The sequence below is a fragment of the Pituophis catenifer genome, unplaced genomic scaffold, assembly GCF_029215685.1.
Source record: "Pituophis catenifer annectens isolate HBS135680 unplaced genomic scaffold, rPitCat1.0.hap2 SCAF_9, whole genome shotgun sequence".
NCBI lineage: Eukaryota > Metazoa > Chordata > Lepidosauria > Squamata > Colubridae > Pituophis > Pituophis catenifer.
In genome coordinates, this window is record NW_027256889.1 from 1033075 (window position 1) to 1172500 (window position 139426).

General features: G+C 50.1%; 6 protein-coding genes across 8 annotated transcripts in view; 4 read left to right on the plus strand and 2 right to left on the minus strand.

The window, feature by feature from the left end:
* The first annotated feature begins 26625 nt into the window (after nt 1-26625).
* Nucleotides 26626-32058, plus strand: ZFP36 (ZFP36 ring finger protein). Its single transcript, XM_070949869.1, has 2 exons — nt 26626-26688; nt 28858-32058. The coding sequence occupies exons 1-2, from the start codon at nt 26653-26655 to the stop codon at nt 29860-29862; spliced, it is 1041 nt and encodes a 346-aa protein (XP_070805970.1). The 5' UTR covers nt 26626-26652; the 3' UTR covers nt 29863-32058.
* A 10539-nt stretch (nt 32059-42597) lies between these two features.
* LOC139321384 (transmembrane protein 229B-like) lies at nt 42598-43083 on the minus strand. The gene has a single exon (XM_070950066.1). The coding sequence runs from the start codon at nt 43081-43083 to the stop codon at nt 42598-42600; it is 486 nt and encodes a 161-aa protein (XP_070806167.1).
* A 6705-nt stretch (nt 43084-49788) lies between these two features.
* On the minus strand, nt 49789-50280 carry LOC139321257 (transmembrane protein 229B-like). Its single transcript, XM_070949919.1, has one exon. It carries the CDS (start codon nt 50278-50280, stop codon nt 49789-49791), a length of 492 nt encoding a protein of 163 aa, XP_070806020.1.
* Nucleotides 50281-71031: 20751 nt separating this feature from the next.
* Nucleotides 71032-102928, plus strand: PLEKHG2 (pleckstrin homology and RhoGEF domain containing G2). Its single transcript, XM_070949439.1, has 19 exons — nt 71032-71152; nt 81320-81397; nt 81898-82334; nt 82818-82918; nt 87297-87363; nt 87479-87525; nt 87891-88041; nt 89075-89206; nt 89604-89786; nt 90011-90103; nt 91309-91395; nt 92291-92324; nt 92467-92568; nt 93713-93814; nt 95293-95331; nt 96487-96503; nt 97222-97506; nt 98437-99823; nt 100621-102928. The coding sequence occupies exons 2-19, from the start codon at nt 81349-81351 to the stop codon at nt 102525-102527; spliced, it is 5220 nt and encodes a 1739-aa protein (XP_070805540.1). The 5' UTR covers nt 71032-71152; nt 81320-81348; the 3' UTR covers nt 102528-102928.
* A 6639-nt stretch (nt 102929-109567) lies between these two features.
* On the plus strand, nt 109568-119934 carry LOC139321241 (neuroglobin-like). Its single transcript, XM_070949899.1, has 5 exons — nt 109568-109788; nt 116733-116840; nt 118028-118148; nt 119183-119263; nt 119685-119934. The coding sequence occupies exons 1-5, from the start codon at nt 109568-109570 to the stop codon at nt 119808-119810; spliced, it is 657 nt and encodes a 218-aa protein (XP_070806000.1). The 3' UTR covers nt 119811-119934.
* A 16835-nt stretch (nt 119935-136769) lies between these two features.
* SUPT5H (SPT5 homolog, DSIF elongation factor subunit) overlaps nt 136770-139426 on the plus strand; it is a 21235-nt gene continuing 18578 nt past the window's right edge. For 2 of the 3 annotated variants that reach the window (XM_070949233.1, XM_070949235.1), the window contains exons 1-4: nt 136770-136874; nt 138220-138359; nt 138515-138668; nt 139164-139229. In XM_070949233.1, the coding sequence (XP_070805334.1) occupies nt 138279-138359; nt 138515-138668; nt 139164-139229 (301 nt within the window). In that variant the 5' untranslated portion in view covers nt 136770-136874; nt 138220-138278. The remainder of the gene's footprint in view (nt 136875-138219; nt 138360-138514; nt 138669-139163; nt 139230-139426) is intronic. The other variant, XM_070949234.1, reaches the window with a different exon arrangement.

The window sequence follows — 139426 nt, forward strand, 5'->3', positions numbered from 1 at the left end:
GCAAGGGCAGGGAGAGGGACAGGAAGCTCCAGCAGCCAGCAAAAGAACACCCTGTTCTAAACTGGCTTGGCTGGGCTTCGTTTTCCCCTCTTCGGAAGCCAAGGGAGGTGATGAGCTATTGGAAAAATGCAGCCACGTTTTTGCCAAGCCACAAGCTGGGAGCTGTGTCAGCAGGCAAAAAGTTCCCTCTTTGGGATTTCTAAGGCAGCTTGTCCCCCCTCCTGCCCCCCCCCCAGGTGGAGAGGAGGGCTGTTCCCCAGAATAGCGCAGCCCTTTCTTAATCCAAAGGGGCTGGAAGGGACCTTGGAGGCCCAACCCTCTGCTCAAGCAGGAGACCCTCTCCCATTTCAGACCAGTGACTGTCCAGACTCTTGAAAGCCTCCAGTGATGGAGCCCCACAACGTCTGGAGGGAAGCTGTTCCACTGGTGAATTGTCCTCACTGTAAGGAAATTCCTCCTCATTTCTGGATTGCTTCTCTCCTTGATTAGTTTCCATCCATTGTTTTTTTGTCCTGCCTTCAGGTGAACCCCCTCTTTTTTATGGCAGCCCCTCAAATATGGGAAGATGCTCTCCTTCGCCCCCAGCCCTTCTCTTCCTTAGACCGGACACCCCCAGTTCCCTCCCCCATGCCTCATGCAATTGAACCCCCAAGCCTCTTGCCAACTTCCTATCTCTTCTCAGCACCCGTTTTGTATCTGTAGTGACCAACACGGGGGCTCCACGGCCCCACGAGGCCTTTGAAGGGGTCGGTGGTGAAGAAAAAGCCAAGAACCGCTGGTGTAGGGCTTCCTCCAAGCTGCTTCCACCGGCCCAGTCAGTGGGGAAAACTGGATTCCCTTAACGACTGTGATTCATGTAACAACCGCAGCGTTTTTACTTAACAACCGTGGCCAAAAAAAAAAAAAGGTCATAAAATCACGTGTGGCTCACTTAACAACCTTTTTCCTTAGCAAGGGAAATTCTGGTCCCAATTGTTGTACGTCGAGGCCCACCTGTGCTCCGTCTGCACACCCCCACTGTCTCCCAGGGATCCGCAGGTCCCCAGCCCTCTACAGTTTGTCGTTGCTGCAAATTGCAAAGGGGACATTGAGGCACGCGCACCTGCCCTGGCTGCTAGTGGTCCTGGCGAGCCCTGCCTGACCTGGGGGCTGAGGGAAAAAGCACGATTCCCACGTTCTGAAGCCGTGGAGCCCTCACCTTGGGGCTTCCTTTGACTTTAAGCAAAATAACCTTCCCATGTTTTGCTGAGCAAAGGTGAAACCACACCACGCAATTCACAATCCCGCTTCCCTCGTGCGGCCGGCTGTGGGGTTTTCCCCCCCTGACTGCAGGTGGCAGTGCAAAAACGGTGACACGTGGTCTTCCTCTCCTTTTTTTAAAAAAGATTGTCTTGTTTTGTTTTGAGCCAAACTAACAAGCATTAGTTTTGGGTCACCTAGTTTGAGAACGGGAGCCTTCGCCCTGCTCTGCATTTCCTGCTTTGCAAACATGCCCCGTAAAAGGAGAAGAAGTGACCTGAAGGACTAATGGGGTTTGTTTGGGATGGGGGTGGAGGGGGTTGGACCTCTGTATCAGCTTCGGATTATTTTTATAGCACTTTGATCAAACATCTTTTAATTATACAGCTTCAAGCACTGGCTTCCTGCAGTACGCCTTCTGACCTGTAGGTGGGGCCCAGGAGCAAATCTTGGGAGGACCATTGGGTGCCAATTTTCATATGAACGCAAAATAACAGTTGGAAGGGACCCTGGAGGTCTTCTAGTCCAACCCCCTGCTCAGGTAGAAAACCCTATAGACCATTTCAGACAAATGGTTGTCCCATCTCTTCTTAATAATCTCCAGCGATGGAGATTATTCTGGAGGGAAGTTGGGTCACTGATTGATTAATAAAGTTTCTAATGTTAGAATGAAAAGCAGTGGTGACAATGGGCACCCTTGTCATACCCCTTTAGTTATCTGAAATATATTAGTAATATCCCCATTTACTATCACCCTTGCCTTTTGTAACTTATAAATTGCCTCTACCATATTCTCAAGTTTGATTAAAAAAAATGAGATATCTGATCCTACGTATACTAACAGCAGCAAGAATTGCGTTTGCGCAATATTGGAAAGAACATAATTTACCACCAGAGGGATTGATTATCCAAAAAAATATTTGAATGTGCCAAAATGAATAAACTAACTTTAGAATTAAAAGAAAAAGAGGGTTCAGAATACTATGCGGTTTGGGAAAATTGGTATAGTTGGATAGACAACATAAACAAAAATAGGTAATATTTATAAGGAAGCTAAGGATATATATATGTATATAATGTAGATTTTATGTGAGTTGTTAATCCAAAGTATATAAAAATGGCACTGTCTTTTTGAATATGTATTAGAGTTTTGGAAGAGAAAACTACAATAAAAATTATTTTTTAAAAGAAAAGGAAAGGAAAAACTTTTTTCAGTGTCGTAACTTTGAACGGTCACTAAACGAACTGTTGCAAGTCGAGGACTTTGTTCTGGTCCCGAGTGTGCAAATGAATAAATCTCTTAAGGCTAAGGGTGCACGTCTGAGTGTGTAGGATCTACACACTGAGGTGTGGGGGTGCACCTGTCTTGCAACCTGGGCCAAGGTGTGTGCCCTCTGGGGTGGTTGCCAGATGGGTGGGGGCTTGGAAGAGAGCAGTCAGCAGCCCTCTTCCCACACCCTGTCTCCCCCTCCCCCTCCACAGCCCAAACCTGCCTCCCACCCACCCCCCATCCTCCGCCTCCTGTTTTGTCGAGGCTGAGGGCTTCCCAAGGGGCTCCCCTTCTCCCCCAAGCTCCTTCGGGTAGGGGAACTGAGTGGCAGGAGTTCTTCTGCAGAACTCTGCGCATGGCTAGGAGCTAGCTTGGCTAAGGGAAAGAAAGGAGGCAGCACCCCCGAGGGGGCATCGGGTTCTCCTCCCCCCTCCCTGATTTCCTGCTAGCCGAAGGAAGGAAGGGGCCGCACAGCGTTGCAGGAGTCACCCACATAAACCCAGTGCCCGCGTGAATAAAGGCGGTTGATGAGGGCTTAGTAAGCGGCCTTCGTGACTCCAAACACAATGGGGCTGCGCAGGGAGGCGGCCAGCATGCGAGAGGGCTCCTCTCTCTCCCCTGGCTTCAGCCGGGCACTCCAAGGACGCCGGAGCGGAGCCCCCCGACTTCTGGACGCCCCGGCCTCTGCTGCGCCCACCAGGTGGCCGAATGTGGGCAGCTCTCCTCCCGGGCTTTGTTTGGGGGAATTGCTAGGGCGAAGCCGTCAGAAGCAACCCGATCGCCTCGGGAGAGTTTGGGAAAGCCTTCGGTGCAAAGGGCGGGGGAGGAAGAGGGAGGGGTCTCAAGCAGCCCCTCCATGTACCCCTCTCTGTGTCTGTCTGTCTGTCTTCTGTCTGCATCCACCTGTCGGGCTGTGTGTCCACCCCTCCCCCAACCCCCCACTCACCCTCCCATCCGTCCATCCATCTATCTAGCCAGCCGTCCATCTCTCCACCCATCCTGTAGGCCAGGCTTCTCCAGACTTGGCTATTTTAAGGATTTTGGTCTTCAACTCCTACAATTCCCTAACTAACCAGCTGTGCTGACTGGGGAATTCTGGGAGTTGAAGTCCACAAGTCTTAAAAGTAGCCAAGGTGGGAGAGCCCTGCTCTAGGCCACTTTAAGGCCCGTGGATTTCAACTCCCAGAATTCCCCAGTCCCTGCGCCTGTTTGTCTGGCTTTGCCCTTCACGGTTCAAGGTTACGTTGGCCGGGTGGCAAAGCGGAACCGATTCTTTTGTTTTTTTAATGGTTTATTGTAAACCATCATCTCAGCGGCTGCCTCCTGCCCCCCCCGCCCATTCCCCCCCCCCATCCAAGCAATGCACTTCCCCAGCCGCTCAGCCCCCGTGAAATTGCAGGCTGGGATGAGTCACGGGTGTCTCAAGGAGGCCAGAGGCTGCCATTTGCCCAGGGTTTTCCCAGCACTTGGGCCACGAGTGTGAGAAGCGCTTGTGGCAAATGGAGGAGGATGAAGCTGGGGAGACAAGCAAGGGCCCAGGGCCCCCCTCCTTTGCTGCACCATAAAGGCTATTCACAGTCACTTGAATGCCGGCCAATTTCTTAACCAATGAGGGTCAGTCTTAGAGCGAAAAAGGTGATGGTGGTTCATCAGACAGTCAACCAGATGTTTAGACTGAATTTGGCATTTTGCTCCACCCATCAAGTCCTTCCCAAGGACCTGAAATAGGCAGATGTTGTTTTTGTCGGTCTTAACTTGGGTCTGGTCACAGGAAGCTGTTCCAAGTCGAGCCATCTTTGGCAATTGGCCAATGTTGGGTTTGTCAATGACGAAGGTGTTCAAGTATTCAGAAAATAAATCATGATTATGGTTTGTCGCACAGTCAACCAGATGTTTAGACGGGATCTGGCATTTTTATACAACTCTCAAGTCTTTCCCAAGGACCTGGCAGAGGCAGATGTGGCTGTTTGGTGGTATTAAAGGTCTCGTTGCAGGATGGAAGCTGTTCCAAGACAAGCTGCCTTTTGCAATTGACTTGATTTTCTCAATGCCAACAGTGCTCAGTTATTATGGGGAATGTTATGGGTTTTTTTAGCCAGATCATTATTGAATAAATTTAGGGGAGGGATGTGCAACTCCAGGCAGCTTACAACATGACAAAATAGGCGCACAGGCAGTCCTTAACTTAAAACAATTCATTTAGTGACCGTTTGAAGTTACAATGGCACTGAGAAAGGTGACTTATGATCATTTTTCACACATGACTGCTACAGCGTCCCCAGGGTCACGTGATCAAAATAGGGACATTTGGCAACTGGTTCATATTTATGATGGTCGCAGTGTCCCGGGGTCACGTGATCCCCTTTTGTGACCAGCAAAGTCCATGGGAAGCCAGATTCGCTTAACAACTTAGGCAAGAACGGTCGTACAATGGGGCACTTAACAAAGTCTCACTTAGCAACATAAATTCTGGGCTCAATTGCGGTCGTAAGTCAAGGACTACCTGGAATGCCAAACGGTATAGCAACCCCAGTAGTGTGATGGAAACTCCACCCGGCTTTCGTGCGCATCCCTCCTTAGACCCCTGGGTGGGCAGGCGGGAGCCCTCCCTCAGCACATGCTCAGAGGCAAGGCGTGCGTGCGCTTGAGCCCATCAACTCTGGCCCCGCACACCAGTTGTACAAGGCAGCCTGTGGGTGCTCCTGCCCTACAAAAGGATCTGGTGGGGGGGGATGCTGGGCCCTTTGGGGGCAGGAACTCTTCTCTTTGGGGCCCCAGTCTAGGAGGGGGGGGCAAAGCCGCTTCTGTTTGTCTCCAGCTTGTGTTTTGAAGGGTGCGGAATTGCGCAATTGAAAGCCGTGTGGGTCCGTCATGCTCCCGTGTGCTGCCTTTGCCAGCGCAATTTCCTGTGTGCATCAGCAACTTCCCCACCAGGCAGGAGAGGAAGTCAACAATCGATTGTGCGATATTCCCTTCTGCGCTGTCATTTGTGGGGCCTTACGCAACACGCGCAAAGGAGAAGTGACCGGGATGAAGAGAGGAAGCGAAAGGCGCCTTTCCCATCAGTTGGAGGGAAGCGATTTTTCTTCCCAGAATCCCTCAGGTGCTCAGCTAGGCAGCCCCTCTTTTCCCAGAAGCCTTTGGGGGGGGGGGTCCCTTCTGGGAAAGTCAGCAGGAGCCACACGGAGTTTGAAACTCTTCTGCCTTTTGTGATAAGACCTGTGGGGGGGGGGGGGCGGGAGTGCATTTCATCAGTCAAGCAATAAAGCTGTTTACAGATAGTCCTCAACATACAACCGTTCGTTTAGTGACTGTTTAAAGTTGCAATAGCACCGAGAAAAGGGACTTGGGACCGTTTTACACACTAGCAACTGTTGCTCATCCCCAAGGGTCCCCCGATCAAAATTTGGAAACTGGCTCACCTTTATGATGACTGCAGCATCCCAGGGTCCCATCATCCCCAAAGTCAATGGGGGAAGCCAGATTCACTTAACGACCGTTTTACAACTGCGGTGATTGACTTAAGAATGGCAAGGAATTTGGTAAAACGGCAAAATTCAAAATCAGCCTTAATTTTGTGAATCCAACTTAAAAACTGCCTCGCTCAGCAACAGAAACTTTGGGGCTCCATTGTGGCCATAAGTCAAGGACCACCTGTATCCCCCTCCCTCCCTCACCTACCAGCCCATGTTCCCCACCTCATTATCAGCCTCCCTGCCCGCCCCCCCTAAAAAGGGAAGGAGAGAGAGGCCGTGTGCCTAGAATCAGAATCAGAACAGAGCTGGAAGGGACTTTGGAGGTCTTCTAGTCCAGCCCCCTGCTGTGGGTGGTGTAACTCTGGTCATTGTCCAGTGGGCTGCCTTGCGCTCCGTGGGCTTGGAGCCCTTAACAAACACGCTGCCTCTTTTAAGTGGCACAACACCTCTGGCCGTTTTTCTCAGGCGGTGACACACAGGCCAGCCTGGCTCAGGATGCCAGGGTCGGGGCTCAGGCCAGTCAGCTCCATCCGGGGGCTCCGAACTAGAAAAAACCCAAAAGGGAAAGCACGGCCAAAGTTTTCCCATCCCTTTTTCGGCAGCTGTAAACATCCGTTGCGCTTCCAAGGAAGCCAAGAGTTCCGTCAAAGCCGTCCGGAAAGCGACTGTCGAGAAAGGGCCAGATCAGCTGCTTCCTGGAGGAAGTTCCTGTAATTTTCAACCAGGTTTATATTATTCTTGCCTACTTTTCTTGCCAACGTTTTCCTGTTGTGTTCTGTTTTTATATTTTGACGTTTGACGGTACACTGACCAGAAATGCCACTTTGGGGGAGAAAAGCAAATAATAAATGGGCAAACAAACAAAGAAAAACTTATACAGGTAGTCCTCGGCTTACGAACACAGTTGAGCCCAAAGTCTCTGTGCTTCAGTGAGACATTTGTTAATTTGCCCCATCTTATGTCCTTCCTTGCCACAGTTTTTTTTTTTTTTTAATTTAAATTTAATTTGATTTATATGCCGCCCTTCTCCGGAGACTCAGGGCTGCTTACAATGCGCTAAGCAATAGCCTTCATACTTTTGTATATTTATACAAAAGTCAGCTTATTGCCCCCACAAACTGGGTCCTCATTTAACCTACCTTAGAAAGGATGGAAGGCTGAGTCGACCTTTAGCCTGGTAAGATTCGAACCTGCAGAAGTTGTTAAGTGAATCACAGCAGCTGATAAGTTAATAACACGGTTGTTAAGTGAATCTCGCTTCCTCGTTGACTTTGCTTGGCAGAAGGTCACCAAAAGGGGGTCATGTGATCCTGGGACACAGCAGTGGTCATAAGTATGAACCGTTTGCCAGGCGTCTGAATTTTAATCACGTGACTACGTGATTGCAAAGGTTGTAATTGTGAAAAACGGTCATCAATCACTTTTTTCAGTGTCATAACTTCAAACGCTCACTAAATAATCTGTTGTAAATCGAGGTCCACCTGTGTTTGAGATTCCCTCCAAAACAGATCTAAAAAGCACATCCAAACTCTTCCTGGATCAGCCCAACACATTTTTTGCCCTCTCTCTCTCTCTCGTATGTATGTATGTATATATGTATTTATTTATTTTGTCGTGTTTCCCTAGCGTATATTGGAGGCGGTGACCCTTTGAGAGCTGGATGCAAGGACATTTCATTTATTTCAGTTTCGATGTTTTCAATGCATGCCGACTGTTGTGCATTCAAAGTGACAATAAAGTTATGATTCCAGATAAACCCGGCTAGGTGAAGCAAGCCAGGATTCCTTCCGGGCCCACCTTTTCCAGGAAAAGCTCCCTTTTCTCCTATTTGGCTCAGTCTGAAGGGCGAGAGGCTGGAGTGGGAACTTGCCGTTTCAGCTGCTGGGAGTTTTTCTCCCTTCCAGACAGGCACGTGACACAAACACAAAGCCTCCTTGCCACGGGCTGCCCAGGCAATCCCCTCCAAATATTCCCCACCCTTTTCACCCTGCCGGGAGCCCAGCTCACCTCTCCCCTCCGGCAGCAAAAGGGTTTTTCCATCAGTTGCAGAGCAGCCTGCCAGGGAATTCCCCAGCTGCTTCTCCTCCTTTGAAGCTTCGTCCTGCCTGGGAGGATTCCTGGATTCCTGGCAGAGGCTCAGCGCCCGGGAAAAAGGCACGCACCTCCCCTGCCGAACACAATGGGGTCCCCGGGGTGGAACCCACCCACCCACTCCCACCCCCAGCCTCTCCCCTTCTCTCCTTCCCAGAAATTCCATGGCTTCTTAGTCCTGCTTTTTCTCCCCCCCCCCAAAGAGAAACCTAATTTTGCTCTTCGTTCTGTCTTACACCCCAAAGCCTTTAAAAAACTGCCCTCTTGGGCTCTGGCAGAATTAAAAGCAATACAGGGAGCTTACAACAGTTCACTTAGTGACTGTTCAGAGTTACAATGGCACGGAAAAAAGGGACTTACGAGCGTTTTTCACACTTATGACCGTCGTTGCACCTCTGTGGTCACGTGATCGAAATTCAGAGGCTTGGCAACTGGCATGTACTTATGAAGGTCGCAGTGTCCAGGGGACACATGATCCCCTCTTGCGACCTTCTGACAAGCCAAGTCCACGGGGAAGCCAGATTCACTTAACGACCAGGTTACTAACTTAACAACTGCATTGATTATCTTAACAATTGTGGCCAGAAAGGTCGTAAAATAAGACAAAATTAACTTAACGAATGTCTCGCTCAGCAACAAAAATGTGTTGTTTGGTTATAAGTTGAGGAGTCTGTATAATTGCATAGCGGAGGAGGCAGCCCAGATCCCCTTCCTCACCTAGTGGGGCAGGATCAAAAGCAGAGTTTGGGGCCCACCCCCTGGGGATTCAGCCCCCCACCATGTCATAACATTGTTTTTTTTTTAAAAGCCTCACTTCAAAAACCCTCCAAGCAATTTGCCCCTGCAGAAGGCATGGTTGCTGTCCCCCTCTAAACACCTGGACCCCAAGTAGCATTTTCAACCTGATCAAAGAGGAGAAATTAAGCAGGAGTAGAGGATCGAAGGATTATATCATTGCACTGATCAGAGGTTAATCAATTGAAACCCAGTTTTTATCCTGGCTGACCCCTGAATTTATGGCTCTTCCCCTAATCCCAGAAAAAAGGGGTACCTCAAACCCCTGGGCTGCTTATTTGATGCATGCACACAAGTATTTGAATTGTATTTATTTATTTATTTATTTATTTATTTATTTATTTATTTATTTATTTATTTATTTATTTATTTATTTAATGCATATGCCGCCCGTTTCACTAGCCAAAGTGGGCAGCTTACAATGCCATAATAACATAAATGTAAAAAAAAAAAAACACATCAACATTAAAATTACCAACCATTAAATAGGTAACCACCCATCTCAGGGAAATCAATCTGGGCGGCTGACAACAATTAAAGCCAGCAAGTGCTCGGCCAGCGCATGGCTCTCCCGCTGAGCTGAATCTCACGTGGACTCCTGGGTGCTCCCTGAGCTCCATTGTTTTCTTGCCAAACTAGGTAACATCATCAGTGCTAGGAGGGAGTGCAGTGTGTAGGGAGGAGGAGGAGGACTGTGGGGTCCTTGGCGCTGCGTCCCCACGGAGACATTCCTCACGACCCCCGACTCTCCTCCTTCCTCCATTCCAGATTTCATTTCCACATGAGACGGAGGGGGCCGCCGGGGCCCAGCAAAAGACCTGACCATGTGCTGTGCTTAATATAGATCGGATTTGCTCAGACTTGAAACTGTGGTTTTCTCGGAGGACAGGGGGGATTTGGGAAGTTGGGGATTTTTGGGGGGGATGTGGGGCTAAAGACGCAGTTTCTCCTGCGTAGTCAGGCTGCTTGGAATGATGCGTGGAAGCCCTGGCTCAGCTGGCGACACGTCAGACACGTCTGCCTTTACATGACAAAGGAGACACGTCTGTTTGCTTATTAAGCAGTTTAGAGGAAGCTTATAAACAAAAGGCAAAAGCTGTAAAGAAGAATAAAACAACAAAACACGAGAAGTACAATAAATAAAGGGCTCTTGGATATTGGGCTATTGGATTTACGACCATCATTGAGCCCCAAAACTTACGTTATTAAATGAGAAATTGGTTAAGTGAGTTTAGCCCCATTTTACAACTTTTTTACCATATTGGTTAGCTGAATCACTGCAGTTGTTAAATTATTAACATGGTTGTTAAGTGAATCCGGCTTCCCCATTGACTTTGCTTGTCAGAAGGTCGCAAAAGGGGATCACGTGACCCCGGGGAGTCGGGGACCCTGCGACCGTCATAAATACGAGTCCATCACCAAGAGCCTGAATTTTGATTGCGGGACCACGGAGAGGCTGCGACAGTCGTAAATGTGGAAGCCATTCACAACTCCGATTTTTCAGCGCTGTTGAATTGTTGTAAGTCGACGGCTACCTGTAGCAGTCCCTGTGTGATGTGATTCCCTAGAGCCCAACGCTACATCAGGTTTACTCTGTCTGACAGACAGACAGACACACCCCGGATTAGGGGGGCCTCTGGACTCCCACCCACCCCTCAAGGAGGCCCAGAAACAGAAAAGTTTTCATTTCAAAATTTGGGAAGTTTCAGGAGCGGCCTCCTTTGACTTCCGGAGTCCCCACCACCGACTTACACAGTCGATGGTTTGCCGTGTCAGTGAGTTCATGTCCTTTTGCTACTGGGAGTGTCCCGGAGTAAATTCCCTTGATTGGGAAAACTTGTCTGGATCCTTTCAGGGAGCTTGTGCGCTTGCGTGGGCGTTAAGTGGGCCTCCCTGTTCCAAGGTCAACTCTTTGCTGCCTAAGCGACTTTTCACATAATCTTTACTGACTCTCTCTCGAGAGTTACTCATGGCGCCTGAAAAACCAGTCGCACCCGAGGCTGCTCCCTTCCTTGACGGCGGTGCCAGCAACAAATACAGTCAGTCCTCGACTTACGACCACACCATGGAGCCCAGGCACAAACCTGAAAGGCCCACCACCACAGACTCCACCAGTCAACCCTCCACCAGAGGGGTGGACTAGAAGACCTCCAAGGTCCCTTCCAACTCAGTTAACTAAATCTTCTCCCTCATGAGCCCAGGCTGTAAGTCCTCTACAGCTTTGCTGGCTGGGGAATTCTGGGAGTTAAAGTTCTCCAGGCTTAAACTGGCCAAGGTTGGAGACCCCTGCTCTACAGAATTCTTCTCCTGCTCCACCAGGGGAACCCCTAAATCAGGGGTGTCCAACCTTGGAAGCAGAGGTGGCTGGGGAATTCTAGGAGTTGAAGTCTACAAGTCTTAACATTCCCAAGTTGGGCACCCTTGTCCTACAACATTTCAGAGAAATAGTTCTCCAGCCGAATGGTTCTCTGAACAAAAGAGAAATTTCCTGACAGAACAATTAACCAGTGGAACAACTTGACTCCAGAAGCTGTGAATGTTCCAACACTGGAAGTTTTTAAGAAGACGTTGGATAACCATTGGTCTGAAATGGTGTAGGGTTTCCTGCCGAAGCAGGGGGTTGGACTAGAAGACCTCCAAGGCCCCTTCCAACTCTGTTATTCTATATCCTAATCTTCTTCAAGACCTCCAGTGTTGGAGCATCCCCCAAGGGGGTGCTCAGCCAAGTGACCCCCAAGTGCACCATCCCAAAACCCTGCAAGGAACCAAGTCCCCTCCCTGCCTTGGGATATTTTCCCTCCCCCTCTCCTGCCGCAGGTAAACACCTCACCTGAGCCTCTGTACACAATGACCTCACTGTTTGTTCTCCCAGCAAAATCCCCTGGCAGGCAGGCAGGCCGGCCATTAACCCTTTGCTGGCATTCAGCCTGGGCTCAGATTCTCAGCCGGAATCTGTTTGAGTCACGTCAGTGGAGGAAACAGTCCGAGGAGGAGGAGGAGGAGGAGGAGGGGTGAGTCATCCCCGGGCTCCAAGCCAGCCCAGCCCAGCCCCTGTCCAGAAACGGCCCTGCGGTCCTTGCAAAGCTTGTCCAGCCTTGTGAAAGCCATCCTGGACTGGACGTGCTGTGCAAAGACACAAACAGCCCCCCCTCCCCCCCCAGGCTTTGTGGAAAGATTCCCCAAGGGATGTAGGCAGTCCTCGTTTTACAAACACAATTCAACCAACATTTTTGTTGTTAAGCGAGATAGGGGTTAAGTGAGTTTTTGTCCCATTTTACGATCTTTCTTGCCTCCGTTGTTAAGTGAATCACTGTCATTAATAACATGGTTGTTAAGTGAGTCTGGCTTCCTCATTGACTTTGCTCGTCAGAAGGTCGCAAGAGGGATCACACGACCCTGGGGCTCTCTAACCGTTATAAATATGAGTCAGTTGCCAAGCATCCGAATTTTGATCACTGTGACCAAGAGGACGCTGCAACGGTCATAAATATGAAAAACGGTTGTAAGTCACCTTTTTTCAGTGTCCTAGTAACTTTGAATGGTCACTAAACGAACTGCTGTAAAACAAGGAGTACCTGTACTTTTACCTATATATTTCAGTTTTTTTAACTTCGGGTGTTTTATATTCTTTTTAGTTTTGTAAACTATGAACTGTTTCCATTTTATTCTTCCTGTGCCGGTTTATGACCTTAATCAAGATTGGATCGATTGCTCAGTCTAAAGTGAGGTCAAGGCAGGGACTGACGGGAAAGGCACTCTGCACCTGCTCAGAAGCGGCTGTGACAGTCTAGGGATCCTGAGCCCTGGTCATGCTTCTCCTGGTTGCCCTTTTCCCCCCAAAAGACAAGAAGCAGCTGCCTCTCTTGCGCCAAGAACCAAATGGAGGGCAAGGAAGAGGCTGTCCAGGGCAGGGGTCTCCAATCCTTTTTTTACTTTATTTATTTGTTTATTTTGTCAAGCATATATAAGATAACAGGTAAAAGCATAAACATAATTTGAATACATGAAAAGAGTAAGTAAACAGGAATATTAGGACAGGGACGGAAGGCACGCTGGGGCGCTTATGCCCGCCCCTTACAGACCGCTTAGGAATGGGGTGAGCTCAACAGTAGACAGTCTAAGGTTAAAGTTTTGGGGGTTTGGGGAAGAAACTACAGAGTCAGGTGGTGCATTCCAGGCATTGACCACTCTGTAGCTGAAGTCGTATTTTCTGCAATCGAGTTTGGAACCTAACCTTGGCAACTTTAAGCCTGGAAGACTTCAACTCCCATAATTCCCTAGCCAGCAAAGCTGGGAGTTGAAGTCCGCCAGGCTTAACGTTGCCAAGGTTGGAAACCCCTGACTCCAGGGCATAATGCGCATGGCTTCTGAGCATGTTAAAATTGCCCGCCCCTCCGCATTGCGGAACGACAGCCTGGCCTCACCCCTCGCCCACTCAATCCCGGGGATTTCGAAATCAGTTGCTGGGTAAGCCATACAGCCTGGCACTTGGCACGTCTTCCCGGGAGAGCTTTGCCAGGCCGACTTTACCGGGTTCTGCCACAGCAGTTGCCCCTCCCCATTTTTGGGGGAGGGGGAAGCATCCTAAGACCAGCAGGGATTCCCTGCCTTTGATGGGTTTTCCCCATGCTCCATTTGGAATGTGCGGGAGGATTGGGGGTGGGTGGGTGAAGGTTCCTCTGAGCATGTACAGAGTGCCAGTGCTTTTTGCCCTGCAGTTGTGGGGGTTGAGTAAATGAGGAGCCCGGGGGGAGGTCTCAGCCCCTCATGCTCCGGCCAAGAGACCCATGGCTGATGGGGAACGGGGCCAGCCGGGCCTGGGAGCAGACCGTGTCGGAATGGCAGCCGTGCCCAGAGGCCGGGGAGATCCCTGTCGCCCCCAGCAGCACCGGCAAAGCGACGCGACGCTAAGCCGGGTTCTTCCTGGAAGCCTTTGGGCAGCCCCGCGTTACATAAAGGCTGAAGGCGGAGGAGCCGTTCCTTCTTCACGTGACGGCTGACATCAGGCTCACATGCTCCCCGCTGCCCCAAAAGGCAAACACACTCGCACTCCTTCAGAGGCACAAACACACGCGCCACACACTCACCGTGTTGCCGGGCAACCGCGGCTTCTGCCAAGTCATCACCAGGTAGCCAGCCTGGCAGGGCTGCCTGTGGCCCCAGGAGAAACGGGGCCCTCGCTTCTGCCCGCAGCCAGAGGACTCCCAGGGGCTGGGGGCTTCCTCTTCGGCTCAACCCACCCACCTTGGGCCATAGAACAGTGGCACTCTGCGCATGCTCAGAGGAGCCCCAGTCATGACAGAATGTGGGTTAGATCCAGTTCTGGCTAGAAAAGAGAGCATCCTCCACTGACAGCTGCAAATTGAATCCCAAATTTCTTTGCTAAGTGAGACAGAAGTGAATTTTGCCTATTTTACAACCTTTCTTGTCACGGTTGTTAAGTGAATCACTACTGTTGTTAAATTGTAACCCGGTTGTTAAGTGAATCCGGGTTCCCTGTTGGTTTTGCTTATCAGATGGATGCAAGAGATCAGGAGGTCTCCAACCTTGGCTACCTTGAGACTTCTGGACTTCAACTCCCAGAGTTCCTCAGCCAGCAAAGCAAAGCAAAGCAAAGGCAAAGCAAAGCAAAGCTGGCTGAGGAACTCTGGGAGTTGAAGTCCAGAAACCTTAAAGTGGCCAAGGTTGGAGACCCCTGCAAATAGATGATCACAGAACCCCAGGACGCTGTGACCGTCACAAATATGAGTCAATTGCCCAGCGTCCGAATTCTGATCACGTGATGGCGGGGACGCTGCAAAGGTCGTAAAACAGCCATGAGTCACATTTTTCAGGGCCATCGTAACTTTGAACGGTCGCTAAACAAACGCTTGTGAGTCGTACGAAGGAAGCAGAGAGACTCCACTTTTCAGGCCCAGCCCGGGAGGAGTCCGTTGCACCCCGGTTTCCAATGTGTGTGGGGGGGTCATCCCGGGATGCTCCCAGGCTGGACGTGGCCCCTTCTGACCGCCACAAGGACCCTGCGGCGCTGGCATGACTCATCGTTGCCAGGAATCCCCTTTCCGAGAAAGCAGCCGCAACCTCGCCCTCTGATCCAGAGGCTGCACAACACACCGTCACACCTTCCAAAGTCCAGCCTTGCGTGTTGTTGCATGGAGAGCAGTTTCCCTTCCGCCCTGTCCCCGTCCTGAAACGTCTGCCAGCACAGAGACCGCCTTAATTTTCGTTTGAAGAGCAGGTGCCCCTCCACAGCCTGCTCCATGTGGGTTTTAAGACCGGCTCCCAAGTGGGCTTCACGGCTTCGCTGGTCTCTGTCCTTTTGCATCCCCCGAGGAAGGGGAGAGCCCAGGAACAGGCCACTCATCCTCAGGGCAGGCCACTCGGTATTTTCCAACCGCATTGGAGTAGCTTCCCTCTAACCTCTGACACGGGGGTAGACTGCCTCTCCGCCTGGAGGCTCTGCCCTTGGCTAAAGCAGAGGAGACCCTGCCTGAACATTTGGCCGCCACGGAGGCACTAGGGCGGCCGAGTCTTCTTCCAAAAAGGCTGGGCAGGCAGGTGTTTGATGTGGGAAATATCTCTACCAGGGAGAACTGGCAGGGATTCTTTTGGTGATCCCTGGATCCCTTCCAGGCCTGGCTGATCCGCCCATTGGGTAACATGGCCATCGTGTGAGGCCACCCATGGATTTCCCCAAGGGAGGTCCCACATTGTCTGGCCAGGGAAGTGTCACAGCGAAAGCCTGACTGGCTGCCAACCCCCCCCCCCCCCCCGGGGCACCTTGGTGGGCGGAGGAGAGGCGCCACTTCCTGGTTCTGGGCACATTCTGGAGCGCCCAGCTGCCACCTTGCCAGGTGTTTGCAACCAGCTCCCGGCCTGCCCTGACGCCTCTCTGGGCGAGTTCCGATCGGGATGGCGAGATAAAGCACCAGGATCGATTGCAAGACGGGCGGGGGCCATTGGTGCCTGTCTCTGCCCCCGGGTCAGGAGGAACTGGCAGTGTCTGCGACTTGGGAAGGCCTCTGCCATGGGGTGCAGTTCTGCATGCAACGTGCCACGGTGGCACAGTGGTTAGAGTGCAGTTCTGCAGGCTGCTTCTGCTGCCTGCAATTTGGCAGTTCAAATCTCACCAGGCTCAAGGTTGACTCAGCCTTCGGTCCTTCCGAGGTGGGTAAAAGGAGGACCCAGATTGTTGGGGGCAACAGGCTGACTCTGTTAGCCGCTTAGAGAGAGCTGGAAAGCCCTGTGAAGCGGTCTATAAATCTAAGGGCATGCGCTGGCTGGGGAATTCTGGGAGTTGAAGTCTTAAAGTAGCCAAGGTTGAAAACCATTGGCCTGGCGGGTCAGCACTGAGCTTTCCAACAAATTCAGGCAGCCTTCGACTTACAACAGTTCATTTAATGAAGTCATTACAACGGCACTGAACAATGTGACTTACGGCCGTTTTTCACACTTAACGACCATTGCAACATCCATAGGATCTTGTGATCAAAATTCACACGGTTGGCAATTGACTCATATTTATGACAGTTGCAGGGTCTGGGGGATCACGTGACATACACACCCCTTCTGACCAGCCAAGTCAATGGGGAAGCCAGATTCACTTAACAACCATGTAACTCTTGGGCGGGGGGGGGTTGGACTAGATGACCGACAAGGTCCCTTCCAACTCTGTTAATCTGTTAAACTCTGTTAACTCACTGAACAACTGCAGTGACCCCTTTAACCACTGTGGCAAGAAAGGTGGGGCAAAACTCACTTAGTGACTGTCTCCCTTAACAACAAAACTTTGGAGTTCCGTTGCGGTCATAATTCAAGGACTACCTGTAATCAATGAGCTTTAAATGGCTCGTTTGTTTAATCTTTAATTATCGACAGAAGAGAATATTGGCAGCTTTATAGCTTTTTTATTTTTTAGCCTGTGGACACTTCAGTCTCGTTTTTGGGACCAGGTGGATTTGAAGTGATCCTTTTCTGCCCCTTTGGCCGATGATCTGCTATGACCATCAAAACGGGGGACCTTCTCTGCCTCCTGCATCCAGGTTTCCCGAGAGAAAACTCTCCCTCTTTCCAGACCCCCGAAAAACCCTCCTCCCCCCCCCCTTCCTTTTCCATCTCTCTCTGCTTCACACAACCCCAAAGTCAGGCCTGATTTTAGTGGCCAGATGCTCCGGATTTAGCGCATTCTTCTCGGTTTTTCCCGAAAGTCACTCCTCCACAGCTGGGCCAAACGGCCCGTGCAGGAGACGGTTTCTGGCCAAGTCAGGGCGTCTCTCAAGAGCTGAGCTCAGCCATATTTGGAGGTCGGCCAAACTGGACCATCCCCAGAGCTTCCAGCCAGGAACCGCAGAGTAACCTGGTTGTGTAATTGCCCTGAACCGCGAGGGAAGATGAGAACCAGCCTCAAAAAATACGAAGCTTGGCCTCTTCTTCAGAACCACAGAGTTGGAGGGGACCTTGGAGGTCGTCTAGTCCAACCCCTTGCTCAGGCAGGAAACTCTAGACCACTTCAGACAAAGGGTTGTCCAAACTCTTCTTTAAAAACCCCTCTAGTGTTGGAGCACTCACAACTTCTGGAGCCCATATGGCCCTCCTTTTCCTCACTGTTAGGAAATTTCTCCTTAGAGAAACTGCCTTCCTGTTGCAAGGAAGGTCGTAAAACGGGGCAAAACTCACTTAACAGCTGTCTGGGGGCATTTCACCCTTTCTTCCCTGCAGACGAAATCTCTTGTCGTGATTAGCAAATGTATCTCTGGAGGGAATTATTTCAACCAGAGAAAAATTCAGATTAAAGCTCTTCTCTCTTCTGAGTTGGGACGGGCAAAGGAACTCCTGACCTCCAGCTTAAAGTCCACATGGCCCATGGGGCCATGAGGGAGGGTCTCCACGCCACCAATAGCTCCCCCTTCCCTTCCCTTCCCCACAAACCATAGTTCTGCTCCGCTGCCCACTTTCCTGCACCAGTTACGTCGTCGTCTTCTTCTTTTTTGAAAGGAAGCTCTGGATACACCTCCTCGTTTGTCTCAAAAGCCTTGTTGCAAGCAAGTCTATTTAAGGTTAAGAGCGAAGCTCTTCTGGGTGACGTTGGAAAAACCAGCCAAGGCTTCACCTTTGCACCGAAGGCACCGAAAGAGGAGAAGGGGAGGGGGAAGCGGAGGCCTGCGTGGGTGGGTGGGCTTGGAGGGGCCAGGAAAATACAGCTTCCCCTGCCCACCCATTCAGTTCAGGGGGAAAAAGCTTGAGGTTTGTGGTTTGGCTTCTGCTGCTTTTTAAGTCACCTGTAATGGCTCCGGAGCCCTTTCCCTCTCGGGCGCTTGGCTGGTTGCGAGGGTGATGGGGGCAGAAATGTGCTTGTGAAGCGTTTGGGAAAGCCCCGTTCGGAGACCGACCTTATTTTCACAAGGCTGAGATTCGGGGGGGGGGGTGGCCCAGCTGGAGGGAAGGGGAACGTGACCCCCCGTGCTCGCAGTTGTGTTAGCAACACACCCACTCTCCCTGGCTGCTGGCAGCTGCTATGCCAGGCGTGAAGAATCAGCCCAGCAGGTTAAGTCCCGGTTAAGGTTTATTGCTTACGAGGTAGTCCTCGACTTATGACCACCATTGAGCCCCAGATTTATGCTGCTAAGTGAGAAACTTGTTAAGCAAATTGTGTCCTGTTTTATGACATTTTTTGCCACATCACTGCAGTTGTTAAATTAGTAACACGGTTGTTAAGTGAGTCTGACTTTCCCCTTGAGTTCATAAAAAGTCTTCTGAAGACCCTCAAAGAGCAGCAGCCATGAAATGGGCCAATCCTTAAGACATTTCTAAGCGAGAGTCGGGCCTTCCCGTGGGTGTTTCATAGCAGAGCGAGAAAGATCTCCCGTGGAGACCAACAATCTCTCTGGAATCCTTTGTGGAGGGTGGAATCCACCAGCAATTGGCACCCAGATCAGCATAGATTAACTCCAAGGTTAACATCAGACCAACACTCCAGAGGTAAAAAATAGCCCAGTCAAGAAACTGCCCAAGAAGCCAACAGCAAACAGCCCAACCGAAGAATCTCTAAGACACCCACACCTACACACCTACACACACACACAGAGAGAGAGAGAGGGGGGGGCAAGACACCAGAACATAAACTTGAGAGCAAACCACCCTCCTTACTAGCACTGATGATGTTGCCTAGGTGGGTAATGAAGCGTCTGCATGAAAACAAGGAAGCTCAGAGAGTCCCAAGGGCCCTATAACCTTCCTCCCCTTCTCCTCCCCTCCACAAACCCCCCTCTCCTCTAGCACTGATGATGTTGCCTACTTTGGTAATGAAACATCTGCATGAAAACAAGCTCAGAGAGCCCCAAGGACCCACTGGGGTACTACGATCAGCTGGGAGGGTATCTCAGGGGTCTTCAAGTCCCAAGCCCCCCAACGAAGAGCGTCTGTCCTAAAGGGAACTTGCTCAGCCCTCTTTTCTCAGCCGTTCTTTATTGACTTCTCCGGCCTTGGAGATTGCCCCATATTTCTCCAAATGCCCTTTGGAAGAAAGAACGCCTGAATGGGAGTAACCTCCAGCCCCCTTCAGAGTGTGGCTGGCATCTCAATTTCCTTCTTCCAGAGCTGAACTGTGGCTTTTTTGTGGTTTCTTGTTTTCTCAAACAATGGCCTCTTTTAGGCTCAGCACACGGACAAGTGTGGGCAGAGAAGCTGGCTTCACATCGTCCCCTCCTCCCTCCCTCCCTCTCTCTCTTTTTTTTTTTTTGCTGGGTAAGGATTTTCCACTCTCCATTTCCCCTTCTCCGCTTCCCATGAGTCCGCTCTTTTTTGCCAGATGTGTGCAGGATTCTGATTCACCCCAGAACTATGCCGAGAAGGCTCAAACGCCTGGCTTCCTCTGTATATACAATATTTTTATTGGCTTTCCTAGGAACGTGGCAGGGGAAATGACCCTCCGTGATCGTCAGTCCGCTTTTCAGCCTCCTCAGCCCCTTGGAGAAATCCCACCAGGCACCCTGTGCTGCCCCTCCCTTGGGTGCCCCTCTGGATCCAGCTGTTGGCTCTAACCTGCCTTCCTCAAGGTGGGGCCCCCCAGACGGGCCCCTTATAATTTCTTGCTGGTAGGAATCAAGAAATGTGGAGCTGAGGAAGGCAGGAAAACAGGAAAGAGAAGGAAGAGAAGGAAGGAAGGAAGAGAAGGAAGGATGCAGGAGGGCAAAAAGGAGACAACAGAAGGAAAAGACAGGAAGAAAAGAAAGAAAGAGAGAGAGAGAAAGAGGAAGGGAAGGAAGGAAGGAAGGAAGGAAGGAAGGAAGGAAGGAAGGAAGGAAGGAAGGAATCCTGAGCCAGGCAGGAAATCTGTTATTCAGGACCTGAGACAGAGAATGAAATATCCCATCCCACAAGATGAAAGCTTGAGAGAAAATCTGACCCCAAATTCAATGTTCTTCAGGGATAAACACAGACAAATGGCTCAATCCACCTGAAAAGCCTCTGGCCTCCTTCGAGTTTTCTGTAACGCTAAAGGATCTGCCTTGGGAAGCCCAACCAAGCATGTCCCTCCAGAGCCAAAGAGGTGGTCCAGATCGGTTCCTCTGGCTTTGCAGGAGCAGGCTGCCCCTGAAAGGCTCAGGAACAGCGTAGAGAATAACCCAAGCCCTAAGGAAGCTCCTCGACCCAACAGAGAAGAAAAGGGAATATGTTGATCCTTCTTCCTAATGGTCTTTGGCTGTAATGGTGGCTGGCTGCCCCAAGAGACTCCCCCCGCCCCCCCAACCTCCTTGAACTCTGCTTCACAAGGAAGCTGGACAACTGCACCGGGATCCTTTCCAACCGCTGCTTCACATATGGCACAGCCCCCCGCCTTCCCCAAGGCAGCAGCCATCTTCTCTTTGGCCCCCGAAAGCCGTGTTTCAGGAAGCAGACATGGAGAAGCGACTCCCCCACACATCTCTTCCGGCCCAGCGCAGCTTCGGGATCTGCCGTTTGGTAGAGAAATGCCTCACGTGCTCCTCCTCTGAGTCAACTGAACTTTGTTGCTTCCTAAAAATAGCCTGAATCAGTTGGCCAAGGGGCTCAGAGATTTTTCAACCAAGCCTCGACGTCCTGTCTACAAGGCATCTCCTTCCCAAGCTGGGCTTACCTCTCGTGGCTCCAGGGCCCTCTGGAGAGCCGTCACGGAAAACGACTTCCCCGGAGCCAGGGTTAGGCTGGGCTTTTCTGAACCAAGACTCAAAAAAGCTTCGCTTCTTTCAAGATGAACCAAAGTCGGTGGCAGGTTGCAGCCCACTTGGCTGAACTCCCTGTAGGGATACTGGGGACTTGTCAACCCATCGAGGTAGGCCAGCCAGGTCAGAAAACCAACATTGTGTGAACTCAGAATACAGAACATCAGAGCTGGAAGGGAACTTGGAGGTCTTCTAGTCCAACCCCAGGAGACCCTACCTCATTTCAGATAAACGTCTACCCAATTTCCTCTTGAAAACCTCCAGTGGTGGAGCCCCCACAACTTCTGGAGAAAAACTGTTCCACTGATTGATTGTCCTCAAGTGTGTTAGGAAGTTTCTCCTTAGTTCCAGGTTGCTTCTCTCCTTGATTAGTTTCCATCCATCACTTCTTGTCCTGCCTTCAGGTGCTTTGGAGAATGAGTTGACCCCCTCTCCTTTGTGGAAGCCCCTCAAACTGCTGGAACTCTATGGTGTAATCCCAGAATGGAGTCTTCCTTTCCCCGCTCTTATACTTAAAAGAATCACGGTAGTGTTAGCTTGAGTTTCTTTCTCACCTGTTCCTATTTCCTGGACTAAGTTAGCATTTATTTGGTGTCTGTGCATGCCTTCTTCCAAGTTATCTCTGCACTCCTGTTCCCCCACCTACCTAGCTTCCCTAGAAGGCCACACCCCAACTTATTTTGCCTTTTTTCTTTCACGAGAAGCCCTGCCCTGCTTATCACACCTTCTTGATCTTCTCTGCTTGCAAAGGAAGACTGGTGTAGGTTGGTGCTAACCACCCTCTTAATTTCCATCAGTGTTTTTTCCAACACAGCTACTTTAAGATGTGTGGACTTCAATTCCCAGAATTCCCCAGCCAGCTTTGACGAGTTTCCATCTGTTCCTTCTTGTCCTGTCCCCTGGCGCTTTGGTGAGTAGGTGGACCCCCTCTTATCTGGGGCAGCCCCTCGAATATTGGAAGGCTGCTACCATGTCACTTCAACCTCTGTAGGATTGGGTTGGCTGAGGTTGATGGGTTTGCTAACAGAAAAATGGAGTTGGAAGGGACTTGGAGGTCTTCATGTCTAGCCAGGAGACCTTCTACTGTTTCAGAGAAATGTCTATGGAGATTCTCGGTCATCCAGGTCCTGGTTGTCCCAAAGGAGCTTCTTTTTTTCAAGAGGCAACTGGACTTTCTTGTTTTTCTTTGAAGACGTTTCGTTTCTCATCCAAGAAGCTTCTTCAGCTCTGACTGGATTCAGAGAAATGGTTTCTTTTCAGGCACTCAATCCACCACCAACCACCCTTCTTCCCGCAAACACATGTGGAAAATGAGTTTCAGGGATTTTCTGCATTCCACGCCGTGCAATCAGCTCAGCGCCCCCCCCCCCCCGCAAGTCCCCTTCTGGGCCATCCCTGAATCTGAATGATGCTATCAACCTCCAGGCCTTTTACACAAAGGAAACCATAACAACCTTAATGCTCGAAGGATATCTCAACTGTCGTGATTCAGGAGGGAGTTCCAGAATGGGGAAGAGTTATCAGGGTGAATCACCCCTCTAGCTCAAGGTATGACTCAGAGACAGCGGAAGCAGAGATGCCTGCCAGCTCCTGGGTAAGATATCCAGGCCTGGTCCATCACTCAGCTAAGTCAGTGGGGTCACCAGGCTGCCCAACGGCTTCTGCCCCCAACAACAGAAGGGAGTTATGGAGATCCAGCCTAGAATTAAGGAGAAATTTCCCAACAGTGAGGACAATGAATCAGTGGAACGGCTTCTTTCCAGACGTTGCGAGGGCTCCATTAGTGAAGGTCTTCAAGAAGAGATTGGACAGCTATTTGTCCGGAATGGCATAGGGAAGAGGTGTCCAACCTTGGCAACTTTAAGACTTGTGACTCCCATAATTCCTCAACTTTAAGACCTGTGGATTTCTGGGAATTGAAATCCATGAATCTTAAAGTTGCCAAGTTGGACACACACACACACACACACACCCCAGCATCAGGTCTCCTGTTTGAGCAGGGGGTTGGACTAGAAGACCTCCAAGGTCCCTTCCAACTCCGGTATTCACAATTTCCATTTGTTTCCTGTGGGCCAGAGTGGGCATTCTCTGCTCTACCAGGCTATTCTCATCTGTTGTCCTCTCTCTGCTATCTCAGGGCATCTCCCCACCCCCCACCTCCTTCTTCTCCCTCCCCCTGGCGTGTCTCCTCCTGCCCACTTGGGCCGAGGCCTGGCCCGCCAGGTTCCTAGCATTCTTGTGCTGTGGGGCCTCTGCAAAACCCACTGCAGGCTCTCTGCCAGGAATTGGGGTGATGCAAGTGGGCAGCCATGGCCCCTTCAGGCCGGCTGGAAGGAAACGGCTGCGGAGGTTCTTCCTTCTCCAGGTGCTTTTCCAAAAAGCCACTGGACTTCCTCGCCTTTTTCGCTTCTCTCCCAAGGAGCCTCTTCAGAACCCGGCTGAGAAGCCAAACGTTTTCCCGGGGGAAAAACTAAATAAAACAAGGAAGTCCTGTTGACTTTTGGAAAAAGCAGAATTACAGGAGAACAGGGAAAGCCATACAGATGGTCCTTGACTTACAGCAGTTTGCTTAGTAACCGTTCGAAGTTACAACAGCACTGAAAAAAGGGACTTATGACCATTTTTCATACTTACGACCGTTGCAGCAGCCCCAGGGTCACGTGATTGAAATTCAGACGCTTGGCAACTGACTCGTATTTATGACGGTTGCAGCGTCCTGGGGTCACGTGATTCCCTTTTGCAACCTTCTGACGAGCAAAGTCAATCTGGGAAGCCAGATTCACTTAACAACCGTGGCAAGAAAAGGCGTAAAATGGGGCAAAACCCGCTTAACAAACATCTCACTTAGCAACAGAAGTGTTGGGCTCAATCATGGCCGTAACTCGAGGCCTAACTGGATTATTTTCTTCCTCTTTGAAAATATAGGAACTTGTTTTGCCCGGCTCAGAGGGCACCCCAGAGGGGCAGCTGAGACTGTCAGGCTGACTTCCCTCGTCCTCTTCTTGGGAGGGAAATCAGCCCAGGAGCAAAGGCCCAGGAGCAGGTAAAGAGGATGGTATGTTGGAGAAGGAAAAAGAACATTTTCCAAGTAATTCCCTGAATCCTAGAGGAGAAGGCCAGGTTGGGCTTACATTGGCAAGGGTACATTATATTATACAATCATTGTACGTCATTACTCAGCCACCCAGCCAGCTTCCCTCCCTAAGGCAGGACTGGAACTTGGTCTCCTGGTGATTGGCTCCAAATCACTGAGCGAGCTCCCCTGCCTGAAGCAGAACTAGAACTCACAGCTTCCTGGTTTCAAGTCTGGTGCTTTATTTAAATAAACAAATAAACAAACCTGGCATTCAGTTTCTCAGATTCCTGCCTTCCTAGTCAGGCCGTTTTACTGCTTGAAAGTTAATTTAAAGCAGGTTTCACTGTTACACAAATATCTGACTCACTATTTCTTGATTGCAGATGGAGTGATACTCTCCCGGTTATTGGTGCCCACAATGGTGTGTATTGGTGTGTGTGTGTGTGTGTGAGAGAGAGAGAGAGACAGACAGACAGACAGACAGCACAACCTATCTCATCAACCTATGAGGTTGAGTCATATTTTCTGCTTCCTTGAACACACACACTGTTGTGAGAAAACATCGCAAACGTGCTGAGAAGTTATAGAGAAAGCGGAGTCATCGATTCCATCACAAACCACAAACAAACACTCTGTTTTTGACCCAGAAATAGGAAACCCATCGATGGCCTGTTTTGTTTCTATCCGTCCCTCGTGTCGGGTTCCGCTCGCCTCGCCTTTTTTACGGGCAATGTTGTGCAAACTCGAGCAGAGAGGATGAGATTTTGATACTCTGGTTCCACACTTACGGGAACCCATCAGGCCATGAATCATCTCAAGTCACCTGAGAAAAAGGAATCAAAAGAAACCTGCAGGCGTTTCAAAACTGAAAGTCCTGCCAGTAACTTTCGGGAAAGGCTGGATTTGCCTCTGGGCATTGAAACCGACCGCTTGGCAAGGCTGGCACCAAAGGCTGAAGGGAGATGAAGCCCCCCCACCCCACCCCATCTTCAAGTTCATTACAGGGAATTCTGGGAGTTGAAGTCCACCCGTCTTAAAATCCAATGACAATAACCCTGGCCCCATTGATCTTTGCTGGAGGTGGCACTCAATGCCTTTGGGTGGGTGCTACTACTACAGCCTACCAACCAGCCTACCTATCTACTTAACTACCTATCATCCATCTGTCTGTCATCTGTCTGTCTGTCTGTCAATCTATCTAGCTATATCTAATCTAGCTAGCTAGCTATCTCTATCGATCTATCTACCTACCTACCATCTATCTATCTATCTATCATCTCTCTCTCTCTCTGTATCATCTACCTATCAGCATCTATCTACCTACTACCTACCTATTGCTATCTATCATCTATCTATCTACCTACCTATATCTATTACCTACCTACCTATCATCCATCTATCTATCTATCTATCTATCTATCTATCTATCTATCTATCATCTATCTACCTCTCTATCCTCCTCTATCTCAAGAGGGAGTGCAGATTCACAGGTGACCTTCCCACCTAGTTCTCCCCAGATGTGTACAGGGGTTCCAAAAACGGGGGCCAGCATATCTAGAAGGAAGTCAGGATACTGGATAGCTTTGGATAGTTCACCTGGGGGGTGAACCTGTCATCCAGCATTAGAGGTAGTCCTCAATTTACTAACATTCATTTAGTGACCGTTCAGAATTACAAGGGCACTGAAAAAAGTGACTTATGACTCACACTTATGACTGTTTCAATGTCCTCACAGTCACGTGATCAAAAATCAGAAAGCTTGGCAACTGGCATGTATTTATGACGGTTGCTGTGCCCCTGGATCATGTGATCTCCTTTTGCGGCCTCCTGACAAGCAAGGCCCGTGGGGAAGCCAGATTCATTTAGCAACCGTCTTACTAGCTGAACAACTGCAGTGATTCACTGAGTTTTGCTCCATTTTACGACCTTTTTTCCAGCTATTGTGAAGGTCGTAAAATGAAGCAAAACTCACAAAAACTGTCTTGCTTAGCGTATTTTGGGCTCAATTGTGGTCATAAATCGAGGACTACCCTAAACTGCTGGGTGGGAGGCTGACCCAAGGGACCCTGGCAACCTCACCCCAGGCAGGTCACCTCCAGGACCTCCAAAAGAGTCGGAGGCCGCATCTGGCAGGCAGGTCGGGATGCCTCTGGGCCACTCAGGAGTCTGGGTCGGACAGCAACCCCCCCCCCCCACTTGCTAGCAGCCTATTTTACAGGCGACCCTCGAGTCATGGAGCCCCCCCAGGGCAGGAATCCTCCGACCGCCCTGCCCCCTCCCAGCTGCTGGTCGGGAAAGCCCCGAAAGGAGGGGGGCGGCGGAGGGCGGCCCTGCGAGCGGTCGGGCGGGGCAGCGCGGGGAGGGAGGGGAGGGGAGGGCAGCGCCCCTCGCCAGGGGGGAGGAGCAGAGAGGGGGCGTGGCCTGAGTTATATCTGGGCCCCGACGGCCGCCGCGCTTCAGTTGCCGGGGCTGCTTTGGCTGAGCGGAGCACGACCAGGCGGCACCATGAGCTCCATGCTGGACGTCCGGAACCTCTACCAGGTGAGCGGCAACCGGACGGGCTCCGAGGGGCGGCTTTGGCCTTTCCACCGGGAGCTCCGTCGGACCTTTCCAGCCCCCCTGTCCGCCCCTTCGAAGGAGCCGCTGGAATGCGGGGCGCGGGGCGGGCGTCGGCTGGGACTCGCGGGCTTTGTAGTCCTCCGCTTTAGCGGGCGGGGGCCGTCCTGGCAACGGATAGGTGGGGAATGGGGCGGCGGGGCCCGAGCTCTGCTTCCTGGGCAGGGAGACGGGCGGCCTTGGACGGGCCCCGTGGCGCTTCCTCCCCGGCCGAGGAAGAGAAAAACAGGAAGCGCCGCCCGGCTCTTTTTCTAGGTCAAGGAATTACGTCGCTGCCGCTTCTCCCCGCCCCGACGCGGCCACCTCGGGCGCAGCCTCTCCCCAGCGCCGAGCCCGGACAAGGCAGCCAAGACCCCTCCCCAGTCTGGCGTCTTTTGCTTTTTTTGTTTTTTTTAAAATTTGATTTATATGCCGCCCTTCTCCGGAGACTCAGGGCGGCTTACAATGCGCTAAGCAATAGCCTTCATCCTTTTGTATATTTATACAAAGTCAGCTTATTGCCCCCAATAAACTGGGTCCTCATTTCACCTACCTTTGAAAGGATGGAAGGCTGAGTCAAGCCTTGGCGAGATTCGAACCAGCAGTAATTGCAGGCAGCTGTGTTAATAACAGGGTGCTTAGTCCACTGTACTACCAAGGCTCTTGTACGACCAAGCTTCTATATCAGTGTTTCTCAACCTTGGAAGCTTGAAGATGGGTGGACTTCAACTCCCAGAATCCCCCAGCCAGCAGCGCTGGCTGGGGGATTCTGGGAGTTGAAGTCCACCCATCTTCAAGCTTCCAAGGTTGAGAAACACTGTTCTATATGAATCGCCTGTCAACTGCTGCTCTCCTGCTGTAAAAGAGGAGGGGTCCGCTGTGGGGCGAGAGCTTGGGGGTCAGCGAAGGAGGCGAGGAAAGGGGGCAGAAATGGCAGAGCTTCCTGCAATTGTAGCCTTTGCGAGCTGTTGGGGTCTCGCCTCCTTCGCCTTGGAGAGTCTCGTCCCAGCTGTCAAATCCGGGTATTTTTGGCTTGGGGGGGGGTTGCTCTCCCTCGAACTGCACCCCACAAATAGCGCTGTGGGGCAAAACGCACCAGGCAGCTTTTCTAAGCCAGCTTAAAAATAAATCAAGGCAACCTTAGAAAAAAAAAGAAAATTGAAAATTGAATTTTAAATTGGGTGTTTGTAGCTTTTAACTTAAGGGCCAAATTTATAGATTTATTTTAAATGGTTTTTAAATTTTGTGAGTATATGTTTGTTTTAATATGGCCGTACACCGCCCTGAGTCCTTCGGGAGAAGTTTAATAAATAATAATAATAATAATAACAACAACAACCTTAAAAACCAGGTTTTCTCCAGGAAGTTGGTTAGCGTTCAAGATGTTTTCGGTTTCGGCACTGGCTCGCATGGCCACAGTGGGTGGGGGGGGGGGTATTTCTTTTTCCACCCCCTGCACGTTGTGTAAGGTGGGAAAGCACCCAGCAAGGAGCTTTTGTTGTGAAACAGGATTTTTGAACAATGAGTCTGTTTTCTTATTTGAGCGGGGTGTGAGCCGTTTGGCCTTCGGTGGTGGAAAGCGATTTTTGTTAGGTTGCCTAAAGGTGGGGGAGGGGGGCCAGAATGTTTCTTGGGGGTCGCCTGGGGTCTTGGGTGAGTTTTGCCGGGGCTCTCTGACCCCTCGGCCTTCTTCCCGCAAGAGGTGTGGAAGGCTTTGCAGCCCTCTGGGGTCGTCTCCTTGGCCAGCAGTAGGCATGCCTGTCGGAGGTGGAAGTTTTTATGCCCCCGTGACCCCCCCGCCCCTTTCTCTCGGGACTGGAGTGGCCAGCAGCCGCCACAAGTCTCTTTAAAAATAACTCTGGCCCAGCCCCCCTGGGCTATTTAAGGCTGCTGACGTCACACGCCCACACCCTGCTCTCCCCCGGGCGACCCAGAGGGGGGCGGGGCAGGGAGGGAGGGATCCCCAAGGCTTCGGAAGGTCCGGGGTCTCGAGGCTTGGCGACGGGGGGGGGGCGCTTTCCTCCAGCAGCTCCGGGGCTTCTGCGCTGCCCTCGTGGACGGGTTGCCTGGCCAAGGGTGTCCCTAACCTTTCCCGCTTCTCTTTCCCCCCCGCAGAACCTGCTCAACCTCTCGCTGAGCGAAGAGCTGGACACACCTGCATCCGCCTTCTCCTGCGGCCGCCCATCCTGCTCCTCCGAGGCGGCGCTGCCGGGCAGCGGGGAGTCAGCGCTGTGGCCCCTGCGCAGCCCCTGGAGCCCCCAGGGCGAGCAGCCGCGGCCCCCGTTGCGCCCAGACCGCTCGGTCAGCCTGATCGAAGGCAAAGGCCACCAGCTGCCGCCCCCGCCGCCCGGCTTCCCGCCGCTCAAGCAGCCCGGCGCGCCCACCCCATCGTCCCGCTACAAGACGGAGCTATGCCGCACCTTCAGTGAGAGCGGCCGCTGCAAGTACGGCGCCAAGTGCCAGTTCGCCCACGGCTCGGCCGAGCTGCGCTCCGTCAGCCGCCACCCCAAGTACAAGACGGAGCTGTGCCACAAGTTCTACCTGCACGGCGAGTGTCCCTACGGCTCCCGCTGCCACTTCATCCACTTCCCCGAGGAGGCGCAGGCCTTCGGCAGCCACAGCGGGGGCGCCTCTCCGCACCTCCTGCGGCAGAGCCTCAGCTTCTCTGGGGTGCCCACCGCCCGCCGCGCCTCCCCGCTGCCCGGCCTGCCCGACCCAGCCTCCTTTGCCCGCGCACCCTCCGCCTCGCCGCCGCCCACCTCCACCGACCTCCTGTCGCCCGCCTTCGAGCACCTCAACCTGGACCCGCTCGCCCTGGTGGCCTCCTTCAGGGACTCGCTGCCGGGCCCCCCCACCGGGGGCTGCTGCTCCTGCCGCTGCGGGAAGGCGGGCGGCTCGCTCCAGAGCCCCCGGGACTACTTCTCGGCCGCCCCCGGGACGCCCCCGTCGGCCATGCCCAGGACCCCCTCCTCCAACTCGCTCTCGGACCCCGACTGCTACAGCAGCTCCAGCAGCCTCAGTGGCTCCGACTCCCCAGTTTTCGACCAGCACCCCGTCGGCGGGCCGGCGGGGACCTCTCACCGCCTGCCCATCTTCAATCGGCTTTCCGTCTCGGAATGAGGGCCGGACAGGACGTTTCAAGCTTGCTGTCAATTGCCACGGAGGGGGCCGCCCTCTGGATGAGATTCCTTCGGAGGGGGAGGACCCCAAAGTCTGCCCCCTCCCAGCCTGAACTGATGCCAGCTGCTTTTCGGGCCTTCTCCTGCTCTTGCCTGTTTTTTTTTTTTTTTTGGGGGGGGGGGCTGTTCCTGCCTCCCACCTGCCGGCCTTACTGCCCTCAAGAGGCCTGGGGGGAAAATGGGGGTCCAGAAAGCAAACGGGGTTCCAGCCCATTCAAGTTTCCCTTTCATCACTTGGTGCCTTAAGCAGAGCCTGCAAGGGGACACCAGAGAGAGCAGCTCTGCAGAGGGCTGGGCCAAATCCTTACCCACCCTCTCTCTCCCCCTCCCCAGCAGTGCCTTATGGCTGTGTGTGTGTTGGGGAGTCAGATAGCTGGGTCTTTTAACTATCTCAAAAATCACCTTTCAGGGAGCCAGGAAACCAAGATGGGGGGGGGGTCAATTTAATTTTCTCTCTGGTTTTGCACAAAACCCCTGGCTGGGCTGAGCTGAGAGGGGCAGTGGGGTGGATCAGCCTCAGCCCCCCAGTTCCGTTTCCCCCTCCCCTCCCCTTAAGAAGTTCAAGGGTAAGGAGATTGATTCCCTTTTAGGAATCCCCACCTAGAAAAGTCTAGAGAAGTGCAAACCGTGGTTTTCCTTCCTCTTTATTCTAAGCAGGTGTTTGCAAGCTTCGTCCCTTGAAGGTGGTTGGACTTCAACTCCCAGAACTCCACCCATCTTCAAGTGAGGGAGATGGAGAAACACCCTGAGCATTACGCCAAAGATTACCTGTCCCAGGGAGAAGAGGAAGTGTACTTCTATGTAGCAGCTTTATTTCTTCTTTTTACAAATTTTCCTCCAGTAGAAAGGAAGGGGGAAAAAATCTCACACCACAGAAGCCAGATCAAGCCCGGGAAATAAGACTTAGATGACATCCTGGTAGCTCTTAATGTATCTTTTTTTTTTTTTAGAAAAAAAAAATCATGCTTTATATACTGTGAATATTCTCTCCTTATCTAGTCCTCCAGCAAGAATAGGTTGAGAATTAAGGAGAGGTGCTGAGTTTTATCTTTCTTTTTTTTAAAAAAACCCACCCCATGTTGTGCTCACTGGAGTTTTTGAAATAATGGCAGTGTTTTCCCCTTGGGGTGCTCTGAACCCCCATAATTCTGCATCCTCTTGGGGCAAGAGAGAGGTGGTTTCCTCCCAAATTCCCCTGCCAGCTGCATAGGTGTGAAATTGGACATTTTGGAAATTTTGAACCCGATCGACGTGCGTCTCCAACCCACCTCCTTGCTCCAATGGGTGAAATTCATATTAAGCTTAATTTTGGATTGGTCAAAAACAAAAATCAGGCCTTAATTGCTCATCCCTGTTCCATAGGAATCTCAGATCTGAACCAAACTGGATGTCTGATCATTCTCCCATATTCCAAATTGACAAATTCCAGAATTTGTACTTTCTTCCTCGGTCACCCAAGGAAATATTTAGCCCACTCTTCAATTCCATTAAATTAAATCTCTGGGAATTCTGCTCCTTCGTCCCCAGGTATGGGAGGATTTGGGACTGGCCAAATAGAGTCCAAATGTTCTCTGCCAGCATCAGGAATGAAACTGGCAGGAAGGTTTTTTTTTTTTTTTTTAGTGACCACAAAGCCCAGTACCCACAGCGCGGAAAATGGTGTCCTGTTGCTTCAACGTCTGTTAAATTAGACATTTTGCACTGACGGAGACGAGTTGGGGTGGAGGGAAGGAGGGGGAGGAAGGATGCCTTTTGTTTCTAAGCCAATGTCCATGCTGGTCACACCTGCGTGTCATTTTTGTGGTGGGTGTTGTTGTTTTTTTAAATCCTCAAATGTTTACCATGTAATAAGGCAATAACCAAAACCAAACTATTTATAGTCTATTTATTCGAAAAGAATTTTATATTGTATTTATCTTTTTTTGTAATATTCCAGAATAATATATATATATATGTATGTATATATATAATATCTATATTTTTGTGTGTGAACTACGAAGCAAACAAGATTGTCCTACAATTTTAAAATGGTTCCAAATGCTAGCATTTTTTTCTCTGCTGGAAAAAGAGACTTTGCTACTCCTTCTCCGAATCTCCAAAAGATAAATGGTGCAACCAATACTCAGTTAATAATAAATCTGAGGATTAGAAAGTCTTATCTGCTCGTGTGTCTGTGCTTGTTCAGAAGGGGGTCTTAAGAAATAATTTCCTACTTCAATCAAACAGAATAAGAGCGGGAAGGGATCTTGGAGGTCTTCTAGTCCAACCCCCCGCTTAAGCGGGAGACCCTCTACCATTTCAGACAAGTAGCTATCCAGTCTCTTCTTAAAAAACTTGAGTGATGAAGCAGCCACCAGTTCTGGTTAATTGTCCTCATTCTTAGGAAGTTTCTCCTTAGTTCCAGGTTGCTTCTCTCCTTCATTAGTTTCCATCCGTTGTTTCTTGTCTTCCTTTCTCATGCTTTGGAAAATAAGTTGGCCCCCTCTTCTTTGGGGCAGCCCCTGAGATACTGGAATACTGTTATTATGTCACCCCTGCTCCCTCTCCAAACTGGGCAAACCCAAATCCTGCAACCGTTCTTCCTGTGTTTTGATCTCCAGACCTTTAATCATCCTATTTGCTGCTCTGTGCATTTTCTCCAAAGTCTCAACATCTTTTTTGGTAACCAAAACTGGGTGCAGGATTCCAGGTGTGGCCTCACTAAAGCGCATGAATACTTTGGAAGGAAATTTCAGTCAAGTAAAGCATGTGTCATATTCAGGTGGGATTTAAATCCTGGGCACATCAGATGCCTGAAGGAAAAAAAAAAAACGGAGGAAGGGAATCCAGCCTGGGACACACCCTAAAAGAGAATGGAGAAATAATGAGGGGAAGCAGGAATTGCAAACGACCAGATCTTTCTACATTGATTTGGCTGCCAAGACTTCAGCTTGCAGAGAAAAGAGACACGTCACAACAGCCCCAGTTAAAATGAAACAGCTGCGAGCTGCAGTAATAAGCAGTTGGGTTTGGCACCCGATGCCTCCTGCGTCAGCAGCTCTCGAGGCAGAGCAGGGTGTGGCGCGAATACATTCCTGCACCCGGTGTCGAGTCAGCTGACGACACGGGCGCCTGGAAAGGAACTCCCGTATTAGGGTGGCTGGACTGGGAGAACCTGAGGGGCGGCTTTTCTGGCGGCTGCTGCTTGCTGCTGGGTGGGCCTCCAAGGTGGCACCTCCTGGGCAAGAGCGCCTTGTGGCTTGCCAAGTAAACAAACCAGGCACACCCTGAATCCAGCTGAGTTCCAAGGTGTTCCTTTTTCGCTTTTCAAGTCCTGCAGTACCAAGCGGGCAAAACCCATCTGGATGAGGCCTGAAGGTGCCTTTCAACATTATGGATGTGTCTCTAGCTTTGGTTCTCCTTTATGTGCTCCATCGCTGGAGGTTTTCAAGACAAGACTAGACAGTCATTTGTCCCCAGGCTGACCAGTGGCTTCTGTCCCCCAAGCAGAAGGAAGCTATAGGGAGCCAACCTAGAATTAAGGAGAAATTTCTGACAGTGAGCACAATTAACCAGCGGAAGGGCTTCCCTCCAGAAGTTGTGGGTGCTCCATCACTGGAGGTCCTTGAGAAGAGGTTGGTAAGCTATTTGTCCAGAATGGCATAGGGCGGGAAGGGGTGTCCCACCTTGGCAACTTTAAGTCTTGTGGACTTCCAACTCCTAGAATTCCCCAGGCAGCTACTGGGGAATTCTGGGAGTTGAAGTCCACAGGTCTTAAAGTTGCCAAGGTGGGACACCCTGGCATAGGGCTTCCTGCTTGAGCCAGGGATTGGATTAGGAGACCTCCAAGGTCCCTCCCAAGCCTGTTTCTCGATGGTTACTGGGGGAAACAGATGAGGTCTGGACCAAATCAGTGGTGAAATTTTCTTTACTACCGGTTCTGTGAGCGTGGCTTGGTGGGCGTGGCAAGGGAAGGATACTGCAAAATCTCCATTCCCACCCCACTCCAGGGGAAGGATACTGCAAAATCTCCATTCCCACCCTACTCTGGGGCCAGCCAGAGGTGGTATTTTCCGGTTCTCCAAACTACTCAAAATTTCTGCTACCACTTCTCCAGAACCTGTCAGAACCTGCTGGATTTCACCCCTGGCCCAAATCCATCCAATATTGGCCAGAGGGGTGTGTGTTTGTCCTACAAAATTCCCATCTCTTTCCTCACAGCTGTGTGAGAAGACATCAAGAATTGAGAATCAATAATTTAACAAAGGGCTCCTTCCCCAAAGTTAAGCCAAATTGTTCCAATCTGGCATCCGCACTCTGCATCGCCCAAACTCCCACAATCTCGCAATCAACATGGCTTCTGATTGCTAAGAATTCCCGAATCCAGAAGGCACCGGATAGGGAAATGCTGACATAAATCATGTCAGCTAGAGCCAATTCAAAGGATGTCAACTTTTAGATCTGGCCACATAGAACACTGGGCCAAAATTTGGAGGAAACCATGGTTTAACTTTCATTGACAGAATTACAGATTAACAGAATAACAGAGTTGGAAGGGACCTTGGAGGTCTTCTAGTCCAATCCCCTGCTTGGGTAGGAAAACCTATAAAATGTTGCTTCTCTTCTTGAGCAGTTTCTATCCGTTGCTTCTTCTCCTGCCTTCTGGTGCTTTGGAAAATAGGTTGACGCCACAATTAGTTTGGTTCTCAGGAAAGGATAAGCCCAAAGCAAGCGGGTCACACTTACGTTTCAGTGTGATGTTAGCTGGAGACACAGCTGGGATTTCAAGATGGGATTTCACAATTTATACAAATCAAGCCGAGCTGGCAACGTTGCGTTGGCCAACGTGTCCTTCTCCACCCTGCTCTGAGCTAATTTCCCAGCATGCTGAAGACAGAGTGTAGGAGGGATGACGGGAAATGAGAAGAATCCATTTCCGCCTTGAAGAAGATCAAGGCGGCACCAGGGATGGGATTCTGGCCAGAGAAGGGAAGGGCTGGCACTGGCTGGGTTGGGAGTTCACCTGCAAATGAGTGTCAGGATGCTAATGGAGGGAACTGGTTAGGCATCCCAGGCCTCACCTGACTCAGGTGAGACTCCCAAATCCAGCCCTTTGGGTCAGGGGTGAAATGCTCCCGGTTTGGACCAGATTGCCCGATCCACTAGCGATGGAGGCGGGTGGAGAACCTGTAGCAAAAATCCCTGCCCCCAAGGAGAGGAGCAACCTGGAAATGAGGAGGAATTTCCTGACAGTGAGGACAATCAATCAGTGGCCCAACTTCCCTCCAGAATGATCTCCATCGCTGGAGATTGGACAACCATTTGTCTGAAGTGGTCTATAGGGTTTTCTACCTGAGCAGGGGGTTGGACTAGAAGACCTCCAGGGTCCCTTCCAACTTTGTTATTTTGCTAAGTCCAGAAGTCTTACTGTTGCCAAGGGTTGCCAACAGGGTTGCCAACAGGGTTTGGACAAACCCTGTTCTAGAGTTTGTTCTGGAGTCTCCTCTGAAGGTGTCCTCCAGAACCCCCCCCCCCTCTGCCCCATCTGGAGGAGGAAGTCTTTGGGCACAGGGGCCGTGGGTGTGCATGTGAGGCTGAGCCACAATGGGGTTGGTTGGCTCTTGGCTTGGAGTGACACCCTATTGTGGCTTGCAGGCTGTTATTTGTGGTTTAATGCATCGAGTTAATCCGTCACATTGTGTTATTCTCAGTGATTAGTGGCGGAGACGATGATATTGGCTTAGCGTGACGTGAGAAATGGGATCCACAGCTAGGATTGACCCGGTCTGGCAACCTTGCAGAAAAATTAACCCACAGTTGGCTCTTCTGACTTGAGAGCCATTTCTTGGCCTCTTTGTATCCTGGATTCAGATCATAGAAAAATAGGGTTGGGAAGGACCTTAGAGGTCGTCTAATCCAACCCCCTGCTCAAGCAAGAGAACCTATATGAGTAGTCCTTGACTTACAACTATTTGTTCAGTGACCATTCAAAGTTACAAGATTGAAAAAAGTGACTTACGACCGTTGCAGCAACCTCATGGTGACATAATCAACATTCCGACGCTTGGGATCTGACTCATATTTATGACGGTCACAACATCCTGGAGTCACGTGATCCCCTTTTGCGAACGAACAAAGTCCACAAGGAAGCCGGATTCACTTAAGAACCGTTTTGCCAGTTTTAACACCCACAGTGATTCACTGAACAACTGTGGCAAGAAAGGTCGTAAAATGGGGCAAAGCTCACTTAACGACCGTCTCACTTAGCAGCAGACACTTTGGGCTCCGTTGCGGTCATAAGTTCTATTCCAAACGAGAAGCAAGCACTGTGGGCTTCCTCGCTTGGGGTAAAGTCCGAGATGGCCAGAGGCCTTGCTCAGCTGCCGTGAATCCAGAGCTGGAAGTGGCCTTTCTTCCTCCTGCAGACGGAGCCTTTCGGGGCCTTCCGGTTGTGACGCAGGAAGCGGAGTCAGGGGGGGGGGGTGCAGCACAGGCACAGGGCAATCATTATCTCAAGATGGGGGAGAGGGGGAGGGGGGCTGTGGAAGGGGAGAGGAAGGACAGGGTGGGTGGGTGGGTGGGTGGGGTATCAGTTGCGACGGCGTCTCTGCCTCCGATGAACAGGTCCGGCGAGGCCCCCGTGGCACGTTTCGTTCCCAGCCCTGAAGAGGAACCTGTTTTCGCACACAGCGGATGTGTGCGTGTGTGTCTGTGTGTGTGTCTTGCAACCACAAAGCCACTTGCATCACAGGTTGGAAAATATGTGAACTGCCCAAACGGAAAGGGTGGGGAACACTGCAGAGTTATTGCGGGGGGGGGGGGGGGGGGGGGCTTACTGCAGGGACCTCTGAGCCTCACACAGGTAGCCTCACACACTTCGCAGCCACAACTGGAAGCAGGATTTCCATCGCTCAGCCGGGGGCTTGTGACTTAAAAAGTGAATGAATCGTGCCTGGTTTTACAATCTTTTTTGCCGTGAGTCATTGCGGTTCTTAAGTGAACCACACGGTTGTTAAACGAATCCCCCGTTGGTTTTGCTTGCCGGAAGGCGACCAGGAAGATGGGAATGGCGATCACACAATCCCGGGAGGCTTCGGCTCTTGTTGTAACTGTCATGAGTCACTTGTTTCAGTGTCGCTGTAACTTCAAGCAGCCGCTAAATGGATGGTCATATGTTGAGGACTGCCTGTTAAGGAGCCGCGTGTGGCAGGAAGGGGGCCTGGCTGGAAAGGACGCAGAGGGGGTGAGGTGGGGGCAAGAAAATGCCAACGGGGGAGGAGGGGGAAGGAGGGGGGGCTGGGCGAAGGCAATTGGCCATCACAGGCAGAGCCAGCTGAGCTGCAGGCAGTCTAATGTTTTGCTTAGTGACTGTTTGAAGTTACAACGGCCCTGAAAAAGGAGGCTTACGATTGTTTTTCACACTTTTGCCTGTGTTACAGCATCCCCTGTGGTCACGTGTTCAAAATTGGGGCACTCGGCAACTGGCATGGACTTATGGCCGTGACACCATCCTGCGGGGGGGGGCGTGTGTCACACAATCCCCTTTTGCGACCTTCTGAGGAGCCCAGTTGATGCCGGAAGCCGGATTCCCTTTCCAGCTGCAGTGATTCACAAGAGCGACAGTGGTTTGCTGAAGAATTGTGGCAAAAACAGGTCGTAAAAAGGGGCACAACCCTGAGTCCTTCGGGAGAAGGGCGGTATAGAAATAAAATGATGATGATGATGATGATGATGATGATGATTATTTAACGCCTCCCTGGCTTGACTACAGAAACGGAGGGGGGGGTTTACAGTTGTAGCTGTAAGATGAGGACTTCCTGTGGAAAGCAGACTCAGCCCCATGGCTGTCCCTGGGGGTCTGCCTGAGGCCCCCAAAGCCCATCCTCCTCCCAGGGCTCTTCCGTTTCCGGTCCAGCCGAGGCTCCACATTCCATCCTTGAAGCCATCCGGCCTTCGGGCTGACCCGCTGGCTGGACAGGAATTAGCAGCTTGCAGGCTGTGTGTGCCAAGGCCGGCTGTCCATGGGCCCAGGAGCAGGGGGGCACGGGGGGGGGAAGAGACCAGCCGGCCAAGGCTGTCCTGCGTCAGCACTGCTCCCTCCCTCCCGGCCCTTCGAGGAATGCAGAAAGTGGGTCAGGAAAGGGGAGGAGGGGGCAGCAGGGCTCTCCAAAGCAAACAGCTGGAGTGCTGATGCAGCTGCTGCTTGACAGGAGGCAGCCCAGGACTGGCATCCAGCTTGGCACCAGCCGGACCCTGGCAGACTGGCCTTCGGGGGGGTGGGCAGGAGCAGGTTGCTGCCAGGAGGAGGAGGAGGAGGAGGAAAGAGAAGAGGAAAAGCAAAGGAGGAGGAGGAGGAAAAAGAAGGAAAGAGAAGGAAAGAAAAGGAAAAGAGAAAAAGGAGGAGGGGGAGAAGAGGAAAAAGAAGAGGAAAAATAGAAAGGAGGAGGAAAAAGGAAAGAAGGAAAAGAGGAAAAGACAAAAAGGAGGAGGGGAGGAGGGGAGGAAAAAAAGGAAAGAGAAGAGGAAAGAGAAAAAAGGGGGGAGGAAGAGGGGGAGGAGAAGGAAAGAGAAAAGGAAAAGAGAAAAGGAAAATGAAGGAAAGAGAAAAGGAAAGAGAAAAAGGAGGGGGAGGAGGAGGAGGAGAAGAAGGTTAGAAGTCAGTCTTTATATATGTTTTTGTTTCCCTTTCTTTTTTCTTCGTATCCTTCCGCACCTCGGTTTCTCCCTCTTCCTCTTCTCTAGCTTTGAGCCAGCCCACCCCCCACCTCACCCCCGAGCCACAAGAAGAGCCAACCAACCAACCAACCAGGCTGGGCTTAGGCCTGACTTGCTGAAGGCCGTTGAGGTCCTTGTGGGGGGGGGGTGCAGCCCACCCTCTCTGCTGCTGGTGTTGCTACCCTTCACGGGGGGGGGGCAGGGATGTTTGGGGTTTGTAGGCCTTAGAAAACATCCTGAGTGGGCAGAATTTTCGGCAAGAGGGCGAGGGCTCCGATTTTGGTAAGGCCCCTTGAGCAATCTTTGAAATTCAGCCGTCGGCCTTCTCGAAAACTTCCCTGGGCCTCAGCTTTGTGCAATGGATGTGTTAAATTTAGCCTGGTGTTTCCTGGACTGTTGTTGTTTTTGGGTTGGGGCGGGGAGTCCCTGCAGCTGGATTTCTGCTAAGGGAAGCTGGGGCGGGGGGGGGAGGCAGAAAGGGAAGGGTGATTGGAGACGGCTTTCATGGTGCAGCGAAAACCAAGATTTCTGCTTCTCAGATCAAGGGGTGGATTTGCAGCAGAGGATAAAGGATAGGAATGGATGGAAAATAGAGTAGAAGAGAAGAGAGAAAATAATAGAGAAGAGAAAATAGAGTGGAGTAGAATAGAATAGAAATAGGAATAGAAATACCTGTAGAAAGAAGAGAAGAGAAGAGAAGAGAAGAGAAGAGAAGAGAAGAGAAGAGAAGAGAAGAGAAAAAATGGAATGGAATGGAATAAGACAGAATAGAAAATAGAGAACAGAACATTTGGCCAAGTGAGATTCTAGACATTTTCTGAATGTTTCATCCTAACTTGGGGTGCCAATGGGGTGACCTCTGGGTCGTGAAGCTTTTCCCATGGGCCCCCAAGAAACCAGGGTGGGTCTTTCTGGGGTGGGGGAGGAGACAACCCTGGCAGTGGCAGACAAGTAATCCTTGACTTGCAACAGGGACAAGAATTTCCACAGTTAAGCAAGACGGTAAATGGGTCGGGCCTGATTTTATGACAATTTTTGGCAGTTTTCTTAAACAAATTGCCGCCCTCATTAAGTGAGTCATGCAGTCATTAAGTGAATCCAGCTTCCCCCATGGACGTTGCTAGTCAGAAGTCCTCAAAAGTGGATCACTCGTCCCCGGGACACTTTGACCGTCATAAATAGGAGTGTCTGAATTCTGATCTCGTGACCGCGGGGATGCTGCAACGGTCATAAGCGTGAAAAGCGTTCATCGGTCCCCGTTTTCAGTGCTGTCGTAATTTTGCCCAGTCACTAAATGAACGGTTGTAAATCGGGGACCACCTGTGTTTTGTCCCCTTCCCAACCCATCTCATTCCGGCTGCGTAAACAGGAGAAACGTGGCCTGGGAGTTAGGCTTTTCTTTCTTTTGTGACACTCACAAGCGTCAAGAAGAGCTTCCTGTTGACTGTGCAGCGCTGCCCCCCACAAGCCCCCCCATTTCCCTCCCCCGCCCTGTGGTCCTGCGGTTCCCCCCCCCCTCCCTCCTGCCTGTGGCAGCCCTTCCACCGGCTTGTTGTTTTTGCAAACGATTTAGCCTGGCTGATCTTTGCTTTCGGTTTCCTCCCAGCCCTGACAACGATCAGTGGAAACCGGTGCAGATTGTCACAGCGCGTCGTCACACACACAACAACACATGCACAACACACGCTCCTGATGAGCCCAGCAACAGCAGAACAAACTGTTCTGACCTGGGAGGAGGAGAAAAAAAAACCCCGAAAAGGAAAGGAAGGGACTGCCCAGGGCTGACACAGCCTCCCTCCCTCCCTCCCTCCCTCCCTCGTCCTGCACGCAGCGCATCGATGCTGCCCCCGCCTGGCGCCAAAGCCAGCCTGCCTGGCCCTCCAGGGCTCAACCTCTGGCTCCCACCCTCACCCCCTTAGGAAGTAAATGGCAACTGGCTGGGTTTGGGTAGAAGTAGAAGTCCACTTAAAACCATTCATTTAGTCACCAAAGTTGCAATGGCATTGACTTGGCGTAATCCTAGGAAGGGAGGCCAACAGGAGATCCAGAGTGGGGAAATGGGGAAAAAAACCCATGCTGAAATAAGGCAAATCTCCCCAGGCTTTTGTGGGCAGAACTTGCAGCGCCCCCCCCCCCCCATTGTCATCAGCAGTCAAGTCACAAACGATTCTCCTTGGTGCTTGTGGCTGGCTTTACGGCAAGGGGCTCACAGGTGGGTCAATGCAGGGGTGAAATGTAAAATTTGTTACTACCGGTTCTGTGGCTCGGTGTGGGGGGAATGTGACTGGGTGGGCGTGGCCAACTTTTTTATTTAACTTTTAAAACCATTTTTTCTACAACCTCTTCGGGCAAACACGTTGTAGAAAAAATGGTTTTAAAAGCCTCTGATGATCCCAGCTGAGCTGTGGGATCATCAGAGGCTTTCTTTTTTTACTTTTAACAGCATTTTTTCAGCCGAAGAGGTTGTAGAAAAAATGCTTTTAAAAATAAAATAAAATAAAGCCACTGATGATCGTGTGGCTCAGCTGGGCATGGGGGGGGGGAGCGCAGGGATTTTTGCTACCGGTTCTCCGAACCACCTGCCGCCATCGCTACCGGATCGGGCGATCTGGTCTGAACTGGGAGCATTTCACCCTTGGGTCAATGGTACCCTTAAGGGCAGGATTCGCATCTGTTTCCTGCCTCAGCAAATGCCACTCTCTGAAACAAGGTTTCACCAAACTGGACAACTTTAAGATATTTGGCCTTCAGCTTCCAGGATTCTGGCTGGGGAATTCTGGGAGTTAGTCATCTCTTAATGTAGCCCAGTATGAAAAAAACCTGCTACTTTTAAGCAACCTCTTCTCCGGTGGTGAAATCCTAATTTTTTTACTACCGGTTCTGTGGGTGTGGCTTGGTAGGTGTGGCAGGGGAAGGATATTGCAAAACCTCCATTCCCACCCCATTCTGGGGCCAGCCAGGGGTGGTATTTTCTGGTTCTCCGAACTGCTCAAAGTTTCCGCTACCGGTTCTCCAGAACCTGTCAGAGCCTGCTGGATTTCCCCCCCCCCCCCCGCTCTTCTCCCCCTGAAGTCAAGTTGAGGAAGGGCAAGCAAGCGACTGGCTCTCCGCAGCCCTTTTGCTCCTCCATCGACAGCAGTCAGGCCCAAAGGGGGCGCTGCAGAGAGGCTGCAGGGACGGCGCTGCGGCACTAGATGGCGCCCCTGGCTTCCCCAACGCAACCCGCTCAGATTTCAGCGCCGCCGGGGAGCATCTGCCCACCTGCCCCGGGCGACCCCTCCTCCCTCCTCCCTTCACGCGACCCCAACCGACCCCGCCCAGGCCCCCAGGGCCTCCCCAGCCAGCGGTGCCCTCAGCATCTTGAGTCAGGGGGTTTCTGAGCCGCCCGACCCCCAGGAGCCCCGGAGGGCCTGAAAAGAGGCTGGGGGCACTTCGGGCTCTTCCTCCCGCCAGAGAAAGAGGGAGGAGAGGCGGGAGGGGGGGGTTAATTCCGAATTTCCGCGTGTTTTTCTCCTTCCGTTTTATTCTCCTGTTGGAGCAGGGGGTTGGACTAGAAGACCTCGAGGGACCCCTCCAGCTCTGTTCGTCTACCCAAAGAGTTGCTCTTTTAAAAACAACAAATCCGGGCGTCGCGTGGCATCACCAAACCGACCCCAACCACAGTCGCCATTCGTAGCCATTGGCGGTCAACTCTCGGCCTTCTCTCCAGGGAGCTGCAAGGGCATCGTCCAGCCAGGCTCCACAACAACCTGTTGAGGTAGGTCAAAGCCAGCCCCGACTTCGCTTCCTGGCTCTGGGAGGTTTCGAACTCGGCTCTCTCTCCCCAGGTCCAGCAGCAGCCCCTGCCAAACCAGCAGACACGTCCAGCGGCCTTATCCGGCCCGAGAAAGAGGCCCATTCCATGGGGCTGGCAGGAGCAGGCGGCATACAAGGAAGGGCAGTGCCAGGCGCTCCCTGGCTTCTCTGCCCGGTGCAGCCGCGGTCAATCGTGGGACAGCTCGAACTTGGGGAGGGGGCGCTGCTTGGGTTTCCAGAGGGGTCCCAGGCGGAGGCGCAGGGTGGGGGCGATGACCAGCCTCTCGAGCAGGAGGGCGCCCACGAACCACAGCAAGCAATGCTCCAGGGCGATGAGCCCCAGGAAGTTGTAGTGGAAGTGGCTGTGGTCCCAGGGACAGGCGCCAAGGCAGCGCAGCAGGTAGCCGGTGCCCAGCTGCCAGAGGTAGATGCAGCTGGTGTAGAGGGTACAGCGGGTCAGCAGGCAGCAGTCCCCCCGCAGCTGCAGGTAGATGCCCTCCATGGCCATCCCGCAGGTGCCGTAGACCAGGAGGGAGCAGGCGCTGAGGGGCCCCTGGAAGACCCAGTCCTGGTCCAGGATGAGGACCACAAAAAGGATCTCGCAGAAGTAGCCGTGGATGGCATAGATGTATGTCCGGCAGAGCGGGCTCAGTGCTTCCCCGGTGCCCTCCATGGCTGGCCAGCTGCAGGCAGGAAGAAAAAATTGGGCAGGTGGGATTTAGCGGCTCGAGGGCAACCCACCCGCCCCTCTGCAGCCCCACGGTCTGCCCAACTGCCCTGGGGAATCCTGGGAGTTGAGGTCCAGAGGTCTCAAAGGGGCCCAAATTGGAGACCCCTGCACTAAAAGCTTTGCCAATGTACTGACTTTGGATGGGGAGATGGGCGACATATCAATTTAATAGTCAGTCAATCAATGGTGGGGCCACAGTGCTCAACATCTCACAGCACCTTCTCTGCTCTGCTGAAAGGTTCACCCAGCCTTCATGAGGACTAGGCACTTAGCCCGTGTTTTCCTTTTGAAAAAGATGTCTTGCTGGCAGAGATTTGTAACCAACGTACTTGGGGATTGCAATCCTTACCCTTCTTTACTAATTTATTACCTTCAGAGGAGGGGAGAGAAGACCCCCCCACCCCCGTACCTTTCGCTTCCTTCCTTTTTACTCCATTCAAATTCACATCTGTTTGCATCTTGAGGGCTAGGGGCATGGGTCTTTTGTTGTTGTTTTGTTTGGAAACCCTGACAAAATTCTTGGGAGGTGGGGTGAGAGATCGAGATAAAGAGGTCAGCACATCCCCAGAGGGTTGGTTTTACCAGCTCAGGTTGCGGTGCAGCTCCGACTGGTTCCTCTGCCTCCTCCGGCAGCCAAGCAGGGCTGGGCTTCACCTGGCCACCAATTAGCCTTGTGCAACTTGGTTCCTCACAACGCTCCCTTTGTACCTCCACAGGACAGTATTCCCCCTGCGGGAGAAAAGGTCTCAGGGTAGAGTGCCCCTGTATGCAGAGGCTCCACCAGCTCCTTTAAAACCCCTTCCGCTGGCTGCAAAGTTATTACTATCCCTCTACTTTTGGTGGCATCTCTGGAGTTAATCATGTAGTAGCTACTACTCCTTGCTGTATTGTCATCCTGTCCATCTCCCCTTTTCTCCAGCAGCTGGAGGTGGCTTACAGGGGTCCTTTAGAGCTTTCATTCCCCAACAACGACCCTGAGAGGTAGGCTGGGTTGAGGCAGAGTGATTGGATCCAAGTGTCATCACTGTGGGCGGGGGGGTGGGGGGGCTTGAACCTACTCTAACCCTGCCACCCCCACGCTGCCCCGATTGTCAAAATGATCCCCTTGCCAACATCTCCAAGGGCCTTAAAGCCAGTCTTTCCATGCCTGTACCTGGCAGGATAAAACCCGAAGCCTCTGGGTATCTGAAGAAGGCTGGCAGTGCCAACCGGGTACCCTCTGCGTGTGCAGCATGGCCATTCCATCATCCTCAGCCGGGATGGCTGTAGGAAACGGAGAGCCTGGGGAACTGCAGCTGAACCCTTCCAGCCGGCAGCCCTCTGCTTCCTCCGCCCTCCGCTCTCTCTCTCTTTCTTTCTCTCTCTCTTTTCTCTCTCTCTTTTGTTCTCCCCCCTTCCTTCCTTCCTTCCTTCTTTCCTTCCTTCCTTTCTTTTTCTCCTTCCTTCCTCCTTCCTCTTTCTTTCTTTTCTTTTCTTTCTTTTCCTTCTCTCTCTCTCCCTCCCTTCCTCCTCTCTCCCTCTCCCCCACTCTGTCTCCTAGGCCTCCAAGCTCCTATGCGCCCATCGGCCTGGCATTCCAGCTGCTTTCCAAAGGAGAAGCCAGAGGGCTGGGTCAGGTGCCAGGCTTGCTCTCCCCATGCCAGCAGCAGTGTGGGGGTGACTTACCCTCCTGAGCTGCCCTCCGTGGCTTTGGAAGGATTGGACCAGCAAGCCGGGAAGCACCTCCAATGGCCTCTTCCCCGCCAGGAGGGAATGATGCCTAGGGATTGGAGGCACAAGGAGGGAACTCCTCTTTCCACCCCCAGCTTCCTCTGGCGAGGCCTCAGTTTCCCCATTGTTCTGGCAGGTTAATTAGAGCCAACTTTAGAGCCAATTAGAGCCGCCTTTGAAGTTAGGCTGAGGGGGAGGAGCAGGAAGCCGAGTGCGTCTCCTTGCCTACCTGCAGCATCCTCCAGAAATACAGGCAGTCCTCCACTTACGACCACAATTGAGCCCCAAGTTTACGTTTCTAAGTGAGACATTTGTTAAGTGAGTTTTGCCCCATTTTACAATCTTTCTTTGCCACGGTTTCTAACTGAGTCACTGCAGTTGTTAAGTGAGTAAGACGGTTGTTAAGTGAACCTGGCTTCTCCATGGGCTTTGCTTGTCAGAAGGTCGCAAAAGGGAATCGCGTGACCCTGGGACGCTGCAACTGTCATAAATATGAGTCAGTTGCCAAGCGTTCAAATTTTGATTACATGACCCTGGAGATCCAAAACGGTCGTAAGTGTGAAAAATGGTCATCAGTCACTTTTTTTTCCCGTACCACTGTAACTGGGAATGGTCACTAAATGAACTGTTGCAGGTGGAGGACTGCCTGTACCTGGAGCAGGATTCGGGGGTGGAAGTGGGGGAGGAAGGCAGGTTGACCATCTTCCGGCTCTGCCGGCGGTCACCAAAGAAGCTGCTGCAGCTGAGGAGGGCTAGGGAGAGAAAGTCACTCTGTACTTGCTCAGAGGCACTCTCTTTTTCCTCGGGTTTAGTCTTAAAGAGCCCTGGTCATTGGTGGGAAGCCGGCCGTTGCTTTCAACCGGACTATGATGACTTTCCCTGCAAGGACAGCTTTGATGTGGATGTAGAAATCAGACCTTGTTAAGCTCAGTTCAGTTTGTCTGTTTCCTTATTAAATGTATATGCTGCTCCTCTGTCTGGAGGGCGACTCTCAGCGTCCTACAATGCAATAAAGTGAGAATATAAAATAGGGTCATAAATACGGAAAGAGCTCACGGTCCTCATTTAGCCCAAACAGCCATTAATTGTTCGGGGCTGTGGGAACTAGTCTGTGGCCAGCTATAGAAGCTTCTCTTACAAACCGTGGTTAAAATAAACCACAGTTTGAGCTATCGATGAAACCAGGCTGGCTTTTGAATAACTGGCTTGGGGCTCAGCTCGCTGCTGGGGCTCAGAGCAGGAGTTTGCCAGCCTTATTCCAGATGTGGGCCCTTTTGGCTCCTTTCTGTTCTGCAGCTGCCCAGCCACATCTGGCGCCCAAAGCTGACCTCTGAGGGGGTCTTTGGTGCCCTCTGAGCTTGGTGGTTTTCTGGCAGACATTTCACAACCCAGGTAGGTAACATCATCAGTGCTGGTGTAGTGCAGAAGAGAACAGAGAGCAATCCCCGCTCCCTTCCAGTACTGATGATGTTATCTAGTTGGGTGATAAAACGTCTGCAAGAAACCACTAGGCTCGGAGAGCACCACGGACCTCACAGTCCTCCTCCTCCTTGCAAACCCCCCTCTCCTCTAGCACTGATGATGCTACCTAGTTTGGTAGCGAAACATCCGCAAGTAAACCTCCAAGGTCGGAAAGCCCCACGGACGCCCCAGTTCAACCCCGAGCTGCAAAGGTTCTCCTGTAGTTAGTCCTCGACTTACGACCACAACTGAGCCCAGAATTACGGTCAGTAAGTTATTGCTGTCATTAAACAAGGCACCCATGCAACCTCGGCTCTCCACACGGCAGTCATTATGCGAAGCATGCGGTGCCTCCTCCCTTTGCCCCACGACCCTCCAAAATGTGCTTAGCACATTGTAAGCCACCCTGAGTCTCCGGAGAAGGGCGGCATATAAATCATATAAAAAAAAAAAAGACCCCCAAACGGTCTGGAATGGTGTGGAAACCACCCAGGAAATGCCTGGGGCGGAACCTGGGTGTGCCTGAAGCCACTTGGGCTGCGCCATGCCAGAGGGTTGGGTCCATCCGGATTAATTACAAAACGGGAATCAGATACGCAGGCGGAGAATGGAGAAGAACTGGATCGACGGTCAGATTTCTGAAAACAAGGAGGGTTTTATCAATTACGGTCCTTGACTTACAACCACAACTGGGCCCAAAATTTCCGTGGCTGGGCGAGGCAGTTGTTAAATGAGTTTTGCCACCTTTCTTGCCACAGTTGTTAAAGTGAATCATTGCTGTTGTTAAGTTAGTTACATGGTCGTTAAGCGGATCTAGCTCCCTGCTGCAAAAGGGGATCACATGACACCATTTTTCACACTTTCACACTGTCTGTCTGTCTATCATTATCTATCCATCCATCTGTCTCTATCTATCTACCTACTTATCTATCTATATTTCATCCATCCATCCAAAGAATAATCCGTCCTGTTACCGTCTGGGCCTGTTTACATGACCCTCAGCACTAAATTCTCTGCACTGGTCAAAAGTGCCCAGGGATAACTATCTTCCCCACTGGATCCCTCGTGATCCCTTTCGAATACCCATCCCATCTCTCCCCGCCTACTTTCTGCCTGCCCTTCCACACCAGTTCCCCCTTCCCAGCCAGGGCAGGGATCCTTCCCGGGGATCTGTTCCCAGCCGTGGCTCTCCTGCCCTCTGTTGGCCGGCGCATGCAGTGCACCGGAGGGCCCAGGAATAGATAGACTTGGGGCGTGTGCAGAGTGGATCCCTCCCCATTCCGTGCCCAATCACTCACGCATTGGGCTTTGCAAAGCAAGACTGAGCGAGGAAGTTTTGGGGGGACGCTAGGCTGAAAGCAGAGCCCCCCAGGAGGAATTGAACTGACCCTGCACGGAGGAAACTGCCACTAGCCAAACTCTCCACAGGGGAGAAGGAAAATGCCCCCAAATTAAGCTGTAGTGGATCCCTTCTCTGGTTACAATGCATCCTGGCCAGCCCTCCTGCAGGGGGATCACCCGATCCTTGTTTGCAAACCACCCACACATTTGGGTCAGGCTTAACAGAGCCAATTGAAGGCTTGACGATTATCCGGTCCCATGGCTGAGATCCACTGGAATGTCAGGTTAATCCAATCAAAGTTTTATTACTGGGCAAGGATCCTGTTCTCTGACCCCCCCATCCCCCGCCCCCACATCCAGAAGAGGCAAACACGAAAAGCTGAAATGCTAAAAGGGAACCAGGACAGATTTTCAGAGTTTGTCGAGAAGCGCAGAATTGTGCCAATCCAGAAAGACCGAAGCCCTTGAGTTACAACTATTCGCTTAGTGACAGTTTAACATTAAAAAGTTTCTTGATTGTTTTTCACATTTATGACCGTTGCAGCATCCCCATGGTCATGTGATTTAATATTCAGACGCTTGACAACTGGCTCACATATATGATGGTTGCAGCCTCCCGGGATCACACGATCCCCTTTTGCAATCTTCTGTCGAGCAATGTCAACGAAGAAGCCAGATTCACTTAACAACTGTGGCAAGAAAGGTCGTAAAATGGGCCGAAATTCACCTAACAAATGTTTTGCTGAGCAACAAAAATGTTGGGCTCAGTTGTGGTCGTAAGTCAGGACTACCTATAAAAGGCAATAAAATTAAATAAGAGCCTGCAGAGACAAAATTTGGCTCAAAGATGCCCTTTGGACACCTTTGGATGGAGGGGATCTTTCCGTCCGGCCACAAAGGGGCAGCAGAAGGCAACACAAGCCAGACCTTCTGCCCTCCCAGCCTGGACCAGAAAAGAGAGGACCTTGAAGTGGTTTGTTTGCCACAGATTTCCACATCTGTTGTGCCTGAAGGGGTAAGTGTAGTACGTGTCTTTTCAAGAATAGTTGTTTTGCCCAATGCTCAGCTTGGCTGGGAGCGATGCCTGCAGCCCGTAATCCTTCCTCTGTGTGCTCCAGTTTTGTTAATCTACCGTGTCCACCTGGCCAGGTGACGCCATGGATTAGGGAGGAAGGAGAGATCCCAAGCTGGATATTGCGCTGTGTGGTTTCTAAATTTATGGCTTGTTTGCATGAATCCTAATTTGGAAACCAGTGTTTATTCCTAGCAGTCTGGAGCAAAGCCCAACATTTTTACGGCTCAGCCAGTGAACTGGGGTTAAACCATCATGCCTTAAAGCAGTGGTTCTCAACCTTCCTAATGCCGCCACCCTTTAATACAGTTCCTCATGTTGTGGTGACCCCCAACCATAAAATTATTCCTAAAACCATTGAAAATTCGTGTTTTCCGATGGTCTTAGGTGACCCCTGTGAAAGGGGTCACGACCCACAGGTTGAGAACCACTGCCTTAAAGCATGTGGACTTCAACCCCCAGAATTCAGCTGTGCTGGCTGGGGGATTCAGGGAGTTGAAGTCCACAACTCTTAAAGTTGCCACAATTGGATAGCCCTGCCTTAAAATTAAGCGTGAAGCTATTCCGGAATTGGGTCCCCACATCCTGCTAAGCCCAGCTGTGATTCATTTGGGGTTATCTTAGGTTGTCACTCAAACCAGCTCTACCGATTTGCAAACCAAGGTTTCTCAGGGGGCGAAGAAAATTCTGAAGGGAATTGCAAACTTTTTGGCCAAAAATTGTAGGCAAGCATCACACTGCCCAAAACGGTGGGCGGGACCAGGACCAGAACAAAACCTCAATCAATTTCCCTTTAATTAAAAGTCAATAACTTGTCCTAGGGTTACTCCACTTTGTGGAGTTTTTGGCTTTTTCTTTTGGAAGATTACAATCCAGTCACAAAAGTGTTGGACTTTTTAAAGAGAGGGCCTCCCCAATAGAAACAATATGGGTCTCCAAGGCAGAAATGGGGAGGGTCTGCTGGGCAGGAACAGGGAGTGGGTCTCTGGACAGAAACAGGGTGTGGATCCCCAGGGCCCAGACAGAAGTGGGGAGGGGTCCCCTGGGCAGGAACTGTCCCCAACTCAGTCCTCTTTGAGCGCAAAAGTGGCACGGGGCCGGAGGGGCTTTCTGGCACCGTCCACCCGGAGCCGCAGGATGTTGCGGATGACCAGGGTCTCGAGCAGGATGGAGCCCACGAACCAGAAGGCGCTGTACTCCAGCGTGATCAGCCCCATGAAGTTGTAGGCGAAGTGGCTGTAGTCCCAGGGGCAGGCGTCGAAGTGACGCAGCAGCGCGCCCGTGGCAAACTCCCACAGGTAGATGCAGGCGGTGTAGAGCGTGGCACGCGTGGGCAGGCGGCAGTGGCCCCGCAGGCGCAGGTAGAGGTGCTCCAGCATCAGCCCGCAGGTGCCGTAGATGAAGGGCGCCCAGGCGCTGCTGCCCCCACGGAAGCGCCAGTCCCGCAGCACGGCGAAGTCCCAGGTGGCCGTGAACAGCACCTCTGCCAGGTAGCCGTGCAGGGCGTACAGGTACCAGCGGCCCAGCGCGCTCAGCGACTCCATGGGGCTCCCCATAGTTTGGCACCTGCAAGGTGGGGGGAGAGAAGAACGGCAACGGTGAGGGGGGGAGCAGTTCCACCATACAGGTAACCCTTGACTTTGGATCACAAGGGAGCCCAACATTTCTATGGGTAAGGGAGATGGTTGTTAGGTTTTGCCCTGTTTTACGACCTTTCTTGCCTCAGCCGTTAAGCAGATTGTTGTGGTTGATAAGTTAGTAACCCCATTGTTAAGTGAATCTGGCTCCCCCCCGCCCCCGTTGGCTTCGCTTGTCAGAGATCGCACAAGGGGAATCATGCAACGGTCATAACTCTGAGTCAGTTGCCAAGCGCCTGAATCTGATCAGGTGACCCTGGGGATGGGGCAAAAGGTCATAAATGTGAGAAATGGTCACAAGCAGGGGTGAAATGCTCCCGGTTTGGACCGGATCGCCCAATCCGATAGCGATGGAGGTGGGTGGTTCGGAGAACCGGTAGCAAAAATCCCTGCCCCCCCCCTTGCCCACCTGAGCCGTGCAATCATCAGAGGCTTTTTTTTTTATTTTTAAAAGCATTTTTTCTACAACCTCTTTGGCCGAAGAGGTTATAGAAAAAATGCTTTTAAAAGTAAAAAAGAAAGCCTCTGCTGATCAGGCAAGTCAGCTGGGATTGTCAGAGGCTTTAAAAGCATTTTTTTAACAACCTCTTCAGCTGAAGACGTAGAAAAATGGTTTTAAAAGTAAAAGTTAAAAAAAAAAAAGTTGGCCACGCCCACTTAGTCATATTACCCCCCCCCCCAAGCCACACCCACAGAACCGGTAGTAAGAAAATTTACATTTCACCACTGGTCACAAGTCATAGTTTTCAGGGCCGTCGTAACTTTGAGCGGCCACTAATGAACTTCAAGCACTTGGCAATAGACTCATAGTTATGACGGTTGCAGAGTCCCAAGGTCACGTGATCACCCTTTGTGACCTTCCCAGCTGGCTTCCGACAAGCAAAGTCAATGGGGGAAGCTGGATGCATTTAATGACCGTGAGATTCAGTGAACAACACAAATGATTCGCTTAACAACGGTGGCAAAAATGGAGCAAAACTCATTTAACAACTGCCTTCCTTAGCAACAGAACTTTGGGGTTCAATTGCGGTCCTAAATTGAGGATTACCTGTAGTTCATTCATCAGACCCACTCAGGTGTGCTTGCGATGGAACCATGTTTGCCCTTTCACCCTGCACAACAACACAGCAAGGTAGGCTCAGCTTGAAGTGCTGGTTGGGCCCATGGCACAGTCCCCTGCCCTGTTGGTGAGCTGGGCTTCATTTTGGGGGTGGGTGCTTCTAAATCACCCCAAATCTTTGTAGAGAGGGCGGGAGTCAGCAGAGCCTGTCCATCAGCTGTGCTTTTTTAAAATTTTTATTTATTAAATTTATATGCCACCCATCTCAGTATCAGCGACTCTGGGCAACTTATAGCATAATACTAACAAGGCTATAAAACGGGATGTCCAACCTTGGGCACTCTAAGACTGTGCTGGCTGGGGAATTCTGGGAATTAAAGTCCACAGAACTTAAAGCGGTCAGGGTTGGACACCACGTTAAAAAACATTAAAACAATAAACACAACATTAGAATTAACAGAAAATTCGCTAAGATGGGACCAGCATACTACAAGGTAGAGTTGGGATCTTCTATTTAATCCATAGTTACCTCCAGAACAGCACTTTCCCAATCTCCATCTGGGTCTCAGGGCTGTTTCGTCAGAATTTCCTGGAAGAATCGGAGGGTCTCCACCATCCTGCACCCCTCCCTCCCACCCACCCACCCCTCAGGAGCTAGCGTCTGAAGACTCAGCTTTCAACAGGTTTTCCCCCCAAAAAAATTGTTTTCATCCTTCCCAAACCACCTGAGCTGGGCCTGTTCAGGCATCTTGTGGCAGGGAGTTCCACTTGCCCATTAGGATTCCTGGTCAGCTTCTTCCTGGGAGCATCCAAAGAGCCAAATAGCCTCCAAGCCCACAACCTGCGCAAGTTGCATCCTTCCATACGAATTCCTTACCTCCCAGTGATGCTACAGGCTTTGGTTGTGTTAACAGACCCGCAAACGAGCCAGAAGTCCAAAAAGGAAGATCGCCACACTGCCACAACCCTGGAAGGAGAGGTCTCCCTGCGAGTAAAGCAGCACCAAGTTTTGTTTTGGGGTGGAGAGGTCTCCGGAGCCTCCTTGGTCCCACAGAGCCGGTCCTACACCCTGTTTGGTGGGTGAGTCACCTCCTTGTTGGGGCCTCCGTTTCTCCGTCCCTGGAAGTCACAATAATCACCTGCAGCTCACCTGGTGAGGCCGGGGTGGTTCAGCCGGATGCAGGAAGCAGCATTTCCTTCTTACCTTTCGTCTCAAACTTGTAACCTCCAGGGATGGAGCACCCACAAATAGTTTTTAAAAGATTTGTAAGTAATTTGGCAAAGCCACTGAGTGTCCGGCTTAAAGCCCAGGTCACCTGGCATGATGCCACCGAAGCCCTGGTGCTTTTGGGCACATCCTGGCAGGGGTGAGGAGGACCCGCCTCGTTCCTTATTCTGTGCACTTTGCCTCTGAATTTCTGCCCCAGCCCTCCGGGCTTCTCTGGGGCAGCTGGCTTGGCACTGCTTGGTGTTTTCGATCTCTCCAGCCAGGCTGGTAAACAGGAAGCCTAACCCCAACGCTAGCCTCAGCCCTGACCCTGGGCACCCTGTGGGCTTCCTGCTTACAGGTAGTCCTCCACTTATGACCACAAACTCTCCGTTGCTAAGTGAGACTTGTTAAGCGAGTTTTGCCACATTTTACGCCCTTTCTTGCCCCAAGTTGTTAAGCGAATCGTTGAAGTTGTGAAGTTAGGAACACGGTTGTTAAGTGAACCTGGCTTCCCCATTGACTATGCTGGTCAGAAGGTCGCAAAAGGGGATCACAGGACCCCGGGATACTGCGACCGTCATAAATACGAGCCAGTTGCCAAGGAGAGCTAGATGTCTGAATTGCGAGGTGTAGGTCTGGAAGGGTGGCAGCTCAGGGCAGAGTGCAACTGTGGGTCAAAGTGGGCTGGAGAGGACAGGTAAGCCTGGGAGCAAAAGAGGAAGAGACCTGGCGGTGGTGCTAATTTTGGCCAGTGCAGGTGTTGAATTTTGTTTTAAAACAGGCTTTGGGGAAAGGCTGGGAGGCGCAGGGAATGGGACTGAAATTTCAGATTTTTTCTTTGCTCTGAAGGAACGGAAGGAAAGGGCGGGGGGGGGGTGTCTTTTAGGGCCCTGTTGCCAGGGAGAGAAAAGGGGGCTTTGGGGCATTTGTGGTCTTGGCCCACGTCAGCCCTTCGAGGTAGGCCAGGGCAGGAAACAGCCTGGGCTAGAAATATTGGCTCTGATCCAAATGAATCTCTGAACCCAGAGTTCTCCCTCTAGGAGTCTCTCTGGAGGAGGCTGGGATGACGGGAAAGATGGAAGGATGGAAAAGAGGAGGAGGAGGAGGCTGGAAGAACTGAAGGACCCCATTCCCTTTGGAAGGAAGGGAGGGAGGGAGGGAGGAAAGGAGACGGGGGGAAGGAAAGAGGGAGGGAGAGAGGGCGGAAAAAGAGAAGGAAGGAAGGAAGAAACTAAACCACCTGTATGTGTCTATGGAGATTCTCCGTCATCCAGGTCAGGGTTGTCCCCAAAGGTGCTCCAAGAAGCTTCCTCAGCTCTCACTGGATGGTGGAGATTGGAAGGATTTATACTCCTTGCAGACAGACAGAATGCAAATGACCAGAATGCTGTCCTTCCATTTCCCGCCATCCAGTCAGAGCTGAGGAAGCTTCTTGGATGAGAAGCGAAACGTCTTCCAAGAAAAACCAGGAAGTCCAGCTGCCTCTTGAAAAAGCACCTTTGGGACTACCTGCATATGACTTTTTTTAATGCCTGCATCACCTGTCCCAACAGCTTTCCAGTTCATCTGCACTCCTTTTAAATTGCATCACCCGTTCACCACCCTCAACGATCAAATAGTTTTCCGGTTATTAAACAGGCATTATTTAGAACTGTGTATTTCACTGTCAAAATATCCAATAAGCTGCATGGGTCCTCCCTCACCCTGTGCAGCCTGTTTCTGGGGTGTGTCTGTGTCTCTTTCTCTGGGTCATTTATTCTTTTCTTAAGAAAATTTATAAGGTCGCCCGACTCACTTGCGCTGACTTCGGACAGTTTACAGAAATAGGACCTCAAAGATACGGAATTTGTGGGTTGTTTAATGGCATCCTGATCTCGTGATCTTTACAGTGTTGTTTGTGTAGATTTGCCTCAGGAGGTGCTTCAATTTGTACCTCTTAGTCATATAAATAGGATTATTGGGTAGGATTTCCCTACTGACTGTATTAATCACCTTGAGATGGAAACACTCAAAATTATAGGGCAGGGATCTCCAAGCTTGGCAGCCTTGTGGACTTCAACTCCCAGAATTCCCTAACACGAATGCATTCTTTTTGAGGTGAATGCCCCTTTGTGGCCTGCTTATTCTCTCACAATCCCTTCCTCTACAATCTCTCCGCTCTAGATGGGCAGGGGAAAAGAAACAGGAATGGCTGGTTGGAGAATTCTAGGAGCTGAAGTCTTCAAGTCGCCAACAGCATGTTATCCTGTTATAGGATAACATCTGAAAGGGATTAAATAATTTTAAATACTCACCGGGTCCTGCTCACTCCAGGGATGCCTCCCCACCTAACCTGTGGCATCCCCCTCCCCAAAGCTTTAAGGGCAGTCCTCCCCAGCCCCTCACCCTTAATCGATTTTCTTTTTTGGTTCCATAGGGGGCACATACAGAGCGGGCTAATTAGGAGGACTGATCAGTGGGCCCAGCGTTAATTGTAATGGGTGGTGGAAAGCCGGCGGGGTGAGGGGGATCCATGGGATTTATCGGTGACATAACCGGATGTGTTTTCAACCTATAGGGAAAACAACTTTTTCCTGAATGCATTGGAACCAGGATTGTGAGTTTTGCAGGGTTCACTTTTGGCAATTGAGGCCCCTGCCCATCTATCGGGGGTGAGGGGGCTGTTTCAGCCTCTCCTTAAAGATCTTCCAGGCAAGCCCAGGCACTGTTCACACACACACACACACACACACACACACACACACACACCCCTCTGAGTCACGTTGTGGACTGAGATGGGCGATTTCTAAATTTGACATAGACATAAATAAAACTAAGAAAGTTCACCACCTATAAAGCTTCGTGTTTTTCAAGTTTGGCCTCTTTCAGATGTGTGGACTTCAATTCCCAGGATTCCTCACGCGGGTTGGGGAATTCTGGGAGTTGTAGTCCATGCATTTTAAAATTGCATGACATCTGGGGAGTTCAGCTTTGTAGTCCACCCATCTTAAAAGTGCCCAAATTTGAAAACCAGCTCTAAAGCTCTCCTGGACCAAACAGAGGTCCTCAACTTCTGATGGTCCCAAAAATTGTGCCTGGAATTGCCCTGAGGCTGAGAGAGGAGGAGGAGGAAGAGGAAACTCTCAGACCTCACACCTTCCACCCTGCCTTGGCAAAAAGCCAGCTCCTTTGCCTCAAAACGATTCAGACACTTGAGTGGGAGCGTTGAAGGAGGGCCGGAGAGCCCTTTACTTTACTTTTATTTGATTTATATACTGCCCTACTCCTGAAGGACTCAGAGCGGTGCACAGCCAACAATCAAATACATACATACAAAATTTAAAAAGCAGAAATAAAATCAAATTAAATAGCTTTGGCCCAGACAGATTAAAACCCCAATCAATTTAAAACAAATTTAAACATTCGAATATATAAAATACTAAAAAATATTAAAAATTAATTTTTTTAAAAAAAAGAGGGAGAAAATTAGGCCAGGCCCGCCTGGTGAAATAAAAAAAGTTTTTAGAGCGCGGCGGAAGGTGCGCAGATCCAGGATCCTCCGTATCTTCGGGGGGAGCTCGTTCCAGATAGTAGGTGCCCCCACAGAGAAGGCTGTCCCCCTGGGGGCCGCCAGTCGACACTGTTTGGCTGATGGCACCCGGAGGAGCCCCTCTCTATGAGAGCGTACCGGCCAGTGGGAGGCTATTGGTGGTAGTAGGCGGTCCCGCAAGTACCCAAGTCCTGAGCCATGGAGCACTTTAAAGGTGGTGACCAGAACCTTGAAGCGCACCTGGAAGACCACCGGGAGCCAGTGCAGCTTGCGCAGGAGGGGTGTTACATGGGAGCGCCATGTCACTCTACCACCCGTGCGGCCGCACTCTGCACCAGTTGGAGCCTCCGCGTGCTCCTCAAGGGGAGCCCCATGTAGAGAGCATTGCAGTAGTCCAGGCGGGAGGTGACAAGGGCATGAGTGACCGTGTGTAAGGAGTCCCGATCCAGAAAGGGACGCAACTGGCGAATCAGGCAAACCTGATGAAAATTCCTCCCGGTCACGGCCGTCAAGTGCTCTTCTAAAGACAGCCGTGAATCCAGGAGGACGCCCAAGTTGCGCGCCCTCTCCGTGGGGGCCAATGATTCGCCCCCAATAGTCAGTGATGGCACCAACTGACTATATCGGGACGTCGGAACCCACAGCCACTCAGTCTTGGAGGGGTTGAGTCTGAGCCTGTTCCTCCCCATCCAGATCCGCACGGCCTCCAGGCACCGGGACATCACTTCAAGGGCATCGTTGGGGAGCCCTCACCCGTCCTTGAAGTTCTCCACTCCAACCTCCAATTCCTGGTTTTTGGAACTCCCTCCACAAACTCCAGCTGGGTCCGGTTTCCTAGACCACGATCAGCAGTTCACAGGTGGGGCGATCATTTGGTGGCATTGCATTTTGCATGCTTCGCACTCAAACCAAGGAGCCGCATTTGGGCTTCCCACGAAATGCTGACTCGCCCTGTGTACTACTGAGCCAGGATCCTGGTTGTTGCGCCTGGGACGCATCCTGGCTTGGTGCCTGGAACTGCAGAGAGGGCCCTCTTTTGCCTCTGAGTGGTGGGTGGGGACCACTCCCCCAAGTCGGGGAAAGGGTGGGAAGGATCCATCAATGTTATGGGATTTAGTTTACCTTCCCCCACACAAATTGCAGTGCGTTGCGTTGCGTTGCGTTGCATTGCATTGTGTTGCCTTGGTGGTGCTGGGCTTACTGTTCTTTATTCTTTTATGTTGGGGTTTTTAATTGCCCGTAAACCACCCAGAGTCAGTCGGGGGGGGGAGGGGCTTCTAAATAAAACAAATAGAATAAAAATTGTTCTATGTTGCATTGTGCTGCATGCAGATTAGAAAAAGCATTTTGAGGAGCTTCTGGGGGTCATCCTGAGCCTGGGGAGGACCCCATATGAAACCGAGGGCCCCCTACAAACTCTCCCCCTCTCTGATTTATACCAGACACACAGCAGCTCTCAGATTTGAAGGTGAAAACTTTCTCCCCCTGGAAAGCCACCACTAGGGATCTGCACCAAAACTCTCAAAACTTCTGGAATTCTGCCCTCCCGGGTAGCTCTAGTGCCCTCTCACCTGGGCTCCTTCTGATGCCCCAACCAAGATGCCAGCTGGGTCTCAGGCAGCTGGCACCTACTGAAAAGCCCCTGGCATGGAGGGTGGATGCATAAGCCGTTCTCCCTGCTTCCCTCCCTGGTCCAGTTGGCATAGACCCCCCTTCCAAGCCCTCCAGGTCTTCCTTGGCTTGTGCCAACCTGCCCGGGCACAGCTTCTCCACTCTTCCCGTTTACCTGGCACCTGCGAGAGCCGAAGGCCAAGGAAGGCAGGCAGTGCTGAAAGATGCGCTGCCTCGGAGCACCTGGCATGAGGCTGGCACTGGCCTGCCACACTTGAACCTGGAGGGCAGAGGCGTTCCCTGGGTGGCAGGTGCGGTTTGGCAGCCCCAAACGTGAGGGAGGGAAGGCCTCGGAGGGAGGGAAGGGCTGGGCACAAGAGCCAGACTATCCTGTGCCCAGCTGGAGCCCAGAATGACTTCTTTGGAAGTTTCTTGCCAGTTCCAGCAAGCTTGACTTGAGGACTAGCAGCTTGGTTCTATAAAAAAAAAGAAGCTCTCTTCCCAAGTGGGCTGCTCCGTCACTTGGGGGTTTCACACTTTGAGGGTGAGTCATCCCACAAGCAAAGTGAAGGCATCATTGGGAGCAGCAGAAGTGTCCCTTTAGAGCAGGGGTCTCCAACCTTGGCCACTTTAAGATTTGCGGACTTCAGCTCCCAGAGTTCCTCAGCCTGCTTTCCCCATGCGGGCTGGGGAATTCTGGGAGTTGTAGTCCATGCATTTTAAAGTTGCAGCCAGCTTTGCCGGCTGAGGAACTCTGAGAGTTGAAATCCACAAGTTTTAAAGTAGCCAAGGTTGGGGACCCCTGCTTTAGAGCTCATTCCTTGTTTTCTCTTGACAAAAATCCTTGGCATTGACACAAACCCTTAATCTCGGCAAAAACCAGAATAAACACATATTCTTGCCTTACGAACTTCTCCCCCCCCACCCCTAACCTCGGTTTCTGTGCCCAGCTTTGAATTGCAGTTGGCTCCCTCCTCTGGTATGGAAACCCCGGGCATCTTCCTAATTACGTCTTCATTTAAGACATCTGGGCTCTCTGCTATAAATCAAGATACTTAAGGCAGCTGGCAGCCATTGAATAATGGTGGGATTCTCACCAAATCAATAATAAAAGACACGCAGAACAAGAGAAAAAAAGGAGCATACTAATTTTATTACTTTTGTCCAGGGGTCTCCAAACTTGGTAACTTTTAAGACCTGCAGATTTCAACTCCCAGAATTCCTAGGCCAGCCATGCTATTTCCCCATGCTGGCTGGGGAATTGTGGGAGTTGAAGTCCACAAGTCTTAAAGTTACCAACTTTGGAGACCCCTGCTTTAATCACTTGACAGGGAAATGGTGGTATATAAATTTAATAAACAAATACATGAATGGAAAATATTATTTAAGCAATGTCAGTGTTCTGGAATTCGGGAAGCATGCAAACAGGGCTTCCTTCTGGGGTTGAGTAGAGAGAGATGGTTAGGCTTTTGGAAGAGGGAGCTGAGTTGCTCTACATTATAAAGTGCTCTATAAACTAATTTTAATTTATTTAACCGTCGCCTCTCGAGTTGTGTCCCGAGCTCAGTTCCCACAAGGGCCCTTGACGGTTAAGAAGATGCTGAAAGAACACTTGATTCGGCCACCGGGGTGGAAAATGTTCTCTGTTTTAAACCCCCCATGATGTGTTAATTGTGACAAAGAGGCTTAAATGCTCTTGTGGCATTTAAATGTGGCAAAGCAATCACAGCCGGCCACTTAGGAGCAGGTGAACAAGGTGTAATCCCTCCCAGATTGTGCAATGCAAACTCTTGAGTTGGCCAACCGAACAGGCTCTCTTTATATATTCAGCTTTTTATGTGTGATGCAGATGTTCTCTTGACTTCTTCTCTTTTTTTTGCATCATAACAGAATGATAGAGTTGGAAGGGACCTTGGAGGTCCTGTAGTCCAACCCCCTGCTCAAGCAGGAGACCCTCTCCCATTTCAGACAAATGGCTGTCCAGTCTCTTCTTAAAAACCTCCAGTGTTGGACCACCCACAACTTCTGGAGGGAAGCCTGATTAATTGTTCTCATTGTCAGGCAATTCCTCTTTATTTCCAGGTTGGGTCCCACCTTGGTTAATTTCCATCCGTTGCTTCTTCTCTTGCCTTCTGATGCTTTGGAGATCAGGCTGACCCCTTCCTCTTCTTTGTGGCAGCCCCTCAGATAACAGAAGAATAGAATAGAATAGAATAGAATAGAATAGAATAGAATAGAATAGAATAGAATAGAATAGAATAGAATAGAATAGAATAGAATAGAATAGAATAGAATTTATTGGCCAAGTGTGATTGGACACACAAGGAATTTGTCTTGGTGCAGAAGCTCTCAAGTGTACATAAAAGAAAAGATACGTTCCTCAAGAATCATAAGGTACAACACTTAATGATAGCCATAGGGTACAAATAAGTAATCAAATCATACTAGGAAACAGTCAATATAAATCTTAAGGATACCAGCAACAGGGTTACAGTCCTACAGTCATAAGTGGGAGGAGATGGGTGGTGGGAACGATGAGAAGATTAATAGTAACGCAGACTTAGTGAATAGTTTGACAGATGCCATCAGGTCACCCCTGGGCCTTCCTTTCACTAGAGTAGACATACCCAAGTCTAGTCTTCGTGTGTTTTAGCCTTCAATCCCCTAATCATCCTTGTTGCTCTTTTCTGCACTCTTTCCAGATTCTCAACATCTTTTTTATAATATAGCGACCAAAACTGGATACAGTCAGTCATATTGGGGGGGGGGGGCGTTTTACGCTGGCGCTGGCTGATGGAATAAGAGAGAAGACCCCACCTCCTCATGCACTTGGCTCCCAGTTTTATTTAATTCCTATTAATTTCAATGTTTTCTCTATTTTTTAAAATCATAATAAGCCACCCAGAATTATTTTGGGATAGTGAGGTGGGTGGCATATAGGAAGAGGATAAAAACTCTGGCCCCTTGCAAGACCAGCTGCAGGTGTCCTGGAGCAAAGCATTACAAAGGGGGACCCTCCCAGATGCCCCCCCAAAAGACCCACAGTGGCTGATAAGGAAAAAAATCACCCCGACATTTGCTCCTCCCCGCACCCCCAAAAAGTATGAGAAATTTGGGGAAGTTGGACAGTCCAAAGTTGGAGAATTTCAGATGGTGTGAAGTTTCCCCAAGGGCTCTTGGGAGTTGTAGTTTTGCCAGGGGGTGGGGCCTCCTCCAGCTCCTCCCCCTGGAGTATAAGGTTGGAGAGAGGTGACCTTGCTTCCCACTGGAGGGCGCTGCAGGCTTTGTGGTTGGCTGGATGCTCCCGACCACAGGTGACTCCAACTCCCATCGTCCACAAGTTGCTCACTTGGGAAGGGTCCTCTTTATTTGGGGGGGGGAGAGATATCTTTCTTCTTCAAACTGAGATGAGGTGGATTTGGGAGGGAAACTAACCTGGTTTTTCCAACCTGGTGATTTAAATGTAGATCAGGGAGTGTCGAACCTCGGTAACTAAGACCTGTGGACTTCAACTCCCAGAATTCCCCAGCCAGCCATGTTGGCCTGCTGGGGAATTCTGGGAGTTGAAGTCCACAAGGATGGACACTCCTATTGTAGACATTTGTTTGGTCAACGTCAGAAAAAATATCTTTTTAAGAGAGAAGAACGCTCAGCCATTCCATGGATTACGTGTTGCCTTTTTAAAAGAAATTGATTTTAGAAGGATTTTTTTTTTTTTAGTTTTTGTTCCTAAAATGATTTGGTTGCAGGGTTTTTTTTGGGGACAGATTTGTAGGCGAGACACAGATGGAAGAGGCTTCATCTCCGTTTGGTCTCCAGGATGCAGAAGAGAAATGCTGGCTCCCTTCAGGAGGGCAGATGGGCGCCTGAGGGATTTTGACAGCATCTTCTGCCTTCCACTATGCCTCTCTCTTCTTTCACCTTCCTTTCTTCCCACAGGCATTATAGACATTGGGGAAAATGAAATATTGATCTCATACTGGAAGGCCCCCTAAATTCCTCACCCCCTTCCTCTCCTTCCCTTCCCTTCCCTTCCCTTCCCTTTCCTTCCCTTCCCTTCCCTTCCCTTCCCTTCCCTTCCCTTCCCTTCCTTCCTTCCTTCCTTCCTTCCTTCCTTCCTTCCTTCCGTCCCTTCCTTCCTTTTTCTCTCTATTCTGCCTTGTATTTCCTTCTTCTTTCCTTCCCTCTCTCCCTTCCATTTCTCTCTATTCTAACCTCCATCCCTCCCTCTTTCTCTTCTTCCTCCTCCTTTTCCTTCCTCTCCTCCTCTTCATCTTCTCCCTTTACTTCTCCTTTCCTTTCCTCTCCTCCTCCTCTTCTTTTTCTTTCTTTCTTTCTTTCTCTTTTTCTCTTTCTTTCTCTTTCTCTTTCTTTTCTCCCCCCCCTCTAATGCTCTCTCTGTGTGTGTCTCCCCTTCCCTTGTTTCCTAAGCGAGCTAGGCCTGATGAGCCACCGCTTCCCATGGGGCTTTCCCTCCCTCCCTCCCTCGGCGCGTGGGGTGTGCTGGACTGGCCACCTACGCAGCAGATCTCCACTGTGGATGTGCTTGTTGTTCCTCGTTGCCATGGTGATGATGTTGGTTTAGCAATAAAACTTAGGATATTTCCCGGGGATCTTGGCTCACAAGGTTTGCAAGGCTGGGCCTGCCTGCATTCCCACTGACTTTTTCCCTGTGGAATTTCCCATGGCTTTCTCCCCACTCCAGAGCCGGTGCCCTTCTCCGGGCGGCTTCGGCTGCATCCACCCCTTGGCCTTTCTGATGCTGCCATGGTTCTCCGAGGGCAGCTGCCCGGGGTCAGACTAAATGACCTCCGGGCACCCGTTGGTGAGACTTGCAAACTCTGAAGAGCTCAGAGCCTTCCTGGCGATCGTCTCGGCTCCTTCCTCCTTATTCCAGCCCCTGTCGTGGGTCAGCATGTCCGAGCCAAGTCTTGGACCAAAATAATCCCTTTTATTTATATTCTCCTTTGAGGTCTTCTCATTTCTTGGCTTGTAAACTGTTTTTTTTTTTTCCAGACCAAACTTGGAAATGGCGAGCCGACCTTGAGAGAGGCATTTGCTCTGCCGTCTCCCAGCTTTTCCCAGGCCAGCAAGCTTGACCTCTGTCAGAAAGAGGCTTTGGAAGGAGCAGGTAATACTGTCGGGGGGGGGAAAGATAATTTAAATGGTTCACGAAACTCAAGAATAGCAAGTTCTGTCTCTGTTGCTTTTTTCTGTATTAAGTCATTGCCTTCAAAAGGAAGCTGCATTTTAGCCATGTGGCTAAAGTTCCTCCATCTAAGTCTTTTTAAATATATATATATTTATTTATTCAATTTTTAGAGCCAATCATCTCATATATGTTGGCTCTGGGCAGCTCACAAAATGAAAAACCCCAGCAAAATTCAATAAGCGGAATACAAATAGTCCATAAAACCCTATTAAATGAAGATTATCAAAGCCTTAAAAAACACAAACCATTTAAAATCCATACCCCATGAGCAAAACAACTGTCTAGTGGGGCTCCACATATACTCAGGAAGAAAGGAATGGCAAAAAAATAAATACAAGTTATTTTAATTGCCTTTATTTGGAAGTGCTATCTCCAAGGATAGCACTTCCAAATAAGATAGCACTTAGAGGAGGCATAAGAGGAGTTACCAGGCAGAATTCCACCTCCCATTTCCATTTTCTTCTTGTGGACTAGAAACTTGATTCTAGCCCCCTTTCAGTTAATACGTTGCAGCAATCCAACAAGGATTCTAAAATCTGTAGGTGAATCAGGTTGGGCATAACTGCCCTTAATTTATGTGCCAAGGAAGGAAGGAAGGAAGGAAGGAAGGAAGGAAGGAAGGAAAAAAGGGTGGGAGGGAGGGAGAAGGAGAGAAGAAAGAGGAAGGAAGGGAGGAAGGAAGAAAAGGAAGGGAGGGGGAAGGAGGGAGGGAGAAGGAAGGGAGGAAAAGGGAGGGAGAAAAAGGTAGGAAGGAAAAAAGGAAGGAAGGAAAGAAAGAAAGAAAGAAAGAGAAAGGAAGAGAAAGGAAGAAAGGAAAAGGATGGGAGGGAGGGAGAAGGAAAGAAGGAAGAGGAAGGAAGGTATGAAGGAAGGAAGAAAAGGAAGGGGGAAGGGGAAGGAGGGAGGGAGAAGGAAGGTAGGAAAAGGGAGGGAGAAAGGTAGGAAGGAAGGAAAGGAAGGAAGGAAAGAGAAAGAAAGGGAGGGAGGGAGGGAGGGAGCGAGGGAGGGGATGTCTACAGCAACTGTGTTATGAGGTGAGGGATCATATGAGTTGGTGGGATTAAAATGTCACTTTGTAAAACTTTTGATCCTGATCCAGTTTTAAATTGTGTTTATTCACTTGTTTGTTTGTTTAGTAGATTTGTGGTCATAAGTTGAGGCTCCTTCCTGTTGTAAGGGTGGCATGGACTTACAGGTAGTCCTGACTTACAACAGTTCATTTAGTGGCCGTTTGAAGATACAACGGCACTGAAAAATGTGATTTATGACCACTTTTCACACTTATGCCCATTGTAGCCTCCCCACAGTTTACGTGATCCAAATTTGGCCACTTGGCTCACACTTATGGCGGCACATGATCCCTTTTGCGACCTTCTGACAAGCACCGTCCGTGGGGAAGCCGGTTTCACTTAACAACCGAGTTGCTAATTTACCAATGTCAGTGATTCATTTTACAACAGTGGCAAGAAAGGTCGTAAAATGGGGCAAAACTCACTGAACAACCGTCTGTCTTAGCAACACCGATTCTGGGCTCCATTGAGGTCGTAGGTCGAGGACTACATGCATTAAATGAGCTGAACCCATTTTGGGGGAAGATTTGAGGCACCCCGCGAGGAAAGCCCTGCCTCATTGGGCTTAGTCTTGCCATAGATTTCTGCAACTCCCCCCGCTACCCTCCGCCCCCCCCCGGGACAAGGCTGGCGAGGCTCCTGGGCAGCCGCAAGACGGCAAACGCTCTGCTGCGGCCACCACAACTGTGGTTCCCACGACTCCAGGGGCCGCGGGTGAGTAATGTGAGCGCCAGCCGCCTTGGAGGAGCTGTGCCTTTAAAAGGCAAAAATGGCCTTTTTTTTTTTCCTTCCAGGAAGATAAAAAAAAAAAAGAAGAAGAAGAGAAAAAGATCAGCAGGAAAATTAGCAAAATCTTCTTGCTGGACGAGGGTCTCCTTGCAGAGGGTGGGAGCTGGAGGGCAATTTTTCCGAACTTTGGGCAAAGGGAGGGAACAAACGGAAGGTTTTGGCCGGGGGGGGGGTCCTCAGGAAACGGCCAGTGGAGGCTGCTGCAGAGCAGGGGCGCTTAAGAAGGGGAGACCCTGCCTGATTTTTCAAGAGGGCAGCTGGTCCTCGACTTACGACCACAATGGAGCCCCAAATTCCTGTTGCTCAGGGAAACATTTAATAAGTGAGTTTTGTCCCATTTTAGAACCTTTCTTGCCACAGTCGTTAAGTGAATCACTATACTGGCCTCCCCATTGACTTTGTTGGTCAGAAGGTCGCAAAAGGGGATCACGGGACCCCCGTCATAAGTGGGAATCAATTGCCTCTGAATGTAAATCACATGACCCCGAGGATGCTGCAATGGTCCTAAGTGGGAAAAAGGGTCGTAAGTCACTTTTTTCAGTGACTTACGTTGTAACTTCGAACGGTAGCTGAATGAATGGTTGTAAGTCAGGGACTGCCAGGAGCTGAAAGAGAAGCAAACTCCTAGGACTTCACTTCTCCCCGCAAAACAGACAAAGGGTGGGGGGGCTTCAGGGATTCCCTCCAGGGAGGTTGTGAAAGCGACATAGGCTGAAAGACTTTCTCCCCTCCCCCTTCTTTTAAAAGTGGGGTTGGTGGCCTTAGTCTGTAGTGCATGCAACAGATGAGAAGGGAGGGAAGGAAGGAAAGGAGGAAGGAAGGGAAGGAGGGAGGGAGGGAGGGGGAGGTAAAGAAGGAAGGGAGGAAGGGAGGGAGGGAAGGAAGGAAGGAAAGGAGGAAGTTAGGAGGGAGGGGGAAGGAAAGAAGAAAAGGAGGAAGGAAGGGAGGAAGGAAGGAAGGGAAGGAGGGAGGGAGGGAGGGAGGTAAAAAAGGAAGGGAGGAAGGGAGGGAGGGAGGGAGGGAGGAAGGAAGGAAGGAAAGGAGGAAGTTAGGAGGGAGGGGGAGGGAAAGAAGGAAAGGAGGAAGGGAGGGAGGGGGAAGGAAGGAAAGAAGGAAGGAAAGGAGGAAGTTAGGAGGGAGGGGGAGGGAAAGAAGGGAGGGAGAGAGGAAGGAAGGAAGGAAAGGAGGAAGGGAGGGAGGAAGGAAGGAAGGAAGGAAAGGAGGAAGGAAGGAAGGAAGGAAGGAAAGGAGGAAGGAAGGGAGGAAGGAAGGAAGGAAGGAAGGAAAGGAGGAAGTTAGGAGGGTGGGCTTGTGTTTTTTTTTTAAGAAAAAGGAAAAAAAGAAAAAGAAAAAAGGTTTTCCTTTTGCAAAAATGAACCAGGGCAAGGGGTGGGGGGGGTGGGGTGAGGGGGAGTTAACCATTTTTTGGATCGGATTGGCCCCTGCAAGGTGATCAATGAAAGTCAGGCGGGGCCCTTTCCTGAACTTTGTACCATCCAGATAAGCTGGATGTCAGCTCCCATCGTTCCCGACCGACACACCTGTCAGTGCTCCCTTCCCTTTGAAGCTACCTTGGGCTTCCCGTCCTCAAAAGTCCCTGGAGAGAATCTGGTGTTTCGTTCAAACCGAATCCAAGAATTCAACGTCTGCAAGAGAGGCTGCGGCTGTGGGCTTTTTGCATTTTGTGCAGCCCCCTCCCCCTCCAGCCCCCCTGCGGCACCTCGTGTTTTTTGTGACGGCTGCGGTGTCCCCGGGGTCACGTGATCCACTTTAGCGACCATCGGACAAGGACAGTCAATGGAGGGGCCAGATTCACTTAACAACCGTGTTCTTAACTTATGAGCTTCAGCATTTCACTTCACAACTGTGGCAAGAAAAGTTGTAAAATGGGGCAAAACTCACTTAACAAATGTCTCGCTTATCAACAGAAATTGTGGTCGTAACTCGCGGGCTACCTGTGTAAAAGAATAGAAGGCAAGACCCCCCTCCTCTCAAAGAGGCTGCCTGGGCCATGTGCAGAGGAGCCGGTGTGGGGTCGTTTGCACATGGGGTGGCGTGTCTGACCCCAGGGGACCCCCCTCCCCCCCCCCCCCTCCCCCAGCCCTTCCTTCCTTCCTTCCTTCTCTCCAGCGGCTGCTATTCCCCCACCCCCCCACCCCCTTCGGCTCCTGAGGATTTGGCCAACACGTGTTTTCTCTCCAAAGCGTAATTGCTTCAGAAAACCAGGCCCAGCGCATTCCTGGTGCGTGACTTCACAATGACACACCAGGGGAGTGTGCAAGACAAGCTGCTGCCTCTGGCTTTGGAAGGTGCCGACCGACCGGCATGGCCTTCCCTGCTTTTCCTCATTCCTCCTGAACCCCAAATCTCGGCTGACCTTCCTCTGAAAGGGGTCTGCTCCCTATCGGTCCCAGAATAACAGTCAGAAGGGGCTTTGGAGGTCTTCTAGACGAACCCCCTGCTTAGGCAGGAGACCCTAGACCTTTTCAGACAAATGGTTGTCCAATTTCTTCTTAAAACCTCCAGTGATGGAGCACCCACAACTTCTGGTGGCAAGTCGTTCCACTGGTTAATTGTTTTCACTGTTAGGAAATTCCTCCTTAGTTCTAAGTTGCTTCTCTCTTTGAGGAGTTTCCATCCGTTGCTTCTTCTCTTGCCTTCAGGGGCTTTGGAGAATAGGTGGACCCCCTCTTCTTTGGGGCAGCCCCTCAAATGTTGGAAGTGCATGGCTGGCTGAGGAATTCTGGGAGTTGAAGTCCACAAGTCTTAAAGTTGCCAAGTTTGGAGACCCCTGCCCTAGATGAAGGGAGTCTGGCTCTGTTTCCTGGAGAGACCCCAAAAAGGACAGGAGGATGGGGGAAAAATCACGCCTTTCATCCCCCCCCCCAGCCCTCCCAACGCCCCTCCCCATCATTTCTCTCCCTCCCATCTTTCCCCACCCCCCAAAAGACTTCAATTCCCCGCTTGGGTTGCTGGTGGTGGATTCCGATCCAACCTTCCTGCCCATCCTCCTCCTCACTGCTTGGAACTGGCTGCTCTAACCACTGCACCCTCGGCCAGCACCGTGCACACCCCGCCCTCTTCCTCGGGCAGGAAAGGTGAATCGGCCCTTTGTGCTGGGCGGGGAGAGGCTGTGCCAGCCAAGATGCCCTGGCGACGCTCGGCTGGCTGGCAAATCGCGGCTTTTCCCAGCTCGCCACAAAGAGCCTGTTCTCTGCCCGGTTTGGCATCTGGGGAGGGAGGGAGGGGCTGCCTGCTCACCCCCCACCCCCAGTCAGACTCCATTGCAGCTGATTGACAGAGAGGGCTAAGCCCCCCCTCCCGCCTTTCCTTTCCCAGAACCCCCCTCAGGAGGGAGGGAGAAAGGCAGAAAGGCATCCTCCCCTCCGCAGTTTCTGTGGCTTCGCTTTCAGGCACGCTCGGTTTTCAAAGCGTCTCTGTGCGTTGCACAAGCGAGAGGGAAGGATTGGGCTGTGCATTCCCTCCTCATCTGGATCATATTTGTTTTCCTTTCCTCCGAGACGGCTAGGAACTCCTCCTGCCTGGCTGGTGCAGGGCCTGAGCTGGCAAAATATCACTTTGAATGGCAGGGGGGGGCGGGGTCAGCTTCTCCAACCAGGGGCCCAGGGGGTCCCACCCCCAAGACATTCAGGGGGTTGCAGGCCAAAGGCAAAGAGCTCTTTTTGAATTGCTCCTCCGCCATGTCTCTTTCCTGCAGGGGTCCCCTTTGATTTTATTCATCCATTTATGTCTCCCCAAGAGGCTTGGGGAGGGGGTTTCTTCCCTCCTGGGCCCTGCGAGACACCGTCTTCCCCATTGGAGGGAGTTGGGGGCTCAGGGAAGTGTCCTGTTAATCATTAAAGCAATCTGAAAGACCACCCTTTGGGCCCTTCCCCCAGGTCAGCCGTGAAACCCAGGACCCCCCTCCCCTCTGCCCCCTCCCTCAGTCCCTGCTCTGCTCAACAGCCAGAGATGGGGGGCAAAACTGGCCCTCGGATTCCCAGGGAGCACCTGGCAGGGGCTGGACTCGGCTGGAAGCTAAGCAGGGTTGGGCCTGGGGTCTCCAGGATAGGATTCCCAAGGCTGCAGGGAGGAATTGAAAAGACCAAGACAGGGGAAGACAATCGGATTGAGAAATTCTGTTCAAATTCTCCAAATGTGCTACAGATAGTCCTTGACTTATGGCCACAATTCAGCCCAAAATTTCTGCTGCTAAACAAGACATTTGTTAAATAAATTTTGCCCCATTTTTACGACCTTTCTTGCCACTTTTTGTTAAGTGAATCCCTGCTGTTGATAAGTTAGTCAGACGGTCACTAAGTGAATCTGGTTTTCCCATTGACTTTGCTTGTCAGGGGGTCGCAAAAGAGGATCACGTGACCCCAGGACACAGCAAACGTCATAAATACGAGTCAGTTGCCAGAGTCAGAGCAGTATCTGAATTTTCATCAGGTGACCACGGGGAAGCTCAGACAGTCGTAAGTGTGAAAAATGGTCATTGGTCACTCTTTTCATTGCCGTTGTAACTTCAAACGGTCACTAAATGAACTAAGTCAAGAACTCCCTGTGTTTTTGCATCTGCCCCCCTCCCTCTTTCTTCTGCTGTCTTTCCCCCCTCCCCTCCCCCTAAGCCCAAGTGCAGCATCAGCCCAGGAAGAGGGGGGAGGGGAAAGGTAGCAGAAAAAAGAGGGGGGGCATTGCAGACGGTTGGGGGGCTCAGGAGAGATGCCCTCTGCACACTCTCAAACACCCCCCCCCCATTTCTGCTTCTCTCCCAGGCTCTCTTGGGGCTCCCAACACACTCCCCATCACCCCTTGCAGTTAACCTGGAATTAACCCGGCTTTCTGGCAGGGCGCCAAACAGTGGACTCCCAAGCTACCCAACAGGCTGAGTTGGTTCAACAGGTCAAGCTTCTCCTGAGGCTGAGCCAGTTACACACGTGTAAAGGCAGATTCCGAATGTTGCATGTTTCAACAATCCTGCATGTAAGTGTGCATTTGGCAGGGTGTCTGTGAAGACCTTGGTTCCCATCCAAGCCAGGTGACTTGTGAGAGACGGTGTGTGTGTGTGTGTGTGTGTGTGTGTGTGTGTGTGTGTATAAGGTTTATAGGAAGGGACTCACCCCCACGCTGCCTCTCTTAAGTCAGAGGATCACCTGGGGACCTGGAGGGGGCAGTGGTGTCTTCCCCTCCCTCTTCTGATGCTACGGTCCAGAGAAAGTCTAGAGAAAAGAAGGACCAGGGGGGACATGATAGAAATGTTCCAATATTTGAGGGGCTGCCCCAAAGAAGAGGGGGTCAAAATATTCTCCAAAGTACCCGAAGGCAGGAGAAGAAGGAACGGGTGGAAGCAGATCAAGGAAGGAAGCAACTTGGAGTTAAGGAGAAATTTCCTGACAGTGAGGACCATTAACCAGGGGAACAGAAGTTGCCACCAGAAGTTGTGGGTGCTCCATCACTGGAGGTTTTCAAGAAGAGACTGGACAGCCATCTGTCTGAAATGGTGGGGGGTTGGACTAGAAGACCTCCAAGGTCCCTTCCAGCTCTATTGTGATTTTAATGGGGAAAGACCGACGGACCGCATCCCAGCAATCCTCAGGCTGCCTTCGAAGCCTTCGCCCTCTCCCTCTTCTTTTCTACCTGCGAACAAAGGAGAGTCTCGGGGACCGAAGCCCAGCGCTGGGCAGGAAGGAGTTAAAGCCCCCCCCGCCCCCCACCCAACAGGAAACTGCCTGGCAGGAGGGAGTGTGAGAGAATCCCCTGCCCTCCCCCCTCGCAACGCTTCCCTTCCCACCCCTTTGCCTGCCCCTCCCTCCCTCCCACTTTCCCTGCATCTCCCAGCCTTCCAGCTGGAATCTGTTGCTCGCCTTGTCTGGGCTGCAGCCGCCGTGCAGATCCTCTGGACCCCCCTCCCTTCCCCCCTTGACCCCACCCCAAAATCTCCCCCGGCTCCCCATTCTCCCCTCTCCCACCCGCGGACCTTGGGAAGAAAGGGGGCCAGCAGCTCCGCAAGATGTGAGCCCGGGAGAGGCGGAGGAAGGCAGGCAGGCAGGCGGGTGGGGGGGCTGCCTCGGCCCCTTCCCCACCCAGGCTGGGAAAGGCGGAGAGGAGCGGAGCGGCGATGGAGGGGAGCAGCGCAGCCCGCCTCGGGGGTCGGCGTCGCGATTGCTAGGGGACCCCCCCCCCCGGGCGTTGCGAAGCCTCCGGGGATGGGTCGGAGCGAGAAGCCGGGAGGCGAATTCTTCTGACTCCCGCCCCCTCCCCAGGATTGCCCCGAGGCACCCATCCCTTCCCAAGCCCGCTCCGGACGGTGAGTAATTTCCCTTAGAAGGGGGGGGGGTTCCTACGGGCCCGATCCGCGCGTGGGCTTGGCTCCTGCCGGGGATTAAGTTAGCCGGACTTCTGTGAAACGTTTGCGGAGGGTCCCGTTTGATTCCTGGGGTGGAGAAGAGAGGAAGCTCGGAGGTGTCTCAAAGCCATCCCTACTCCCCCCCCCCGAATGTCCTCTTCAGGGGGCTGCTTCCCCTCCTCTCTGCGTTCAGGACTTGGGGGGGGGCTTAGCTAAGACGAGCTGCCACTCATCCACATCAGATGGGTGGCCTTTGATTGGAAGGCTAGCTAAGGTGGTAGACTTTGTCCCCCCCACCCACCCCCCAAGGAATTGCCTGCCCTAGATGGACCTGCCTGGGCCCCTGGGGGAAGGAAAAGATACTTATGGGTGCTCCAAGGAGCACCCCGCACTCTGCCCCCTTCCTTGGCTGTTTCTACTCCTGAGGGGCCAGGTTAGGATGGATTGTGCACCTCAGGAAGGAAGTTCCTCAAATCTGCAGGGCTGGGATGGGGAACTTTCTCTATGGGGCCTTTGATCTGAGGGGATTCCTTGCAGGAAAGGCCCCTCCTGAGTTGGGATTCCCAGGAATTGACTCCTATCCACAACATTGCCTCCTTGTCATCTGATATCCTGGTGGTCTAGGCCAGGGGTCTCCAACCTCGGCAACGTTAAGCCTGGAGGACTTCAGCAAAACTGGCTGGGGAATTCTGGGATTTGAAGTCCTCCAGGCTTAACGTTGCCAAGGTTGGAGACCCCTGGTTTAGATTCCTGCAGAGCTAGCTAGTTTTTGGAAACCCACCTGAAGATTTAAGAGCGCAGTGTTTGGGGCTGCTAGAAATGGGCTTTGGGGGCTAAAAATACAGGTAGCCCGACTTACGACCACAATTGAGCCCAACATTTCTATTACTAAGTGAGACAGTGGTTAAGTGAGGTTTGCCCCATTTTATGACCTTTCCTGCCACAGTTGTTAAGTGAATCTGGCTTCCCCATTGACTTTGCTTGTCAGAAGGTCGCAAAAGGGATCAGATGACCCCAGGGCCGTCATAAATAAAAGCCAAATTGCCCAGCATCTGAATTCTGATCCCGTGATGCTACAAAGCGGTCGTAAGTGTGAAAAATAGTCATAAGGCTCTTTTTTCAGTGCTGTAACTTCTAATGGTCACTAAAGGAGCCGTTATAAGTCAAAGACTATCTGCAGACCCCGGAGCTGAGGTTCAGTCCTGCTGGTTCCATTCTTCCACCAAGAAACCTGGGGGTTTTTTTTGCAAAAAAAACGTCTGCCTGCCATCCTACTTCTGCACAGCTTCTTGGCTGTGGGCCCCAGCCAGGATTTTCTGTAAATCAGCTTTGTGTAACTCACTTGGGGCTTACCTTTGGGGGAAGGGGGGGGGCTCCCTTGCCTTGGGGAGGGGAGAGGGTGGAAGGCAGATCTTCCGTGACCCTCGGTGCTCCCAGCTTGGGATGGTCCCCGCTGTTGAATCCAGAGTGAGAAAGTTGGTGGCAATTTTGCAAGAATTGGAAAGAAAGGATCCTGGTTTAAGGCATGACTCTTCCTCCCAGCCATTGTTCCAAGAAACAGCAGAGAGGGGGAGATTCGGGTTACAAAAATTAAAGGAAAAGGAGGCACTTTATCGGAGTGCCAGTCCTTGGGGAGCTAACCGGGGTTGTGCCCTGGTTTCACTCTTCCGGCCGGGGTGGGTTGCCGATTCTTTGTTTCTGGGATTGAAGTAAAGTTTCTTGGACCTCCGAGCATCCAAAGGGGAGGGGAAGGGCTGTGCCGGCCCTTCGCTTTGGAATCTCAGGAATCGCTTTTAGGAAAAGTCCTGGGAATTCGTTGCTTTGCGGCGTTGCTAAGTTGCACAGCATTGGTTTGTTGCTTTAAGAGGAGGGGGGGTTGAGTGGCCCCGAAGACTGTGAGGAGGGGGAGATCCTGCTCTGACTTAGGTCCACAGGTCCTGTGGCTTCCTTCACTTTAGCGGGTGCGGGTGCTGGATGGGAATGGATTTTCGGTGGGGAGGGAAAGAGGAGGGGGCATCCGGTGCCCGGGAGAAGGCTGGTCCTTTCTGGACTTTTTGGGGTGCCTGCTGATGGGAGGGGAGGGGGACTGGGAAACAAAGAGACCCGAACGACTGGCAGGAAGAGGCGTGGAGAGTCGCCCGAAGTGGGCGCGAAGGGGTGTGGCAAAACCTGGAATTTGGAAGAGTGGGTGGCGTGGCTGCCAGGTGGGCTCCCTGAGAAGCCGAAAGGGGGCAGGACCACCAGGTGGCCCACCCTCTTTGGGCAAGCTCTCCTTCCTTTCCTCCTCCTCCTTTGGCAGGCTTGATGCTGTGGGGCTGGCGAGGGGCTTTCTTGCAACTCTGTGGGCCTAGGACTGAAGCCTTCCTTGCCGGATTCCTTTCCCTGAAGGCCCCGCAGTCTGCAGAGGCTCAGAGGTGCAGGTAGTCCTCGATTTAAGGACCATAATCAAGCCCCAAATTTCTGTTGTTAACTGAGACATTTGTTAGGCAAGTTTTGCTCCATGTTTATGACCTTTCTTGCCACGGTTGTTAAGTGATTCGGGCTTCCCCATTGACTTTGGCTTGTCAGGAGGTCGCAAAAGGGGATCCCGGGATGTTGCAACCGTCATAAATGTGAGCCGGTTGCCAAGTGTTTCGAGTTTTGATCACGTGACCCCGGGGATGCTGCCACGGTCGTAAGTGTGAAAAATGGTTATGAGTCACTTCTTTCAGTGTTGTTGCAACTTTGACAAAGTTGGAATAAATCCAGTCAGCCCAAGGAGCATTGAATAACAGAATAAGAGTTCGGAAGGGACCTTGGAGGTCTTCTAGTCCAGCCCCCTACTCAGGCAGGAGACCCTCGACCATTCCAGACAAGCGTCTGTCCAGACTCTCCTTAAAAGCCTTTGAATGGCCACTAAGCGAATGGTTTGTAAGTCGAGAACTGCCTGAACTGTGAACCAGCTGTAAAGAAGCCGAAGACCAACAGCTTCATGATCTGCTCGTGATCTCCTGGGATCTTCCGATCTGATCCATCAAGGCAGACGAACAAGAGAATCCAGATTTTCTTTGGATACCAACCGCAGGTGCCGGAAGAGGAAGGCAGGCAGCAAAACTCACCTCCACGCAGTGTTGGGGGGGTGTTTTTAATGCCAGACGGACACACGTGCGATGTATTGCTGTAGTCGGACCAGAGGCTGGAGACTAGCTGAGATTCGTGGTTTATGAGTGGGGGAAAAAATCAACCCGGCACTAATTTAACTACCAGCATTCGGGTCGAATGCTCAGCTGTTGCCGGCAATTCTGGTGAATCTCCCTTCTTTGGAACCCTCTCCCCCCAAAATGGGCTTGTTCTGCTTGGGTCCTGATGACCCTCAGTGGGGGTGGGAGAAACGTTTGGTCCTTATTCTTTTGATGGGAAAAACAGAATGACAATAGGAAAATAACAGAGTTGGAAAGGGACCTTGGAGGTCTTCTAGTCCAGCCCCCTGCTCGAGCAGGAGACCTGGCTGAGGAATTCTGAGAGATGAAGTCCACAAGTCTTAAAATTCCCAAGGTTGGACACCCGTAGTCCATACCACTCCAGACAAATGGTTGTCCAGGGTCGTCTTCAAAGCCTCCAGTGATGGAGCACCCACAATTTCTGGAGGCAAGAAGTTCCACTGGTTAATTGTCCTCACGGTCAGGAAATTCCTTAGTTCCAGAGAATTGCTTCTCTCCTGGATGAGTTTCCATCCCTTGCTTCTTGTCCTGCCTTCAGGGGCTTTGGAGAATAGGGTGACCCCCTCTTCTTTGGGGCAGCGGTAGCCCCTCGAATGCTGGAATATTGCTCTGTTCCAAATCAGGCTGTGGAATTGGAAGTTGTTCCCAGTTAGAGACTGGATAGGATTTGGGGTGCTCATAACTTTTCCTTTACATTTCAAATGAAGATGCGTTCATACCGGGCCGTGCTGCCTATGGAACAGCCCGCCACTGGGATGAGGAAAAGCAGGGCTGGGACAGGGATCTTCCAAAACCTCCTTTCAAAAATGGTTCTGTTCTCTTGAGTTGTGCAATCGATCCTCACAATAAAGGAGAATATTTGTGGCTCAGGATTGAAATGAGGGGTGCTTGCTAGAAGAAGTGGAGTTTGCAGGGAGGAGGAGGAGGAAGAGGAAGAGGAGGACAACCACTGGGGGGTCCTTGGCGCTCTCTGAGCTTGGTGGTTTTCTTGCAGACGTTTCATGACCCAACTAGATAACTTCATCAGTGCCAGCGGTAGAAATTCTGTGACCGGCTTGAAAGGATGGTAGGGAGAATGTCGGAGGTGCCCCTTTTATTGTCCAACTTGGGAGAAAAAAAAAAAAAGGAATGCAGCAGCCGCAGTTGGATCCTGAGTCTTGGCAGCTCCTGGATTCCAAAGGCAGAAATTCCTGTGAGATTCCTGTCTTTCCGCACCAACTTGATTCCAGCTGACAGAGGGAGATTTTTTTTTTTTGTTTCTCGACTAATCCAGGCCCGTCTTTCTCCTCCTTCCACAGCCTGTTTTTCTTTTCTTTCTTTGTTTCTGGCCCTCACCCTCCCCCCCTCCCTCCCTCTTTCCTCCTAAAAAGCATCAGCTGGAAAGTCCCGGGTTCAGATTTCACCGGGAGTGCTCCCGCCTGGGAATTCTAGAAGAGGAACAGCAACACCTCGGGGGGGGAGAGGGGGGGAGATGGGCACTGAATTGGGGAAAGGATGGTGGGTTCAGTTTAAATAAAGGCCTCTTTCAGGGACTCCTGGAGAGCCTTGAATTCAACATCTGCTGCTCCATGCAGGAATCCAGATGGAAAATCCTGCTTGAAGGCGGTCAGCGAAGGGAGCCCATCACCTCTCATTGGGGTCACGGATCCCCCTGTCCGGCTGCTTTTCCTGCTAGGAGAAGGAACAGAACCTGCCTTTGTTTCCATTAATTCCGTTCTTCCCTCTGTTGTCCCAAAGGTGATTTATTTTTCTCCCAAAAGGCAACTGGACTTTGCTGGTTTCTTTCTTCTTCGAAAACATTTTGCTTCTCATCCAAGAAACTTCTTCAATTGTGAATAGGAAGAAATATGAATTGAAGAAACTTCTTGGATGGGAAGCAAAATGTTTTCAAAGAAGAAAAAACCCCCAAGAAAGTCCAGTTGCCTTTGGGGGGGGGGGGAATGTAGAGGTAATCCTCATCTTATGATCCAAATTGGGCCTAAAAAATTATGCTGCTAAGGGAGAAATTTGTTAAGTGAGCCTCGCCCCGTTTTACGGCTTTCCTTGACACATTTGTTAAGTGAATCACTGCATTTGTTAGATTAGCCACACGGTTGTTAAGTGAATCCGGCTTCCCCATTGACTTGGCTTGTCAGAAGGTCGCAAAGGGGGACACTGCAACCGTCATAAATGTTGTCAAACATCCGAACGTAAATCACGTGGCCGTAGGAGATGCTGCGGTGGTCATAAGTGTGAATAATGTCATAAGTTGCTTTTTCAGTTCTGTTCTAACTTTGAACGGTCACTAAGTGAGCCGTTGTAAGTAGAGGACTGCTTGTCCCTTTGGGACAAGCATGACCTGGAGCAGGGGTCTCCAACCTTGGCCACTTTAAGCCTGGCGGACTTCAACTCCCAGAACTCCCCAGCTGGGAATCCTGCCAGGCTTAGAGTGGCCATGGTTGGAGACCCCGGACTCCATAGGCATTTCTTCACCCTTGTTTTGTGCGCAACGTTTGCAGAGATTTGAAGGGGCTGTTCGAGTCCTCTGGCGTCCGCTCTCCTCCGAGCTCCAGTTGCTTCTTTCCATCGCTTTGCTTCTTTCCCAGTTCCTAATTCTCCCCACTGTCCTCTCCTGACCCCCTCCCAGGTCCTGTGATTCCTCCTTAAAGCGTGGCACCCCAAACCGGACTCCAGATGGGGGCTGGCCCACGCCGAGTAAAAAGGATTAACGAATCCCCAGGACTTAAGTTCTACTTCTGTTGATGCAGCTGAAACAAAGAAGAGCTGCCTTCGCCGTTTTCCAGCCCCGTCGGTCGTGCCAGGCCACTGACTCACGTTTTCTTTGCAGGCCCCCCTGCACGATTCCCTTAGCTGGGAGGACTGGGAAGAGGGAGGACGGCATCTTTCCAACTCCATAATTCCCGGTTAAATGCCACAGTCAAAGGTGCCACACCTGGAGTTGAAGGAGAAGTCTGTTCTCCAGCAGAGGGATTTTTTTTCATTTAGATTTTTATTATTACTTATGCAAGTAACAAAGTAATTCAAGGTGGCAAACATGCCTAATATTCCTTCCTCTTGCTATTTTCCCCATAACAATAACCTTGTGAGGTGGGTTGGGCTCAGAGAGAGTGCCTGGGCCCAAGCTATTTTTCATGGCTGAGCAGGGACTAGAACTCACCACCTCCTGGTGATTGGCCCAAAGTCACCTAGCTGGCTTTCATGCCGAAGGCAGGACTAGAACTCACCGTCTCCTGGTTTCTAATCCAGACCCAGTGTGTCCAACCTGAAGCCTGTGGGTTGCATGCATTCCTGGACATCTTGTAATGCAGCCCCACAAGATTTAGTAAAAAATCTAAAAATAATAAAGTAACGTTGTTATTTATATAGATCAACTGCAATGTATATTTTATATAAGGCCCAAGCATTGCATGAGACCCAGGCAAGCCAAAAGTTTGGACACCTATGAACGGCATCAAACGGGATGTTAGCACAGACATGACCTCATTCTATCTGAAGGAGGCTCATATCTCCGCTTCCTACTCCTGTTTGGAGAAGTTAAGCCACAGAAGGCATCTGTCATGCAGAAGATAATTTGAGCCCCTGGAGGGTTCTCTTGCTGGGAGGCTTCAGGAGTCCCAACAGATGTGGGACAGGCACGTCATCTGGAAGAAACGTTGATGAAGCTTTACCAAAGCAAGCTGCTTTCCATCCTCAGCTGGAGGATTCTGGGAGTTGAAGTCCACTCTTCTTAAAGCCAACAAGGTTGAAGATCACTGTTCTTGACCAAGGTTCTTCAAATTTGGCAGCTTTAAGGCTTATGGACTTCCACGCCCAGAATTCCCTAACACGAATGCATTCTTTTTGAGATGAACCCCCCCCCCTTTTATGGCCTGCTTATTCTCTTGCAATCCCTTCCTCTACAATCTCTCCTCTCTAGGAGGCAGGAGAAAAGAAGCAGGAATGGCTGGCTGGAGAATTCTGGGAATTGAAGTCCACGAGTCTTAAAGTTGCCAGGTTTGGAGACCTCTGCTCTAGAACAAGGAAAAGAGCCGCCCTCCGTGCTCTGGAGAGCAATCTTTGCAAAGGATTCCCTGGCTGAGGCCACCAAGGCAGGGAAAGCCAAGAGGACATAATCCAGGAGGGAAATGGTCCTCTTTCTTTCCCAGCAGAGCTTCTGCCCTCTGGAGCATCCAAAGTTAGGAGAGGACATTGCCCAGCCCAGTCGCCAAGAAAGCGAAGGGCAGTCTGGGGGTGGTGGGGGACGGACGGACTCCTGAGGGGGGCTCCCAGGTTGATCAGAAAGCCCCCCCCCCCCCCGTCCCTTCCTCTGCAAACACTCTGCCTTTAAAGGGCAGGGAAAGGACACCATTGCATCTTAATTTCCACCCCACACTGAACCATCCCTCCTTCGCTCCGTCTTCCCAAGAGAGCCCTTCCGTCTCCCTCCTTTTTTTTTTTTTTTTTGGAGTTGGCCAAGGCTTCCCCCACCAGCTGCTGGTCGGAGGAATGTCGGAATGTCGCCTTTGTCCAGCTCAACGCCAAATTGGATTTGGAAAAGCAAACTAACAGCTTTTTCTCAAGCATTTCACACGTCGTTCCTCCTCCTCCTCTTCTTCCTCTTTAAGGAGCTTTTTCCTGCCATCAGTTCTTCTCAGACTGAGCAACTTTGGGTAGCCTCTTGCAAGCAAGGCCCAGGTTGAAGGGGGCTTCCCCGCCCCCTCCTCAAATGGTCATGTTTGGCTGGGGGAGCCTTGAGCCAGACGCATGGCCGAGGCTGCAAAACTCTGGCAGATTTTTTTTTTAAATTTCCTTTGGACCTTCCTTTGTTTTTCCTTCTTTGGGGTCCCAGCCACAGACCCCTACTCCTTTAAACATCCTGCACTTCTTTCCTTTATTTCTTTATTTGTTCATCTTTCCCCACTTAGCGTTTGGTAGCCCCACCCTCCCTGGCACTGATGACAATCCCTAGGTGGGTCAGGAAATGTCTGCAGGAAAACCACTAAGCTCAGAGAGCACCAAAGACCCCCAAATCCAATCCTGGGCCACGAAGACTCTCTTCTACTGGAACCCCAGCATGGGGGGAGTAGATTCAGGGGAAGGGGAGGTCCAGGAAGAAAAGTTTTAAGGGGCCGAGATGTTGAGATGTGAGATCTCCTGTCCCACTTCTGGAAGATGAATGCAGAGGGAGGAGAATTGCTCAGGAAGAGGCTTTGGATAGCAAGGAAACCAACCTCTTTGCTTGTTTATTTTTAATGTTGGGAAATGGGAAAAAAGCCCTTGTGCATGGGGGTACAATTTAATTTATGTAAATCAGCAGCCTGCTCCTTTTCCCACACTCCGGCCAGCGGAGAGCAGGATGAGACAATATTAAAAAGCAAACAGAACGCAGACATCCGTTGAAGCCAAAGCGCCGGCATAGGAGGGTATTTTTGGCCCTGGCTGATGAATCAGGAAGTTGGTATCTGGGGCACCCCGGTCACCAAGTGGGGCTGAATTCTAGTCAGCATCCCACCCCTCCCCCCAAACCTTTGGTCAAAGAAAAGAAAAGAAAAGGAATGGAAACCGTGGAGAACTGCGAAGTACAAGACGGGAATGAATGGAACTGAGCCCCAAATTTCTGTTGCTAAGAGAGACAGTTGTTAAGTGAGTTTGGCTCCGTTTTACGACCTTTCTTGCCACAGTTGTTCAGTGAATCAATGTCATTGTTAAGTTAGCGACATGATTGTTAAGTGAATCTGGCTACCCCGTTGACTTTGCTTGTGAGAAGGTCGCCACTATTTTCAGTGCCGTCGTAACTTCGAACGGATACTAAACAAATGCTTGTAAATTGAGGCGTACCTGTAACTGAGGTTATCCATCTTTGCAGCTGATGTCAGAGAGACAATTTTGTACCGTAAACCAGGACCTGCCACTGTTTTTATTCTGTTTTTTCTAAACAGCTGCCTTTCCAATCAGGAATGGATCTTCTTGCAGTTGTTCATGGGTTTTCCTTCCCACAATCCTCCTGGGGCCATAGGAGTGTTGCGGTCCCACCACATCTGGAGATGGGCTTATCCCCCACAGACCCAATAAGGACACAGAAGAGAGAGCTGTGGCCGAGTGTCTTCTCACCCAGGTGGCCCACTGCACAGATGGCACCAAGCTGGTTTGCCTGCACAGCTGGCACTCTGATTTAGCTGCAGAGCAGGCACGAAGTAGGTTTGGTTGCAGAACTGGCACCAAGCTGCACAGCTGGCAGCAGTGGGTCCTCACTGAAAAGCTGCACAGAGTTGGGCCCCTGATGTTAAAGTGCTGATAGCCAAAGGGCTAACTAGCCACCCATTGCTGTCCTTTCAGTGGCCCTTTGGCCAGTCTGGGGAGCAGGATGGTCTTCTCGACCTCCAGAGTTGGCAGAAGGCTGCCCCCGACTCCTCCCGCAGGGGGTGGACGTGTGGCGGCTCTCCTGCCCCTTTGTGCCTGGCCTGGGTTGCTCAGCCAGGGGTGCCGGCAGACCCAGCCCAGGAGATCCGATGCCTGCCGGTCCTTTTCTCTTCCAGGAATCCTGCGCTGGCTCCTTTCAGATCCTGCCTTCAATTGATTCTTTTGTTGTCCGCTCCCAGAGAACTCTGGTTACAACAAGAATGCCTGGTTTGTGTATGTGTGTGTGTATGTGTGTGTGTGTGTGTGTCTGTCTGGGTACACAATTGAAGCGACACAACATTCATTCATTTATCATATGGCACTTTCACATCATATTTCAGTATAAAAAAGGAACCCGGGGGTAAAATGCCAAATATAGAATATAAAGTCTGAAACCTTAACAGGAAGATTACAATTGTACTATGTCTAAGTTGCAAATATAACTTGATTTGTCGCAGCTGGGAAACCTTCCTGATGGCCTCTGCTTCAACACTCTTGACACTTTGTGCTGTGCAACACAGCAACACGTTTGTGACTCTCTCCCTCCCAGGAGAAGAGCCCGGGGACCCCAGCCTCACCATGCCCGAAGGTGCCCGCCGGGGCAGCACCAAGGAAAGAGGTAACCCAGGTTAGTCCGGGCTCCCCTCTTGCATTCACCCAGATGCCTGGGAAAGGGAGAAGATCCTTGGGGGGAACAGAACCCCTTCCCCAAATCTGGGCTCCGATTCTGGCTTGCATTCCAGGGTTTGTGCCTGGCTGTTGTGGCCGTTGCAAACCTTACTTTCTTTCTCCCCCCTTTGCAGAGCTTTGGCGGGAGGGAGGTGGAGAGTAGAGAAGGGGCAGGGTGGGTGAGTGGGTGGGGGGTTCCCTTTCTTTGCACGCTGCGCCTCCCAGCATGCCTTGCGAGAGAAACCACAGCTTTGAAAGGTGAGAAAAAAACCCACAAAGGATGTGAAGAGGCAGGAAGCAGCTTTTTTTTTATTGTTCTAAGGGTGAAAAGAGCCGGGGAGGGGGAAACCAGCTGCCCTCCCTACCTCCAAGTGGGCTCCTCACCTGTGCCCCCCCCAACATTAATGGCTGCAAGGCCTTTTGGGGAAGTGACTGCAGACCCTGTTGCTTCCTCCCCAGCAGCCCCCAGGCCCTCCTCTACCTCCTCGCTGGCTGGAATCGGGACCAAGATGGCGTCGGACCCCATTCTGGGCAGCTGCACCTCGGTGAACACCGTCTGCTCGGACAGCGACCGCCCTGTCAGCCTCAGCTCTTCGGCCTCCTCCGCCTCTTTGCAGGACGGCTCCAGTGCCTTTGGCAGCAGCATCGGGCTGGGGGGCTGCCCTCCTCCTTACTCCCAGCAAAACGGCAGCGACATCAGCCTGGATCTGACTCCTGTGACGCTGCTGGACCGGCTGGCGGACACCCCGGGAGATGGGCAGCAGTGCTGCGGCTGGGCTCCGGGTTCCAGCCGGGCCAAAGAACGCCGGATCAAGCCGTCCCATCTGGACCGGGTGGTGCTGGAGATTGTGGAAACCGAGCAGGCTTACGTCCGGGATCTCAGGAGCATCGTGGAGGTAGGAGGGCAGGAGGGTGGGGGGAAGTTTTGGGCTCACAAAGGAGCTTTGGAGCATACAAGCATGCAACTCCTGACTTCATTAAAGCAGCAGCCTCCTCTCTGGGGAATTCTTGGCTGCGACTCTTTAAAGCAGCTGCATCCTCTCTGGGATCGCCGGCAATGGCCCAGTTCCTGGAAATTGAGATTCTGGGAGTTGACACTTAAAGTCTTAAAGCTGCCCGTGCAACAGCCGTGTGAAGTTGGCCAGGCTGGGGGAGAAAGGACCTCTTGCAAAAGCTGTGCTGTTCCAGAAGCTCCCCTCCCCCATTTCAGCAACCCAGCCTCTGTGTGTGTGTGTGTGTGTGTGTGTGTGTGTGTGTGTGTGTGTGTGTGTGTGTACCGGCCTTCTCTCCCAGACCCCCCAAGGGCTCTTGCAGAAGAGGGTCTGTGGGTCTGCTGTATCTAAATGGGGTGATGTCTCCCCCCTTTCCTTCCTGCACAGGATTACCTGGGCTGCATTATCGACTGCGGACAGGTGTCCCTGAAACCGGAACAAGTCGGTGCTTTGTTTTGCAACATCGAGGACATTTACGAGTTCAACAGGTGAGGTGACTTCAACAGGTGCAGCGGGACATCTCTTGGCTCAGACTGGGGAGGGGTCAGTCGGCCTTGGAGTTCAGAGCAGGGCAAAATATATGTTTGTTTATTTATTTATCCAACGTATTGGCCACCCATCTTAACACAGGATAACTCTGGGCAGCTTACAGTACAGGTAGTCCTCGACTTACGACCACAGTTGAGCCCCAAACTTCTGTTGCTAAGCGAGACAGTTGTTAAATAAATTTGGCCCCATTTTACGACCTTCCTTGCCACGGCTCTTAAGTGAACCACTGGCACTTGTTATGTTAGTAACATGGTCCTTAAGTGAATCTGGCTTCCCCAATTTTTTTTTTTTTTTTTTTTTAAATTTGATTTATATGCCGCCCTTCTCCGGAGACTCAGGGCGGCTTACAATGCTTTAAGCAATGACCAATGACTTTGCTTGTCAGAAGGTCGCAAAAGGGGATCACGTGACCCCCCCCCCCGGGACACTGCAGCCGTCATATGTACATGCCAGTGTCCACATTTTGATCACGTGACCAAGGGGATGCTGCAACGGTCGTAAGTGTGAAAAATGGTCGTAAGTCACTTTTTCCAGTGCCGTTGTAACTTTGAACGGTCACTAAACAAACTGTTGTAAGTGGAGGACTGCCTGTGTTAAAAAATGAAACTATATACAATGTTTAGGATGGTTTTCCTGGGCTGAAGGGGGAAGGCCTGGCCCCAGTCTTGTTTTCCTTTGCCCGCCAGACAATCCCCCTCCTCACCCCTCCTCTAAGGCTTGAATATCCCACCAGGATCTCATCTCAGTTCCTGGCAGCCGCCTGGTTTTCCTGGTGTTTTTCTTTCTTTCTTTTTTGTTTTTTTTGCTGGTGGCCCTGAACTCAGCAGACTTTTCTTCTGCTTTTGATTTTCGGTGAAGGGGCTGGAATTCAGCAAGGAAGGGCCGGGCATAAATATTTAAGAGGATGTCTCATAAAACGGGATCTCGAATAAGTCGACCTAATAACTTCTGGGGGATTTATGGCCATGGGAATCGGCTTAGGACCCGGGCCAAGACTTTTCTGGGAGGTGGGGGGAAAGACGGACGGACGGACGGAGATCTGGCTCATGGGGGAGAGTCACGGTGAAGCTTTTCTTAGAAGACTCTGTGGTCCTGAGTCACCTGGAGCAGAAGGTGGCCATCGACAGGACGCTGTGGCCGAGCGGAGAAATAAATTTTGTGGCCCAGGAGAAAAATAATTCCTCCAACAAGAGAAATAATTTTCCTGCCAGAAGGATTCCAAAGGAAGCCTTGAGGTTACAAGAAGCGTGGTGACTTGGCATGCCAGCCGCCTCCGATGCCAGCCTCAACTGAAGCCCAGCAACCCAAGTCCCACCTGGGAGCCTGTTTTTCCTCCAAAGATAGAACAACCCATGGTTGGGTGGCCTTGGAAGACATTGAAAAGCCTCTTCCAGTATCCCCGGCTTCTTCCCTCCCACCCTGGGGTTCTCTGGGCCAGGGATTTTCATACAGAAAGTCCTTGTTTTAATTTAATTTTAATTTAGTGAGGAAACGGCTTGCAAGATGGACACAAGTCCAAAACATACGAAGAACAATTGTGGAAGTTGGGTATGACTAGAGTCATGAAAAGAAGGATTAAGAGTGATACGATAGAAATCTTCCAATATTTGAGGGGCTGCCACAAGGAAGAGGGGGTCCACCTATTCTCCAAAGCCCCTGAAGGCAGGACAAGAAGCAACGCATGGGAACGAATCAAGGAGAGAAGCAAGCTGGCATTTAGGAGGAATTTCCTAACAGTGAGGACAATCAATCAGTGGAACGGCTTCCTTCCTGAAGTTGTGGGTGCTCCAATATTGGAGGCTCTTAAGAAGAGATTGGACAGCCATTTGTCTGGAACGGTAGAGGGTCTGCTGTTTGCGCAGGGGGCTGGACTAGAAGACCTCCAAGGTCCCTTCCAAATCTCTTCTTCTTCTGTTATTCTGTGTCCAGCTGCTTCCAGAGTTCCTTCTGGTGTTCCCTCACTTTCAAAGTGCCAAAAATCCATGCGCCGTCCTTAACCTGGGAGAAAAGTCCGGCCATGCATCTCTCCCCAGCCTGCTTGCTGACCCAGCCAGCCCCCTCCCCATTTTTTCCAAGAACAGGGATGGCAAAACCCAACCCACTCAGCATCTGACCTTGAATCTGGTGGTGGTTTTGACACTGAGCAGCTCGGGAGGATTTAAGCTTGTCTCATTCCTGAGCTGGCCGAGGAGGAGACAAAAATCCTGCTAAAGGTGCATGGATGGACGGATGGATGGACGGATGGATGGATGGATGGAGTTTGCCAGGGCAAACTGGTCAGCTGCGAATGGAGCAAAATATTGGAGGAGCGCCTGGTTGATGGCAGGCGTGAACCGATCCTGGGTTAATTCTCCCAACACTTTTTAGTTCCCCATTGTATTTTTGCAAGAAGAATAAACTGGAGAGGAATATCGAATCCAGAGACCCCCTCCACCCCCCTCCCTCCCTGCCTGAGGATGGTGTGTTTAATTCCCCTCGGTCCATCGTCCTGCCTTTGCGGAAAATCTCTATTTTCCTTGCTTCAGCATCTTGCTTTCCGGTTCATGGAAATACACTCCCTGACTTGAAGGTGCGGCTGGTGCCAGACTCTGAAACGGCACCTTCCTTTCCAAGGAGGGGGGGGGAGATAGATAGATAGATAGATAGATAGATAGATAGATAGATAGATAATAGATAGATAGAATGAAAGAAAGAAAGAAAGAAAAAAAAAGAAAAAGAAAGAAAGAAAGAAAAAGAAAGAAAGAAAGAAAGAAGGAAAGAAAGAAAGAAAGAAAGAAAGAAAGAAAGAAAGAAAAAAATCCACGGATCAAATTGAACCCAGGAGATGCAAACCCCCATATAACTGGGGTGTTTTGCCCCAAGTTCATTTTCGCAGCAGGCTGGTCTGATCCATCACCTGCTTTTGCAGCGGTGAACCAGGAGAGCAGGACTGGGGGTGGGGGGTGGGGAGGGTGGAGAGGGAGAGTTTTTGTCAACTTGGCATTTGCTGAGCCTGTAATTTGAGGAGGACTGGGGAGGGGGTGGATTGAGGGGCTGAGAAGGGGGAAGTGGGGGAGATGAAGGCTGGGAAGGACACAGAAGGAAGCTGGAGGGGGGGGGGCGGTTGGAACAGCACCGGCCTGGCAGGAAAGTTGCTTGGCTCCAGACTCTCTGGGGAGGGGGCAGTCTCTGTCCTTGCCACAGTAATCTCAGCCTGACCTAGGAAGGAAGAGGTGATAGAGAGCAGGAGAGGGTGGAGGAAGGGAGAACATCTGCTTAAACCTGGCAGATCTCAAATCGTGGTGCCGTTTCTGGGACGTGGAACTTTTGCCCCATCCTGCTGGAAGTGCTGAGAATTAGAATTCGGTTCACTCCGAGGAATGAAGAGTGCCTCTGAGCATGCACCGAGGTTCAAGGCTGACGATGGTGTCATCTTAAGGACAGAGCAGCAACGGCAGACCCTCCTTAAGTGAGGTCTGCAATGGGGATCCCTCCACCTCTACCTCTGGATCCCTTTTCCCCTTCTTTTCCCTTGCAAATGATTCAAAGCCAAACTCCTGGAAAGGAAAGGTTCCAATTCCTCCGACTTCCAGATCTTTCCCTCCAAATTCCCTGCAAGTCATTCTCCCACGAAAGGCTTGAATGAGCCCCTGGCCAGTTGAAACGGGGCCCCATTTCAACCCAACTGGAAACTCACTGGGAACTAAAGTCCAGGAGAATTTGGATGCAAACAGCTCTCATTCTTAAAATGCATCTCTCTCTCTCTCTCTCTTTTTCTGTGTCTTCCCACCTTCCCTCCTTCCCCGTCCCCTTCAGGTAAGGGAGATCTCCGGGATATTGCAGATGGAGAAGGTTCCCCAATGAGACTTTCTGGATCCTTGCCAGCTGCTTGGTTTATTTTTAGTTGCCCCCCCCCCCCCCAGCCCCTCTCTTCTTTCCCCGGCCTCCTGCTGATTTTTCGCCTTTTAAAACCTGGCCGGTGGCCAAGAGCTCCATCAATGCTCCTGACTTCCCATCTGGGAGAGTTTTGGTGGGGAGGCACCGGCGGGAAACGCAGGGGAAGTGGGGGGAAGGAGCTGGTTGGGGGGTCCCCTCCCTCCACCGAAGCCCCCTTCCCACTAATCCTTCAGCTCCCCCCCCCCGCCCCCATTCACAGGAAGGCACTGGCTGCCCTGCCTCGAAGCGCAATTATCCTCAGTTTGTGTTTGCAGGGGATTCAGTAACAGGGAGAAAAAAAGACGAGGCATAAAGTGCCTTCAAGGGGGGGGGGCGAGCTGCAACCTGTGGCAAATCTCCTCCTTTATGCCCCCTTTGCAATTCTTTTCTCTCTTGGGACAGTGAGCTGCTAGAGGATCTGGAGAGGAACACCAGTGCCCACGCAATCGCGGACTGCTTTGTGCAAAGGGTAAGTGCCTGACTTCTCCTCCCCCTCCCCCTCCCCTCCTTCTCTAGCAGGCAGAGAAACCGCCTTCTCCTTGTGTGCTGTGATGCATTTGATGCTGTTCCGTTTCATTTTGCAGAGCGAAGAATTTGATATCTACACTTTGTACTGCATGAACTACCCCAAGTAAGTACACAATCCTACGCAAATCAATAAAGCATGAACCTCCTGCTTCCCTGTGTGGTTTTCAGCACAATCTGGGTTGATTTTTCTGCCCCCATCCTCTAGTCCAGGGGTGTCCAAACTTCGGCCACGTTAAGACCTGTGGACTTCAACTCCCAGAATTCCCCATCCAGTCACGCTGGGAGTTGAAGTCTTCAGGTCTTAAAGTTGCCAAGTTTGGAGACCCCTGCTCTAGTCCCCTCCAGCAGTGTTGGTTAACCTTACTTATTTTATAATGTCTGGACTACAACTCCCAGAATGCCCAGCCAGCTAGGCAAAGTTATAAATCTCCGTTTCTCACTTTCCTTCTCTCCTCTCCCCATGACAAGCTCTGTCTCGGTGCTCCGGCAGTGCATGGAGGATGAATCCCTGGCGAAATTCTTCCGGGAGAGGCAGGCCACTCTCTCGCACTCGCTGCCACTGGAGACGTACCTTCTCAAGCCGGTCCAGCGAATTCTGAAGTACCATCTGCTGCTGCAGGTTGGTGGCGCCACTTCGGTGTCTTTGGTGGTCTCTGAGCTGGGTTGCTTTCTTGCAGACATTTCGTGACCCAGCTTGGTAACCTCACCAGTGCTAGAAGGGAGTGGAGGTGTGTGGAGAGGAGGGGGAGGAGGACTGGGGAGTCCTTGGGGCGCTCTGAGCTTGGTGGTTTTCTTACAGACCTTACTTTACCAAACTAGGTAACATCATCAGTGCTAGAAGAGAGTGGGGCTTGTACAGTGGAGGACAATGAGAGGAGGAGGAGGAGGAGGAGGAGGAGGAGGAGGAGGAGGAGGAGGAGGAAGAGATTGTGGGGTCCCTGGGGGTCTCTGAGCTTGCTTGGTTTTCTTGCAGACATTTCATGACCCAACTAGGTAATATCACCAGTTTTTCTGAGGAAGGGGTTTGCTCTCTGTTTCTATACAGTACCTTGCCTTGCAGTCTATGCAGCCTATACCCAGGTAAGCAGGGATTAACACCAGACAAACAATCAAGCAGAAAACAATATCCTAAGCAAGGAATGATGGAGAAAACTCACACCAACCCTTGCAGGGCAAGCTACTGTATAGAAACAGAGAGCAAACCCTTATCAGATTCTTGTTCATTTTAATGCTTATTTATTTATTTATTTATTTATTTATTTATTTATTTATTTATTTATTTATTTATTTATTTATGTACCTATGTATTTATTTATTTGTTACATTTATATGCTTCTCATCTCACCAAGAAGTGGCTATATGATTTATGAATTTATTATACTGCAAATCGTCCAGAGTTGCTTCTAAGTCAGAAATAACATCCTGTACAAAAAGTAAATTGGATGCAGAATTTAACTCTAACTGGAAAACCATTCTTGAAAATGAAGGGTGGGTGTGGATTAGTGCCACAGGTGAAGTGCGGATTCTCTTCTCCAGAGGCTGATCTGGAATTTCCAGGTTGTTTCTCAGATTCCCACTGAATGAATGTCTCTTGTCTCTGATGCCCCCCCCCCGTCGTCCCTCCCCCACACACACCTGTTTTTCCTTCGCAGGAACTAGCCAAACATTATGACAAGAGCAGTCCTGGCTACGACTCCGTGGAAGAGGCCAGCATCACCATGACGGCGGTGGCTTGGTACATCAACGACATGAAGCGGAAACAGGAACATGCCAGTCGGCTGCAGGTGCGGAGGGGCAACCTTCCCGGCAACGGGAAAGAATTCAGCCTTTTTTGTGGGTTGGGAAGGGCCAGCTCACCTGGGCTGCTTTAGCCCATCTGGGGGGGGGGAGGGAGGATACTGGCATCCCATGCCTAAGTCAGAACTCCTGGAGGGGAGTTCCTGCCTTTGTGGGGTCCTCAGTGCTCTCTGAGCTTGGTGATTTTCTGGCAGACGTTTCATGACCCAGCTAGGCGACATCATCAATACTAGAAGGAGGAAGGTTTGCTCTCTGCAAGCAAGCTGCTTGTAGATAAACAGGCAGCACAGACCCATCCATGAGGTCTCCAATGATCCAGTTTGATCCCAGGGACTCCCCCTCCCCTTTTCGTAAGCTGAACTCTCTCCTCCTCTCCCCTTCTAGGAGATCCAGGGTTTGCTGGCTGGCTGGACTGGTCCGGAGCTGGGGGCCTTTGGGGAGCTGATCCTGGAGGGTCAGTTCCGGGTGCCACGAGCCCGCAAGGAGAGGGTCTTCTTCCTTCTCAGCAAAGTCCTGCTGATCGCCAAGCGGCGTGGGGAGACCCTCGTCTACAAGAGCCACATCTTTGTAAGGGGGAGTCTGGGCAGGAGGAGGATTGGGACCAGTTAGATCTGGGTTTCTCAACCTGGGCATGCTGCCTGGGGACTTCTGGGAGTTGTAGTCCATCTAGCTTAACGTTGCATGCCATGGGGGGAATTCTGGGAGTTGAAATCCTCTTAGCTTAAAGTCCCTGAGGCTGAGTTAGATTTGGGGGGCAACGTTTTCAGTGACCTTCCCCTCTGGCTTCACAGTGTTGCAACCTGGCGCTCCAGGAGAACACCAAGGACCCTCTGAGCTTCAAACTCTCGGACCTCTCTATTCCCAAACAGCAACACACCGTCCAGGTGAGACGCCCAGCGCCGACAGCAGCTGATTCAGGAAGTCTGAGGACCTCTAGGAGACGGTTGCCCATGGAAAGTGATTTGGGGAAGGGCCTGAGCTCAGATCTCAGTGAAATGGGTGTAGAATGCCTTTCTTCCTGGGAAATCAGAAGGGTGGGGGGGAATTCAGATTTTTCCTCAGCTACAGGTCCTGTAATTGTGTGGGGGAAGGACCTCGAGGGATGGGGGTGAAGAGATGCTGGACGGGTAAGAGGACGTAGCCCTCAGCTGCATAACGGGTGAAAAAAAGGGGCTCAGAAGGGACCATCCCTAAATCTCAGGTTGTAAAGGAGGCGGTTAGAGGTTTGTATTTTCAGACTTGCAAGGTTCTCTTTGTGTAGTTTCACAAACAGCTCACCTGGTTGTGTTTCCTGTCTGGATTACCTGGGAAGGCTGGCAGATCCCAGGAAGCCACTGTCTTGCCCTTGATCCCATCATCTTAATCCTAATCTTGCCCTGAGCCTGAGCCTTAAATGGTTTTATTTCACTCTTTTACAATCCCGTCTGCAAAGATTTTGCAAATGTTTCCTGCTTAAACGGAACCATGGCCTGTTTGTTGCTGATCAACTAACCCACATTCATCCTTGGTAGATTCCTATATATCTTTGGAGGAAGAACTGTAGCTGCCGGTCTTTAGCTGCTCGTCAGCCAAGCAACATTCCCAAAATATTTGAAGTGTGTTCAGTTGCAAATTGTCAATTTATAGCTAGTCCTCGACTTATGACCACAACTGAACCCAAAACATCCGTTGCAAAGCAAGAAGGTTATTAGGAGAGTTTTGCCCCATTTTACGACCTTTCTCGCCAGCATTGTTAAGTGAATCCCTGTAGCTGTTACGTTAGTAAGAGGGTTATGAAGTGAATCTGGCAAAATCCATTGATTTTGCTTCTCAGAAGGTCGCAAAAGGGGATCACGTGACCCCCCCGGGACCCTGCAACCGTCATAAGTACATGCCAGTTGCCAAGTCTCCGGACTTTGATCCCGTGACCGTAGGAGATGCTGGGATGGTCCTATGTAAGAAAAACGGCCATAGGTCCCTTTTTCCAGTGCTGTTGTGACTCTGAATGGCCCTTAAACGCATCGTTGTAAGGCGAGGATTACCTGCAGATGCTTCTGGATTCCCGGGCTACAGAAATGGCCTCCACACCTTCCTTTCTCCACTGTTCCAGGTGAGGAATCAGGAAGAGAAGCGACTTTGGATTCATTACCTGAAGCGCTTGATTGTGGAAAATCACCCGGCCTCCATTCCCCAGAAGGTAAAGGGGGAGGGGGCTTCGGGGGAGGCAGCCGGCTGGGGGGTTTTCTGAACTTGGGCTCGTAATGGAAGGGGGAAGCCTCTAAGGGTAGTCTCCGAATTACGACCACTATTTGGATTTGGAAATTTGGTTGTAAGCCGTTGCGTTTATAGAATAGAATAGAATATTCTTTATTGGCCAAGTGTGATTGGACACACAAGGAATTTGCCTTTGGTGCATAGGCTCTCAGCGTACATAAAAGAAACACATTCATCAAGAATCCTAAGGTACAACACTTAGTGATAGTCATAGGATACTAAATAAGCAGTCAAATCATACTAGGAAACTAAATAAAACAATATAAATCGTAAAGATGCAAGCAACCAAGGTCCTAAGTGGGAGGAGATAGGTAATAGGAAGGATGAGAATAATAGTAATACAGCCTTAGTAAATAGTTTGACAGTGTTGTGGGGGTTATTTGTTTAGCAGAGTGGTGGCATGGGGGTAAAAGCTCTCCTTGTGTCTGGTTGTTCGGACGTGCAGTGCTCTATAACGTCGTTTTGAGGGTAGGAGTTGAAGCAGTGTATGTCCAGGATGTGAGGGGCCTGTAGATATTTTCATTATAAGTCAAGGCAACATTTTTTCCAACAGTTTTCATGGCAGTCATTAAGGGTACGGCACGGTCATTAAGTGGAACCCAAAATGTGGTGGGGGTGCATGAGATTTTACGGTGGCTGGAAGTGCCTCCCAGGCCGTAAAGCACTCTCTTTGAAGCTGTCGTAATTCAGAATTGTCGTAAAACATACGGTCGTAAGTGGAGAACTACCAGTGTTTTCCAAACTTGGCCACTTTCAGACGGGTGGACTTCAACTCCCAGAATTCTTGCTCCTGATGGTCTCTTTCTTTCTCTTTCCAGGCCAAGCAAGTCCTCCTGGAGAACAGCTTCCAGGGTAAGAGTCTGGGGGTCTGCCAGACCCCAACCCCATTTCCAGGATATCGCTACAGCCGCCTCTTCTTGCATGGGGGGTGGATGGGGACACAGGTCTCTGGCCATTTGCTTTCCGAGTGACGGGGTTCTCTCCCTCTTGCTAGGCTCCCCAGACGTGGTCTTCAGCCCCGAGACCCCCAAGAAGCCCCTGCCTTCTCCTCCGCTGGACGAGTCCAGGGCCGGCATTCGTGGCCGGCGGCAATCAGGTGAGACGGGACAGGCATCTCCGCAGGGGCTTCCTTCCGGAATGGTCAAGAATTTCTTGACCCACCTGGTGGATAGAGAATTTCTGAGAGGCACCCGGGGAGACAGGTACAGGTAGTCCCTGATTTACAACACTTCGTTTAGTGACCGTCCAAATTTACAACGGCACTGAAAAATGTGACTTATGACTGTTTTTCAAAGTTACAACAATTTGCAGCATCCCCACGGCCACGTGGTCAGAATTCAGCCGCTTGGCAACTGACTTATATTTATGACGGTCGCAGAGACACATGATCCTCTTTGGCGACCTTCTGACAAGCAAAGTCGATGGGGAAGCCAGATTCACTGAACAACCAGGTTACTAATTTATCAACTGCAGTGATTCACTTAACAACCATGGCAAGAAAGGTCGTAAAATGGGGCAAAATTTACTTAACAAATGTCTCGCTTAACAACATAAATTTTGGGCTCAATTGTGGTCGTGGGAATGCTGCAACGGTTATAAGTGTGAAAAACGGTCATAAATCACCTTTTTCAGTGTAACTTGAAACAGTCACTAAATGAACTGTTGTAAGTTGAGGACTACCTATAGGAGACTTGGCCTAACAGTGGAGGGTGTAGGAACTTCGATGTTTTCCAGCTTCTCATTTTTAAGACAAAGAGCCAAAAAGGAGGCCTCAAATCATCCTTCTGAGTTCAGAAAGACTCTGGACCACAATTCCCAGGATTCTCTTGAGCCTTGTTGGCTAAGAATGCTGGGAGCTGTAGTCCTGATACATACTACCAGTAGACCTAGAACAGAGTTCCTCAACTCTACGAGGCATAATGAATCGTTGGTTCGCTTAACAACTGTGGCATTTGCTTCACGACCATTGCCCAAAGGGTCATAATAATTGAGTCAGTTGTGTTGGTGACCTGCTTTATGACAGTCCCAATTTACAGCTGTGATGGGAAGGTTCTATTACGGTTGAATTGTAAATCAGGGAATGCCTGCAAACCAGGCAAAGCATTTGCATTCCAAAATCCTAAACCCAGAATTCCTGAAGGGTCGTATTCAGTAGGTGGGCTTAAAAGTGGAGCTGGGTGTCCTAGGACCATCTCTGCCGAGGCAGGGCAGGGATTCGAACTCAGAACTTCCTCTTTCAGAGCCTCCGGAGTCCATGTACAGCCCCGAGAGAATCCGGCGGAGCTGCCCCATTTTACAGCTGGAGAAAAGCGGCTCTTATCGCCGGGGCCGCAGGCAGTCAGGTGAGCTACCTGGAGAAAGGGGCGTGGCTGCAGAAGGTGGGTGGGACTCCAGCACATCCTCATGCAGACAAGCCGTTCCCAAAGCATGGTGCCTGTTCTGCAAGGGGACACCAGGGGGCGCCAGCAGACCACGAGACCTCATCTTCTGGATTCAGAGGTCCTTTTTTGGTGACCGGAATGATCACTTTGAACACAGCCAGGGCAGATAGTCAGGGGCAGGAAGCTTCTGAGTGAGCCTCCCAGAGGAAGCTGATCAGGGGTGAAATGCTACCGGTTTGGGCCGGTTCGCCCGAACCAGTAGTAAAAAAAGTAAAAAAAAAAAGTTCCAAAGATTAGCTGAGCGAACTTTCTTTTTTTATTTTTTAAGCAATTTTTTACTACTGCTTCTCCGGAACTGGTAGTTAAAAATGTTTTAAAAAGTAAAAAAAAAAAAAAAAAAAGTTCCAACGATAGCACATCACTCAGCTGATCTTCGGAACTTTTTTTTTTTTTACTTTTTAAGCATTTTTTTGAACTCCCAACTCCCAGAATTCCCCAGCCAACTTGAAGATCCGTGGACTTCAACTCTCTCCAAGGTCGAGGCTGTTAAAGCTGTAGAAGTTAGAACTCCTATGATTTTGTCTGGGGAATTCTGGGAGTTGAAGCCCAGCTCTCTTCAAGCAGCCAAAGTTAGGAAACGCTGCCCAAGAAGACAGAACACCACGCTGATGGCTTCTCCAGTGACGCTGTCTGGAGCTTGGGAACTTTCTCCGGAACTGGGAGTTAAAAATGCTTTTAAAAAGTAAGAAAAAAGGTTCCGACGATCGTGTGCCACAGCTGGTTTTTTAAACCTTTTTAAAGCATTTTTTACTTTTGGTGCACATGTTTGTTGCAACCAGCAAACCGGTCCTAAACTGGTCCAGTTTCTGGGAGTTGGAGTCCATCCATCTTCAAGCAGCCAAGCTTGAGAAATACTGCCTTAGATACTATACAGGTGGATGCTCAACTTACAACCGTTTCTCTAGCAACCATTCAAAGTTTAGTGTCACTCAAAAAAAAGTCACTTACGACCGGTCCTCGCCCTTATGTCCATTGCAGCGTCTCAGAGTCATCATGATCGCTAATTGCAACTTTCTCTGCCCTGCTTCCCACAAGCAAAGTCAACGGGGAAGCCAGGTTCGCTTAATGACCACAATTCACTTAAGAACTTTGGCGAAAAAATTGGTAAACCCCAGTGCAGTTCACTTAACAACCTCCTAACTTAGCAACGGAGGTCGTGGTCCCAACGAAGGTTGTAGGTTGAGGACTGCCTGTAGTTATAATACCCGTTTTTCGCTACCGAACCAGTGCTGCCTTAACAATTCTGAAAGGTTTTATTCTTTTATAAAATTAATCTTAACCTCTCCTCCTCTCCTCATGCAGGTTTAGAGGTGAGTTAATTTAACCCTCACCCCGATGCTAACCATCATGCTAACTCTAACCCTGTTGCTTCCTTATAGAGCCAGCCAAGGAATCTCAGATTATATTTCATCCAGCAAGTAAGACCCTTTTTCTCCCGGATTCTGGGTGTTTATTAGGGGTGAACGTTGTTGGCATGTGCTCAAAATCTAGAGGCTTGGCAACCGATTCATACTTATGACCGTGGCTGTGTCCCAAGGTCACATAATCCCCTTTGGCGACCTTCGGACGAGTGAAGTCAAGGGGGAAGTCAGATTCACTTAACAACCGTGTTACTAATTTAACAACTGCAGTGATTCGCTTAACAGCTGGGGCAAGATAGGTCGTAAAATAGGACAAAACTAATAAATGTCTCGCTTAACGACATAAATGGTGGGCTCATAAATTAACGACATGAATGGTGGTCGTAAGCCGAGGACCACTTGCAAAAGATTTTGTACAATACAGAGAGTCCTCGACTTAGGAGTGTGACCGCAACTGAAATTTCTGTCGCTAGACAGTTGTTAAGTGAGTCACATCCTTTTCTTGCTGCGGTCCTTAAGTAAATCCCATAGCCATTAAGCAAGTCCAACTTCCCCCATTGACTTCGCTTACCAGAATCCAAGGAAGGTCACTAATGAGGATCGCTCGACCCCCAGGACGCTGCAGCCATCATCTATACGTACAATTTGGAATTTGGAACATGTGACCACAAAGGTCGCTACGACGGTTGTAAGTGCGAGGACCACCCATAAATAATTTTTCTTCCTCCAAACTTTGAAAGAAATGGTTGTACATCGAAGGCTGCTTAGCTCTCCAAAGCCTTGGTTAGAAGGGGCAAAGGGGAACGTCCTAGAAGCTTCCTGTGATTTCCTAGGAAGACAGGACGGCTTCTCCCTTCCAGAGAAATGTTGAAGATTTTCCCAAGTCTTGTTTTATGACTCATTCATTAAAAAAAAAAGGGCTTGGAGTCTGACAACAGATCTGTTACGACAGAGCCTGCCACTCTGGAGGGCCACGATTTTTCAGAGAATTTTAAGCCCTGGATATCTACGGGAAATACTCTGAGGAATTGGGCCGCAACCCATTAAAAACATCTGCCAACGTGGCATCGCTCCAAAGGATTGATGCAACCGTTTCCTTTGTCCAATATTGAATTTCCCACGAAAAACAAAATGCCTTTGATGAGAGTTTTTTTTCCCTTTTCTTGTCTTTTCTCTGCTGATCTCGTCTTTTACCTGCTGGGACCTTTTCAGACGGGGCCAGGTTAAAGGTAAGTTCCCCAGGTATGACCTGTAGCTGTTCCTGGGGGGACAGGACACATTATAGGAAGATTTCTTTTCTTTTATATTTTCTTTTATTTTCTTGCTTTGTTTTATATTCATTCATTCATTTATATTTTTCATTTTCCTTTGCTCCGTTTTGTCCCAAGAAAGGAGCCTTCCCAAAATTGGTTTACATCAGGGAATAATAGAAAGCAAAATAGATAGCTTTTTTTTTTTTTTTTTTAAAGGATGATTATAATAGAATAAAACATTGCAGTTCCAAAGAGGAGCTATTGAATTTCTAGCAAACAGTGGAAACTACTGTTAGTATCTTGATTTAGTTCTTGAGTTCAGTGGCTTAGACCAGTGGTGAAATCCAAATTTTTTTACTACCGGTTCTGTGGGCGTGGCTTGGTGGGCATGGTGTGGTGTGGCTTGGTGGGTGTGGCAGGGAAGGATACTGCAAAATCTCCATTCCCATCCCACTCTGGGGCCAGCCAGAGGTGGTATTTGCCGGTTCTCCGAGCTGCTCAAAATTTCCACTACCGCTTCTCCAGAACCTGTCAGAACCTGCTGGATTTCACCCTTGGCTTAGACCTGGGAAGAAGACCAAAATATATTGTATATCTCTTCGTTTGTGGCTACGTAGGGATTCTAGGCTGATGCCTGTTTTCACTCTGCCCCCTGTCTCTGCCATTCCTTCTCCTGCACTCTCCTCCTTTGCAGCATGCGGACAGTGAGGGAGACCTCTTCCCCACCAGCGAGCCCCTCCTCTCCTCCAGCAGCTCCTGCACGCTGGCCTCAGCCAAACCAGAGGAGGAAGCCGAACCCTCGGACCTGGAAGTGGAGGAGGCCGAATTCTCCCTGGCACAAGACCCGCTTACCACCAACCTCTCCATCACCGAGGAGATCCTGGAGCTGCTTAGCCAGCGGGGCCTGGACAAAGACACTGGAAAGGAGGGGAGGTTTTGGAGAGAAAGTAGCTCCGAAGCCCCCGGCTTGGCTCTGCAGGTAATCTCTCAGAGGTGGTGATTATTATTATTATTATTTAATAATAATTGTGGTGGCGCAGTGGTTAGAGTGCAGTATTGCAGGCTAATTCTGCCGACTGCTGGCAATTCCTGACTGGCTCAAGGTTGACTCAGCCTTCCGTCCTTCCGAGGTGGGTCAAATGAGGACCCAGATTGTTGAGGGCAAGAGGCCGACTCTGCAAACTGCTTAGAGAGGGCTGGAAAGCACTGTGAAGTGGTATTTAAGTCTAAGTGCTATTGCTAAGTGCTATTAATAATTCATTAAATTATTATTTATTAAATTTATTCCTGAAGCCTGTTCCTGATAAGCCATGGAAGAGAGGGTGAGCCTCATAGGGACCTTCTAAGTATTTCTCAGCCCTGGCAACTTGAAGATGGGTGGACTTCAATTCCCAGAATTCCCCAGCCAGCTCTGCTTGCCCTCCTTCCACTGCTCGCTCTGCTGGCTGGGGAACTCTGGGAATTGAGGTCCACCCACCTTCAAGTTGCCAGGGCTGAGAAACAGTGCCGAGGAGTGTAATTTCCAGCTTCCAACACCGCAGAGCCACAAGGAGACTTGCAGGGATTTAGGGGAGGGGGGAGAATATTCGGTGTATGCTCAGAAACCCTGTTACGTTCCCTTCAAGAAGGCAACGATGGCCATGGGCAGCTGCCTTCCCTCCAAGAGTCCCGGTTGATGAAAGGGCTTCCTGAAGGAGAAGCAGCTGGCCCAAACAGATGTTCTCCAGACGGTATCTCCAAGAGGTGTTTCTCCAGCTGTGTGTCCTGGGGAGATGTGGGGGTCGAAGCCCCTGGGGAGGATAACTCAGGGAAGCAGAAGCTTGTCTGAAGGCACCCCAGAGAGAGAACGGAGGTCCAGGGTGTCCTTGGGCTGTGTTAAGTCTGTGTTTGTCTTCTGCCCCACATTCAGGATCCGCTCTCGACCAAGGATGGCGTAGAAGAACTGGAGGACAAAATGGAAGAGCAGCAGGAGGAGGAGAATGGGGTCTTCCAAGAGGAAGCCCCCTCTCTCCCTCCCCAAGGGAACTCCCTCCAAGAACAGTTGCTCCCCGCACTCCCCCACCCCTTCGGCAGCGACTCTTCTGAAGAAGAGGACCTCCACCGACCGCAGGAATCCTCCGGTCCCTCTCCTCTGCATGTCCTGGAAGATCTCCCCTTGGAGGAGACCAGCAGCTCAGCCTCCATAGGGCAGGAGACTGCCCAGGGGGAAAGCCAGACCCCCAACTCTTCGACCAGGCCTCACTCCTGCCCCATAACCTCCACGGGCGGCTTCGGCAGTGAGGAGCAAAACAGGGAGGTAGACCCCAACCTGACCAGGGACGACTGGGTTCTGCTGGAGAAGATTCAGAGCTACTGCCAAAGCGTGGAAGGGGGCAAGAAGGGGCCAGAGGTCGTCAAGGAAGAGGGGGTCCCCCCAGTTCCCGCTGGGGTGGTGCGAGAATCCGTCCTGCGGTTCAACAGCATCTCCAAGCAGCAGGAGGCTCTGGGAGAAGAGGGAGGAGCCCAGTTTAGAAGGCTCCGCCCTCAATCCGGCCAGCTAAGCCGGACCCGGAGTCAATCCTGCAGCAGCCAACATCTGTCCGTCCCCAAAACCACCACCAGACGGAGTCGGGCGCTCACAACAATCGAGCGGAACCATTCGGATGCTGGTTGCTTCCCTGCGCAGCCTGAGAGTCCCGAGGGGCAGGGGGCAGAGAAGGGGGACCCCTCTGATGCTCCTCCAGAAGCTTTGGGGAGAGAAAGAAAGCAGCGGGAGCCGAGCAACGGATCGGAGGAGAGTCCCGACGAGCCCGGGTTCCGATCCTGTGCAGAAATCCGGCGGGCTTGGCAGGAGAAGGAGCGGAGCGCTAAGGACACCCCCAAGAAGGGGGCTCAGGGGGTCAAGCGGAGAGTCTTCTGCTCCCCCGATCGGCCCGTGTACGCAGAGCCCCTCTGCATCGTGGAGGATTCGGACTTGGAGGACCCTCTCCGGGCTCCCAGCAAGGAACCGGACGTCTCCCTGGGGCAGCCGAGGAACGGGTGGGCAAAGGAGGGGCTCCCTGCCTCAGCGGACTTCCTGCCAGCCCTGGGCCTCTATCAGAGCGACGGGGAGCCCTGCCTTCTGGAGAACTCCGAGCGGATAATCAGCAAGGTCCAAGCCCTGGCCAGGATGTACAGCGACAAGATCAGCCGGCTGAAGTCCCAGAAGTGGACCTTGGAGAGGCCCGGCGTGCGGCCCCGGGGCCCCCACCAGAAGGCCTTGGGCAGGGGCCAGGAAGCCTTGCAGGAGAGCCAGCAAGGAGGAAGCTTCCCCCAGTGTGAGTCAACCCTCCTTCCCAGCCCTTGGTGGGCCTTCTGCCTCGCCCTCCTTTCCCTCCCCAGGTGCCCAGCCGGGCAGAAGGCATCTAGGCCTGGTTCATACCACGGACTGAACTGGGCAAAGTGGCACAAAAGCTACACATGATGCCCCATGCTTATCTCATGCACACCTGGGCATTGGATAGCCTCCTTCCTTCCTTCCTTCCTTCCTTCCTTCCTTCCTTCCTTCCTTCCTTCCTTCCTTCCTTCCTTCTTTCCTTCCTTCCTTCCTTCCTTCCTTCTTTTTCTTTGTCTCTTTCTTTCTTTCTATCTTTCTTTCTATCTATCTTTTTTTCTTTCTTTCTCTTTTGTTTAGTCTTTCTTTCTCTATTCTCTCTCTCTTCTTTGTCTTTTCTTTCTTTCATTCTTTCTCTCATTTAATCTTTCCATTTTCTTTCTTTTTCTTCCTTCCTTCCTTTCTCTCTGTCTCTCATTCCTTCCTCCTCTTTTTTCTTCTTTCATCCCTCTCTCCCTCCCTCCCTCTTTCCTTTATTTTCCATCCCCATCAAAGAGCCTCTCTCAAAAAATACCCATAGGAATACATTGATTTGGTTAACAACTGAAGCTTTTGCTTAATGGCCACTGCAAAAAAAAATTGTATACCGGTCACGTGGGCGCTTCAACCTAACAGAAATTCTGGGCTCCATTTGGGTCGTAAATCGAGGATCCCATAATTAAATAGATTTAGCACCCTCCCGTTGTCGGTCTCCCCTCGAGGAAGCCGGTGTTTCATTTTGCCTCCTGCCTCTCCCCACAGGTGAGCCCCAAATCTACGGCCACGTGCTGATCCACGAATCCCTCCCACGTGTGGTCGGCATCCAGGAGAACACGCCTCTGGTGGCCGCCACGCGTGAAACAGCCGTGGTGCTGCACAGCGACAGACCCTGCCGGCTTCTTTCGCCTCAGATCCTGGCCTCACTGCAGCACGACTTGCACGAACCGCTGCCCCCTCCTTCGGGGGTCCCCATGGGAGGAGAAAAGACGCTCGCGGCCCCCACAGTGGGAGGAGGAGGAGGAGGAGCGGGGAGCCCCAGGGGTCTCTCGTGGACAGAGGGCCCTTCCTCCACCCCGGCCCCCAGCCCACAGAAGGGCCCTCCCGCGTCTTCCAAAGCGTCACACCGGATGGAGCACGGAGGGAAGAGCGACCATGGAAACCCAGGTCCCCGTGAGCCAGGCTGGAATATGGAGGGGGGCAGTCGGCCTCCGGAGCCCAGGCTCCACCCCAAGATTTCTGTGGGTGCAGAGCAAGCCAGCCCTGCCCCCCAACCGCAACAAGGCCTCAGCAACCACAGTTCTGACTATGTTTCCGTCTCTTGGGAGCCCCCCAAGGAACCCAAGGCCAGGACAGCCGGCTGCCCCATTTTCTGCCTGCCGGAGGGGCCCCTGGCCCCAGCATCGGGAAAGGGCCATGCCCCACCAAGCACTGGGGGGAGAAGCCATTCACCCCTTTTTTCGGAGAGTAAGGGACCAGACCGAGAGGCAACAGGGCTCAGCCAGGAAGCCTCTGGGACGCCACCTGGGGGGCTCCCAAATCCTTCTGCTGCTTCTGAACCCACCACGGCCACCCAGCCCCTGCCACTTGACTCCTCCACTGAGGGGCTGCCCTCCCCACCCCAGGAAGCCCTTCCCGCTGCCCCTTCTGAACTCCCGGCCGGGGTGGAGTCCCCCGTGTGCATCGCAGGGCAATGCCCCAGGGTGCCACTCCCCAAATTCCTCCCTTCGTCCCCCGTCCGCCGATGCCTCTCGTCCAGCGCTGCTGCCATCTCCAGGTACATTGCCGCCTCCTGCATCTCTCAAAGTCTGGCCAAGAGGAATGGCGTCCCTCCCCCCGAGGACCCCCAGGGGCCCTGGCTGCCAGCCGACCCCCTGGCTTCGCTCCCCAAGGCGGCACCCAGGCGTCATCGGAACCCAGGAAGGCCAGAGATGGTGGTCGCCTCCTCCTCCTCTCAGTGCATTGGCCCTGGGCCCCTCTCCCCCTCCCCTTGCAGACCCCCCTTGGGACCCCCGGCTCTTGAACGATGCCCCCCCTTCTCCTCTGCCTCGGCCCCCAATTCTCGTGTGCAGTCCCCCGTGAGGCCCAGGATGTGTTCGCCCCCTCCAGGAGGAGCCCACCCCTGCACTTTCAGGCCCCTGGGGGTCCACCCGCAGAAGCAGCCCCCCGTCCCCATGGCCCACCCAGAGCCCTGGATGCCAGGCCTCTCCTGTCCCACGGTCTGCTTGAAAGCCCAAAGGACCCTCCTGCCATCTGAAGAACCATCCCCCAATGGGGGGCCCCAGGAATCCTCGGGCTCTGAGGCCTCATCCGGAAGTGGCCCCCACTCCCACGAACTGGGCAGCATCAGGTGGCCGAACGTGCCGAATCTGTGTTTGAAATACGTCAACCAAGAGGAGTGGACAGGCGGCTCCCCAAGACTGCAGCTTGAGATGGGGGAGCACTGCCCCAAACGGGGAGCCCCCCTGAGCCTAGACACGGCTCGGTTCCCCGAGAAGGGTCCTCAGAAGGCCAGTTACTCCACCACAGTCAACATCCAGATTGGGTGCAGCGGTCGGATCTCCTCATTTAGTAACGCTCAAGTCAGCCTGACGCATCCTCTCTCGGCCACGCTGGAGCAGCGGAGGGTCAACGGCGGTGAGGCCGAGGCGCCCCCAAAACCAGGCACCTGAAGGCATGAAGCTGGACGTGCCAGCGGAGCCCAACGTCCTGACAGTGCTGGCTGGAACCGGCCCTGACCACGCGGCCCAAGAAGAGGGTGAAGGTGCAGGCGGTTGGTGACCGCCAGCTGAGAGATGGTCTTCTGGGTGCTGAGAAGACAGTAGAGACACACCAGATTCCAGAAGATCCTGAGAAGGGATCTTGCCTCCTTCCTCCTCGCCAGATCGAGCCTCCGTCGGTCTCAGCGTCTTGAGAGGGAGAACCAGAAGGCCAGGAAGGGACCAAACTGGGTTCACTGGTGGTCGCAGGAAGGCCGGGCGAGGGTTAAGCAAATCAAGCCCTCTTGAGAAGGGGGAAGGTCTATTGTGTGGCTTCCCTTTTTACTGGTTCTGAATCCTTTGGAAAAGAGACAACTGTCACACGAAGGCCTCTTGGTGCATTTGTGGGTGAATGATGGGGAGGTGGGGAGGGCCCTCTGGGGACGCGGCTTTGGAGGTCCTCCACCCATCCTGGAGCACTTGGCAGAGGTGTGGGAGGGGGGAGATAAGCACAGCCCCTGGCGTCTCAGCCGTTTGGGGCCGTTTGGGGCTTCAGCAACTCGACATTTCCAGATTCAGAAAAGGGCTGGTTTGGAAGTACAGATGATCCTCAACATGACAACAATGAAGCTCCAAATTTCCTTTGCTAAATGAGACAGTTGTTAAGTGAGTTTTGTCCCATTTTGCGACCTTGCTTGCCACAGTTGTTAAGTGAATCGGGCTTCCCCATTGTCTGCTGGTCGTGCAAGAATGATAGGAGTTACTTCTGAGTAGCTCCTTTATTGGTTGCTTGCCTATAGACAGAATCTTGCCGGACTAAAGCTGCCATCACTATTATACAGTATACAGTATGTGGTCCTTGACTTAAGAACAGTTCATTTAGTGACTGTTGGAAGCTATAACGGCACTGAAAAAAGGGACTGATGACCGTTTTTCACACTTGCGACCGTTTCAGCCTCCCCGTGGTCACGTGATCAAAATCCAGACACTTGACAACTGACTCATATTTATTACGGTTTCAATGTCATGGGGTCATGTGATCCCCTTTGCGACCTTCTAACGAGCAAAGTCAATGGGGAAGCCAGATTCACTTAACGACCGTGTGACTAACTTAATAACTGCAGCCATTCACTTAGTAACGGTGGCAAGATAGGCTGTAAAACGGGGTGAAACCGGACTTTGTGTCTCACTTAGCAACACAAATTTTGGGCTCAGTTGTGGTCGTAAGTTGAGGATTACCTGTATTCCTCAGCCGTGTAGCCAGATTTGGTTTGGAGAAGGGGATCTTGCTCGGGAGCTCCCGGACCTGAACTGATCACTTCCTGGATTGCGTCAATAAAAGGCGGGATAAAAACAAATAAGAATTAAACGAATTAAAGCAACCCCCTGGGTCTTCCTAAAAGCCTCCAATTTGCAGCTGTTTCGCTCTGCAGCCGCGCCAGCTTTCCCACTGAGCCACTGGATCCGTTTCCAGGAATATTGTTTAGATCCGTCGTTGGGTCACCGGTTCAGCTTGGAGTCTGTCCCAGAGACTCTCGTGTCTGAATCCGGAATCGTTTTCTGTCAAACTGAGACGCTCGTCCGGTGAGCGGTCGTGCTGCGGGCAGCCATTGCCTCTGCCAAGAAAGCATTCCAGCACCTTCCATCCAAAAGGAGAGGGCATTTTTCAAAAATCCTTTGGAACCGGCGGGTGAGGCCATTTTTGAAGGGGAACCTCAAAGCTAGAATTGCTCTAGAACCCCTTTTTACAGTGATCTAGACCAACTTCAGCAGCTGTAAATAACTAGATTATTTATGGGAGAAAAGAGGCAGCCCCAAAATATGTTTCCCTTGTAAGGGAGAATTTTATTTTGGAGGGAACGGGGGGGGGGGGGTTAAAACGTAACCTCACACGTCCCTTGTGAGGAGTCCTTGGCTCTCTCAGCTTGGTGGTTTTCTTGCAGACCTCTCATTACCAAACTAGGTAATATTATCAGCGAGAAGCAAATGGGTTTGCACTGATGATGTTACCTAGTTTGGTAATGAAACGTCTGCAAGAAAACCAAACTTGGAGAGCACCAAGGATCTCACAATCTTCCTCCTCCTCTTTGCAAACACCTCTTCCTCCTAGCATTGATGATGTTACCTAGTTGGGTCATGAAACGTCTGCAAGAAAGCCACCAAGCTCAGAGAGCCCCAAGGAACCCACCAGTCCTCTTCCTCCTCCTCCACCCAAACCCTACTCGCTTGTAGAACTGATGATGTGACCTAGTTGGGTCATGAAACGTTGGACCGTCTGCAAGAAAACAACCAGCAGAGGGAACACCAAGGGCTCCTCATTTCTACCTTGAGCTACAGATAATCTCCTCAATCTCCATCTTTTTTTTTTCCAAGCATGATTTATACCAGGGAGATGCCAGTTTTTTTCAGATTCCAAAATCGGAAGCGGTGCACCCCACTAGGAATAAAAGGGCCAGTGTGGGCGCATATTTATGGAAAAACAAAATTTCATAGCAAGGTCATTTTCTTGGGGTTGGTGCTTGACCTTTGCAAAGCCTCTTTGGAGCCCCAGAAGGATTCTAACAGCTGTGCAAAAATACAAGGGAAAAGGATTTCCTTGCCTTCATCAAATTTTTCTCCAAGGAAACAAAATGTACAAAAATGCGTGGAAAGTGACTCCTTAGTCATAGTAACCATCAGCAGAATTTTCCCTTCTGGGAAAGAAGAAAAAAGTCGATTAGCAAGAGGCTGGTAGATGCGATCTGCAGATATGCGCCTGTGGGAATCCCCTCAAAAGTATTAGGGGAGCTCGCACAGGGAAATTACGTTTTGGGGGAAAAGATATAACTTCATTTATCTGCAGCAAACGTTATTGGTCTGTAGAGCCATAGGGTTTCTCAACTTTGGCCATTTTAACTCCCAGGATTCCCTAATCAGCGTTCGTGGACTTTGACTCCCAGAATTCCTAGCCAGCATGAATTCTGGGAGTTGAAGTCCACCCATCTTAAAATGGCCAAGCTTGAGGAAGACTGCTGTAATGGGTGGCTTAGCAACAGGTTGGTAAGTTCAGAAATGGGCTCTAAAGCTTTGCTGGCTGTGGAATTCTAGGAGTTGAAGTCCACCAGGCTTAAGGTTGCCAAGGTTGGAGAGCCCTGCTCTAAAGTGTTTGGTCATTAAGGACAAGAAGTTTTATAATTTTTTTCCTATTACTTTTTTTGGAGGAAAAGCAATAATCAATGGCCCCGGCAGCTCCTTCGGAATATTAATTTTAGCTCTCTGTGGCTCCCCTGAACGTGAAAATTTGTTTTCTGCTCTCCCACTGTTCTGTAGCAGGGAACGCAGGGAAACCACCCGGCCAGCCTTAAAGAGATGCATCTGTGGTTCAAAAGCCATGTCTCCCCTTCCCCAGTCTGCCCCCCCTCCAGCCCTGCCCATGCGATCTGGCTCCAGCTGCCTGGTCTCTGAGCCCTCCCCAGCTGCCAAGGGTGGCGCTTTTCCATCCAAGGGAGCCCATGGGGGTCCTAAAATAGGGGTAACCAGAATGTGCATCATGTTTAGATACAGTGTAAATCCTATGTTCGCTAGCACTGATGATGTTCCCTAGTTGGGTCATGAAAGGTCTGCAAGAAAACAATCATGCTCAGAGAGCACCATGGACCCCACAGCCCTCCCTCTCCTCTTCCCCTTCTCCTCCTGTCCAAAAACCCCACTCCTTCCTAGCCCTGATGATGTTCCCTCATTGGGTCATGAAATGCCTGTAAACAACCGGTTTCTGAGAGCACCGAAGACCCCACAGTTCCTCCTCTCTGCAAACCCTTCTAGCACTGATGACGTTACCTGGTTTGGTAATGAAAGTTCTGCAAGAAAAACAACTAAGCTCAAAGAACCCCAAGGACTCCGCAGCCCATCCCGGAGCCGCACAGATTGCCGTCTACTGGAACGATGTCGTCCATTCCATGAGATCTTGGCATTGCTGCCAATACTTGGGGGAAATTTGGGAGTTGGGATGCAACTGACCAGTTATGCCCATTTCCCCCCTGTAGTCATATCCCCAAGTCCTGAAATCACCCAGGCAACAGATGGGGTGAAGGTGAAGAGGGGGTCAAATGCCTGGCTCACCTTGAACCCTCCTCCACCCCAGCTACCTATGAGCCCAGCTTTTTTGTAATGGGCTCTGCCGCTTCTGCTTTTTCTGCTGAGTTGTCTTCCCTGTGACGATGGGTCATGGGTGAGCAACCATGTGCCTGAGCTCCCCCCGCCCCCCGCCCCCCAATCAGAGGGTTCCCAGGCAGCGCAACCCTCCAGTCTGCTTCATGCCACGGAGGGGTGGAAGACGGCAGCAGCAGCCCAGAGGTTTTTCCCATCTGGGCTGAAGGACTTCCGGGGGCTTCTTCCCCAAAGGCCAAAGGGCAGGAGGCCAGGAGCAGCCCACAAGCGGCCTGGGAACGCCGGGCTTGGGGGCATCTGGGAGCCTTGGAACTGGGTGCGAGGAGGCTACGTGCTTCAAGACACTAGGCAGCATGAGGGAGGCCACGGCTTTCAAAAATCACTTGGTTGCATTAGATTAGAACCACTACAGACAAGAGTAAGGCTCTTTCTTTCTTTCTTTCTTTCTTTCTTTCTTTCTTTCTTTCTTTCTTTCTTTCTTTCTTTCTTTCTTTTTCTCTTTCTCTCTCTCTCCTTCCGTCCCTTCCTCCCTCTGCCTGCCTGCCTGCTTTCCCTCCCTCCCTCCCTCCTTTTCTTTTTCTTTCTTTTTTCCTACCATCCTCTCTCCCTTCCTTTCTTTCTCCTTCCCTTCCTCTTCCCTTCCTTCCTTTCTTCTTTCCTTCCTTCCTTCCCTCCCTCCTTCCTTCTTTCCTTTTTCCTTTCCTTTTTCTTTCTTTTCTTCCTCCCTCCATTCCTTCTGGGGGGGGGAGGGAGACTAGCCCAAAGTCACCCAGATCTCTACGTCTCCCAGCTCCTAGTCCAGCCCCTTTAACTACAGGACCAGACCAGACACCAAACCTTCCAGTCAGCTAGAAAAACTAGAATTCTCCTGGTGCAACTTCTGCCAGCTTCTGCACAAGCCCCCTTTCACTGCCACCCCTCCAGCACTTTGGGGTGAGCAGGCCTCAATCTCCCCCAGTCTCTTCCCAATTGGCCCACCTGAGCCCGGTGATGTCCCAGGTTTGAGGCACCAGAGGTGAGTTTGTGGAAGGGAGGGAGGGAGGGAGGGAGGGAAGGAGCCAAACCAGGCAGACTTTAGGATCCCGAGGATGCCTGCCTGTGCTCCAGCCTGTCTGGGATGCACCTGGCTGGGAATTGCAGAAGAGCCAAGAGTGTGAAGGGGGAGACCGGCTGGGAAAGCTTTGCTCTTTTCTCTCTGCAAAAGGCATCTTCTCGCACTTGGCTCTCCTGCCTGGACCACCAAAGGAACCCGCTTCCATCGGTAAGTAGGGGCTTGTCGAATCGTCCTCCTTTCGGGCAGAGGGGCTTCCCCAGGTTGAGGGGCTGCCTATAAAAGCCTCTTTTGGGGCCCCTTGCAAACAAAAGGAGGTGAGAGGGAGAGTACAGAGTTGGAGGTCTCCTAGTCCAACCTTGGAACTTTTAAGACTTGTGGACTTCAACTCCCGGAATTGCTGGCTGGGGAATTCTGGGAGTTGAGGTCCACAAGTCTTAAAAGTTCCCAAGATTGCTTACTCTTACTCCATACCATTCTAGACAAGTAACTGCCCAGTCTCTTCTTGGAAGCCTCCAGTGAAGGAGCACCCACAGCTTCTGGAGGGAAGCAGCTAATTGTCCCCGCTGTTAGGAAGTTTCTCCTGAATGCCAGGTTGCTTCTCTCCTTGATTCGTTCCCATGCGTTGCTTTTTGTCCTGCCTTCAGGGGCTTTGGAGAAGACCCCCTCTTCTCTGTGGCAGCCCCTCAGATATTGGAAGATTTCTATCACGTCACCCCAGAGCTTCTCCTCCTGAGACTACCCAGGTCCTACAACCGTTCATCGTACGGTTTACGGCAAAGAGCTTGCCGAATCAAGCCTGCATTGACCGCTGGAGAAAAGCAGACCAGCCTTGCCTGGAAATGTTAAAGGGGGCATCACAATGCAAGCACCCTCCCTGATCTGCATTCTCCACGGATCAATAGAGGACTTGATTACTCATTATCCAAACTAGGTAACATCACCAGTGCTAGAAGGGACTGCATATAAACACAGAGCCCCCCCTTGTAGCACTGATGATGTTACCTATGAGATGCTGCAAGAAAACCTCACAGTCTTCCTCCTCCTCCTCCCCCACAAACCTCCCTCCCTTGTAACATTGATGATGTTACCTACTTGGGTAATGAAACGTCTGCAAGAAAACAACCCAGCTCAGAGAGCATGAAGGACCCTACAGTCCTCCCCCTCCCCCTCCTCCTCCTCTTCCCTTTCCACCTTTTCCGTGAACCCCCAGACACTCGGTACCTGCCATGTTACTTTGTGGGTGCTTTGGCGGTTTCGGATATTCACGGCTGAGCTGCTGAGGGCTGGATTTTCCAGCAGGGCGACACCCAGCCTGCTTGAAATAAAACAGACCCACAATAAACAAACATGAAAAGGAGAAACAAGATGCTACTGAGACTGAAAAAGGAGAAGGAACGTGGTTTTCCTTCAGGGTGGAATGAAGGCCAGCTCGACTGGGACATGTGACCTCCGTTCTTCTTGGGAAAGAACTAACCCGGGTTAATTTAGTGAAGCATACTGTAGTTGCATTTGCATGTTGAAGTGAATCACTCTATGCCATTGTTCCTCAATCGTGGTCACTTAAGGCTTGTGGACTTCACCTCCCATAATTCCTAAGAGCTAGCTGGGGGATTCTGGGAGTTGAAGTCCACTCATCTAAAGTGAACAAGGTTGACAAACACCATTGCATGCAGTCAAACAGCAGCTGTATGTCCCCCCCACCGCTCCCAAGCCAAGATCTGAAGAACTACTGGCCTGATCCTGGTTTATTCCATCTCTGGATTGCTACCTCTCTGTCTTTGTCCTTCAAGGGTGGGAAACTCCTGTGCTGCAGATGGGATGCACCTTATCCAGCACGGGGGACGCAACGGACCCAGCCGTCTCTGCAGACAGGAGGGGCTCAGCTTTAGGCCTGGATGAGAAAGGGACGGACGGCAGCCATGGGGAGAGGGAGGAAGCGTTTCCCCTCTCCGAGGCCCAGAAAGAGTGGATCCGGGAGTCCTGGAACCTTCTCCATAAGAACATCGCCAGAGTGGGGATCATTGTCTTTATTGGGTAAGCTTCGAAGGTTTCTCTCTTGCAAGGGAACATCCCAGTCAATGCAACATAAGCCACGATGTGCAGCTGTTGGGGGAAGGCTGGTCTTTGGTCACGTGACTGTGGGGGTCATAAATGTCTGTGGCGATTGTCCGTCATCCAGGTCAGGGTTGCCCCAAAAGTGCTTTTTCCAAAGGACTTTGTTTTTCCTTGAAGACTTTTCCCTTCTCACCCAAGGAACTTCTTCCGTTCTGACTGAATGAGTCAGAAGATTCACTCAGAACGGAAGAAGCTCCTTGGATGAGAAGCGAAATGTCTTCAAGGAAAAAACCAAAGTCCTTTGGAAAAAAGCACCTTTGGGACAACTGTCAAAAGTGTGGAAATTGGTCCTAAATCACTATTTTTCAGTCCTGTTGTAACATTGAGCAGTCACTAAATAAATGGTTGTAAGTTGAGGACTACTATAAAGCTTTTCTCTATTGCAGCATCTGCATCTTCCCCAAAGATCTGGGGGTCTTCCCCCGCCCCACTGAAGGTGTCCCCAGAAGACCTGGCTGTTCTCCCAGGCCTTGGACAAGATAAGGGCCAAGCACTTCTCCCTCCCTCCCCTTCATCCCTCTATTCATTCCTCCCTCCTTCCCTTCATCCCCCCCTCCCTCCATTCATCCCTCCCTCCTTTTCTTCATTCCTCCATTCCTCCATCCCTCCATTCATCCCTCCCTCTCTCCTTCCCTTCATCCCTCCCTCCCTCCTTCATGTGTGGGGTTGATTCTTCTCCGCCATCCGGCTTCTCTTCCTTTCTAACTTCTAAGCCACCCATGGAGGTCGGCAGTCCAGGGAGGGAATCTCTAAATCTAATTTAATGAAATAAAATAGTGTTTCTCAAGGGGGGGGGACTCCACTTTGCAAGATGATTCATCCCAAAGTTGCATCTCTTGGGATCAGCAGCCTCTCCCACGCCTGGCGGGCTCCCCAACCAAGGGAAGTCAACTCGCCAGGCAGGGGAAACGGAGGATTGGCCCCTGGCTTCCATCGCAGGGAGGCATTCCCAGTCAACCACAATGCCCGTTTAAGGAACCCCTCCCCCCCATTTGACTCTGAGACTTCCATCTCGGTTCTCCCTCGGGAGAAGTTTTGCATCCAGATATATTTTATTCTTTGTACTGTTCCCATCTGCCCTTAAAACATGAACAGAATCCAGAATGGGAATCTGAGAATCTGCGTCTCCACTAGATAATCGACAGTCAAGCTGAAAATCAATCAATCAAGTTGAAATAGCAAACAGGGATAAAAATCCTTTACTCTGACAAAATGAAATTCAATGGTGAAAAAAGCAAGGCTGGGGAGATTGGGGGCCCAGTGGAAGAGGGACTTTGTAACTCAGGGTTGAATTGTGTGGTCCATTGTCAGTGCTAGAAGGGAAGGGGGGTTGGGAGGAGGAGGAGGAGGACTGGGGGGTCCTTGGTGCTCTCTGTGCTTGGTGGTTTTCTTGCAGACCTTTCATGACCCAACTAGGGAACATGATCAGTGCTAGAAGGTAATTTGGGAGGAGGAGGAGGAGGAGGAGGAGGAGGAGGAGGAGGAGGAGGAGGAGGAGGAGGAGGAGGAGGTGAATTGTGAGGTCTTTGGTGCTCTCTGCACTTCATTTTTTTCTTGAAGACTTTTCATGACCCAACTAGGTAACAACATCAGTGCTAAAAGGGAGAGGAGTTCCTATCTGTGTTATGAAATCTCTGCAAGAAAATCACCAAGCTCAGAGAGCATCAAGTACCCCATAATCCTCTTCTTCCTCCTCTTCTCCTCCTCCCCCTTCTAGCACTGATGATGTTCCCTAGTTGGGTTATGAAATGTCTGCATGAAAACCACCAAGCTCAGAGACCACCAAGGCCCCCACTGTCCTCCTCCTGTCCTGGCCAGTCATACCGGAATGCCCACTGCTGCAGACAGTCAGTTTTTACTCCCCTGGGATCATTCAGTGAGGCAATAAATTCCACTCGTGATTATCAGACTCACAGCAAGCCAATAAGCATTTTCCGCCCCAGGAAACCTTTTCGCATCAGGATCTCGGACCTCTGCACAGTCTCCCAGCGGGGCTGATCCACGCTGACTCGCAAACGAGGGAAGCATCTCTGGAAACTTGTTCAGGGGCCATTGTGGATCAACCCTGCATGAGAATCTGCCTAGAGCCTCTGCAACGGTCCGGTTGATTTCCAGATGTTAAGCGGCTCTGCAATCTGTTGGAAAGGGACCCCCTGTTTGCCAAGGGCAAAGGCTGGCATGGGAAGAGAGAGAAAAAAGGAAGGAGAAAAATCTGAGCCCCCCCCTCCTTCTACAGCCCCCATCCACCCACCCCTTGCTGGCTCTTTTTTTTTCCAATATTTTTTTTTTTCATTTTATTCTTTCCAAAATTAAAATACAAACTCTAAAAGGAAAAAAAGAGGAAAGAAACAAGAACAAAATTAAACTAAACAAAACAAGAAAAAAATGTCCATTAAAAAACCCCATACACATAGATTGTCCCCCCACACACCCCGACAACAAATATATTTCAATAATAATAGTTCCCTTGCAAAACTCTCTTGTGCCCCTTTTAGGCTTCACCCCCTGGGGCCCAGCTGGCTTAACGCCTCTCCTGCCCCCTGGAAGCCTAAGGGAGGCAGCAGCAGGCAGGAGGGCAGCCCCGGCTTTTGTGGAACCTTCCTGCCTCCCTCCCACCCCAGGGGCCTTCCCTTGTTTGGCAGGCTAAGGTGCCCGCCTGACGGGTTTTGTGTAGAAGCCGAGGGAGCTGGCACCAGCTTTTCAGGTGGCTGCGCCATTCAAATGCTCCTGGCTAATTAAAATCAGAGCAAAATAGATGAACGCCCTGAATTATAACCCACCAAGGTAGCGTTATGTTTCTTGAACTGAGCTCTTTCAAGGGAGAATCACCGAAGGAGTCCGATTTGGCAAGTCCTCTGGGCTGTTTTTCCTTTGGCGCCCCTGGAAGTCCAGTTTGTTCATGTTGGCAGGAGAACGAGAGAAAACATTGAACGTAGAATGTAGAATAAATGAGTTGGAAGGGACCCCGGAGGTCTTCTAGTCCAACCCGGTGCTCAAACAGGAGACCCTCTGCCATTCCAGACAAGGGGCTCTCTCTTCTTGAAAGCCTTCCAAGGAAGGAAGGAAGGAAGGAAGGAAGGAAGGAAGGAAGGAAGGAAGGAAGGAAGGAAGGAAGGAAGGAAGGAAGGAGTAACAGAATAACAGAGTTGGAAGGGACCTTGGAGGTCTTCTAGTCCAACCCCCTGCTTGAGCAGGAGACCCTCTACCATTTCAGACAAAGGGTTGTCCATGTTGCAAAAGATGCCTGGTTAGAACTAGTACAATCATCTTTCAGCCACAGAATTTTTAATGCGGACTACAGGGTCATAAAAAGTGGGTTTTCAGGATCATAAAAAAGGAGGGTTTTGTTTTTTTAAATTCTTAAGTTTGTTGATAAGGGACAACAGCAAGAGCCCTGGTGGCGCAGTAGACTAAAGTACTGTTATTAACATCAAGCTGATTCCAGCCTGCACAGTCATAAGAATGATTGGTCGCATTTATATGCCACCCATTTGCCAGCGGCTCTGAATTTCCCAGCGACGGAAAACCCATCCCTTTTCAGTGCCTGTCTCTGTCCCTTACCCAGCTTCAATGCAGTTTCCTCCCACGAAGAGAGCCACAAATCCACGAATCCAAAATCAATGACATCTTTTTAAGTGGCTGCAACATACACTGATCACGTCTCCCACGCTGGAGCAGACGCGACCGGATTCATCTTCTTAAGCCTCTTTTAATGAAACCACAACATTCAAAGAATTTGATAGAAAGGAAGGTCTGTTTGTTATTTAGTCAAGGCCAAGTGCTTGCAGACAGAGAGCTAGGGAGCAGTCAAAACTTTAACACATCCTTTTCAACTTCTGAATCGTGTGTTGCACCGTTGCGTTGCCTTTGTTTGTTTTCACTGGGGTAAGAAGAAGAAAGACAGCTCTCCAGATGCCTTGCATTTCTGCAGAAAAGTTTCCAATTGAACCTTATCCACATGGATTATATTGAAAGGCCCACCATCCAAAAAGCCCAACAAAGAATGTTCTTCCTGCGCCAACTCCAAAAACTCAGATGGCCCAAAGAGCTGCCGATAAGCGTCCTACAAAGGAATTATGGAGTCTGTCATTTGCACCTCTGTAACTGTCTGGTCTGGCACAGCAACCAAACAGACTCTGAGGGATGGTCAGGATTGCAGAGAAAACAGTTGCAAGAGTTGCTTTGCTGGCTGGTGAATTCTGGGAGTTGCCAAGGTTGGAGACCCCTGCTATAGGGCACTGCACGCCAAAACAACCAGACACAAGGACAGCCCCCCACCCCCACCCCCAATGGTAAACCACTAATTCCCACAATACTGTCTTATGCCCTGGGATATTGAACCGTTAGTAGGGCTGTATTTACCTATTAGCCTTCTCATCTTTCCTAGTTCCTAGGCATCTTGTTATTTCTATCTTATGATTTATGTTGATTGCTTTTATTTAGTATCTTATGACTATCACTGAGTGTTGCACCTTATGATTTATGGGGATTGTGTTTTATCATTATGATCATTATTTATCACTTGTTGCTTATATGTACAATGAGAGCATATGCACCAGAGACAAATTCCTTGTGTGTCCAATCACACTTGGCCAATAAAGAATTCTATTCTATTCTATTCTATTCTATTCTATTCTATTCTATTCTATTCTATTCTATTCTATTCTACCCTACCTTATTCTTATTCCTATTCCTATTCTCTTTGCTTCTCTTCTCTTCTCTTCTCTCCTCTCCTACAGGGCCTCCTTGGGGTGCCATCAGCCAAACAGTGCAGGCTGGTGACCCCCAGGGGGAGGGCCTTCTCTGTGGGGGCACCTACCCTCTGGAATCAATTGCTTCCAGAGATAAGGAGAATCCAAGACCTCAGTGCCTTCCGCCGTGCCCTTAAAACCTTCCTTTTCCAGCAAGCCGGGCTGGCCTAATTTTTTAAGTGTTTTTAAGTGTTTTGTTTATTGTTTTTAATTAATGGGGCCAAATTTATATATGTATATTTTAACTGCATTTTAATATTTGTACTTGATGTTTTTACTTGGCTGTTCACCGCCCTGAGTCCTCAGGGAGAAGGGCGGTATACAAATTCAAAATAAAATAAAATAAAAATAAAATAAATTTTATTCTATTCCATTCCATTATTTTTCATTTATTCATATTCTGTTCCTTTCCAATCTGTTTCTCTTCCCTTCCCTTCCCTCCTCTCCTCTCCTCTTCTCTTCCCGACTTAACCCTTACCAGGATGGCTGGTGGAAAGAGCCGGGAGATGGGAACTGAGATTTGAAATCTTGGGGGTGCAACCTGCCGCAGAAGCCCGCCTGGCATCAAAAACTAACAAATGAAAGGACCAGTAGATTTTAGGGCCAAGCAATCTCGAACTTTCTTGGGGATCTGACGGGCACTTCAGTCTCCAGGGAGCCATTTCCAGCTTGGCTGGGTTTGCACTGCTGTTTTAACACGTGCTTTTCAGATGGCTTTTACAGATTGTGTTGGCTTTTGTTTGAAGAGAGTTTTAAACATCCTGGGATCACGATGACAAAGGCCAGGATAAACATTCCTTGAACAATTCTTGTGTTTATCCCCCTCCCCTTTTTTTTAGCCAAAGAAGATGCCATAAAACCAGGGGGGAAGGAGGGAAGGGGGGGAGGGGACAGAGCCTCAAAGATAGGAGGGGAAAGAAAAGGGGTTCAAAAACGCCTCTGAACATGGGGGTGGGCTGTCTGGTCTGTGAGAAGAGAGGCAGGAGGAAGAGGAACTGCAGAATAAGCAATGGTCAGATAAGAGACCCCTCAGCCCTCAGGAGAAAAAGGGGCCTGGCAAACATCTCAGAAGGGACCCTCCCCACTCTCTGGCACTGCAATGGTCGGGGTGAGGGGGGGCGAGAAAGAAACCAACTTTCAGGCTTGCAAGTTGCTAATAAAGGAGAATATTTAGCAATGATGATTTAACCTTGTTTGGGCAATGAGATGCGTGCAAGAAAACAATCAAGGCCAGAGAGCACCAAGGACCCCTCACTGCAAGGTTCTGTTAATGTAACCTTGCAATAAAGATAGTATTTGTAGTATATAAATACTAGTTTATATACTTATTTACATTTATATACTATTTATAGTATATAAATACTAGTGGCTTTTTCACAGTTATGACCTTTGCAGCATCCCCATGGCCAGGTAATCAAAATTCAGATGCTTGGCAACTGACTCATATTTATGACAGTACCCTGGGATCACGTGATTCCCCCTTTTGTGATCTTCTGACAAGCAAAGTCAATGGGGAAGCCAGATTCACTTAACAAACGTGTGACTAATTTAACCATTGCAGTGACTCACTTAACAACTATGGCAAGAAAGGTTGTAAAATGGGGCAAAACGTACTTAACAACTGTCTCATTTAGCAACTGAAATTTTGGGCTCAATTTATTTATTTATTTATTTATTTATTTATTTATTTATTTATGTAATTTATATGCCGCCCTTCTCCCGAAGGACTCAGGATGGCTTACAAAAAAAACATTCAAACATTCAATTGTGGTGGTAAGTCGAGGACTTCCTGTACATGTTTCTCCCCGCCTCACCTTTACAGTCCCAGAGACTGTTGGGGGGGGCGGTGTCCTCTGAGATGTTTGCCAAGCCCCTTTTCCTTCTGTGGGCTGAGCAGACTCTTCTCTGACCGTTGCCTAGACTGCACTACCTCCTCCTCCTCCTCCTCCTCCTCCTCCTCCTCCTCCTCCTCCTCCTCCTCCTCCTCCTCCTCCTCCTCCTGTCTTTTGGGGACCTGACAGTCCATTAGAGTTCGGAGGAAGAGAAGACCCCATTTCCCCAAAGGCCTCCCAAGGAACTCACTCTCTGGACTGTCTCCTGTTTCTTCTCCAGACTCTTTGAGACCCACCCAGAGTGTAAAGACGTCTTTTTCCTCTTCCGTGATGTGGACGATCTGCAGCAGCTGAAGATGAGTAAGGAACTGCAAGCTCATGGCCTCAGGTGGGTCTGGGGGTCCTCTTTGGGCCAGGATTCTGGGTCTCCTCCATCCAAACGGCAGGGTCACCTGGACTGAGAGTCCATCGTCCCCTTTAGAGATGGTTCTCAGGGGATGCTTGGATCCTTCGTTGTGCCGTGGGCAACACGAGGGCATTTGCATCCTTCCGTGACCCAGAAATAAGGAGAATTTTCCTGACAAGGAGGACAATTAACCAGTGGAACAGCTTGCCTTCAGAAGTTATGGGTGTTCCATCACTGGAGGTTTTCAAGAAGAGACTGGACAGCCATTTGTCCAGAATGACATAAGGCAGGGACTTATGGACCTGTGGACTTCAACTCCCAGAATTCCCCAGCCAGGATGCTAATGAACTTTTAAGTTGGGTGGACTTCAACTCCCAGAATTCCCTAACTAACATGTTAATAAACTTTTACGATACATGGAATTTAACTCCCAGAATTCCCCAGGCGGCATGCAGTTGGGCGGTTTTGGTGCTTTTTGGCAGAGGATTGGGGGGGAGGGGAAATCTCTTTTTTTATTTTTCTGGCTTTTATCTTCCCCATGGGCCTGACATTTGGCTGCTGCAACACGATCTTCCCCGTTTTTTGGAGAGGAAGGGTACATGTGGCCTGCATTATCATCTTGGTTTTATCTCTTGATCTTTATGGGTTCTGGAGGAGATTATAATAATCCTTGAAGGCCAGCTAAGAAGTTGGCATATCTAGGCCAGAGCTTCTCAATCTTGGCAGCTTGAAGAGGGGCGGACTTCAACTCCCAGAATTCTGGGAGTTTGCCGGGAGTTTGCCAGCTTTGCTGGCTGGGGAATTCTGGGAGTTGAAGTCCAGCCCTCTTCAAGCTTCCAAGATTGAGAAGCACAAGTCTAGACTCTGAAAGGATTATCTCAATGCTTTGGGACCTCCAAGTCCCTCTCCTCCAGCCGTTTCCCCCCCATGCCGCCACACCCCATGGATGGGAAGAAAGAGCTGCATTCTTTTGCTTTCCTAGACATTTCCCATAATTTGGAGAATTCCTCCCTTCTCCCTTCTTATGCAAGGCTGAATCCGAACTTCTGCCCTGCCCAGAACTTTGCTGTGGGTCTTCGATAGATTTCCTAGGAATGGGGGCCTCGCGTCCCACGGAGGACAAACGCCTCCCCGCCAAGAGGTCTCCTCTCTTCTCTCGCCCTCCCCAGAGTGATGTCCTTCGTTGAGAAGAGCGTGGCCCGGCTGGATCAAGAAGACAAACTGGAGCTCCTGGCCTTTGAGCTGGGAAAGAACCACTTCCATTATAGAGCTCCCCCCAACTACTACGAGGTGAGAGGAAGGACACAGGGAGCGCAGCCAACTTTCTGCGGCCAACTCACTGCAGGAAATTTAACAATTCTATTTACCGTAAATTATTTAAAATGAAGAAAGAATTATTTTAATTTTTGCCATTCACATTTCATTCTGTCCCTCCTTTTTCATCCTTTCTTTAATGATTCTATTCCACCATTTCTTTGATATTAGTGTAACTCTTGCCCCACAGCGAGCTGTCCTACGACAAGATTAGGGGACTGGAGGCTAAAACTTACGATGAACGGTTGCAGGAACTGGGCATGGCTAGTCTAGGGAAGTGAAGGACCAGGGGAGACAGGATAGCAATTTTCCAAAGGACCGTAGTTTGAGGACCCCTGATTAAGTGCAATATAAAAAAATGCAAATAATTTTTCTGTGGACCACCAAAATTTTCTCACGGACCACCAGTTGGTGACCGCTGGACTAGATGACCTACAAGGTCCCTTCCAACTTTTAACTCTGCCCCCAGGTCCGTCCTCTCCTTGTCCTACCTATGGAAGGGCAGCAATATTCCCTTGTGATTAGTGCTGTTGCTTCTTCTAAATGCTTGGCTGGTCTCCTGCCAACATCGCCTGGTTCACTCAATGCATTGCAGGTGCGGTGTCTCTACCTGTCCTCCATTAAAACATGCAGATGTGTTGCTTTTTGGTTTCTTTAGATTTTGTTTTTTGCCTGATTGGTCTTGCTAAGAAAGAAAAAAAAATTGAAGCATAAACACCAAGGAAGAAGACAAATGAAAAATGACCAAGCCTAAACCCTTGTAAAATTCATGGTGTGAGGCGAGGGAATTGCACCATAAAATTTTATCCTCTTTTCTCAGATGTTATTGTAGAACCAGGACTGTATCTCTTCAAATGTCTGTGGCCTGTAACACATATATTTTAAAGCAATCCAATGGCTATAAAAGCTGCTAGTAATTCACAGCAGGTAATCCACTTCTCGGTCTTTCTTTCCCCAAATTACTGTTGTTTCTTTGGCTTTTTATATTTTTCTTTTCTTTTTTTTCTCAGTACATTGGAGTTCAATTCATCCAGGCTGTTCGGCCAATTCTCAAAGAAGATTGGACTCTGGAAGTTGAGAAGGCCTGGGAGGTAAGGAGAATTTGGAAGGTAAGCAGGGATTATCAAGCAGAAAGTATCCTAATTACCAAGAAGAAAACCGTATTCCATCAAAACTGACAGAGCTCACAGTGACTGTATATAAACAGGACACAAACCCCAGATTCACTAATGATGTTAGTTAGTTGGGTTATGAAACCTCTGCAAGCAAACCACCTAGTTCAGAGACTACCAAGGACCCCACAGTCTCCTCCTCCTCCTCCTGTCCACAAACCCCACTCCCTTGTAGCACTGATGATGTTACCTAGTTGGGTTATGAAACATTTGCAAGGAAGCAACTAAGTTCAGAGAACACCAATAATCAATTCTGGTCATAAGTCGAGGACTGGCTGAATTACACTTAGAGTTATAAAAAAAATGCCTTCTCTTTAATCTCCCCCCCCTCATTCCCAAGGGTCTCTTCAGATACCTGGCAGCTGTGATGCGCAGGGGCTTCCATAATGAAGGAAAGAGCCTGGGGGCCAGCCCCCTTCTTCCCCCACAGACAGCTGACATGGAATCCGCTCCAGACCAAATCTGAAGAAGGTGTCATTCCTGGAAGTGGCTCGTTGAAGGATCTCCTTGGACTTCCTGCTAGGAGCCCCTGATGCTGTCCAAGGAAGGTCCTTTTGGGAAGAGTTTGCATTTCTGCTTCGTGGTTCTTGCAGAGTCTACATTTCACCCTTCCAGTTGTTCAGCTACAGCAGTCCCTCAGCCCCACACCTGAAGCCCTGAACTTGTCCCCTAACACAAGAAGACAAAGTGTGACATTGTGTAGACCTTGGAAAGGTTTTGGACGGAAGCCGTCTTGCCCAGTGTGTCCCATCAAACATCTCTCGGCATCTGTAGAATTTGCTTCGTTATAGCCATTCCTTGCAATCTTTCAGATATACAATCTCAGAGTGGAAAACTTTGGAGACATGGAGGATAGGGACTGTCCTCCTCAAGAGAGGCCAAGATGTTGTCTGGTCAGGCATGGGGATGATCTCGGGATGATCACTGCCATGATGTTAAAAGGATGCTAAGACCCTGGAAAGAGTGTAGAGAAGAGCAACGAAGATGATTAGGGGGCTGGAGGCTAAAACATATGAAAAATGGTTGTAGGAACTGGGTATGTCTAGTCTAACAAAGAGAAGGACTAAGGGTGACTTGGTAGCAGCCTTCCAATATCTAAGGGGCTTCCACAGAGAAGAGGCGGGGGTGGGGTCCACCTGTTCTCCAAAGGACCAGAAGGCAGGACAAGAAGCAACAGATGGAAACTCATCAAGGAGAGAAACAACCTGGAACTAAGGAGGAATTTCCTGACAGTTAGAACAATTAACCTGTGGAACAACTTGCCTCCAGAAGTTGTGAATGCTCCATCACTGGAAGTTTTAAAGAAGAGATTGGGACAGCCATTTGTGTGGAATGGTAGAGGATCTCCTGCCCGAGCAAGGGGTTGGACTAAGACCTCCCACTCTTGTTATTCTTTCACCATTTCTTTCTTCTTGTTTTCAACACGCAGCCTCCAACTGGCTGTCGGGAGTTGGTATCTGCTTTTTGATTCTCTTCTTTTCTTTGCATCTTTTATTACCTGTGACACACACACACACACACACACACACAGCTTTGTACCCCAATTAGCTTGTGAGGCAAATAATGAGGTTGCTTTTGAAGGCCCCTTTGTTTCCTCCTGCGTGGTTTGTTCTCAGCACCGGCTCTGATCCTGGTTTCTTTCAAGCCTCCTCTTTGATGTTCTCTGTAAAGCAGCTACATTCACATGGGCACATGAATCGTAGCTGTCATTCTTTCATCCTCTCTGTCTTCAAAACGGGTCTCTCTCCAGAGTTAAAGAGTTGGGGAGCCTCTCCTTTCAGAACAATCTCTCTCATTGCAACCCAAAAACACATTACAGGTAGTCCTCTGCTTACAACAGTTCACTTACTGACCATTCAGAGTTTCAACAGTACTGAAAAAGGTAATTTATCTCCGTTTTTCACACTTACAACCCTTGCAGCATCCCCGTGGTCACGTGATCAAAATTCAGAAGCTTGGCAAATGATTCACATTTATGACGGTTGCCATGTCCTGTCACATGATCCCCTTCTGCGACCTTCTGATGAGCAAAGTCAAGCCGGATTCACTTAGCAACCGTGTTACTAACTTAACAACTGTGATTCTTGAGTTAGTGAGTCATTTACAATAACACTTGCGATTCACTTAAACAACTGAAGCAAATGAAGCAAAGCTCCCTTAACAAATGTCTGTCTCAGCCACAGAAACGTTGGGCTCAGTTATGGTCATAAATCAAAGATTTGTACTTAAGAACAAAAAGAGGTTTTTTTATTTGTGTTCTCCTATGCTGTGGTCCTCGGGGGGGGGGAATCTATCTAGGTGTTTGCTTGCTCTTAAATTCAGTGGCAATCTAAAAATAAGCAGCCAAAATTAAAATATAGCCTGTGGTACCTTCGACCCCATAACTACTCAGCCCCCCAAATCTTGCTGCTTCCCACATTGTAAATTTGGTGTAACAGAAACTCTGGTGCCCGGAAGAGCCCCAATCCTCAAATCCTCACTGCATTTGAGCTAGTGACCAACACAGATTCCATTGTATGCCCTTCCTAACACAACTCCACACTTCTTAGACAACCCACAACCTGGGCTGTTTTGGTTCTCCCCGAGCATCTTCCCAACGGGGGATTTTTTTTTATTATTCATAATTTTCTTTGACCTGATTTGGTCTATGAATGTATCTTTTGGCTGTGATCTTTGGTCACCGTTGGATCCATTCCATGAATATCTAAAGCAGCGTTACTCAACCTTGGCTGCTTGAAAGTCTGTGGACTTCAACTCCCAGCAGAGCTGGCTGGGGAATTCTGGGAATTGAAGTCCACACGCCTTCAAACTGCCAAGGTTGAGTAACACTGACCTAAATACAAATCCCCATTGCAACACTTAGCTTTGTTTTTCCTTTTGTTTCTCTTATCTTTGAGAGAGGAAAAAGACTGGAAGAAGAAAAAGGAGAGGCTGCTAATTGAAATAGTTTTCGTTCAGTTCTGGCTCAGGATTAGCCCGTTGGGACTGAGAAAACGGTGCATTCCATTTCTGGAGCTGTTTATCAAGTCGGTTGCCTTTTTCCTCAGAAACAACCCATCCCATAACCCTGGTGCTCCTGGATATTCCTAAAATCCCCTGACATCCCCTGGCATTGTAGCTGTAATCTCGGTCTCTCCAAATCTTGCACGTACAAAGGGTGTCCAGTTCGCTCGTCCAACAGTCTATAAATCAGCATTTCACAATCTTGGGCATCTTAAGAGGCCTGGACTTCAACTCCCAGTGTTACCTTAGCCAGCATGCCTGATGAATTGCTGGCTGGGGAATCCTGGGAATCAAAGTCCACACCTCTTCAAAATGTTTTTTTCTATTTGTGGAAACGTAACCCCTGTGGTTCATTCAATAAACTGGAGACATCAGAGGCCAACCTGGTGTGGGAAGTTTTATATCCAAATATATTTTATTCTTTGCACTGTTTCCATCTTCCCTTAAACATTAGCAGAATCCGCAATGGACTGAGAATCAGCGTTTCCACTAGGAAATTGACAGTCAAACTGAAACTAGGTTAATCAAGTCAAAATAGCAAATGGGGGAAAAATCTTTTACTCAAAGTTCCTTGCATCCCCAAATAGGTTACTCAGATCTAATCCACATATCAAAGGAGAAGGTCTGTAAACACAAATAAATTAAAATGGTCTCCCAGCCGAGCTGCATGTTCCCAAGAATAAACGAATAGAATAGAATAGAATAGAATAGAATAGAATAGAATAGAATAGAATAGAATAGAATAGAATAGAATAGAATAGAATAGAATAACAGAGTTAGAAGGGACCTTGGAGGTCTTCTAGTCCAACCCCTGCTCAGGCAGGAGAACCTATACCATCTCAGACAAATGGTTTTCATCATAGATGATATGATTTATATACACCACGCTCCTCCAGTGTCGCCCTAGAATCAACATATGTGCAATTCCACATCCAGGACAAGCAGCTCCCCTATAAAACAACCTTGCTGTACCTTTTCCCTGTAGCTGCCCCTATAGGAAAGCTCTTTGCTTTTGGGAATAAATATTTCCTTACAGCTGCCTAGATTTCAACCCCGGCTCGAGTTGGAACCCCAAATTATTCTTCTGACACTGGTCAATATGAGCTCCCACCTTTGTCTCGCTTCTGAATCAAGCTTGGTTTCAGTCTGATCAACTGATTAAACAGGCACAAACCTAGTTACATCCTGGTCAGCTTTGTATTTATTCCTACTGCTAAGATGGCTAAACCTGTCTCTAAATCACCCCATAATTTGCTGGTCTCTGTGTCGGAGAGAAGTGGCAGAAATGGAAAGCAAAATTCAGGCAGCTGTGACTAAAACTGAGAATTGGATGGATAGCTTCAAAGTTGTGTCCAATTGCGCAGCCTCTCCTGAGACCCTGGTAGAAGGTGGCCTCTCTCTTTGCAGGGCCACCAGAAGAAGCTGACCATTCCTGTTTTGGCAAGACCACTCCTGGGGGGCCAGGTTAGGGGTCTCCCCACCTTTGTGGGTCAAAATCTGTTGACTTGAAAATGACTTTTGCTGACTTGAAATGTTGTCCAACAAGCCCGTTGGCAGGAAGAGATGCGAGTGTATTATATGGGCTGCGTTAGCAGCTGTCAACCCTTTCTTGGGGCAGCCAGCAAATATTTGGAAACGTCCCCTGGTTTTAATTTTACACAGCCATTTCAACATCATAGAGGTGGGGCGAAAGCCTGCCTCATCCGGCTGTAGAAGATGGTTAGTGTTTTTTTTAACCCTGGTCACAGTTCTGACAACGCGAGGCAGGCTGCAGAGAGGTTGAAGGAACCGTGGAGAAGCTCCGGCGGTCTTGGCAAGCGAGGGAAAGGGAGAAGATAGGCACCTTTGGGGATGATACAATGCCTGGTGGGATCCTTGTTTCCGGCGGTCCCTAAAATCCACCCATCAGGATCAAAAAGTGTGACCTCCTTGCAGGATTCCTGTTGCCCTCGCAAAGACCAGAGCCTTCGAAACAGAGGTACTTGGGGCTGGGCTTGGAAAGAGGTGCTAGGTCAAGGAACCAGTGGAACAGAAGTTGCCACCAGAAGTTGTGGGTGCTCCATCCCTGGAGACTGGACAGCCATTTGTTTGAAATGGTATGAGGTCCCCTGCTTGAGAAGGGGGGGGTTGGACTAGAAGACCTCTAAGGTCCCTTCCAACTCTGTTAAAGCTTCTGGCAAGAAGAGATAACACAGCTGGGTGACCCCCTTGTAGCTCTTCCATGGCTGCTGTTGTTGTTATTATTGCTGGTATTTTAATAGTAATAATAGTAATAGTAATAGTAATAGTAATAGTAATAGTAATAGTAATAGTAATAAACAACGCTTGGGAAATGTTCGACTAGTGATTTGTGATACGAAATCCAGCATGGTTATCTCGTTTGCTGTGCATACTGTCATTTTTGTGTATATAATAATAATAATAATAATAATAATAATAATAATAATAATAATAATAATAATAATAATAATAATAGAAGAATCCACTGGCAAAGCCAGAAAGGCTACAAATTGATAGTGAGATCCTTGAGAGCTGGTAAAAATTGCTCTTTCTTTCTTTTCTTTTTTTTTGAATTTTTTTGCATTTTTTAAACAAACAAAACATTAAACATCCTTCATCCATTACAATTTCAAACAGTGTGTCGGTCAGTTACAAATCCCTTGTGCTTCTTCCCCTTATTCATATTTTACTAATTATCTAATTTCTCATATTACCAACCTGATATATATCTTTGTATCATTATCCTCATTTGTCATTTATTTAACAGTGGCATTATCATGCCATTGTTGCCCAGTGAAAACTTAGTTTGGAGACAGAAGAACAGAGTCGGAAGGGACCCTGGAGCCCAACCCGCGACTCAGGCAGGAGGTCCTGGACATTTTCTTTCGTTTCTTTTGCGCAAGATCTTTCTTGCTCAGATATGGACTCCTTGGGGACTTACCTCAACCTCTCTTAGATGCCTCCAGATCAGAGTCATGTGTGGGAGGAACTAAAACCACCGGCAGGATCTGTTTATAATGGGCCATTAGTCACCCCAAACGGAAGTAACATTCATAGGTGGCTGGCCAAAAAACAACAACAATGTATTAATTGAATATAATTCAGAGGCTGCCTGACTGCAGGAGACACGGGGGAGGTCACGTTAAAGAAAAGTAAGAGCAATTTGAAAAAAAGAAAGAGCTCCTAAGCATCCGGAAGGAAAATTCAGAATCATGGAAGCCAAATTCTAAATGCTGTTCTCATAAACATACGTATGTATACCTGTAAGGAGAAATTTCCTGACAATGAGAGCAATCAGTGGAACAGCTTCCCCTCCAGAAATTATGGGTGCTCCAATATTGGAGGTTTTCCAGAAGAGACTGGACAGCTGTTTGTCTGAAATTTCCCACTTGAGCAGGAGGTTGGACTAGAAGACTTCAACCCTTCCCTTCCAACTCTGTTATTCTTCCAGCCAGCAAAAGGAGGCGGGAGGGAGAATACAGACTCACGGAGTTGGAAGGGATCTTGGAGGTCTCAAGCAGGAGCCCCTCTACCAGCGTGTCCAGCCATGGAACTTTAAGACTTGTGGACTCAAAGTCTCTGAACTCCTCAGCCAACCGTGTGCTTCTAATATTGGAGGGGCTTTGGAGAAAGCAACGAGAGGAGGAGATAAAAAAAAATGGACTAAGATTAGAGATTAGGGCGAATGGTAATATTGGTTATATACTGTATCAGAAGAAACAAAGAAAGGAAAATAAAAATTACAGAGAAAGAATATTATCGCAAAAAGTGAAATATACAAATTGTGTTGGAGATAACTAAAAGCTGTATAAACTTGTGACTCGGCCAATACTCTGTTTAGAAAAAATACATTGTTTGTTTGTTTGTGTATGCTTGTTAAAAAATAAAAAACTTTTATTAAAAAATAATAATAATATTTGAGGGGCTGCCCCAAAGAAGAGGAGGTCAACCTATATTCCCCAAAACATCTGAAGGCAGGACATCTAGGAAGAAGTAACCTGGAACTAAGGAGAAATTTCCTAACAGTGAGAACAATTATCCAGTGGAACAGCTTGCCACCAGAAGTTGTAGGTGCTCCAACACTGGAGTTTTTCAAGAAGAGATTGGACAACCACTTCTCTAGAATTGTGTAGGCAATAGTGGGTTTCAAATCCCGTCGCTACCTGTTTGCTCATGGGCGCATGTGTGCACAACGCTTCTGCGCATGCATGGAAACTTCTGCACATGCACAGAGACATCCGGGTGGGTGGGCGGAGCCTCCCACCGCCGCTGAGATGGCAGCCAGTTCCAGGCCATGAGGCAGTCCCACTGGAACGAGGCCCTCCGGCTCTTTGCCACCAGCGGCACTTCCCTCCAGCCTTTGCCCAAAGCCCCACACCAGGAGGTTGAAGCAGACCCCAAGTAGGAATTTCTGCCCCCCTCTGACCTGCACAAAAAGACTCTCTGCAGCAGCACAAACGTTCATTGCATGTATCCGGCCCAGGGACCGTAGTTTGAGGAACCCCTGATTTAGTGCAATATAAAAAATGCAAATAATTTTTCTGTGGACCACCAAAATTTTCTTGCGGACCACCAGTGATCCACAGACCACCAGTTGGTGACCGGTAGACTAGAAGACCTCCAAGGTCCCTTCCAACTCCAATATTCTATTCAGTAATTTTGTATCACACTTTTTGTGTGATACATGGGGCTCCCCTTGAAGAGCACTCGGAGGCTCCAACTGGTCCAGAATGCGGCCACGCGGGTGGTTATGGGTGCAACCCGTTGCGCCCACGTGACACCCCTCCTGCGCGAGCTGCACTGGCTCCCAGTGGTCTTCCGGGTGCGATTCAAGGTGTTGGTTACCACCTTTAAAGCGCTCCATGGCATAGGACCCGGGTACCTTCGAGACCGACTTCTGCCACCAATAGCCTCCCACCGACCAGTCCGCTCCCACAGAGAGGGTCTCCTCCGGGTGCCATCAGCCAAGTTATGTCGGCTGGTGACACCCAGGGGGAGGGCCTTCTCTGTGGGAGCCCCAGCCCTGTGGAATGAACTGCCCCCCGAAATACGAAAGATTTCCGATCTCCGGGTGTTTCGCTGCGCTCTGAAGACCCTGTTGTTCCGCCAGGCAGGGCTATTAACATAACGTTTTAAATTGGGGTATTTTAAATTTCTGGGATTTTAATTGGAGCCTAATTATTTAATGATTTTAAATTTTAAATTGTTGTTGTGTTTTTTGTGTTTTTAAATAGGCTGTACACCGCCCTGAGTCCTTCGGGAGAAGGGCGGTATAGAAATAAAATTATTTATTTATTTATTTATTTATTTATTTATTTTTATTTCCTTCCTTCTCTTACAACTCCAAAGTGGTGGGCTTGGAATAAATCACAAGGACTAGCTGTATAGTCTTGCACTGATGGTTGCTTGATCTCTTAAACCCAAAGTCTCCAACCTTGACAACTTTAAGACTTGTAGACTTCATCTCCCAGAATTCCTATCTAAAGGGTCACCAAATCAACTCATATTATAAAGCGGGGGTCTCCAAACATGGCAAATGGACCTCAACGCCCGAAGTTGAAGTCCACAAGTCTTCCGGCTTTGATGGCTAGGGAATTCTGGGAGTTGAAGTCCACAAGTCTTCCAGTTGCCATGTTTGGAGACCCCCGTTTTATAAGGTAGGTTGATCTGGTGACCTCTTAGATAGGAATTCTGGGAGATGAAGTCCACAAGTCTGTTACGTGATCTAAGCCAGGGGTCTCCAACCTTGGCAACTTTAAACCTGGCAGACTTCAACTCCCAGAATTCCCCAGCCAGCTTTTCCAGGCTTACAGTTGCCAAGGTTGGAAACCGCTGATCTAAGCCACTCAAGCTCCTTTGCTCTTTGCTGAAGAGGAATCTGAGGGCAGGAAGCAAACCAGCATCTGGTGGTTCCGTAAAAAGCATCACGGTCATCACACGGGTTGCTGGCAAGTAATCAATCTTGAGAGATCCTTGACCTCTTGGCAATTCAAGGAATTGGCCTGAGAAAGAAAGAGGCCAACCTAAAGGGGTGCAATCCAATTTTTATTTCTATTTTTTTTTTTTTTTTTGCAGGAAAAGGCTGCCATTTCAGGCAAGGCTTGAGAAGGTGGGACATCCGACAGCACTCCTTCTAAGCTGTGTCAGTCAGCTGGAAACTTTGGAAGTGGGTCTCAAAGATCCTGGGATCCAGAGCTCTCTCTAGAAGGATTCTGCAAGGGTCTCAACTCGGCGGCTCCAAAGATTCTCCAAAGAACTTTTCTGGAAGGTGGGTGGAAATTTTTTGGGGAGGAAGGAAAAATGAGGACAGACCCTTGGGGGGATATATGGAGAGAGAACTTTATTCTCTCTTTATTGCTGGAAGTGTTTTCTTTAGAAAGCTCCCACTCAGCCCCTCTTCTTCCATCTAAGTTTTGGCCTGGGAGGAAAAAAGCATTTTCAAAAGAAGTGCAGAAAAACGTGCAGAGGGACAGGAAGAATGCAAATTTATGGCAACCGTCTAAGGTCCCCAATGCTTCTTGCTGTCAAGGAAAATAAGTTGAAATGGGGAAAGATGGTGGCAATGTTGGAAAAAATATTGTTTTTCCAGTTCAGGCTGCACCCGGCGCACTCCCGGTCAATCCCCTGTCCCGGATTGCAGGAAGCCCACCCACCCAGGGTCCAAAAACAGAGCTGGGGTTGTGTGGATGGAACCTCAGCAAACTTCAGTTCACTGGAGAAACAGGATATTAGGCAGGGAGATCTGAAAATGAAGGAAAACATTATATTTCTTTCTTTCTTTAGAAGATTTATGGCCACCCACTCACTCTGGGCATCTTATGTCTCTGGAGATTCTCAATAATCCAGGTCTTGGTGGTCCCAAAGGTGCTTTATTTTGCCTTGGCCATTTCCACTGATTATAGGCGATGTCATCCAGACCCCTCTAACCATGTGGCTCTACCCATGCAGAGCTTTGGTCACCTGAGATGAAGCCCAGGATGGGTTGTGCCCCCAGATCTTCCTCCCCGCCTCGTCTCTACCAAGTCCTCTGGGCTATGGCCATCACGAGCCTCTCTGCCAGCAGACCACTGTTGTGCCAGCAGGAATCCATCAGGCTGCTGGACGCCTTCATGAAGGAGATGGTGAGTAGTGGACATCAAGCGTCCTCTCCCCCCCTCAGAAGACAACCAAAGGGCACCCCAAGCCTAACTGCAACACAAACTGGGTTTGGGAGTTATCTTGAAGTCATGGCTTGTTTAATCGTAGGTTATTGAATGCACTGAGGGTGCCTGAGATGTTTCAAAAAGCTAAATTGAAACGGCCAAAGGAAGCAGATGCAAATGGTCACCCCTACAAACAATATTCTATAAACCCTAAACCTTAAACCAGGGCTTAGGTATCCCCATGGTTGAGTTTGCATGGCTCTGTAGCCCGCAGGCAACTAGATTTAGGGGGCGGGGGGACGGGACTCCTGCTTGTAGCATCTTAGCAGTGTGCATGTTTCTGGTGGCCATGGCTGCTCACAAGTAATAGAAGAGAATATTTGTAACTCGGGGTTGAACTGTGTGCTCCTTGGTGCTCTCTGAGCTAGGTGGTTTTCTTGCAGACGTCTCATGACCCAACTAGGGAACATCTTCAAGACTCCAACACTGATGGTGGTGTTTACTTGGGTCATGCAACGCCTGCAAGAAAACCACCCAGCTCAGAGAGCACCGAGGACCCCACAGTTGTCCCAAAGAGAAAATTATTCTGTGCATCTTTGAAGGCCCTCCAATGTCTCCATCCAGACTCCTCGGCCCACCAGCATGGAGAGAGGAGATAATTTACAACCACACATCCCCTTTATCTTGGTCCCATAACCAACAAAGGCAGGACGGCCTGTTCTTCCTTCCCTTCTTGGATGCCGATCCCTGCCAACATTTTTGCTCATCTCTCTGGAGAGTGCAATGGGCGAGATCCTGGCTTGGGATAATCCGTAGCCAGAGATGCGTTGGTTTCTGTAAAGGGCTGAGAATTGAGTTTCTGTCTAACTAGGATTTTGGGTGTGAGGCAGGGGTGAAATCCAGCAGGTTCTGACAGGTTCTGGAGAACCGGTGGCGGACATTTTGAGTAGTTTGGAGAACCGGCAAATGCCATCCCCTGGCTGGCCCCAAAGTGGGGAGGGAATGGGGATTTTGCAATATCTTCCCCCAGGAATGAGGAGGGAATGGGGATTTTGCAGTATCCTTCCCCTGACACACCCACCAAGCCACGCCCACAGAACCGGTAGTAAAAAAAATTGGATTTCACCACTGGTGTGCAGGACACATTAGGAACGTTCAGGGCTGAGATTTTCATTTTCCTGGATTTGGGGATGTCAGTTTATTTATTTCCTTTCATTTTAAAATATTTCTGTGCAACTATTTTAGGATGAAGGTCATAGTTTCTGTATTTCTTGCTTTAAAGTGGGGTGGGGGGAGCCATGCAACCAATTTTCAGCAGGAGGAATCCAAACAAGATCTGGGGGTGTCAGAAAGAACTTAGGGTGTCCATTGCAGCACTGGATTCGAAAGCTGCCCATCACCCCAACATCCTCTTCCTTTCCTCTCCAGGGCAATTCCAGCAGCATCGGGACTCTCTACACCCCGGAAGACATCACGGTATGTGCTTCTATCTTGGGTGTATCAAGGGTGAAACAGGACTTTTGCAGGAATCCTGGGAATTGAAGTCCACAAGTCTTCAGTTGCCAAGGCTGGACACCCCTGGTCTCAGAGGGAGGAGGGAGAGGAGAAGGAGGGAGAGGAGGAGGAGAGGAAGAGGAGGAGGAGGAGGGAGGAGGAGGAGAGGAAGAGGAGGGCAACAAACAGGGGATCCTTCATGCTCTCTAAGATTGATTGTTTCCTTGCAGACGATTTATTAGCCAACTAAGGAACATCATTAATGCTAGAAGGAATCAGGGTTTGCTGTGACTTTGCTGCCCGTCAGCATTGGTGGAAGTGTTCTTGATGGTCCCTTGATTAGTCCGTTGTTTACCTTGATTGGGGTCTTGTTTTGCTTCCTGATTATTGGTCTGCTGTTAATCTTGGTGTTAAACTCTTCTTCTCTGGCTTTTGATTGCTGGTGAGGAGGTGTGGTGGCTCCTTTTGTTTCCTTCTGGGCTTTTTGATTGTCTCTTTTGAGTGGTGTGTAGATGTTCTTTATCTAGGTGTGCCTGTTGATGGCCGATTTGTTTGAGTACAGCTTTGTACTGTTCTAGCTCCTTTGATCGGGAGGCAGGGGGGATTGGGATATTGACCCCGGGGAGCTGACTTCGCCCTCCCCTGCTTCAGCCCCTAATTAATTAATTAATTAATTAATTAATTAATTAATTAATTTATATACCGCCCTTCTCCCAAAGGACTCAGGGCGGTGTACAGCCAAAAGTAAAAACATAAAAATATAAAATTTAAAACAATTTAAAACTATATTAAACAAATTTGGCCCATATTGATTAAAACCCCCCTTTTTTAAAAAACGAAAAAGCTCTTCCTGCCCTTTCACTCCTGCCACCCGGTGTCTGTCTCGTAGGTTTGTTACGCCAACAACCTGGGCTGCTTCTACCTGGAACTGCAGGTCATCCAGGACGAGCAGGAGGAGCCCTCCGAGACCCTCTCCCGGCTCATCCGGCGCCTGGAGCAGCTGAGAAGGAAGCTGCAAAGGACCGGCCAAGTCAGCCATTGTGCCACCTACCCACCGTGCCACGCTCACCCAGAGAAGCCCGCCATGGATTTCCTAAGGAAGCTTCTGGAGATGTTTCAGTGGGGGTGCAGTACGAAAGACTTCTGCCCAAGTCCAGGGCCTGGAAACACCACCCTCATCCCCCAGGCCACTGCTTCTTCTCCCACGTCTGCGTTGAAGGACCACCAGGTCTAGCTGAAGTTAAAAAGGAGCCGGTGCCACCCTCGGAGGCTGCCTCCAACCTGCAGAGAGGAGGGCTTCTCCCAGGCTGGTGAGCTGATCAGGGATGACGGACGAAGACATCTGGAACCTGTTGACCATCCAGGTGAATGGAGGAAAGAGAGCCAGGGATTCTGGCAACCATGCCCTGGCACAAGGGCTGCTGGGCATTGTGAGAAATCTCATACCCAAATATATTTTATTCTTATACTGTTCCCATTAACAGAATCCACAATGGGAATCTGAGAATCGGTGTCTTCACTAGATAATAGACAGTCAAGCTGAAAATCAATCAATCAAGTTGAAATAGCAAACAGGGATGAAAATCCTTTACTCAACCGTCCTCAAACCCCCAAATAAGTTACCCAGGCCTAATCCACATATCAAAGGAGAAGGTCTGCAAGAGCAATTAGAGTTAATTAAATTAAGTCTCCTAAATGGAATTGCATGTTCAGGAGTATATATGCTTACACAAACACACACACACCTCTCAAGTGTCACCCTAGAATCAGCACATAGACACTTCCCTACAAGCTCCCCCTATAAAAGTCTGCTGCTGTACCCCATTTCTCTGCAGCTGCATATTTCTTTCCCGACAGCTGTCTGGATCTCATTTTTGTTGATTCTTGTGCAGCCCCGGCTCAAGTTGGAACCCAACTTATTCTTCTGACAACATCTTCTGTGCCTGGGAAAACGAAGAAGTCGAGGAGCCCAGGGCTTGGAAATAAATAGCCGAGCAGCCCAGCCTGTGCAGGAAAATTGAAGAATGGCGTCTTCTCCCAGCATTCCTAAGCAGGTAAAGACTCATCTGTAGGGCGGGGAGCAGAATACAGAATAATAGAATCGGAAGGAACCTTAGAGGTCTTCTAGTCTGACCTTGCCCTGCTCAAGCAGGAGACCCTATACCATTTCCCACAAACCCAGTCACTTCTTAAAAACTTCCAGTGTTGGAGCATTCACAACTTCTGGAGGCAAGCGGTTCCATTGGTTAATTGTTCTCACTGTCAGGAAATTTCTCCTTAGTTCTAGGTTGCTTCTCTCTTTGACCATCTTCCATCTGTTACCTCTTGTCCTTCAGTTAGGTAGGATAGGTCAGAATACAGAATAAGAGAGTAGGAAGGGACCTCGAAGGTCTTGTAGTCCAACCCCCTGCTCAAGCAGCAAGATTTTATGCCACGGGTGTCCAGCCTTGGCAACTTTTAAGACCAGGGACTTCAATTCCCAGAATTTCCCTGCCAGTTGTGCGAGTTGCAGCATTTTGGTACCACTGTAACAACTTGGTGGTGTTTCCACAGAGAAACCAGAAGGAAGGTTGGCTGATTACACTGGAAGCTGCTGCTTACTCCTGAAACTGGTGAGTTCCTACCGTATTTTCATTCTAACGTGGGAGGTTGATAAGTAGACCTCCATCCTGGCCAGGGTTCCTTCAGAGCCCAGGTTTCTTACCAAACTTGTGGCTTTGGATGTACAGGTAGTCCTCGATTTACGACCACAGTTGAGCTCCAAATTTCCATTGCTAAGCAAGACAGTTGTGAAATGAATTGCACCCCATTATACAATATTTTTCGCCACCGTCGTTAAATGATTCAGCTGCAGTTGTTAACTGAATCATGCAGTTGTTAAGCTTCCCCCAGGGACTTCGCCTGTCAGAAGCTGGCTGGGAAGCTCACAAAAGGGTGATCACATGAGCCCGGGATGCTGCAATTGTCATAAATACGAGTCAGTTGTCGAGCGTCCAAATTTGGATCACATGAGAACGGGGATCTTTGGATGATCACTAAATGAATGGTTATAAATTGAGGACTACTCTACTGCTTGTGGAGAATGTTTCTTTCACATGGAGATTTTATCTCCCCCCTGGAGAAATTTCATCAGACAAAATTTTCCCTTTAGAAAATAAGAGCCAGAAGTCCGCAGAGAGGACACCTCTAAGTCCGTGAGATAGCAGATGGAGCCTGTATCTTCCCCTAAAGAATCCAGCAAGGACTTTATGGGCTTCAAAAGTTTATTTCCCTAAGAAAACTCATCCTCCAGGTAAGTGTTTGCTTTGTCAAAGGCGGGAGGGAGGGGAAGAAACCATCCAAACGTTTTTACTACTGGTTTTGTGGGCGTAGCTAGGTGGGAGTGGTGTGGCTTGGTGGGCGTGGCTTGGCTTGGCATGGCAGGGGAAGGATACTGCAAAATCTCCATTCCCACCCCACTCTGGGGCCAGCCAGAGATGGCATTTGCCGGTTCTCCGTACTACTCAAAATTTCTGCTCCAGTTCTCCAGAACCTGTCAGAACCTGCTGGATTTCACCCCTGGAGGAAAGCCATTGTATTCTCTTGCATTCCTGTGAATTTTCCATCTCTTATTTTACCAGGTGAAAGGAGACTCAAAAGAACGGAGGAAAAAACCAGTGATTTGTGACTTGGTCAACTATCTGCCAATTCCCAAGAGCTATCCTTCAATAGCTACTGAAAAAAAAAGTTTCTGTCTTTCTTTTGTTGCAAATTTTGTTATGGAACTTCAGTCAGATGGACTTACAGAAGCTGTATAAACAATAATGCCAACAAAACCAAAGGAAAACAAATAAATATTTTTATATCACATACAATTATAACAACAATAAAACAATAGCAATCCCATCAATCAGCAGATCAGTAGGCCTATCAAGAAAAAAAGAGGGAATTTAGGTAACTAGGAGCCAAGTTGCTCAAGGTTTATACATTTGCATCAAGAACTTGGAGATGGTTGGGAATAAATAAGGTAGTCCACGATTTACTGGCTGGGAAATTCTGGGAGTTGAAGTCCACAAGTCTTTAAAGTTGCTGCGGTTGGGCATCTCTGCCTTAGATTCTGTGATTCAACCCTATCCAAAAGGAATCCTATTGCTATGATCCAGCTGTGGTTATTGGTATACTGAGGTCTAAATTCAACCTCATTGTCCCCACTACTAATGGGGTAGTGATCTTCTAGTCCATTAGGAGTTGCTGGCTGGGGATGATGTGAACTGTGATCTCACTTCAGGAGGAGCTTCCTTGAGGAAGGCTGATCTAACGAAAGAGGAGGAGGGGGTAGTAGACATTATTCTGTTGCTTTCTGTACTTTATCTGGGTTTTTGAACTGAAGGCAAGGATTGGGCTACCTCAAGGATGGCAAAGGCAGAGAGGTGGTCTGAGGAAGGAATGGCTTTCCGAGTAGATGCTGCCTGAAACCCAAGGCTGGGCAGCTTGACTTCAAGAAGCACAAGCCTCCCACAAAAAGCAGCTGCAAACTCCCTCACACTCGTTTCATTCCTCATAGAATAGAATATAATTCTTTATTGGCCAAGTGTGATTGGACACACAAAGAATTTGTCTTGGTGCACACGCTCTCGGAGTACATAAAAGAAAAGATACATTCGTCAAGAATCATAAGGTACAACACTTAATGATAGTCCTAGGGTACAAATAAGCGATCAAATCATACTAGGAAACAATCAGTATAAATCATAAGGATAGAAGCAACAAAGTTACAGTCATGCAGTCATTAAGTGGGAGGAGATGGGTGATAGGAACGGTGAGAAGACTTAATAGTAATAGTAATGCAGCCTTAGTGTATAGTTTGACAGTGTTGAGGGAATTATTTGTTTAGCAGAGTGATGGCGTTCGGGGAAAAACTGTCCCTGTGTCTAGTTGTTCTGGTGTGCAGTGCTCTATAGCGTCGTTTTGAGGGTAGGAGTTGAAACCATTTATGTGCAGGATGTGAGGGGTCTGTAAATATTTTCATCTTTGCTGAACTGGCATCCTATCCTTTCTCTAGCAGGTAAAATGTGGTCTTGGTGCAGTGCTCCCCACAATGACCCTGTGAGATGGACCAGGGTGCAAGTCCCTCCTGGCTGAGGGGGTGACTTAACCTCAACCCCCTTCCAAGCAGCTTCCAGAGGGTCTTGACTGGCCAACTTCCACTAGGTGCTTGCCCTTTCTTTCTTTCTTTCTTTCTTTCTTTCTTTCTTTCTTTCTTTCTTTCTTTCTTTCTTTCTTTCTTTCTTTCTTTCTTTCTTTCTTTCTCTCTTTTTCATTTATTTATTTACTGCATTTATTTATTTTATATTACATTTTATTTCTTACATTTATTAAATTTAAACTATTTATTCAATGTTGGACCCTGACTCCCATCATCCCCAGCTGTCAGAGCGGCGGCTGCGGCTGATGGGAACTGCCACCTGCCACTCTCCCCCAGCACGAGGGACGCTCATCCCGGTCCAGATGGCATCCAGCCACTGCATCCGAGCTCTGCCATTGGCTGGAACGTTTCCCCAAGCCAGCCAATCAGCACCCGTTACGTCAACGGCCCGCCGGCCGGAAAAAAGAATCTCCGCCTATTTCGGATTTGGGATTTTAGGAGCGAGCGAGGCGACAGGAGCGGCCTAGAGCGGCCCGTTGTGATGTCATCCGCCCCAGACACGCGGGAATCTCCTGTCGAATCAGCACCCCGGCTCCCCCATGACGCACCCTTCTCGGGATCTCGCGAGACTTCGCGGAATCTCCGCGTTAGGAGGCGGGGGCCTCTGTTTTGCTTTGAGGCGCCTCGGTTCGCCCCTCTCGGGAAGGAGGAAGCCGGGCGAGGCACCCCGACCGCCGCGGCCGCCGGCCGAACGACCGAGGACCTGGTAAGCGGCGCCCAGGAGAACCGTGGCGACCTTTGACCCCTCGGGAGCCCCTCCCGCCGGGGGAATTCCCCGCCCGCATGGCAGACCTCTTGGATTACAGCTCCCATCCTCCCCAGCCGCTCGCCCGGTGCTCCCCAAGGGCCCTGGACTACAGTCCCCACTCTCCCCGGTCTCCTCTCCGAACCACAAGCCCTATCCTCCCCGGCAGGACGGCCCCCGCCCTCTCAGGGGCCGAGACTGCAACGCCCATCATCCACAGCCGCCAGCCTCCTTCCAGGCAGCCGATGCTGGGGCCGCCCCTCCCCCAGGGGGTGTTTTGTTTGCGGGGTATTGATTTCAAGATCCATAAGATTCCCCCAACTTACAACATAAACACTCAGTAATACTTCTTTAAAAGGAATAAAAATTAAATATTAATATTTGACAATCCAATGCTCTTCTTCTACCGCCATCGGTGGGAAATCAGGAGTCCAGAGGCCGGTGGGCGGGGACACTGTTTATTTGCATCCCACCTTTATTGTTTCTGTAAATAACTCACAGTGGTGAAGATATCCAATATTCCCCCTTCCTCCTCTGTCTTCCCAACCACAACAACCCTGTGAGGTGGGCTGGGCTGAGAGAGAGAAAGGGACTGGCCCAAAGTCACCCAAGCTCATTTTCATGGTTAAGGCAGGACTTGAACTCACCGTTTCTCACTTTCTTTTGTTCTCCAAGTTTTATTTGTTTTACTTATATAACATTCATTTTCATCAAACAGTGTGCGGTCTGGGTACAATTATATTTAAGTAGTCATAATACAACACTTTGTTGTGATATTCATCACCATAATATTGATAATATACTAGCATAATAATATAATAACAATAATACGTAACATTTTCTTTTAACAACTCTCCACTTTAACATTTCTTCTTTTTATATCTCCTCCCTTCTAATTTCTGTTTCTGTTGTCTAGCCATTGATCAAATATGTCCCATATCAGATAATCTCTCACTTTCTAACTTGATGCTTTAACTACTAGACCAGCAGTGGTGCCCAACCTTTGCAGCTTGGTGGCCCGGCTGAGGTGGGGAAGAGGGGAACTGGGCCGTGTGAGCAGCTCAACTTGTTCCCCCCCGCCCCGCCACTTGCACAAGGGCTGCATGTGCACAGTCGCTGACCTGCCACTCAATTCCAAATAGGTCATGGCCTGATAGTGGGCCAGGGGTTGGGGACCCCTGCATTAGACCAATCTGGCTCATTGTTGTATCCCTCACTGGGTGAGAGAAAACTATGTGGAATCCTTTGCACCCAGGGTCCTTCTGTTGACCTGTCCCTGTCTGAGCCAATCCCCTTTCCCCATCAGACACATCAAAATTTTCCCTCTGGGCTTCTCTTTCTCCGCGGTCAGAGGGCGCAGTCAAGATGTCTGACAGTGAAGACAGCAACTTCTCCGAAGATGAGAGCGAGCGTAGCAGCGAGCCTGAGGAGGTGGAGGAGAACGAGGTGAGCCTGAGCCGCCCAGGGCTGAGAATTGGGGTTCAGGGATTCCCTTTGGCAAACTTGAGGACCAACTGTTTCTTCCCAGCAAAGTGGGGGAAAGCAAAGCTGCTTTCGTTGAGCTTTAGTTTAGCCAGACCGATTCTCCCTCGTCCCTGCAGGCAGAAGAGCGGGCCAGCGTCGTAGGAAGCGAGAAAGAAGAAGCGGAGGAGGAAGAGGAGGAGGAAGAGGAAGAATACGACGAGGAGGAAGACGAAGATGATGATCGGCCTGCAAAGAAACCCAGACATGGAGGCTTTATTTTGGACGAAGCTGGTAAAAACGCCCTGCTTTAATAGTTGGGGTTTGATAGTGAAGAACACAGGGAGTCTTAAACTTACAACAGTTTTCTTAGTGACCCTTCAAAGTTACAACGGCACTGAAAAAAGTGACTTATGACCATTTTTCATGCTTATGACCATTGCAGCATGGTCACATGTTCAAAATTTGGACGCTGGGCAATTGACTCATATTTATGACGATTGCAGCTTCCCGGAGTCACATGATCCCCTTTTGCGACCTTCTGACAAGCAAAGTCAATGGGGAAGCCAGATTCACTTAACAACTATGTTACTGCAATCTGCAATCATTTACTTAACAACTGTGGCAAGAAAGGTCATAAAATGGGACAAAATTCACTTAACTGTCTTGCATAGCAACATAAATTTCGGGCTTAATTGTCATAAATCAAGGACTTACCTGTATGCAGGAAGTAACCAAGTTCTTCCTGTTTCTCACGGTGCGGGTTTCCCTCGTTTTCTCTGTTCCCAGATGTTGATGATGAGTATGAAGACGAAGATCAGTGGGAGGACGGAGCAGAGGACATCCTGGAAAAAGGTAGGGCCGACCAGCTTCCTGTCCTGATATCTGAGATCCAGAGAGCTCTAGATGTCAGGATCGGTCAAGACCTTGCAAAGTGTACAAGTCCGACATACCTTTTCCTCTGAAGTTCCTGTGGTGATGGGGTTCCTGCTCTCCTCCACCTACCTTCCCTGCTGGGCACTCCCTACACAGGCAGGATTAAAACCTCCAGG

Excerpts from the sequence above, each read along its gene's own strand:
- ZFP36 (XM_070949869.1), top strand. The coding sequence starts at position 26,653 with ATGAGCTCCATGCTGGACGTCCGGAACCTCTACCAG. Across the intron at positions 26,689-28,857 it reads ACGTCCGGAACCTCTACCAG|AACCTGCTCAACCTCTCGCT; the intron begins GTGAGCGGCAAC and ends TCCCCCCCGCAG.
- LOC139321241 (XM_070949899.1), top strand. The coding sequence starts at position 109,568 with ATGGGATGCACCTTATCCAGCACGGGGGACGCAACGGACCCAGCCGTC. Across the intron at positions 109,789-116,732 it reads GGGATCATTGTCTTTATTGG|ACTCTTTGAGACCCACCCAG; the intron begins GTAAGCTTCGAA and ends TTTCTTCTCCAG. Across the intron at positions 116,841-118,027 it reads CTGCAAGCTCATGGCCTCAG|AGTGATGTCCTTCGTTGAGA; the intron begins GTGGGTCTGGGG and ends CGCCCTCCCCAG.
- LOC139321384 (XM_070950066.1), bottom strand. The coding sequence starts at position 43,083 with ATGGAGGGCACCGGGGAAGCACTGAGCCCGCTCTGCCGGACATACATC.
- PLEKHG2 (XM_070949439.1), top strand. The coding sequence starts at position 81,349 with ATGCCCGAAGGTGCCCGCCGGGGCAGCACCAAGGAAAGAGGTAACCCA. Across the intron at positions 82,335-82,817 it reads ATCTCAGGAGCATCGTGGAG|GATTACCTGGGCTGCATTAT; the intron begins GTAGGAGGGCAG and ends CTTCCTGCACAG. Across the intron at positions 89,787-90,010 it reads TCTACAAGAGCCACATCTTT|TGTTGCAACCTGGCGCTCCA; the intron begins GTAAGGGGGAGT and ends CTGGCTTCACAG.
- LOC139321257 (XM_070949919.1), bottom strand. The coding sequence starts at position 50,280 with ATGGGGAGCCCCATGGAGTCGCTGAGCGCGCTGGGCCGCTGGTACCTG.